General features: G+C 39.5%; 1 protein-coding gene across 1 annotated transcript; it reads right to left on the minus strand.

Annotated features, from left to right (window-relative positions):
- Nucleotides 1–53,869: 53,869 nt before the first annotated feature.
- Nucleotides 53,870–107,317, minus strand: Bach1 (BTB domain and CNC homolog 1). The gene is made up of 5 exons (XM_003467177.4): nt 107,214–107,317; nt 77,677–77,970; nt 73,058–74,398; nt 70,357–70,563; nt 53,870–57,506 (listed from the first exon to the last, which is right to left on the minus strand). Exons 2-5 carry the CDS (start codon nt 77,908–77,910, stop codon nt 57,066–57,068), a joined length of 2,223 nt encoding a protein of 740 aa, XP_003467225.1. The 5' UTR covers nt 77,911–77,970; nt 107,214–107,317; the 3' UTR covers nt 53,870–57,065.
- Nucleotides 107,318–144,179: the final 36,862 nt, after the last annotated feature.

The raw sequence follows: 144,179 nt of genomic DNA on the forward strand, positions 1-144,179 counted from the left end.
GTATAGTCTAGAGTTACAATCCATTAACCTATAAAAGCCTCCAGTTTATCCTTCTTTTTGGCTGAGTAGTACTCCATTATATAAAAAACACATCTTTTTATCCATTCCTTGGTTGATGGGCATTTGGGTTGTTTCCAAGATTTATATATTACAAATTGCACTGCTATAAACAGGAGTGCATGTATATTACTGCTGTATTATGATTTTAATTCTTCTAGGAAGATACCCTGAAGAGGAATAGCTTGATCAAATGGCACCTCTAATCCTAGCTTTTCAAGGAATTTCCACTCTGATTTCCACAGTAGTTGCACTAGTCTGCACTTCCACCAACAGTAGAGAAGGGTGCCTCTTTCCTCACAGCCCCTCAAGCATTTGTTACTGGTTGATTTCTTTATGACAGCTATTCTTTCTGGGGGGAGATGAAATCTCAGTGTTGCTTTAATTTGCATCTCTTGAATGACCAGTTATTTTGAACATTTTTCATGTATTTATTTACCATTTTTTGTTGTCGCTGTTTTGTTTTGGTTTTGTTTTGTTTTTGTTTGTTTTTTTGTGTTTTTTGTTTGTTTGTTTGTTTTGGTACCAGGGATCGAACTCACAACCTTGCACTTGCCAGGTAGGCACTTACGCCACTGAGCTAAACCCCCGGCACCATTTGTATTTCTTAATGTCAGAAGTGTGTATTTATCTCAGATGCCCATTTTTGGATTGGGTCTTTAAATTGGGGAAGGGGATCTGATGTTTTTCAATTCTTTATATGTTCTAGTTGTAAGTTCTTTGTCTGTGGGACAGCTGACTATAATTTTTTTCCACTTCATGGGTTGTCTTTTCACTCTGTTGGTGATTTCTTTTGTTGTGCAAAAGCTGTTTAATAAGGTAAGATCCCAGTTTTTGATCAAAGAAGATATCAGAAAATAGAAAAATATCCCTTGCTTTTAGGAAGAACCCACATAGTGAAAATAGCCATACTCCTGAAACTGTTACAAAGATTTAATGCAATCTCAATTGAAATACCATTAGCATATTTTACATTTCTAAAAATCATTTGGAGCCAGAAAAGACCCAGAATAGCAAAAGCAATTATGGGCAACAAAGGCAAGTCAGGGGGCATCATGATCACAGGCCTGAGATCAAACTGCAAAGCTACTATGATAAAGTCAACATAGTATTGGCAAAAAAAAAAAAAAAAAACCAGGCCTGGGGATCAGTGGAACAGGTTAGAAGATGCACATACAACCCCTACCACACTCAGCCATCTTGTCTTTCACAAAGGAGCCAAACATTCTCTGGAAGAAAGATAGTCTGTTTAATAAATAGTGCTGGAAAAACTGGTTTTCCACATGTCAAAGACTAAAACTAGACCCATGAACAAAACTCAGACTGCAAGGGAAGTCTTATAAAGAATTATTCATATTTTTTAACTAATATAACAAGTGGTCTTTGTTAGTAGGGTAAAATTATACACAGTGTGAAAATATAAAATACCTAGATATAAAGAAAGAGACAGGAAAAACAAATCATAAGCAATATTTGTCAAAACTCTAAGAAGCAGCAATATTTCTTTACATAAAAAAACCATTAAGATGCATATTGGCTAGTGAACATATTTGAAAGTCTGTCCAAGTAAGAACATGTTAAATTTTTTAAAAATATCCTTTTCTCCCAACAGAGAAAAACACCAAATGTTTTCCCAGTGCAGCAAAGAGTATTGTCTCTCAATTTGCAAGTATAAATGTTATCTTTAATATTTCCCTATTGCCATCTGGTTACCAGCATCAGCTCCCAGGCAAGGGACTAGAATAGAGTACTATTTGATACCAAATTCAGAGAGCTCAGGCAAACTGGGCTAGCTCGTAAAAGATGTAGAAAGAAGGAAACTAACTAGAAAATCAGGCAAAGGAGAAAGAAACAGTAGGATTAGAACTGGGATCACAAATCACAGCCAGAGAGAGTATGACTAAGAGTGTCACACACAACTCCAGTATCAAAGATCTAGGATCAATCAGGGAGGTATGGGGGGGGTGTTATGTGAGTGAGATGGGAGGGCAACAGAGCAGAGAATCCTGGGAGTTTCTACTGGCAGCTTCTGCTGTCTGTTCCCTAGGAATCTGCCCAAGATCAATGAGGAAGAGTGCGAACAGCATCTGGGGGAAGCAGTTTGCAGGAAGAAGGAGATGTCAACTCTCACCTTGGGAGGGGCCCAGCAGTGATCCCAAGTGAACGAGGCATCAAGAGATGAGGCAGGCAATCTGGCACCCGGAGAAGTGATCCCTGGGTATCCATAGCTTGCTAATATGAAGCAGCCAAAACTTATTTCCACATTTCTCATTTGGCAAATATAGTTCTATTGATATACTGTCCCTGTAGCATCTCTTTGTTCCAGAATGAGCTGGAAGGAGCCCAGGGACAACTGAGTACTTAGTGGAAACAGCTGGGATGGGGTTAAAGTAAAGCAAAGGCTGAAATTTGGGGGCCCTTTAGGATTTCATGCTAAAGACTTTAAAGGTAATGTTGAATTTTTATAGCTATGGGCATATGTTGATCCCACTATTGATATTTGCAAAAGTGTACAGGATTAAGTACTAAAAGTCTCTTCCCTTACCTTACCCTTTTAAAACCATTTATAACATCTATCAAGTTATATGTTCGCTTCGCCTTAAATTAATAACAATGGGCAATTTCATGTACACATATGGCAAATTCCAGCTTACACATGGATAGTATATTAAATATACATTTTAGGTACATTGAACTCAAAAGAACATATTACTTTAGAAATGAATGTAGGCATACAGTGGCCAGGCTTGATGACTATGATAGTAAACTTTCCATTGCTATAAGAAATTCTGCAGATAAGCAGCTTGTAAATGGGAAAGGCTTATTTTGGCTCACAAATCTATAGATTTCCATCCATTGTTGGTTGACCCCCATTGCTTTTGGACTTCTGATGGGACAGTATATCATGGTAGCTTTGTGTAGGAAAACCATTTGCTTAGTATCCAAGAAGACTGCTAAGCAGAAAAGGGAAGAAAAAGTCACATCCTGTATCTCCCCATTAATCTTCTTAAAAGTTCTGTCTCTTCCCAAATCATCAAGTTAGGGACCAAACTTCTAAGACATGGGCCACTGGGAGATATCCCAGGTCTCAACAGCAACCACAAATCTCTGATTACCTACTCCTTACTGGTCCAAATATTTACCATTTTAAGTTTTTAATGCCAGCTGTATATGTACCTTTTAGCCAAAGGTCAAGCATGAATGTACAGTTATTTCTATTACATTGTGGATTGAAGAATACTTTTATAAATTATCCAAGGATAATAAGCATCATTTGAGCTGCTTTTCATTTAAAGATGTAATCCAGTTTCTATGTAAGTTACTATTGCTTCAGAAAGTTTTGTGTTTGTTTTCGTTTTGCTTTACAGACTGCATGCATATGTCTGGTCTATCTCCTCCTTGCCTAAGTTCCATTTTTGGTGTGGCATTTAGAAGTCTTCAGGTAGCAAGGGACCTGACTCATTTCTATGTGGTAGATATATTGATCTAGGTCACTAAGTACACAACTGGATCAGGCAAGGCTTGATCAGAAACATAAGCACCGCCCTGACTCTCTCAGGCCTCTGCTCTGCTCTCCTCAGGTTCTCACTAGTGACTTCTCAAAAAGCACAGCTACTTCTCTCACGAGCACATCTGCAGACCTAAGAGTTTTATGTAATGCTTCCTCTCTCAGCAGATCCTATGAGAAGGGAAGAAAGCTTTTCTTTCTGACTAACCCTGGAAAATGTCTTTATAGCTTAAGGAATTTCAGTTTTTATTCCACAGCCAGGACTATGGGAAAAGAAGGTGAAATTGCCCACGTGACTTAATTGTGCAGAAGTGAGGCTCTTGTGCACAACTGTGCAGTCCACAACTGCAGACTTATTAGTCACATCTACTGTGATACAGTACAAAGCGTGAGTCTGTCTCCAAGCCTCCTGTGATGCAGTAGATGTGACTAACGGCAGCCCCAGGAGTTACTTGACACAGCAGCTCTACTTCTGTTGCTCGGCTTATGTCACTTGGCAAAATGTGTGTGATAAACAACTTACAAGGAGAAACGGTTTATTTTGGGTCACTGTCGCAGAGATGTCAGTCCATGGTCTCCTGGCCCTTTTGCCTTGAATCTATGGCAGGAGTATGGAGTGTATTGCAGCAGAGGCCAGAAAACAGAGAGGCACAACAGGGACGAGGTTCTGATACCCCTTCCAAGGATATGTCCCCACCAGCTAAGGCCAGCGCTGGAAACCTGCTACTGCCAAATGGCAAAAACACGGTGGGATCCTGTTTCCTATCACAGCCAATTTACTGTGAAGTGGAGAGCCCAGGTAATTACAGAAGATGAAGGAAGGTGTAATCAGAAAATAAGGGGAATGCTTTCATTTTTAGAAATTTATTGTACTAAACTACATGTTGCCCCTACCCTCTCTCAAAATGCTCACCCTTGCTTCAAACCCAATTATCCCATCATTCTTACCATTTTTTGAAGCAGTTTTGGAAGCCTCCTGTTGTGTCTTTAACTATGCATTATTATGGCTGCCTCAGTGTCCTGAATGTGTGCAGAATGTTTACTTTCCATGATCATTTTGACTTTGAAGAAATTCAGGGAGTTGCATAGAACAGAACCCAGGTGCAGTCAATAAAATGGATGAGCACAGACTAATGTTTTTATAAGCTGCCTTTCAGCTGGATGGCACTCAGCGGCAGCCATTACTATAACTTTTATTAAGCCATAAGACAATGGGAATCCTTAAGTTAAAAAACAGTATAATGGTGAAAGACGCATTGCTATAATCTCCCTCAAAGTATTCCCCCTCGCTCCAGACACATTTATCTGATAGTTCTTGGCACTTTCTGAAGCAGTTCTAAAAGTACCCTTTTGGGTATGATAAAAAATATATAGTGAATGCTGCTGCTGAGGGCCCTCCAAAGGAAAGGCAGACTCATAAAGACACTGCAGTGTGCCCCCTGGATCCAGCACCGTGTGACTTCTGGTTCTTCTCCAAAGTCCAAGTGACCACGAATACTAACCGTTTTGAAATGGTTCAAGATATAAAGGAAGCCACTACTGTGCAATTAAAGGCATAAAAAGGAGCCCTAGAACTTGGTCAGAAAGGAGCGAGGACAGAGTAAACATGGCTGAGGGAAGGGTGAGCGCTTTGAGGGGTGCAAATGGCAGCCCCAGGAGTTACTTGTTCAGGTTAATTTCACGGTAATGTGTCTTTTATTGTAAAGAACTTTTTATGAAAAAAATTTTAAATTCACTGTTTTCAGTCATACCTCAACTTTTTCCATCTCTATTCCTGTGTGTGTTCACATGTGCCCGTGTGTTCATGCACAGAAGCACACTTGGAATCAAACCCAGTATGCACTCACGCAGCGCACACTGTACCACTGGGCTCCTCCCCACCAGCCTTTCACTCTACTTTGATCACTTACTATAGACACAAAATTCTGATTCTCCTTTAGGTCACTGTTAAGGTTTTCAAAGCACTTCCCAGGTCAGACCTTGATCCACACACAGCAGGTCTGGAGGAACAGTTTGGTGGACATTATACCCTGTATGGAGACAAAAGGCAAACCAGGATGGGCCCCTCTCTCCCCGTACTGCAGTGGAAGCTTCCTACTTCCATACAAAGAGTGAAAAAGACATGATCAGGCTCTACACGGGATGCTGACGGCTGAGCAGCAGAAAGGCTAGAGGAAAGAGGAGTTCAGGCAGGAGAGGGAAAGCTCCCCAGTCACGGAGCAGCATGGTAACTTTCGGCCATGCATTTGGTGGTGTTTTCTTAAGGTGGCCGTGACAAATCACCACACTCTGGGTGAGCTGAACAGCAGGAGTTTGTTGTCTCACAGCTCCAGAGGCTGAAAGTCCACAGTCAAGGCCTCATAGCACTGATAGCTCAAGAGGAATGTGACAGAAAATCTGTTACTCAGATGTCCCCTAATAGCTGGTGATTCTCAGGCAATCTTCAGGGTTCTTTGCTTGTCTTCATTCAAGTTTTTACACATCAGTCTCCTTGTGCGTAAGTCTGTCTCCAAGCTTCCTTACTTATAAGGACCAGTCATGTTGGGTTAGGACCCACCTCCATGCACTCATTTTTATTTACTAATGACTTTACCACCAGACAATGACACATTTTCGCCTTTTAAGGATTGGAACTTCCATGTATAAACACAAAGGGGGATACAAGTCACCTCATAACAGACACAAAGTCCTTCGAGGTGTACTGGACATTAAAACAGCTCTGGCTGGGGGCTGGGGGTTTAGCTCAGCGGCATAAGCACCTGCCTTGCAAGCAGGCGGTCGTGAGTTCGATCCCCGGTACCGATAAAAATGAAAAAGACCAAAAAAAAAAAAAGAGAGAAAAACAGCTCTGGCTGTATATGGCTTTGAGCACTTAGCATGTGATTAGTCTGAGCCAGACACGATGGTTCATGCCTGTAATCTTAGTACTCAGGAGGCTGAAATATTGCAAGTTTGAGGCCAACCTGGCCTATCTGGACTACATAGTGAGACTCCATCTCAAAAAAATCAAAATGTAGTCACTCTGAATTGAGATGAATGTGAAATTCACACCAGATTTCAAAAAGTAAATAAAAGAATGTGCAATATCTCAACAATTTTATACACATTGCATGCTAAAAATACTTTGGGCATATTACTACTTATAATGTTCAGATTAGTTTCACCTTTTCCCTTTCAAATTTTATTTAATGTGATACCTAGATAATTTTAGATTTCACATGCAACTCAAATTTTGGCTCATTTTATATTTCTGTTGGGCAATCCTTCTCTAGAACAGAAATTACTATTTTCTTCACAACTGGTCACATAATGAAAAACTTTTCTGAACTTGTTCTCTGACAGTGATAACAGAAAAGTATTTAGTTTACTTAAAATACAGCATGAAAGAGGCTAGGGGTATAGTTCAGTGGTAGAGCACTTTGCCTAGGACAGGTGAGACTCTGAGTTTGATCCATGGTGAAAGAAAGAGAGAGAGGAAGAAGAGAGACAGGAAGAAGGAAGAGAAAGAGGAGGAGAAAGGAAGCAAGAATGAGGGAGGGAAGGAGAGAAAGAAGAATGGAAGGAAGCGGGAAGGCTGGTAGGCAAGGGAAAAAGAAAGAAGTAAGGTAGGAAAGCACAGAGAGAAACAAATGACGTAAAGTACATAGTAAATACCAAATTTCACACCTGCACAACCTGTTCTAAATACTAAACAAATTTTCCTCTTACCTAACTGGCAGATATATTTGATGGATGAAGATCCCACTTCATTTTTATTGCTAAGAACTCAATTTAGAATAGGCCACTCCGCTAAGAGTGGTTTCTGTCTAAGATCATCACATTTTCATTATCTCATCTGGGGAAAATGAGACTATGTATCAGGAGTGACTTTTATGAATAATTACATAACAACAGTGCTGGTCCTTAGTAAAGACAGTTTCTAAGTGAGATTTTGCATGCACTTCATGCAGATAAATAATGAGTTCCAGAGTGAAGCTGTATAAATGTGGACAGAGTTTGCTTTATAAAATCCACTGAATTATAAATTCTCTGACTTTGTTTGTAAAGGAATTCCAGTTTGCTCCCTTAATGAAGACATTAATTTACTGCTCAGTTTGAACTGACTGCTCATTTTCTACCTGCCCTGACCAAAGCTCTGACTCGCCAGCTCAGCCTGTGGTTATGGCGGTAGACAGTGGTGTGCTGCCATCTATAGCTGGAAAGCAAAACAGAGCATGCACAGCAATTCTAACAAAGCCACAAGGCTGAAAAGAATTGCAGTGCAAATAATCATCATCATAAGACTAGAAAAAATACATTTGCAGGTATGCAAAATAATCATCATCATAAGACTAGAAAAAATACATTTGCAGATATGCAACTACGACCCTTTACCTGGTATTAAAATCACTATAAGACATAAATTGATTTACAAGCAAAATAAAACCTAAATAAATCAAGCAATGTAGTGTCACAACCACAAAGCCTTAACCCAATTACTCTTGGGGAGGCAAAAGAATCTATAATATTGGTAATTCAGATTGTACAAGATGTACTGTAATTATTTTCCAAGGAAGTCTCTGCTTGTGTTTGCTCAGAAGTTATGTGAAGCTTTTGCTTTTGGGGTTTTGTTGTTGTTGTTTTCCGTTTTTTCCCTCTTCAGTCTTCCTGTGTATTCAAGGGATGCCACACCACCATCAGCGATATTCAACATTTGAAGACCTTGTGTCCCAAGCTTCCTTCTAGGTACCTAACACATAACACAACACCCCCATCTTGCTTATGTTCCAATGGAGCGACACACATAATACACAGATACGTTGTGTACTACTTAAGATAAAGAAGCCAATCCTGTCCTTTGCTGTAAGGTGAAAAGTATTGTAGAAAAGGAACAAAACTGGAATGTGAGGCTGGAGGCAGAATGCCATGACAGAGGAAGGACAAAGTCTTATGAGGGACAGCCGGGGAGCCTCTGAGATGCTAAGTGGCCAGATGGCATCCAGAAAGGAGGTTAAGAGGTATCTGTAAGGAGAGCACTTGGAAGACAGGGACCACTCAAGGTCCCCTGGAGTGATGCAACCTGGAAGGCTGAGAAAGAAGAGACCTGGGGGCGTGGGGCCCCCAAAGAGGTCCCCAAAGAATGAAGCCATAGAGACAGGGTGGGAGCCCATCACAGAAAGGCTTGGAGAGCTTTGTCAAAGGACCAGCTTTTAGCTGAGATAAATAAAATTTCTTGCTTTTAGATATCTGACAAATGTAGCCCTAAACTTTTCTCATTTCTTAAAAAAATTTTATAATTAAGTTTGATAGTTTGATTGCTGTGGTAGTGATATTGTTTCAAGATTCACCAATACTCATGAAGGTAAATTTTCATAAATAACTGTCCACCATCCATGGGCTCTTTTCAATATTTTTTATTCACAGAGAAGTTATAATATGCCTGGTCATAACCGTAGGAGTTTCACAGTATCTTACTTTTATATTTCACATTTATCATGAGCATTTTACGTTTTGTTGTATCTACCATGAACGTTTTATTAGCTGAATAAGACTCTTCAAGGGACAAATATGCCTTTTGAAGTGATTCAATGGATTAAGGAAAAACTTCATAAGAAGAGCAAAAAATAGTGTCAGGCACTAGATAAGACCTCAGTAAATCTTGATACTAAGTAGCGGCACACTGACTTGCCTTTTTCTGTTTCTAAAAGGTTATTCACAACTGTTTGCTTTAAAAAATAATGCTACGATGAAAATCTTGGTTGAAAAGTGAAATTCTGTGGTTACTCCTCAAGATGAATTCCTAGGAATACAATCACCAGGTCAAAGGTGAAGGTGATTTAAGTTGTTTTAAACAAAACAACAAAGTGCTTTTCTAAAGCATGTGTTATGGTTTGGCTATATATGACCCTGGAGAGTCTTCATGAGGTCAGAGGTGAGACTTGTGGAAGGCAATCAAATCATGGGGGCACTGTGCTCACCTGTGGGTTAAGCCCTGGGTAACTGTGGTGCGAAGAGGTGCAGTCTGTTCCCTGGAGGTGCAGCATGAAGGCTACATCTCCCTCCATGGCTGCTCTCTTCTCTCTGCTTCCTGCCTTTCACCCCATGAGCAGCTTTTCTCTGCCATGACAATTCTGCCTTGAAGCCCGCAGACCATGGACTGAAACCACGAGTCAAAAATAAACTTGTCCTTTAAATTGTGGGCATCAGATATTCTGTTCCCATGATAAGAAAGTGACAATGATAGCATGAAATACCATACTTGGTTTCCCTTCAGATCATGGAAATCTTTTTGCCTTTTGCCAAAGGAAATATAACTAATTTAAATATGTTCCTCCCAATGTGAAGATGTCAATTTCACTACCTCTCATTTTTCGTATTTTCTAATTTTAATTTTTTTACCTAGCACTTTTTACATTTCTAGTGAGATAATATTCATGTGTCACCTCAATAGTGTATGTGCCAGGGACAAAGAATTTTATATTTACAAACTCATTTGACACTTCCAATATCATGTAACTTAGGTACTAACTATCATTATTCCTACTATCCCATCTCAGGAGAGAGGAGGAAACTGAAATAGAGAAACATTCATTAGCCTTCCCTAAAACACACATGGAAGAAGAACAGGAGCATTTTCCACCCATGCATTCTGCCTCCAACATCTTCTAGTTTAGGCTTGCAGAGTACATCTGTTTTACCTTCCATTCTACTTGTCTCTGTCTGTTACTCTTGGGTCTTCTGTAGTTTGGTACCTTTCCTATTGCGCTTTGTCAACTGTTTTCACATAGTAAATACATTAGCTTTTTGTCTTATCTTCAGATGATATTTAAATCTCAATGGCAAATTGATGCTTGCTTTTACCCTTAACTGCCACCATACAAAGGACCCTTCCTGCCCCACCCATAAGGGAACAGTAAAAGAAGTGCCATGGCCCCAGGGGGCAAAAGTCAGTCCTCTTTCCTCTATGTCCTGGATGGAGCAGCAACTCATCCCTCTGGACAAGTCACTTTAGTTAAAAAGATACAGAATGAATAGACGCATTGGGGGACAGGATGCCAACTAGACTGATAAGTCCTAAGGGTATGTGAGGACCATGGGAGTGAGGAGAATGATTATATGGACCACCAGATCTAATAAGAGGAAACAGAATTGGTCTGAATGTTTACATTTCTCCAAATCCATATAATGCCATGCTAACTTCTTAAGATGGGACATGGGGGAGGATGACTATGGTAAGTAACTAGGTTACAAAGATGGAGTCCTCTTGGAGGAGACTAGTGCCTTTATAAAACAGCTCAACCTGGACATGATGGCACATTTCTAGCATGCCAGCACATTTAATGACCTAGTCACAGGAACATTACTCAGTCCTGAAACAAGGGATGTTTGTATATATCTTTTATTCTACATTATTATCTACTCAGAATATCCCTTACCATGTAGGAATATTTATTCTTTTACATAAAGTTGAGAACACCTTTTTTTTCATGTTCTCCAATTGCCTAGTTTGGATCCTCAACAAAAATGTCATATTAACTTTTTACCACATGTTAACAAACTACAGTTGTGTATACTTATTAGGCTCAAGGTGGTATTGTATCATTAATATAATATGCAATAATTAAATTAAACCAATTAATAGTGAAATGCTTTTCTGCCATAAAAAAGAATTATATCATTTGCAACCACAAAGATGGAGCTAGAAGTTATTATTTCAGTGAAATAAGCCAAAAGCAGCAACAAAAATAGTGACAGAAGATGCCATCTAGGAACCATGAAATAACTCTCACTAGACACTGATTCTATGGTGCATATCAGGAAGTATGAAGTCCAGTCACCAGCAGTTCAGTGTCTAGTGAGTGACATCTCATTGCCTGGTTGTTAGGTGGCATTTTCTGCCTGGACCTTCATCTGGTAGAAGAGGCAAGGCAGCTTTCTGAGGTCTATTTCTACACAATGGCATTGATTCCATTTGTGGGTTTCTGCCCTCATGCTATGCATTGGTCAGATTCTTACTGCTGGGATAAACTATCTGACACCCTCAATTCAAGGTAGAGGGGTTTGGGTTCATGTGTGTGTGTGTGTGTGTGTGTGTGTGTGTGTGTGTCTTTTTTGTCAGTCACACCATTTCAATCAATGATCAACTTGTTCTAAGACAAGAATGGCATGGTAGACAAGCAGAGCAGAGCAACGCTGTTCACATAGTGGCAGCTCAGAAGCAAAGCCCCGGGGAAGACTGCTTGTAAGAGATATGGCCTCCAATGGTAGGCCCCTCAGATGGTGTAGCACCTCCTAGCAGAGCATTTTGCTATGGATATCAGTGGGCTAATTCACTAATATAGAACACTTGTAACCCAGACACATCTCCAGGAGGTTTTAATTCAGTCAAATTGATGATGAAGCTTAACTGTCACATTTGAACTCTTTTCAACTTGACACCCAACCATGTCTCCTTAAACTATAACTTAATTTCCAAATACAGACAATAACAAGACATAATTCTTCCTAACATGATGTAACTATCCTGTGTACATATGAAATCACAGTAATCCTTTCCCTAAAGTCTCAGTGGTTGTAACATTGCTCATAAGTCCAAATCAAAGTCTCCGCTGAGCAAAGTTTTAGCTATGAACTCCTGTAAAATTAAAAATAAAAAAGTTAAAGGAGGTTCAGATGCCACCGAGCTGAGTCACAAAGGGCTGAGTGTCTAGCTCTGCACAGCAAACTCCACCTAGTCGTGCAATATTCCCACCTCACTCAGAAACTGGTAGGTTCCCACCCAGCAGGCCCAAACAGCCAGGGAGTGTCAGTAGGTCATTGTAGGTTTTGGTTGGGCCCTGCCTGCAACACAGAGTGGCAGGGGGACCTCCTGGGATGAGTGGCGTGAGCAGAAGACCTGCACAGTGAACTCCACCTAGATGTGCAACCTTGGCACCTCTCTAGAACCTATTATGGCTCCACCCAGCAACCGCAACCAGCTGGAGAGGTTTGGTGCAACATGTAGCAGGAGCTGAAGGCCTGCACAGCACAGTTCATCTGGCTGTTCAGCCTTGGAACACCACTCAGAACCTGGAAAAGTCCAGCCCAACAACCTCAAGCAACTGGAGAGCTTCACAGTGCCATGTGGGGTCCACCCGCATACTTCTCCCATTTGAGGAGCTTTTGAGTGCGAATAGGGACCTTATAAGGTCTGCCTAGTGACCCCAACTCAACTGGGGAAACTCCCTGCAGTATAGACAGACATCCTCAACCCAGGAAGCAACTGAAACCTTGGATTCAGCTTCCCCAGAGGAATATAGGAAAATGGCAAAATGAAAAAACAAAATGCAATCACAACCTCCAGCCCATCCCAACAAGCCTAGGAGACATGGACATAGAAAAAAGTATAAACCATACACCTGAAACTTCTGAAATGATAGCCACTAAAATAAAGAAAAAAGTCCATGAAGCTTTAAAGGAATTCAGATTAGAAATAATCTCACAGGTAACCTAGAAATGATAAACATAATAAAAGAAATGCTGAACATATCCAAAGAAGATATAGTTTTAAAAAATTGAGGAACACCACAAAAAGATGGAAACATTGAATGAACAATACAAGACAGAATGTATGAAATAGATTCAAAGAGATATCCAGGAAATCAAAAATTCCACTGAAAGTTGGCAAAACCACCTGAATGAATGTGAAGATAGACTTCTAGGCTTCAAAGACAAGATTACAGCTAGTGAACAAGAACAGAAAGATCTGAACAATAACAAGGAATCCGGAAATAGCAATTCAATAGCTGCAAGATGATGCAAAGAAAAACAAAAAGATGTGACAACACAAATTATATAAAAAGATTATTTACAGAAGTAATAGCCACAAACATTATAAACATGGGAAAGGAACTGACACAAAGATAAGTGAAACGTATCAAACTCCAATAGCCATAATCAAATAAATCTACACCCAGACATATAATAATCAGCATCCCAGAAATTCAATATAAGAACAGGATATTGAAAGCTGTAAGAAAAAAAAAAAGCAGATTATCCATAAAGAAAGCCCATCAGAATAACAGCAGACTTCTCCAAACAAACAATGAAGTCAAGAAGAGCACTGAGCAAAGTATTTCAAATCCTAAAAGAAAAAGACTTCCAACCCAGATTGATGTTCTCTGCAAAACTGTCCTTCAAAATTGATGGAGAAATAAGATACTTCTAAAACAAAGAACAGTTGAAGAACTTCATGACTACCAAACCAACTTTCAAATAATACTAAAAAATATTAGATAGACATTAAAATAATTAAGGCTTCAAGAACACCAATAGAAAAAAACACTAAGCAAGGCAAACAACTAAAAAGAAGGGTAGGATAAAGAAACAAGAACAGAAAGATAACATGACAAAAATAAGCCAAAATATATTAATTAGAATCACTAATGTAAATGGTCTCAATTAACCAATTAAAAGAAACAGGTTGGCAGAATGGATGAAGAAATAACATCCAACCATATGCTGTATATAAGAAACCTATCTAACCCAAAAGGAAACTCATAGAATGAAAGCCTAAGAATGTAAAACAATACTTCATGCAACAAGAAACTCAGAAAAAAGCAGGGATAGCTATTCTGTTTGCAGACAATGTGAAGTTCAACCAAGAATGATCAGAAGAGATAAAGAAGGTCACTACATACTAGCTAGGTAAAAACTTCAAGAACAAGAGATAAGAATCCTAAATATATATTATATATATATATATGCACCAAGTATGAGAGCACCAATATAGAAAACAAATATTTTTTTAATCATGCAAAGTTCTTTTTTTTACTTTATTTGTTAATATTAAGAAGAAGAAAAGGTAAAACAAATTTTCACAACAAAATAATAAAAGAGTAACAACTGTTAATAAATTACACATCATTATCTTTAGTCACTCAAGTACAAAATATGGGCATAAAAATTTCTTCAATCACTATTAGCACAACCTTTGCTATTCAGTGAACTAAGTGACACTAATGGTATAACTAACTTGCATTTTTTAGAAAACAAATATTAATAGAAATGAAAACTCAAATAAGCAATAACACAATTATAACAGGAGACCTTAACACACCATTGACCCAAAGAGACATATCAACTTGACAGAAAATCTGCAAATAAATAGCAGAACTGAATCAAACTTGTGAACAAATGGACTTAGTAGATGTGTACAGAGTTTTCCACCCAACATCAGAATATACATTCTTCTCAGCAGCGCATGAGATATTCTCTAAAATAGACCATATACTATCCCATAGAACATGCTTAAGTAAATGCAAAAGAATTAAAATTAACCCATGCATATTATCTGATCATAGTGCTATGAAAGTAGAAATTAATGACAAAAGAAATGGCAAAAACTCCATAAACATATGGAAATTAAATAATGCTCTCCTAAACAATCAATAGGTCACAGATGAAATTTAAAAATAAATTAAACAATATCTACAAGCAAATGAAAATACAAATACAACTTATCAGAACCTGTGGGATCCAATGAAAGCAAACCTCAGAGAGAAATATATTTCAGTGAATTCCCACATCAGGAAAACAGAACAAACACAAATAAACAACCTCATGTACACCTCAAGCACCTAGAAAAAGAAGAGCAAGTCAAACTCAAAGCTCAAAGAAGGGAGAAAATTATAAAGGCCAGAGCAGAAATCAATGCAATACAGACTTAAAAAAAACAATACAAAGAATTAACAAATCAAAGAATTGATTCTTTGAAAGAATAAATAAAATTGATAAGCCCTTAGCCAACCTTATTTTAAGAAGGAAAGACAAAATTCAAATTCATGCAATAAGGAATGAAAAGGGTGAAATCACTACAGACCCTGCGGAAATACAGAAGATCATCAATACCTATTTCAAAATTCTCTACTCTCATAGGCTTGATAACACAGAAGAAAAGGACAGATTCCTAAACACATAAGAGTTGCCAAAGCTAGATCAAGAAGATGTAAAACTGCTGAATAACCCAATTTTAATTAATGAAATTGAAAATGTAATTAGAACCTTACCAACAAAGAAAAGTCCAGGTCCTGGTGGATTCACTGCTGAATTCTACAACAAATTCAAGGAAGACTTAATTCCAACACTCTTCAAACTCTTCAATGAAATTGAAAAGGGAAGCAGTCTCCCCAACTCATTCCTTGAAGCAAGAGTTACCCTAAAACCAAAACCAGAGAAAGACTCACCAAAAAAAGAGAACTACAGACCAATCTCCCTAATGAACATTGATGCAAAAATCTTCAATAAAATATTGACAGACAAAATGCAGCAAGTCATCAAGATTATACCGCAGAGCCAATTGGTATTCATCCCAGGAATGCAGGAATGGTTCAACATATACAAATGAATAAATGCAATACATCACATCAATAAAGCCAAAGATAAGAATCATGGGATCATTTCAATAGATGCAGAAAAGCTTTTGATAAAGTCCAATACTTGTTCATGATAAGATCCCTACTGAAAATCAGAATAGATGGTCTTTACCTCAATCTAATAAAGTCATCTATGACAAACCAATATCCAGCATCATATTAAATAGTCAAAAACTGAAAGCTTTCACTCTAAAATCAGGAACAAGACAAGGATGTCCATTATCACCACTCCTATTCAATACAGTGCTGGAAACATTAGCCAGAGCAATTAGACAAGAGAGAAAAATAAAGAATAAGGATATGAAAGGAAGAAGTTAAATTATCATTTTATGCAGGTGACATGATATTCTACATAGAAGGTACATGATATTCTACCCCCCAAAACTCCATTGAAAGACTTCTAGATATAATAAGCAAATTCAGTAATGTAGCTGGATAAAAAGTCAGCACTCAAAAAATCAATAGCATTCCTGTGCATAAATAAAATAACTCACTGAGAGAGAAATAAAAAAAAAACCACACCATTCACAATAGCATCCTCAAAAATGAAATGCTTAGGAATCAATATATCAAAGGAAGTAAAAGATTTACTTAGTGAAAATTACAACACTTTGAAAAAAGAAATTGAAGAGGATCTCATAAAATGGAAAGACACTTCTTATTCAAGGATAGGCAGAACAAACATTGTGAAAATGGCCATTCTCCCAAAAGTGTTACACAGATCTAATGCAATTCCAATCAAAATACCATTTTTTTGTCTTTTTCCTTTTTATCGGTACCAGGGATCAAACTCACGACTGTGCTTGCAAGGCAGGTGCTTATGCCGCTGAGCTAAATCCCCAGCCCCTCAAAATACCATTAACATACCTTATAGATTAAGAGAAAACATTCGTAAAATTCATCAGGAATCAGAAGAGGCCTGGAATAGTAAAGGCAATTCTGGGCAACAAAGGCAAGGCAAGAGGCATCACAATACCTGGCTTGAAATTATACTATAAAGCTACTGTGATAAAATCAGCATGGTACTGGAGTAAAAACAGATCTGGAGATAGAATAGGTGAGAAGACATGACCACAACTACAAACACACTCAGCCACCTTATCTTTGACAAAGTGTCCAAACATGTTCACTGGAAGAAAGACAGCCTCTTTAATAAGTGGTGTTGGAAAAACTGAATTTTCATATGCTAAAAACTAAACCTAGACCCATGCCTATCACCATGTACTAAATTAAAGTCAAAATGGATCAAAGGTATAAATATTAAAATAGAAACTGTAAATCTGCTGAAAGACAATGTAGGTAGAAATCTTGAAGACACAGGGGTAGGCAGAGAATTCATGAATAAAAATCACAGGAAACATTTCCCAGAATCAACAACTGAGATTGTGTCTTATTAAAAAATTTTGCATGTCAAAAGAAATCTCCAACAGAGTGAAAAGAACCCATGCAGCGGAAAAAAAGTCAATTGTCCCTCAGACAAAGGACTTCTATGTAGAATATATAAAGAATTTTTTTAAAATATCAGACCCCCAAAATTCAAAAACCAAATCCAAAAATGGGAATTTGAGACAAATATACACTTCTCACATGAAATACAAATAGCAAATAAATACATGAAAAAATGTTCATCATCATTGGTCATTAGAGAAATGCAAATTAAAACAACACTGAGATTCCATCTCACTCTACAAAGAATGGCCAAGATCAAGAAAACCACCAACAACAAATGCTGGAGAGGCTGTGGAGTAAAGGAACTCTTGTGCACTGTTCATAGGAGTGTAGACTGGTGCAAGCACTGTGTAAATCAGTCTGGAGGTTCCTCAAAAAGCTGGGATTGGAAGTTTTATTTGAACCAGCTATTTCACTTCTGGACATATTCACAGAAGAAATGAAAACTGTGGGAAGCCGCCTATGAATGGCGCCCATTTCCTGCTTCCGGGTTCTTCCCGGCCTGAACAAGCCCGCCAAATTGTCATATCTGCCCAGTTACCCGTGACGCTAGCCTATCAGCTTGTTAGGCGCGCTTCTCTGTGATTGGATACTGCTTCCACTTATAAGAGATTGTTCCTGCCCCCAACGGGCGGAAGAGGAACCAACACTGAGGGTGGCGGACCTTGTCAGGTCCGGTTCGCTGTATGCAATAAAGTTTGAGAGCTGATCCTGCTCGAGTTTGGTCTCCTGTCTCCCGCGGCTCCGGTCATCTGGTGGCCCGTACGGGGAAGGTTCAGCGACGCGCGGGCGCAACTGCTGTCACCTGCGGTACGACGGAGAACCCGGCTCAATAACAACGGAAGGCCCCGAGCACCTCTTCTCTTCACCCTGATCAGCTACGTGAGATACAGCGGTTCCCGGGACAGGTGAGTACTGGATCGCCTGGGTTGGGTGGACGCACCTAACAGATTTTGAGCACCACACGGGTGGACGCCGGTCTTTTTTTTTTCTTCCCCTTGCATTTGTTTGGCTTTCACTTTGCCATTATGGGCAACGCTGCCCGCAAACCCCTCGCTGACTCCCTAAGAGTCCTGCTGTGGACCCGAGGCATCTACATAAACCGGGTCACCCTTTCGAGGTTTCTGGATAGTGTTAATGAGATTGCCCCCTGGTTTTGGCCCACAGGCTCTCTAACCCTCCCGTCATGGGAGAAGTTAGGAGGGGATCTTAGATGCGCCCGAGAAGAGGGACGCTTGGATCCCATGGTTTTACCCCTGTGGGAACTGATTAGGGCTTGTCTGACGGACAAACAAACCCCCGGGCTTTGCTCAGACCGACAGGCTCTTGACAAAGCTCGATCCGAGTGCTCGGAGGAGCCCGAAGTCACACCTGAGTTTGGGCCTCCAGAGAAACACAAGGGCTCCGATTCTGATTCGGATTCAGAGGGCTCAGAAGAGGAGGTCGTCTTTGCTAAGCATGACCCTCCTACACCGTTAAAAGAGGAACTTAGGGCTCGGGAAGATAAAAAGGGGAACCAAACACCACCCTGCCCGAGCTACTCCGCTTTGCGGGAGGAACTTAGGTCCTTCCGCTCCTTGGCAAGCTCGCGACCCATGGTCGCCCCCTTTAGGACGCCAGGCCCTACTGCACCGCCGTGGCCGGAAGAGGAGTTGCTCCCTGGGCTGCCACCTCCGCCCGTGGCCGCCGGAGGGCGCCCACAATCCATGGCACCGCCCTGGTTAGAGGGAGAGCTATTTCCTGGGTTACCTCCTGCGCCCCCTTCTGGGGGAGGAGGAGGACGTTCCTTCCACCAGAGGGTATGGTCGCGGCTTCCCTTTGAGTGTCCCGGTCTCCATGCATTCCCGGTACAAGTAGGAGGCAGGGGAGGAGGAGGATATTATGAGCCCTTAGAAATTAAACAACTTAAAGCTATCAAGGACGCAGTTTCAGCTTATGGGCCCAATGCACCATTTACCATGGCGCTTTTAGAGGCATTGGCTGGCCTGTATTTAACTCCGGGAGATTGGACCCAGCTGGCGCGTGCCTGCCTTTCCCCCGGACAGTATTTAGATTGGAAGTCTTGGAATGAGGAATTCTGCGTAGAGCAGGTGGCGGCTAACCGGGAACATGGCCAAAGAGATTGGAACAGAGACATGTTATTAGGGCGAGGAGCTTTCGAGGAAGATCAGACCCAGTACCCTCGCCAGGTTTATGAACAAATCAGTCGCTGTGGCCTTCAGGCCTGGAGACGGCTGGCTGGAAAGGGAGAGCATACGGGCCACCTCACAAAAATTTTACAACAGCAGGGGGAGCCCTTCTCCGATTTCGTGGCCCGCATGCTTGAGGCCGCTAACAGAATTTTTCCAGAGGCTGAGGCGGCTCACCCTCTCATAAAACAACTGATTTTCGAACAGTGCACTAAAGAGTGTCGTGATGTCCTAAGGTCCAACAAAAATAGGTCTTTAGAAGAGTGGACACGCCTGTGCCATGAACTGGGCGGCCCGGTAACTAATCACGGGCTCGTTGCCGCCATGGTCGCTGCCCTTCAAGGCGCTGCCAACGGAGGCAAGCCTCGGGTAGGGGGCAATAGAAATAAAAATAAAAACAACACTTCTTGCTTTGGCTGTGGCCAACCAGGACACATTAAGCGTAATTGCCCCAACAAACAGATCGGGCAGGGAGGAGCCCCTGGCCCTGGATTATGCCCAAGATGCCAAAAAGGTAATCATTCAGCAGCCGAGTGCCGATCGATATTCGATAAAGACGGCAATAGGCTTTCAGGACGTCCAGACAATCAGCCAAAAAATGGCCGACGGGGGCCCCTCCTGCAGGCAGGGCCCCCTCTGGCCCAAACCTTCCTTCAGTTCCAGCCCCAGCAACCACAAACACCCCAGGTCCCTTTCGGCGGGCAACCCCAGGCTCAGCAGGGCTGGACCTCAGTGCCACCTCCGACCTCCTATTAACACCCGAGATGGGAGTACAATTAGTTGAAACCTCCCTGCCAAATCCCCTTCCACCAGACACGGTCGGACTTCTATTGGGGAGGTCCTCGGTGGCACTCAGGGGCCTTACAATCATCCCAGGTGTAATTGACTCAGATTTCACTGGCACAATCAAAATTATGGTTCAAGCCCTACAAGGCACGATTATCATTAATAAAGGAGATAAAATAGCCCAGCTGTTGGTTCTACCAAGCCTTCATAAAAACTTCCCCGCGAGAAACCTGACCCGAGGTGCTCAGGGCTTCGGCTCTTCAGGGGATACCTTTGAAGGCTTACATTTGACGTTGCAAGAACGTCCTATGCTAACCATTGACATCAATGGCAGACCCATTAAAGGCTTGCTTGACACAGGAGCAGATCGCTCAATCATTTCACAAAAAGATTGGCCTAGCTCTTGGCCCACAGATGTGGCATCCCAGAGCCTACAGGGGCTTGGGTTTGTCCACGCCCCTAAGGTGAGTGCTTCGCTCCTGACATGGCGCGACAAGGAAGGTCATTCTGGTCACTTCCGTCCCTTCGTACTCCAGCTTCCCGTATCTCTATGGGGAAGAGATATTTTGACAGACATGGGCGTCACCTTAACTAACATCTACTCCCAAAAAGCTCACTCCATGTTGCTAAAACAAGGGTATATCCCTGGAAAGGGCCTAGGCGTTCACCTACAAGGCCGAACCTCGCCTATTCAAGGCAGCCCCAAACAAGACAAAAAAAGGACTGGGTTTTTCCTAGGGGTCACTGAAAGCCTTCTCACACCTGAACCCATAAAAATTACTTGGAAAACTGACACCCCTGTGTGGGTTCAACAGTGGCCCCTACCAAAGGAGAAGGCAGAAGCCGCTCTGGAGCTAATTCAGGACCAACTCCAGGCGGGACATATCAGACCATCAACCTCCCCCTGGAATACCCCTATTTTTGTCATTAAAAAGCGCTCGGGAAAATGGCGGCTCCTCCATGACCTGAGGGCAGTCAATGCTCAGATGCAACCCCTGGGTGCGGTTCAGAGAGGCATGCCTGCACTATCAGCGCTCCCACAAAATTGGCCGGTCTATGTCATCGATCTTAAAGATTGCTTTTTCTCCATCCCTCTTCACCCAGATGATTCACCTCGCTTCGCTTTTACCTTGCCCACTATCAATCAGGAAAAGCCAGACCTTAGATATGAGTGGATAATGTTACCCCAAGGGATGACCAACAGTCCCACTATGTGCCAATTGTTTGTCGACGCTGTCATAGAGCCCATAAGGCATAAATTCCCAAAAAATAGATGCCTCCATTATATGGACGACATCCTAATATCAGGAAAGGACCTCCCGAGCTTAGAGCAAATGCTTAGACAGCTGGTCTCTACTCTTAGAGCCGCTAATCTGCACATTGCCCCAGACAAGATCCAGCGGTCAGAGATAGCCCAATATTTAGGGACAAAAATTACTTCCTCTCAGGTATCACCATTAAAATTGGTTATCCGGCGTGATACGATCCTAAGTTTACATGACATGCAAAAATTAGTTGGGGATATCAATTGGATCAGGCCGTACTTGGCCTTACCTAACAGCAAATTAAAACCCCTGTTTGACTTACTTAAGGGAGACCCTGACTTAAATTCATCCCAAGAACTTACGCCGGAGGCAGAAGTGGCACTACAAGCAGTAGAGCGGGCCCTGACCACGGCCGCATTAAGGCGTATTAATCCAGAAAAGACCTTCGCCTTGTGCGTTCTCAAAACAGCTAGACAACCTATGGCTGTCATTTGGCAGCAAGGACCATTGCTTTGGGTCCACCCAAAAATGTCTCCTGCTAAGGCTATTGACCATTATCCAGACGCGGTCGCTTCCCTTTCTCTAGAGGGCATCTCACGCGCTATACAACATTTTGGGGTGCCTCCTTCCTCCCTACATGTGCCATACACAAGAGATCAAATTGAAACCTTAACAACATGCCTGGATTCCTGGGCGATCCTTCGGTGTACTTTCCAGGGAACCATAGATAATCAGTTCCCAAAAGACCCCCTGCTCCAGTTTGTCACCGTGCATCCTGTGATCTTTCCTAAGGTCACGTCCCCACACCCCATAGCTGGAGCTCCAATAATATTTACAGACGGCTCCAAGTCAGGCATAGGAGCGTATGTGGTTATGGATCAAGAGCCAAAAACTATCCAATTTACTCCAGACCAACCCCAGGTGGTCGAGCTCCAAATAATACAGGAGGTCTTACGTCGCTTTCCAGGCGATGTTAACCTCCTGTCGGACTCCAAGTATGTGGTAAATGCTCTCCAAGTTCTGGAGACGGCGGGTCCCATTAAACCCTCTTCAACGGTAGCCTCCATATTCCTAGGTATTCAACATCAGCTATGGAATAGAACCTCAAAAGTGTTCATCTCACATATCAGAGCCCATACTAATTTACCTGGGCCCTTGGTGGAGGGCAATGCCTTGGCAGACTCGGCCACGCGCCCGATATGGGTCTTCACCTTTCCCAACCCTCTGGAAGCAGCCCAAAAATTCCACTCTCAGTTCCATGTTAATGCCCGCACCCTCATGGCGCGCTTCAACATCACGAGAGCACAAGCACGAGAGATTGTACGGTATTGCCCAGCTTGTGTGATCTCTTCACCCCAACAATCTATTGGCATTAACCCAAGAGGACTTCGCCCAAATCATATTTGGCAAATGGATGTTACACACATCCCAGAATTCGGAAAACTTAAATATGTTCATGTTTCGGTAGATACCGCCTCCCAGGTTATGTTTGCCTCGGCAGAACCCGGAGAAAGGGCCACCCACGCTATTAATCATTGCCTGGCAGCCTGGGCTGCTTGGGGAAAGCCCAATATACTAAAAACAGACAATGGTCCTGCCTATACCAGCAAAATTTTTATGACATTTTGTCAACAAATGGAAGTCACTCTTAAACATGGCATTCCTTACAACCCCCAAGGACAAGGCATCATTGAGCGATCCCATCGGACACTCAAGGGTGTCTTACAAAAACAAAAGGAGGGAATAGGCCATGGCCTAACGCCCAAAGGAAGAATATCATTGGCACTCTTTACCATAAATTTTTTAAACCTTAATCACAATAATCATTCCCCTGCCATGGAGCACAATAACCCGTCCCCGGCCGACAAAGGGCTGGTGAGATGGAAAGATGTCCTTACAGGACAATGGATGGGCCCGGATCCAGTGATTAGCTGGACCCGAGGTGCGGTTTGTGTCTTCCCACAGGAACCAGGCTGCGAACCGCTGTGGGTCCCGGAAAGATTGACGCGAGCAGTAAACTCCCCACCAGTTCCTGATAAAGCACAGGAGGATAAGCCCGCGGACACAAGTCAACTCGACCCTTCTGGGACCGACGCTCAGCACCCGAGACCATCTACAAACTAAAATGTCTGGTTTGGAGCTTTTTCTATTCTGTGGGTTCCTATTAATCACCCCTGTTCGCATAAATTTGACCAACACTGTTAAAAATATGACAGCTTGGCTGCAAGACACCTACCTACCTAAGTTTCACAATTTGTCCCTCATAGTCGGTCAGGAACTTGACAATATGGACGGTATCCAACTAGGTCCAGTCAGGTTCGATTTATCAACTTTAGGCAGTGTTATAGCCAGTTTGTGGGAACGCGTCACCTCCTGGTTCTCCTGGCCCAACCTGACTACTTGGATCCTGATTGCCGTGGCATTCCTAGTGGGGCTTGTGGTTATTAAATGCTTGTTAGATCGCCTCATACAAACTCAGCAGCAGGCCGCCGCATATCTCCTTCACATTGCAGAACATCAGCTATAAGAGCTGAGTGGGCAAGCCAATGACGGGTAAGACGGGAAAAGCCCTCCCGGTCAACCTAAGACAGGCTCCACTCAGATATACATGGCCTATAAGGCCAGGGGTCCCTTCTGGAGTCAAATTACTGGCATTGAGATGCGAGACCAAGGGTACTGCAGTGCCATCCGCCCCAAAGGTTGGGGGGAAGACAGGAATGAATGTCTATATGCATCCAGGTTCGGTTCACAAAAGCCTGGCCCTGCGAAAAAATGAACCACTCACCTTGAGCATGGTCCTGGCGCAAGGATATGCACAAAACAGGGTGATGCACAGCAGGGTATAGACCTCTACATTCTCTCATGCCTCGGCCTACAAGGTAGGCCCACTCCTAGGTGTCTAACAGCAACAAGGTCATAGACACCTTGGAGGGACCCACAGACCATCCTATTTTAATAAATAAAAAAGGGGGAGATGTGGGAAGCCGCCTATGAATGGCGCCCATTTCCTGCTTCCGGGTTCTTCCCGGCCTGAACAAGCCCGCCAAATTGTCATATCTGCCCAGTTACCCGTGACGCTAGCCTATCAGCTTGTTAGGTGCGCTTCTCTGTGATTGGATACTGCTTCCCCTTATAAGAGGTTGTTCCTGCCCCCAACGGGCGGAAGAGGAACCAACACTGAGGGTGGCGGACCTTGTCAGGTCTGGTTCGCTGTACGCAATAAAGTTTGAGAGCTGATCCTGCTCGAGTTTGGTCTCCTGTCTCCCGCGGCTCCGGTCAGAAAACATCATTCCACAATGATATATGTGTACCACGTTTATAGCCGCGCAATTTGTAATAGCCAGTTCTTGGAAACAATCTAAATGCCCGTCAATGGAGGAATGGATAAAAAAGATGTGGTATTTTTATACAATTGAGTACTATTCAGCTATAAGAAGAATCACATTGAGGCTTGTATAGGTAAATGAATGCTTGAGACCATACTCTTAAGTGAAATAAATCAAACTCACATGAGTAAATATTAGCTTGTCTCCCTAGTGCAGAAGAGTAAATAAGATACAAAATCTTCAGTAAATATTGTGAAAGGATAAAAAACTGCTCAAGGGGGGAAAAGACTCAGGGAAAAGGAGAAAAGAAGAGAGAGAAAAGAAAAAAACATATAAATTTGTATATATATATATATATATATATATATATATATATACTTAAGATATCTAAGATGATTGTACCACTAATTCTATTAGTTCTTGGAACAAAACACTTAACATTCATAGGATTAGATCAATTTTGCATGTTTATATCTGGTAATCTGAGTAACTCTTTTGAGGATAACTATGCAAAATAACAGCCTTAGTTATGTTCCTACCACCTTGTTTTGAAAATCTACATTGTTATTGTTTTGGGCTCTTTGTCATTGTTATTTATTTTTCTCTTTTATTTTTGTTTTTCTTGTATTTTGCTTTGCTTTGTTTTGTTTTTCCCTCTAATACAGAAAGGATAGATGTACTCATATAGGCTTATCCATGGGTAGAACTTCTCCTAAAGAATTCACAAGAATTGTTTTTAGTATGTATGATGGCATAACAGCTACTTTAAAGAAAATGAGGCTTTATGGTAGCAATTACTGATTTTTTATCATCTTGTTTTGAAGTCAAATAATGCTTTTATTTGTTTTGGTTGGCTTTAGTCTGTTGTCTATTATTTGATTTCAATTTGTGTGAAGATATGCACAGCTATTTTGAAGAGAACAAGAGACAATATGGTAGCCACTGTTGATTTTCCTATTATCTGGTTTTGAAGGCCAGTAATGCTTTCATTCTTTTGTTTTGACTGGTTTTATAGTGTTCTGTTTTGTTTTGTTTTGTTTTGTATTTCTCAAATTCATTGTTTGTGAAGATATGGACAACTGTTTCGGGGAGAACAGGAGACATTGTGGTAGCCACTGTTGATTTCCTGTTGTCTTGTTTCCTATGTCACTTGTGTTGTTTTGTTCTGATCTACTTTGTTGTGCTTTGTTTTGTTTTGTTTCATTTCTCTTTAAAATAAAAAAACTGAGTTACATATTTCCAAGCTACAACAGCATGGAGCAAACAGTCTCATTCCAAAATGGAGAAACAGGAATAGAAAAGAATATAAATAAAACGGGATCAAAAACCTGACAGGACAAACGTTAAATACTGTAGCTTCATGTCTGGCATCCAGGGCACACAGTGGTGATTTACAAAGGACTTGGGAAACCCCACCCTATGACCTAGATGGCTGTAGTCAACATGGTCTCTCTCACTTTCTGTTTCTCTCTTTCTCTGTCTCTCTCACTCTTTCTCTGTACTTTTTTCTGCATCCTCAGCTGGTGGAAGAGACTCTAGGAAATCAAAGCTGCAAGGAATGTGTAATGTCCATTGTACTTCATTCCTACAATTTCATGCATTCCCTCTCAGAGAACCATTATCTAGTCTCCCAAGCCTTCCTTTGAAATGTAAGTGGAAATCTCTCTGACTCCACGACTCTTGTATTTTACATGCTGATAAAGCCAACATCATGTGGTTAGTTCCAAGTCTATTGTGTGCTCAAGCAGTATCTAGGCCCCCTTATACCATGACTGCGATGACCCCAATGTGACTGGATGTCTGAGAACAGTGAAATGGACCCGCGGGGATAAATTCTCCATGTCACCCTTCTTGAGCATGGAGCTGGTGACTCTCTTCTCATACAAAAGGTTCACACAGTTGCACCTTTGGACCTGAGATGGGTGAGGTCTTGCTGACTCTCAAGATCCTCTGAAGGGATCTTTCTCTTTGCCCCCAGATCAAAGTACTTGGTGCCTTTTTAACGACCTAGTCTATGGCAAACAAACTTCTTTTGCCTCCCCCAACACACACACACACACACACACACACACACACACACACACACTTTATATGTGGTACTTTTGAGGCTAGAACTTTTTTCAGGTAAGTTTTCCTTCCCAATTCTATTATACATCTGACTAAAAGCAGCCAGCAGTATACATGCAATAGCTGAATGTTGGGCTGCATTGAAATTTTATCCACCAGATCATTGAATCTACTGCCCTTAAACTCAGGCTCCTGCAAAGTCTGAGGGTATGAGTGACAGTGTAGAAATTCTTTCTGCCACAGTGTAACCTGTGGGGCCTATAGTCCACTTCCAAGTACAGTCCCTATTCCCATCTGAAACTTCCACTTCCTTGTCAACATTTTGGTCTTCTAAGCTCTGGCCAGAATCACCCACCAGGCTCTGCTTACAACATTCTCTAGCTTCTGTGGCCCATTATGCAAATACTCCAAATATCTCCTGCAAAATCAACATTAAAAAATCAATAGCTTTTCTATATATCACTAATTAACTATCTGAGACAGAAATTCAGGAAAACAATTCTATTCACAATAGCTTTTTTAAAAATACTGGAAATTGGCCTCCACATGGGATTTCCACCCTGGGTGGCTCGCGGAGTCTTGGTGCACGTGCTCGACTGAAGACCATGGGTGCTTCCAGGCACTCCCCTTTCCTTGGTGCCAGGCTGCTCTCTGCAGCCCATGAGCTGCCCTCTCAACTGCTTATCTCTTTTCCTGCAGATGCTTCCCTGCAAGGGATGAGAGCATTGTCTCCAGTAGGTATGGAGAGGGCCTTAGGCCAGTTGAGCCATGCTCTGCCCTTGGGGAAGTTAGGAAACACAAAAACCTTTGATGTTATTGTGCTGAGAGTTTTATTTGCAAGCCCATCATCTCTATCAGATTTATCTCTTTGTGATGTTTTAAAATCAAGGCATAACCTCCAATTACACGATTATACTTAAAACTTTCAAGAAATGTGGTTTTGAATAGCACTTCCCTCTTAAACTTCACCATGGGGTCATCCAGTGAGACAAATTTAAAATTCCATATTGGAGCCCTCTCGAGAAAAATAAAAGAGGAAGAGGAAGAAAAAGTGCAGATGGAGAGCTGAAGCCAGATGTACTCACTGAGCCCCATTCCATGCTGTACTAGGCGTGCCTGGAGGATTTAAGGTCATGTTGAGACCATGGCTGCCCATAATAGGAGTCTGTGAATCTTGCACCCTTAACGCGGCACACTGAGCAGTGGATCCAAGGGGAAAAGCTGTATTGGCTCTTGGTGACTGCTGGAAATTAAGAGCTGGGAACCCACAAAGCAGCCAAAGCCACCTGGCTGCGCCACAGGAGACTGTGAGAAGCTCCAGAGCTCCAAAGCAAGACACAGTGCAATTTTCTGACCGATCAGTGCTGTGCTGGGAAACCAATGAAGACAAGCGGCGCAGTGTGCAGTAGACCCAAGAGGAAGATCTGCATTGAGTCCTGGTGAGTACTAGGGCCTAGGTCCCGTGGCTGCTGTCACTGGCTGGAGGACATCTTGGAATTGGGCAGAGCCCAGCACCATGGTGGCATCAGTGACACAGAGAGGACTGGTGGAGAATATCTTGGAGTTGGGCAGAACCCAGGCTGTGATGACATCAGATAGTTCCTCTGGTGCAGAGAGGTCTGATAGAGGACATCTTGAAATTGGGCAGAGCCCAGCGCCATGACAGTGTCAGTGACATAGAGAGGACTGGTGGTGGACATCTTGGAATTGGGCAGACCCAGTGCCACGGTGACGTCAGATAGTCGCCCCTGGTGCAGAGAGGTCTGATAAAGGACAGCTGGGATTTGGGCAGAGCCCTGAGCCACAGTGACATCAGTCAGTCACTTCTGGTACAGAGAGAACTGGCAGGGTCTGCTGGGGCTGAACCACGCCTCTGGTTGGGACCCAATAAACAGATACAAAATAGTTGCGACTCTGTGACATCCACAAGGTACAGCCTAACTTGTGGATTGACTGGCACGGAGGCTGGAGGCTAGCCTGCACTGTCCCTGCATCCCTGCCTCCCTCAGATAACAGCAAATTGGGGCAGGGGGGAGGCAAGCAAAAACTCAAGTCAGCATGCTTCAGAAAGGCCCTAAGCAATATGGAGAGGGCCAGAGACCCCCAGGACACACAAGTCTGAAAGAAACCAGAAACATGACAAGAGATAGAAATAAAAAAATCTCCAGCTGCCGAACGTGAGAAAATAAGCCCAGGAGAAGTAAACACAGAAGAGAACCGGCACAGCAACCATCCAATACTAGACACCGCATCAGCCAAAATAAAGAAATATCTTCATGACCTCATAGACGAATTTAAAACTGTACTTCTGATCCAAGTGAGGCAAGATATAAAGAGATTAATTAAAGAAATGATAAGCCCCGCCCAAGAGAACACAAATGGAAGAACTGAGGAAATCAGAAAAGAAAGAGAAACCTCTGAAGAAGAATTTAAACATAACCTAGAACACATGAAACAGATCCAAAGAGATTACCAGGAAACTAAAAACTCCATTGAACACTGGCAAAACACCTTGACAGAAACTAAAGTTAGCCTTTTGAAACTTGAAGAGAGATTTATGATATATGATTGCAAAAGAAAAGACCTCTTAAAAATAACAAGGAACCAGAAAGAAACAATTCAAAGGCTAGAAGATGACAAAAGGATACATAACTTAAGAATAAAGCATGTGAGCGAGGAAGCAGGAGCAACCAAAAATGAAATACAAAGAATATTCACAGATATATTAAAGGAAAACTTCCGAAGCATAGGAAAAAGAAATGATATCCAGCTAAATGAGGCTTACAGAACTCCAGCGACCTACAGATCTACACCCAGACAAATAATAAAGATTCCAGAAATCCACCAAAAGAACAGAATACTAAAAGCATGCAGGGAAAAGAAGCAGATAATCTACAATGGGAAAATTATCAAAATAACAACAGACTTATCAACACAAACACTCAAATCGAGAAGGGCCTGGTGGGGGGAGGGATTCCAAGCCCTGAAAGAAAATAATTTGCAACCAAGACTCATACCCAGAGAAACTCCCTCTCAAAATTAATGGAGAAATAAGGTGCTTCCAAGACAAGGAGGAACTGTGGGAGTTCATGGCCACCAACCCAACCCTACAGAGAGTGCTGAAGGACATTCCAGAGAGAGAAAGAGGAAGGGATACCAGGATTCCAGCAACAGTGGCAGAGAGGCCTCAATGAATGGGGCAGACAGTGGAATGATGGAATAAGGTGGGCAAATTATAGCAGTAAAGTGGAGTAGCAGGCATGAGGCAGAGACGGTAAGCTATAATCTTTAGTATAGATAGCTTTGATACACTATAAAAAAGGCAGAGGTCATTGTTAATAGTGTATCAGGATTTAAAAGTCACATTATCGCTCTGTTTAGTTTGAATTTATTTTGTTCAGGTCTGTCCACTCATATCAGATTTGAGGGCACAGACATCTGACCCAAAAATAGCAGGTTATACCAGGTAACTATCCTTAATTTCCTACTAACTTAAACTGAAACCCTGTATTACTTACATTGTCTTACTATGACTGATCTTATTTGAATCTGGTTTGTTAGACTGCGGTTTTGCCTTTACTGATTTTATTTGAATCTGGTATGCTTGATAGTATAACCCTAAAAGTAGAGGCAACTACTCTGAAGATGACAAGATGTAAAAGATAAACATACTGGTTTTGATTAACAGCTCTCAAGTCCTACAATGTTTTCAAAGTTGTGTTTTTATAAAAATAGGTATGTAATGCTATTCTTAACTATATTAAGCCTGATGATGTGGACAAATCTATTGAAAATAACAAGAGAAAGCATAGTAACTATGGTAGATCACCTAATAATGTGGTCTTATGTGTCTTTTTTCATTGCATTTTTTCTAGGAATTTGTTTTGCTGTCTTGTTATGATTTGTTTTTCCCTATAATACAGAGAAGATAGATATACATGTAGAAATTCACACATGGGAAGATTTTTTTAAACTATTTATGGGAACAGATTATATAATGCAAGATGTAATGAACAGATACTCTGAAGAAGAAGAGACACTAAGAAATCCAATGCTAATTGTGTAGCATTATGTTATAAAATCTAGCAATACTATTATTTACTGTTCAGAGTGATATTAATCTAGTCTCTTAAGTTCAATTTCAGCATATGTAAAGATAAGGACAGCTACTATGGAGAGAATGAGAAACACTATGGTAGTTATTATTGTCTTTCCCAATGTCAGGTCTTGAGGACCTAAAAAGCCTTCATCATCCTGTAATGATTTGATGAGTTCTATAATATGAAGTATGTATTTAATGTGTGTGAAGATGGGGACAACTATTTGGAAGAAACTAGAGACAATTAGATAAACAGTGAAGATCTCCAGTGGATTTGTTTTGAAGTCTATATTTCTTTAAATTATTTCTTTTTGAACTGTTTTGTTCTGTTTTGATATGTTTAATCTTACCCTCTTTAAGATAAAAAACAAGTGTGTAGGACTGATAACCGTATTACTGTTTGTTAGATCATTGAGCAGAACTGTTGGCAACGCTACCATTTGAATGTGACTTTACATATTTTAATTTTGTAACCTGAACAACTATTTCTAAAATGACAATATGTAACTTATCAACTGGTGATTTCTTACCGTTTATTTTTCTGTAATTCTGTATTATTTCTACCCTTTTTTTCTCCATGTATTTTTTTTTTGTTTCTTTCTCTTTAAATAAAAAAATTTTAAAAAATACTGGAAATCAACCTAACATAAGCAAGAAAGTGAAAGGCCTCTCCAGTGAGAACCACACATCACTAAAGAAAAAAGAAAGAAAGAAAGACAGAAAGAGAGAGAGAGAGAGAGAGAGAGAGAAGGAAAGAAAGAAAGAAAGAAAGAAAGAAAGAAAGAAAGAAAGAAAGAAAGAAAGAAAGAAAGAAAGAAAGAAAGAAAAAGAAAGAAGGAAAGAAAAGAATAGACACTAGAATACTGGTCTTCAAATTTTGGAACCAGATGCCAGTTTCATGGAAGACAATTATTTTTAGGGACATTTTGGGGAGAGGGATGGTTACAGGATGATTCAAATATATTGTGTTTATTACACACTTCATTCCTATTATTATTACATAGTAATAGATAATGAAATAATTATATAATTCATCATAATGCAGAATCAGTGAGAGCCCTGACTTTGTTTTCTGCAACTGGATGGCCCCACCTGGGGGTGACGGGAAACAGTGATATTCCAAGCATTGTGTCTGTTGTCAGTTTTCTGTGACAATCTCTCAGGCCATTCCACCTTGACATCCAGAATTATGGATGTTTGAATTTGCCACAACCATACTTTTGAAATCACCATGATTTGCAGTCTCCAGCAGTTGATTTGCAGTTTCTGATGTGAAAAAAGTCAGCCCATATGGCTTATTCACTGGTTCATTGGTCCATTTCTTCCTGATTGGGAGGTAATGTCCAAACTTTTTGCAACCTAGGTAAGTGATCAAACACCAGACCCTAGGGAGAAAAAGTCTCTGGTTCAGCCTCTCTCAAAATCTCTGTTAACATTTGAAACATGTCAAAAATCCCTAAATTCACTCATTACCAGCATAACTACAGTTTGGATTTGAATGCAGCTATTCTATCTGCCACTTTAAACACAGTTGTCATTCTCACTTGTAGTAACAGATTGAGTTTGTTAAGCAGGTCAAATATGTCACATAAGAAAGCAAGTTTTATAACACCTTCTGTTATAAATATATTACTAGTGGTGATGTTTTTATTTTTAAAAAAGTCCTCTCTAGTGGCACTCATACTCAAAAACTCTGGCCACTAATTAGACTTTAGAAAGCTCTCTAACTCCTAAGAAAAGTGTGTGTGCTCTGTGCCTATCTCCTCACATAACTTCACAAATGGATGTGAATTAAGGGTATACAGTTTAAAGTGGTTGATAATTTTAATCAAGTCCTGAAAAACATTGCTAAGTTCAGCTAACATTTTTCAGCCACCCAGCATTTCTGTATGCATGACACAGTGTGCAGACTCATTCAGAAGTGACCTCTTTGACTCACATGGTTCTACTATTCACGAAATGACTGGTTCAGTTTTCCCCATATAGAATCATTTGAACACCTGAATAGTTCTGCAGCTGTGGTGCTACTGTGGCAACAGACGTCCATGTAATGTTGCCTCCTGTACATTCTCTTGAAAATATGCATCACTTAAAAACCAGTATTGTTGCCTTGTCAACCTGAATTGTGTACCGTGATAACTCTTAACAAGTGTGGCTAGATATCTTCTGCTGTCTCATCAATTCATATAGTGACAGTGCGATTCAAAAGAGGAACATAGGTCACCTATTGAGCTATAGCCTCTCCTAAAAGTTCATGACTAATATCTTTAGCAGCAGATAGAATAAACTCTTCAGCAAAACAAAGTGCTTTAACAATGTGGTTAGCAATTCAAAAGGTTGCTGTCAGTACCAACATATTTGATGAAGAAGTGGTCTTCAATAATTGTTCCTTTTATTCATGTTCACATTTTTTTCTTTCAAATACTTTCAAAGTCTTATTTTGCATTATACAGTACATGGTCGTCATATGAAAAAGCACTTCTGAAGGTTTCATGGCTTCAGTGGATAATGAGTAGCCACATAGTATACAAACCAGGCTTGAAGAATGTGAGTTACCTATTGTAATGAACCCATGACTTAAGTAGCACTGATGATATTTTCTTCTAAATTCAACTTTCTTTTTTGGGGGAGGCAATCTGAGTCTTTCACTGTGTCATCATTGGGTTTTTCAAAGAACTCTGAGTGATGTTTGGATCAGGGTTACTTAGGGCTTGTCAAAACTGTGCCTGAGACAAGTGTGTACACTGTGGGAAAGAGGTACATAAAATGAGTGGCCATGTACTGACTATAAAATAAGTGTCAGCTTTGCCTTCAAGCCTGCCACCAGATGCAGTATACTTGCAACACATACTTGAAACTGTATACTTGAAGCACATCAACTCACTTGACACTATCAAACCTGCCACCAGATGTAGTTTGTCACTTGCCACTTACTGAGAGGGTTTTGATGAGAGTCTGCTGCACCCCAGCCCTAAAACTACAACATCAGCTCCACCTCAGATCATCAGGCATCGGATTCTCAAAAAGAATACACAACTACAGTAGTAGGTTTCTCTATTCTAGCAGAATCTGTAACCACTGCTGATCTAAAAGGGGGGCGGTGCTCGAGCCATGATGTGGGTGATGGGGAGCAGCTGGCAATTCCGATGAGTTTTGCTCAACTTGCCTGCCACTCACCTCCTGCTCTGGAAGATGGAAAGATCCCCACATTAATCAGCAAAATTAACATTGTTAAAATGCCATATCACCACAAGTGATCTACAGATTCAATGGTGACTTCTGGGGCTCAGGGGAGGAATAACTAGGGAGTTGTTAAGTGGACACGGTTATTGTTAAGGGTCAGTTTGGGTGATGAAAAAGTTCTAGAAATGGGTAATGGAGGTGGTTCTAAAACACTGTAATGTACTTAATGCCACCAAATTTTAGTACCATAAAAAGCACATCAGTTAAAATATCTCAATGTAATATATATATGTATGTATATATACATATATATATATATATATATATATATATATATCCTTTTCCTTCTACCATACTACCACTACTATCAAATACAGTATCCATAGTCCTGTTACTGGCCATGAGACTTCATTCATATGTGAATAAAAACCCTTAAATGTTAGCAAACCACCACTAGTAAGTCTGTGACGATTTACTACTCAGCAGCATTTGTTTCTTCAAAAGCTTGTCAACATTCCCTTTGGACAACCTTGTAGATCTTTGCATGTGAAACTTGTTTTATTTCACTTTCATTCACTAGAAGTTGACTTTGAAGGCTTTTTCACATATTGACTGCACGTGTGTTCTCTCCACATCGCTTCTCAATTTTCCACCTCTCACCAACTCTTCACCACAAACACAAGTTCACCACATCCACTGCATTGCTACAGGAGAAACTTAGTCCTCACTTTACGGGTCTCTTTCCTTCTAATTCTTCCCGATCATCCCATCCCTGTTACTCCTCTCTCCTCATTTTCCATCTCCTTCTTGTCTGTCTTCTGAATTCTTTTTTCTTCATCATGTTATGCTTTTGGAGTCTGCACTGGGCTTTCTTTGCTCACTCTTTTCTTGGACGAACTCTTCTACTCACATAGTTTCAAATGTTAGCCATATGTTAATGACATTATCTGAACATTTTGGCTCAGATTTTCTCAGGATCATAAGTTTGGTGTAGAAGTGATCAAATAGACTTCTGCACGTAGATTCTACACCTCATACTGCAAATGATTATTGCTGAACTCAGCAGTTGGTTCCCGTAAACCCGCTTCAACCTTATGGATCAACACCTCACTCATCAGCTGCATGCTCCACTCTGTTGATAATCGTCCATGATTATTCTATTTTACAAGCTCTTCTCCTACCTCACATGAGTCACTTTTGTAACTACATGTTTCATGAATCCTGCCACTTAACTTTGTATTTGACTATAGCAATTGCCTCTTACTGGCTTTCTCAATCCTATTCTTTCATCACTTCATAGAATACCCTCCTCCCTGCAACCAAAGCAAAGTCCCTCAAACACATGGCTGGTCATATCAACCTTCCAAATCTTTACCACAGTCTTCTTGGTACTTGCGGTTCAGGCAAAGCTTAAGATTTTGTCTGTGTTTTTGATACAACTAACTTCATTTTCAGGTATTCAAAAATCACAGAACAGAATCTGTTTAAAACATACACTAATTTTGCAAAATAGATCATTTCATACGAAAATTCACCATTCTGGCTGTTTTGAAAACCTGACTCTGAGTCTGGTGACTCTGGACTTTCACTGCAACAAGCTGCCAGGCCAATCAGCACCTGTCCTTTCAACAAGAAGCACACTCTCTGGCCCGCGGTCTGTTTGTTCTGTTTTGCAAACAGGACTGACTTCACCTGTTTGATCTCATGACTCTGCAACAAGCTCCAGGGAATGAGCACATGGTCACTTGGTCACAGGATCTGTCCATGCGTCCCTCTTTCACATGAACCCTTTACTTATAATTTACTTTTTCTGGTGAACCTGTTTGTCAAGGCAAACAATCCAATGTTGGTTTTTCCTCAGGAGACATGCCTGTGGACCCCTAGGGTCTCTCTGCAGGAACACGAATGTGAGATATCTTCCAAGTGACATCTGACAACCTCTGTTCCATCCTGACTCTTGTCATTTGCTGTGTAAACATAGACTTTTTGCCTTGTGATGAAGACAAGGCACATATGGCTTTAGCCTGCCTCTCCCCTGTGGTACCTACTTGGCACCAGTGTGGCCACAAGTGAAAGGTCAGGCACGTTCCCCTGCCACTCTCTCTCCTCAGGCTGTTCACACAGGCAGCTCTGCCAGCCTCCTCACCATTAGATTTCTCCACAAAGCAGCAGGAGTTTGGGCTTTGAAGCAATCTTTTCCCAAATTCATAGAAACAAACATCAGTTTCCCACAGAGAGCCTGTCCTGCTCATCTCTAAGAGCAACAGAAAGGAGCACGCAAGTTTCTGCAGCTGGATGCATCTAGCTGAGAGGGTGATATTGGTCAGCCTGCCTGGAGACAGACAACCTTGTCTCCATGAGGGCTTCTCCTGGAGGCTTCTTCGCTTGATCTGTAAGAACACTTCCCCTCCATGGTGCTCTTTACCTCTATCAATTCACCGTAGAATCTGTCCTCTTAATAAATCGTGTGTTTTCTCTTACATAGTTTCAGGACTAGAGAAAATATGGCCTCAAAATTCATCTCGCTGTTTTCAGTTCTGCGTGTGTCTTTGCTGACATCTGTCTTTAATATGTGCAAAAACTTGTCTCCCACCATCATAAGCTTTAAGGCTTGAGCCTCATCTTGTAAAAAGTCCCATTACATTCCTATTGTAGGTCCAATAATATTTCTTTGATTTATCAGTGGTAAGCATTCTATTCAGCTCCATTAGATAGAACTTTCTACAAAAATGGAAGTGTTTTTGTCTGTGCTATAGAAAATATATCCACCAATCACACATCAATCACTAGAGGACATTTAAAATGTTCTTGGTGACATTAAGAAACAATTTTTATATTATTTACTTTATTTATATAAATTAAAGTAACCATCTGGTGTTCATTGGTAGTATAAATGAATGGCACCATTCCACATAATAAGAATAAAACTTAATGCTTCTTCATTTATATTCACTTATTCCCACTTTGGTTTTGTGCCCATACCACGCTGTTTATTACTGTGGCTTTAATATAATATGAGATCCAGGATTGTGATATCTTCTGCTTTGCTCTTGTTGCTCAGGATTGCCTTGGCCATTCTGGATATTTTCTGGTTCCATGCAAATTTTAGGATCTTTTTTTCTAGTTCTGTGAAGAATGCTATCAGTATTTTTATTTACATTAACTTAAATCAATGTATCATTTTTGATACAGTGACATTTGACTCAAAAACACCCCAAGGCACAATGAGTCATCTGACCTTTGACACAAAGATCATACATTGGAGAAAACGTTAGTCTCCTTAACAAATAGTCTGGGAAAACTGCTCAGGCACACATAAAAGAATGAATCTAGAGTCTATCTCTCATCCTGTACTAACATTAAGTCAAAATGGATCAAAGGCCTAGAAAATAAAAAAAGAAACATTAAATCTTTTGGAAGATAAAATAAGTCAAACTTTTGAAGACATTAGGCGTAGCCAAAGACTTTCAGCATAGTACCCCAATTGCACAAGAAATGCCACCAACAATCAACAAATGGGACTATTCAAATTAAAAAGCTCTGCACAGCAACAGAAGCAAATAAAAGAATGAAGAGACAATCAACAGAAAGGGGAAAAATTTTTACCAGCTACTTGTCAGATAGAGAACTACAAAGATCATACAATGGAGAAAACGTTAGTCTCCTTAACAAATAGTCTGGGAAAACTGCTCAGTCACACATAGAAGAATGAATCTAGAGCCATATCTCTCATCCTGTACTTTATATACCTAGGGTATACAAAAAACGCTAAAAAAATCGAAAGACTCAATCATAAAATGGCCCATTGAAATGAATAATCACATCCCCAAGGAAAACCTGCAAATAGCTGATCAGTACATGAAAAAAAAATTTCTGCATCTTTGGTACTAGAGAATGCAAATCAAGGCAACACTGAAATTTCATCTCATTTCATATTCTTTATATGACTATCACTGAGAATTTTAAAAACAGTAAGTGTTGGCAAGGTTACAGGGTAAAAGGGATACTTACATGTTGTTAGTGGAAATGTAAAATAGTCAACCACTATGGAAATCAGTATAGACAGCCCTCAAGAGTTAAAAGCAGAAATTCTATTTGACTCAGCTATAACCTCTTCTGGGTATCTTGCCAAAAGAATGAAAGATGTCATATTGCAATGATATGTGCATACCCGTGTTTATAGCAGCACAACTCTCTGGCTAACTCTCAGAAGTGACCTCTAGGTCCATAAACAGATGAATTCACGAAGAAAGTATGATGTATAAACACCATCAAGTATTACTCAGTATTTAAAAGAAGTTGGTTTGAGCCCCTTTGTAGGAAAATGGATGTACCTTGAGACCATAATGCTAAGTGAAATAAACCAGAGCAAGAAGGTTAAATAACCCATAATTTAGTCATGGATCAAAACTTATAAGGCTTTTTGTTCTTCCAATTTAAAGATTCATTTTGGAAACTACATTTTAAACTTTGGAATCAAAGTGTTCCTTCTTTGGGAGGATAATGTTTGTGTGTGTGTGTGTGTGTGTTGTAATCATGTTAAATAATAAAATTGTTCTAATTTGGTGACAAAAAGTCACATGGTTTGTCTTATATGAGAACCTAAAAAAATAATTTAATGAGAAAAATAAAAAGAAGATGGTAGGAGACATAGAGGTTAACTTTGTAGAGATGGAAAGGAAATCAGAGGATGGTGGAGACATGAAGACTGGGAGGAGAAAGATTTATTGTTTTTATAATCAAGATTCTGTGTGTATGTGTACCAATTCTCCAAGATCCTTGCAATTATTATGTATCAAAAATATATACTAATAAGAGAAACTAAAAATTAATTTGCAATGAATAATAAACTGAAACTCGTATCACCTCCCCCAAGTCTTCCTTCAAATGTCGGCTTCTCAGTAAGACCTTCTTTTGCGACCTCTTTGCATCTCCCACCACTGTCCTCTCCCTGTGCCTGTTTTTAGTAGGTCTGGTTTCACCACCTATTATATCATGTGTTTAACATTAACAGCCCACTTATTCCAATGAAAACATAAACTCTCTGAAGGCAGAAATGTTTACAGCTCTTTTTCTGTAAGGTATTCTTGGAATCCAGCGTGTGTGGCTCCTTTCAGCTGCAGCAAGACTGTTTATTTGGCTGTTTTTGTTGTGTTTTGAATCACTGAGCGATGTGCCTTCTGATGTGATGGATGGCCGCTTCCCGGATTGCTTTTCTGCTCTGCTGAGCCCTGGTGTGAGATTTATGAGTGAGAACAGCCAAATGCCAAACTCAGAAGCTGAGAGCAGGGAGAGCTGAACTGCTCTTTGTAGTCCAGAAGAAGAATGGTGGTCCCAGTGGGCAATCAAAGAGCAGGAGAAAGGAGAGTGGAATGCGACAGAATAAGGCAGAGACACATCAAGAGACTGGGCAGTCTGTGAAGATTTCCTAGTGTGAGCGGAAGATCTTAAGATCGATCTAATTGCATTCAGTTTTTAAACTATACTGCATTGTTGCAATACAAATATATTTTTACCCACATTTTTTATAAAGTTCATTCTACTCAAAACTCCAGCAAATGGGCATATGAATTATTTATTTACTTAATTTGGTGGAACTAAAAGAAGTGGTTAACTTGAAGGCCTCCATCAACAAGGTTTTAACACAGAGAAAAATAACTGATAAGCTGAAGGAATTGACGCAAGCAGGTATCTGAGACAAGGTAACCATGAGAGTAAAACACTGTGCGATAAACACCCACAGTTATGCTTTAGAAATATCCCTTTCGCTGGCACCACCACAAATAAAAAACAATGTTCAATAAATACGTGCGGCATGGACTTGAATTTTCAGAGTGGAAATGGAAGTTTGAGTCAGTCTTCCATCTCATGGGCCAGAAGAAATAATACAGAAAAGACACACAGAACAAAATGATGTCTGAGAGAAACAAAGCAGTTTTTCTTTAGCTGTGCAGTCATTAAGTGAGAACTTAATCCCAGTTCCATGCACATTGATTTAATTCCTCCCACAGTCCCCTGACAGAAGGTTTTGTGCCTGAGTCATTTCCTAAATTTGTGCAATTCCTTTAGTCGTGAAGTGCATACTTTGCATTTATTCTATGTTAAGTATGCTGGAAGTTGTCTACTCTCCCAGGCTGGTGAGCACAAGACTAGTGCATCACATGCTTGGACTGGCCAACTTCTCCCACCTTATCTTAGCAGCTATGTACTCCACTCCTCATTGCTGTCAGTGTCCAGCTGAATCCCTGATTCCACAGGAGCTCCCCTCTCACGTGCTAGTGATCCGTTCAGCTGAGACAGAGAAGAATCTACTACTCAGTGCTCTAGAAATGCTGTGAAAGGCTTCTCTACATATTAGATTCTTCTCAGATCTCCAAAACAGATCTCTCTAAATGTTGATGTAAAACAAAACAAAATAAGGCAAAACAAAAACATAAAAATCCCAAGCAAGGCTAACATGGTAATCACAGGAATTCTTTCTTGGGAAAAAATGATTATAAAATCACTATTAATAGCCCTAAGCCTAGCATTTAATGCTAGCATTTAAATCAAAGTAGGCAAAACAGAAGCATGCTTGTTTTACAAGTAAACATTCTTTGCTACTAAATCAGTCCAAAGCAAAAGTTCTGTAACTTTCTTGGGTGGACCAAAGAGATATTTTTTTAGAAAGATTAAACTGTAGTGCATGTTTTAATATTAGTGTTCTGAGTATGATTAACATCCCTTCACATGAAATGAACAGCACATCAGAAACCTGCATATCAAAATGGCATTTGGAAAATTATTTATATGCTAAGGAAGAAGCTGACATTTTGGAGATCAATTAAATGTCGACTAAGAGTTGAGAAGGGAAATAGTATGCCTTAGTCACTTTCCTCTCTGCTTGGACAAATACCTAGTAGTACTTGCAGGTCACTAGCGGGGCACAGTTTTTAGAGGTTTCAGTCTAAAGTTGCTGATTCCAGGCAGAAGTGCAAAGGGGTCTGGTGGAGGAAAGTTGCTTAGATTATGGCAGTCAGGATGCAGAGAGAGAAGCAAGGAGGCTGAGCAGGAAACAAAGCTTTCTAGGTCATGTCCCCACCGGCCCACCTCTTCCAATCAGAACCCACCTACTAATAACAAGTCAATTATATTGGCCCATGATTCAGTTATCTTCACAAAGCCCTCTTATGAGCATATATGGCCTTTGGGGGATTCCCTGTGTTCAAACCATAACATTTTCCTCATGTTTCTAGAAAGATTCACGTGTGCATCTCTTTATACAAAATGTACTCAGTTCATCTCTGACAGTAGCCAAAATTTTAACAATTTCAGTGTTACTCAAAGGTCCAAATCCAAAATTTTCCCCCTAAAACTCAATGTGAACTCTTCATCATCATCCCCTGTAAAAGTAATTCCCCTTTGAAAAGGGAGAGATAGCAACATAGAAAGGAATTGGACCAAAGCAAAACGGAAGTCCAGCAAAATAAACACTAAATCCTGGAGCTCGATGCCTAGATCTGGGAAAGCTGTGCTGAGATGTGATCTCCAAACAGCTTTGGTGATCCGTGACTCCTACGGCACTGTCGCTCTCATGGCCACTCTATTGGGCTGGTTCTGCTGTTTTCCTCAGATAGTCTGTGTTCCTGGCTTCTTCAGCTTCTTGGGGTCTCATGGCCCTTGTTGCTTCACTTTCACAGCTCCATGCTCCATCCTTTGGGGGCACACTGCCTGGTCTCCTGGGCATTCTTCTGAAATCTGGAGGAAGCCTCTATGAACCTGTCACTCTCGCGTTCTGCATGCCTAAAATCATCGTCATGTGTCTGCTCCTTGGATTATAGGTATGGAGGCCTCTGGGTACTTGAATTGCTGAGCATTCTTAAGGAAATCTCAATGAATCAATTCACAAGCAAAGTACCCTAGGTCTCTCTTCTCAAAGCAAAGTCTTTCACTTTTGATCCCTTGAACTGTGAAGGATGGGGTCTTGATGATTCCCAGGATTCACTCAAAGCATCTTTCCTATTTTCTGATGAAAAGTGTTTGTTTCATTTTTAATGAGAATTTTTTCAGCAACCAACCTGTCCTGGAGCAAAATTTTATAGACTGTAAAGCACACTTTATAGGTGCATCCTTTCTGATGAAACTTTAAAATCACTCAGCTATGGCATTTGCTCTTGATTCTTAACATAGATCTGGTTTAAAGTGTTGGAGACCACTACGAAGCAGCCTGAGCAGGATTTAAATTTTACTAATTGGCTTTCTATGTTTATCTGTGAGTCTGCTCTAGGCCTAGGCCCCTTGCCCGGTGACCTCTATGAATCACTGGTCCTGGATGAGGCCTATAGTGCCCTGTGAGGCCAGAGATACCTCAAAGGGCAAGATAAGGTCATAGCTGCGGACACTCTGGCTCCAAACCCAATTAATAAGGTAGAGACTGCAGCTGCAAAGATTACTCCTACAGTCTCACTTCTACCATGTCATCATGATAAGACACTGCTAATGAATTAACTGATTCATGACTTGGAGATGTCCTTGAAGTGACTCCCAAGGTCCTGCTCATTGCCTGCACTTTCCTCAGTTTCTCCACTCTTTGCCCTTGGTCCTAATACAAGTGGGCTGATCCAGAGAATCCTTTGTCTTTACCCTCGAAGCCTTGAGCTTAATTAAAGGGTTTTGACCCTCCTGGAGCCCTAAAAATCATGTAATTTGTCTCTTTTTATTTAACCTCCACTGTACACTCATTTGGGAGATCAGGGATCCAGGACAGAACCCTATATTAAAGCTCTCAGCAGCATCAATAGCACAGTCTGAATGTTGGGCTGCCTTGAAGTTTCTTCTGTCAGATTCATTAGTCTGCTGCCCTTAATCTCAGCCTCTCACAGAGTTCTAGAATATGAGAAAAATGTATACAAATTTTCTGCCAAAGCATAACAACTGTCAGTGGAATCCTTATTCTCAGCTGAAACTATGTTAGCCTGGCCTTTACTGTCTACACTTCTATTGGCATTCTGGACTTCAGAGCTCTGAAAACTCCCATCAAAGTTAGCTTAAAGCATTCTCTAGCTAGCATCTCCAAACTAGAATTTGGAATCAAGTTCCCCACATAAGCCAGTTTCAAAGGCTTCTGAATCACATGGTGGGCTAGATGTAGCAACAATCCCACTTCCTTGACACCAAAATATACCTTAGTTACCTGCTTCATTTTGGGGAGAAATACATAACACCCATCACTTACAGGAGAAAAGGTTTATTTGAGAACACATATTTTAGAAGTGGTCAGTTTATGGTTGTCTGATTCCAAGGTAGAAACAACATGACATGCATTTTTTTGCCATTTGTATTTTATCATCTGAGACCTGTGTATTCAACTCAGATGCCTGTTTCTGGATTGAGATTGAATTTTGGGGGTCTGATTTTCTTTTACTTCTAAAGAATTTAAAAAACTTTTTAATTTAAATTTTAAAAATTAAATTTTTTTTAATTCTAAATTTTAATTCTAAAAAACTAAAAATATCAGACCCCTGTAATTGAAAGACCCAATCCAAAAATGGGCATTTGAGATGGATAGACACTTCTGAAATGAAGAAATACAAGTGGCAAATAAATACATGAAAAGATGTTCAGCATCATTAGTCATTAGAGAAATGCAAATTAAAACCATATTGAGATTCCATCTCACTCTACAAAGAATGGCCAGACTCAAGAAAACTACCAATAACAAATGCTAGAGAGGCTGTGGGGAAAAAGGAACTCTTCTGTATTGCTGGTAGGAGTGTAGACTGTGCAACCTGTGGAGCTCGGTCTGGTGATTCCTCAAAAAGCTGGGGTTGGTAGTTCCATTTGACCACTGCTGGGTGTATTCCCAAAATAACTGAAAACATCATATCACAGGGATTTATGTGCACCCATGTTTATATTAGCACAATTTGTAATAGCCAGATCTTGGAAACAACCTAAGTGTCAATCAACTGAGGAATGGATAAAAAAAGCTGTAGTATTTTTATACAATGCAGTACTACTCAGCTATAAAGAATGATCACATTGAGATATTTATAAATAAATGGATACAACTTGAGACCATACTCATAAGTGAAATAAATCAACTCATATGTATAAATACCATATAGCTTCCTTAGTGTAAGAAATGGTAAGAGTACATAAGATTTTATGGTAATCATGATTTCCCATCATATTGCTTTGAAGGCTTATAATGTTTTCATTCATTGGTTGGAATGGTTTTATTCTGTTTCATTTGATTTTATTATGTATGATGGTATGAACAGCTACTTTGAAGAAAACAAGACATTATGGAAGCCATTACTGATTTAATATCATCTTGCTTTGAAGTCCTACCATGCTTTTGTTCTTCTGCTTCCATTGGTTCTATCATGTTGTGTCTTATTAGATTTTAATATGTGTGATAGGATAAACAAATTTTCCTGGAAAATGAGATATAGCAGCCACTGTTCCTTTTCTGTTATTTGGTTGTGAAGTTCTGTAATACTGTCATTCCCTTGAATGGTTTTATACTATTTTGTTATGTTTGATATTATTGTGTGTGAAGGTACGTCTAACTATTTCAAAAAGAGATGTTGGTCCGGGGATTTAGCTCAGCGGCACCTGCCTTGCAAGCGCGCAGTCATGATTTGATCCCCAGTACCAATAAAAAAAGAGAGATGTTATGGTAGCTACTGTTGGTATCTGGTTGTCTTGTTGTGAAGTGATGTGTTGCTTGCGTTGTTCTGTTCTGATTTGCTTTGTTCTGCTCTTGTTTTATTCTCTTTAAAAAAAAAAAGAAACAGCATGGCAGAGACTGGCAGAAGAAAGTTGCAACTAGGAAACGAAAAGTGAAGGGGGACTTAAAGGAGACTTAGAGGAGACTTTCAGGTCATTTTCCCAGTGACCTGCCCCACCTACCTTCTAAGCAGACTCCACTTCCTAGCAGCAAGTCCTCTGTATCAGCCCCAGAATTCAGTCACCTTCCAGAGCTCCACCTATGAGCACATGAAGCCTTTGGGGGCATTATTAATCCAAACCATATCACAGTATATGCAGAAAAGCTGTCCATGTATAAATGTATAAATGAAAAAAGGAATATACTACACTCAATTTTTAAAACCCTGTCAATAATCATCTCATTTATAGTTGAAGAACAATGCAGATAATAGAGATGAGGGGGAGTGAAAAAAGTGTTTGCACGATGTAAGACTTTGTTTTTAAACCCGAATCTATGTTTCCATCAGTAGAGGGTGCAGATGTCCCTGAAGATTCCTGCACATCACTGGACTTGCTCCTCTACGGGAATATCCTGCTCTTTCCCTTCTTTTAAGCTTCTCAAAGCCTCCACACTTACTGCCTTCACATAATTCCACTTCACATTTTCCCTTATGCTTTGCAGAAGATTTCCCCTTAAACTTTTTGCTTGGTCCATCTTTTGAGAATTAGTTCCCTGTCTAGAATTAGTTCCCTGTCTGATTGATAAATCTGGGGAGACAAACTGATATTTTTCCACCCACCATAGTCATTCTGTGTGTCAGTGTATTCCTGTAACAAGTTTGTCTCTGTTCCTTTACACTCCTACACTCCTGCACTACCAAGAATTGAGGCTGTATAAGCAATGCTGCCCTACTTAGAAAAACAGCTCTTCATAAAAACTAGAGGTGAAGAAACCAGAGGGCAGGGCATGGTGGTACACACCTGTAATCTCAGATTTGGGACACTGAGGCAGGAGGATTGTTATGAGTTCGAGCCTGGACTACCAAGTGAGCTCAAGGCAGCTAGAATTGCATAGTGAGACCCTGTCTCAGAAAAGACAAAGAAAAAAAAAACAGAGGTGAGAAAAGTTACTTGCCTCTAGCAATGAGAAATAAATTGATGGAATAAATTTAAGTTTGGAATTTGCTAAGCTCTCACTGTAAACTGTAAGCTCATCCACAATAAAACATTTATTTTGGCTTGGATCACTGTTTTATTTTTCTAGTTGTCTATAACTGAAAAAGGAATACAAATGGCTCCTTTGGAAACCCAAAAAGCGTCCATGTTTTAGAGTCATTGAAAAAAGAATAGAACTTGGGAAGTAATAACTATAGAATCTTGGAATCATGTGAGCCACTATGTACCATGGAAGCTTGTAGTAGGCCTGGTGGTTGTAAGTTAGTTTTTGATAAAATGTTTTAGGCCAGCCTGTGAACATTTTTAATCTGGAGAGTCACTGTGGCATATGATGCTTTATGCTCAGTGTGACTTTCTGTGGAGTTACTACTCAACCCATAGCAGCCAGGAGACAGAGACAGGAGGGAGGACACAGAGACAGGACTCATTTCCAGGTCAAATCCTAGTGACCTACCTCTTCCAACGAGGCCCTGCTTTTTAGTAGCACCTGTAGTTATTAACAAATCAATGAATTAATTCACTGATGAGTATTCTGACTCCAAGATCCAATAACTGTCCAAAAGCCTCACTTCTAAACACGAGACTTTTGAGGGACATTTAAATCTAAACCTTAACAGCATCTAAGCAAAAAACACAAGGATCTTTCCAGAGGTGTGGACTGGCTCACTGGAATGTGTGATTCTTTAAGGAACTCCATTACTAGGTGGATGCCAATCGAGTGACTCAGAGTTACTGATGAGACACATGCAAAATTACCACAGTGTATGTGCCACTTAGTTTGAAAGCAAGCTACTCCTCAGCTATTAAAGCAGTTAGCCCAGGAAAGCTGTTTCCAGAATGCAGCACCTGGTATGCCTAAAAATCACAGTGCCTGCTAATCTTTGCCTTTTTTCTGGCATCTACAATACATGCTCTCTAAGCCCAGGTATCAGACATTCCCACCTCTTCCCTACCCTCGTGGACTGCCAGAGGTATGAATGGAGTGGGTGTAAGGTGGCTTGGATTAATCTGTGGGAAGCAGGCTGTGAGTGGGCTCTCCAGTACCAGCAACTCACCAGCCTCAAGGAACAGCGAGCCATGAGGCAGTTGGCACCCTCAGTAGTGACAACATGAGACGTTCTTCTGCAGTTTCCACAAAAAAAGGGGGACTAATGGGACAATTAAGTGCAACTGGGAAGAAGAATATGTGCTCTGTCAGATGTTTTCAATGTGCCTAGGTTTCAGAGTGCTTGTAAGAGTCTAGTTTTTCGTGAGTGGTAAAGATCAGTGAGTACACTACACTCCCTTCTGTACTCAGAAGGGAAGGAGCAGAGGAAACGCCAGGCTTGGATCCATGTGGCTCATCTCTAGTTGACTTTGATTGCTTAGATCCACATGGAGGAGAAACCATACCAAAAGGCCAACATCCTTAAGCGCACACATCCACTGTGCCATAGGCCTGATAATGTCTGCTGGGAATATTGGCCTCGGCTACGAAGAAGTGTGAAGAGATACATTACTGGAAGGAGAAATCCAAATGATGGCATCAAGCAACAGTGGTTATCTTAACCACTTCCCTATTCCTGAAACCTACATTTTAGAACTTTATTTGGACTCGTGGTTTACACGTTTCAGTCCTTGCATGTTCAGCCAGCATGGCAGAAGGTTCTGGTGGAGGAAAACTGCTCCCATCATGGCATCCAGAAAGTAAAGAGAAAATCGAGGGAGACAGAAACTCCCAAAGCACAACTCCAGTGACCTGCTTTTTCCAACCTCCTCACAGTAAGTCAGCTGTGATGCTCCCCAGTTCAGTCACCTTCCAAGTCACCGGGGGATCATACAGATGATAAAGCATAACAACGGTCTTTCCCCCAGAAAGGGGCAATGCATAAAGCCAAAATTAAACCCTGAGTCATCCAAATACAGATTAAGGTCACAGGTTGTGACCTATAGAACAGCAGCATCTCTCAAAAGATGACGCTAAAATTTTCTACGTTTCTTTTTTTGTGATGTCATGAAGTCTGTCCTTTGGTCTTGGAAAGCACTCAGTACTTCATTCATGAAATAGTTGTCTGAGATAGCTGATCTAATGCCTAAAGATTGGCTTATTTTGAAACAAGTGTGGCCATGGGGCCGAAGTGTGACAATTCTTCATACTCTGAAAGATGAACGGACCAGAGTTGGCCTTGAACTTAGCTTTTTATGAAATCCTGCAGATCTACTCCCGTAAAGACAACCATACTTGTAACTTCTCAAAGTTCAACTCCAACAAGAATTCCTCTGGCTAAGGCTGACTGAATGATGCAACAGGCAGTAGAATTTTTAGATACCTTTTTTTTCTTGAAGTTTTTCAACTTAAAACTCCTGAGACAAGAGAATTTGGAGTTGCCTCCTTCAGTGTCTTTGGATGTGAGCTCCCAAAGCGATTTAACCTTTGAACAGTTTTTTCCCCCTAAAAATTGAAGGGTACTTCTCTTCAAACCTGGGATGCCATTATTATTGGACAAATTTTCATGCACTGTCTTAGGGGCATCTTCCTGTGCTGGGATTTAATCTCATTGTAGAACCTGTGAACGTGCTTTAATGGCAGGAGGGACTTGGAGGAATGGGAAATATAATCTCTACTTTTTGAAACAGAGTAGGCTCTGCATTTTCTCAATAGTTGATTGTTGGACTCACTTCAGAGCCTTCTGGGAGTCCGATTAACCACCTTCCACTGGTACTTCCAAGGCTGATACTGGGGAGCAGCCTCACAAAAGTGGCGACAGGTCTGTCTCCTGAAATGTGGCTCTCCTCTAGTAGGTGAATCACCAGCAGCCCTGGGTGGGCAAAGGGCAATGGTCAAGGTTAATGCTTCAAGAAAACCTAACACTGCAAGAGGCAAGAGGAACATATCTTTCTAGTTCAGATCTTCAGGATCCCGCCTGCCCTCCGTATCACGAGTAAGCCCAAATGGTCCTATCCGCCCTACTGTTGGATTTACCCTCCTATAAAAAGCACAGTTGTCCTGCTCCTCCCCAGCCTTCCCCTCTTGGGCTGGGAGTAGCTAGGCAGACTGACCGGAGCCGCGGGAGACAGGAGACCAAACTCGAGCAGGATCAGCTCTCAAACTTTATTACGTACAGCGAACCGGACCTGACAAGGTCCCCCACCCTCGGTGTTGATTCCTCTTCCGCCGTTGGAGGCAGGAACAACCTCTTATAAGGGGAAGCAGTATCCAATCACAGAGAAGCGCGCCTAACAAGCTGATAGGCTAGCGTCACGGGTAACTGGGCAGATATGACAATTTGGCGGGCTTGTTCAGGCCGGGAAGAACCCAGAAGCAGGAAATGGGCGCCATTCATAGGCGGCTTCCCACATCTCCCCCTTTTTTATTTATTAAAATAGGATGGTCTGTGGGTCCCTCCAAGGTGTCTATGACCTTGTTGCTGTTAGACACCTAGGAGTGGGCCTACCTTGTAGGCCGAGGCATGAGAGAATGTAGAGATCTATACCCTGCTGTGCATCACCCTGTTTTGTGCATATCCTTGCGCCAGGACCATGCTCAAGGTGAGTGGTTCATTTTTTCGCAGGGCCAGGCTTTTGTGAACCGAACCTGGATGCATATAGACATTCATTCCTGTCTTCCCCCCAACCTTTGGGGTGGATGGCACTGCAGTACCCTTGGTCTCGCATCTCAATGCCAATAATTTGACTCTGGGAGGGACCCCTGGCCTTATAGGCCATGTATATCTGAGTGGAGCCTGTCTTAGGTTGACCGGGAGGGCTTTTCCCGTCTTACCCGTCATTGGCTTGCCCACTCAGCTCTTATAGCTGATGTTCTGCAATGTGAAGGAGATATGCGGTGGCCTGCTGGCCTGATGGGCCACCTGCTGCCATTTGCATGGCTGCCATAGCTGTGATCTTAACCTGCTGCTGAGTTTGTATGAGGCGATCTAACAAGCATTTAATAACCACAAGCCCTACTAGGATAGCCATGGCAATTAGGATCCAAAAAGAGGTAATCGTGGGACAGAAGGAAGAGAAATGGAGGGTCGACTGGAGTTAAGCGGGTGGGTCATAATCAAGGACTGTTTGATTGATGGTGTAAACCCTGGGTGAGGCGGGCGAGGCCACCGAAAAAGGTGCCAATGTAGGCGGGTGGTGCCAAGGACCCCAAAGATATTGTGGTGGTTCTGTGGAATCTGAGCATATCACAGGGGTGATTAATAGGAACCCACAGAATAGAAAAAACTCCAAACCAGACATTTTAGTTTGTAGATGGTCTCGGGCGCTGAGCGTCGGTCCCAGAAGGGTCGAGTTGACTTGTGTCCACGGGCTTATCCTCCTGTGCTTTATCAGGAACTGGTGGGGAGTTTCCTGCTCGCGTCAATCTTTCCGGGACCCACAGCGGTTCGCAGCCTGGTTCCTGTGGGAAAACACAAACCGCACCTCGGGTCCAGCTAACCACTGGATCCGGGCCCATCCATTGTCCTGTAAGGACATCTTTCCATCTCACCAGCCCTTTGTCGGCCGGGGACGGGTTATTGTGCTCCATGGCAGGGGAATGATTATGGTAAAGAGTGCCAATGATATTCTTCCTTTGGGCATTAGGCCATGGCCTATCCCCTCTTTTTGCTTTTGTAAGACACCCTTGAGTGTCCGATGTACCCGTTCAATGATGCCTTGTCCTTGAGGGTTATATGGAATGCCATGTTTAAGAGTGACCTCCATTTGTTGACAAAATGTCATAAAAATTTTGCTGGTATAGGCAGGACCATTGTCTGTTTTTAGTATATTGGGCTTTCCCCAAGCAGCCCAGGCTGCCAGGCAATGATTAATAGAGTGGGTGGCCCTTTCTCCGGGTTCTGCCGAGGCAAACATAACCTGAGAAGCGGTGTCAACCGAAACATGTACATATTTTTCCGAATTCTGGGATGTGTGTTTGCCAAATATGATTGGGGCACAGTCCTCTCGGGTTAACACCAATAGATTGTTGAGGTGAAGAGATCACACAGGCCTGCCAATGCCTCTAAAAGCGCCATGGTAAATGGCGCATTGGGCCCATAAGCTGAAACTGCGTCCTTGATAGCTTTAAGTTGTTTAATTTCTAAGGGCTCATAATATCCTCCTCCTCCCCTGCCTCCTACTTGTACCGGGAATGCATGGAGACCGGAACACTCAAAGGGAAGCCGCGACCATACCCTCTGGTGGAAGGACCGTGAACTTGCCAAAGGGCGGAAGGGCTTAAGCTCCTCCCGTAAGGCGGAGTAGCTCGAGCAGGGTGGTGTTTGGTTCCCCTTTTTATCTTCCGGAGCCCTGAATTCCTCTTTAAGCTGTGCAGGAGGGTCCTGTTTAGCGAAGACAACCTCCTCTTCTGAACCTTCCGAATCAGAATCAGAATTAGAGCCCTGAGGGTCCTCCGGAGACCCACAATCGGCAGTGGCTCCGGGCTCCTCTGAGCATTCCGATCGAGCTCTATCAAAAGCCTGTCGGGCTGTATTAGCGAAGCGAAAGCAAAACAGAGGCAAAGGGAAAAAGAAAAAAAAAAACCGGCGTCCACTCGTGTGGCGCTCAAAATCTGTTAGGTGCGTCCACCCAACCCAGGTGACCCAGTACTCACCTGTCCCGGGAACCGCTGTATCTCACGTAGCTGATCAGGGTGAAGAGAAGAGGCGCTCGAGGCCTTCCGTTGTTATTGGGCCAGGTCCTCCGTCGTACCGCAGGCGACAGCAATCGCACCTCCCGGCCGAAGAGGCACGTCGCTGAGTCTTTTATTCCCCGTACGGGGGCCACCAGATGACCGGAGCCGCGGGAGACAGGAGACCAAACTCAAGCAGGATCAGCTCTCAAACTTTATTACGTACAGCGAACCGGACCTGACAAGGTCCGCCACCCTCGGTGTTGATTCCTCTTCCGCCATTGGGGGCAGGAACAACCTCTTATAAGGGGAAGCAGTATCCAATCACAGAGAAGCGCGCCTAACAAGCTGATAGGCTAGCGTCACGGGTAACTGGGCAGATATGACAATTTGGCGGGCTTGTTCAGGCCGGGAAGAACCCGGAAGCAGGAAATGGGCGCCATTCATAGGCGGCTTCCCACAGCAGACAAGTAAATCTAATTCCACAATTCGCTCCCAGCAAATCCACTAGGGTAAACAGGTAGAAATCTGTAAATTCCAACCTGCTCTCCATTAGCAATGTGGATGGACCACTGTTTTCTAGAAAGGCTGAAAATCATGCACAGAGAGGGAACTATTTATTAGCCACCCTCAACCGAAGTCTGCTAGGGTTGCTCAGGTAGAATTTCAAGTTTGAGTTGGGCTGGGAAAACGTTTGGTGACTGAACAAGGCTCTCAAAATTTAAAATTTTTAAAAGGGTTGGGGATGAAGCTGAGTGGGAAGCTTGGTGGGGAGCCTCTGGATTCATCCCAGCATTGCAAAATAAATACATACATAAATAAATAAAAATCCCTCAACACAGAGCGCTTAACACTTCTTTAAAGAGCAGACAGTCAGACCTTCACTCAGACCTTCACCAAGTTGGCGGTTCAGGGCAAATATGCACGTTGCTGGGCCACACTGGTAAAGGACAAACAGACCCCTGCCCTCCAAGGGCCTCCGAGGCCGGGCTCCTCCTCCCTCCCTGGGACATGACCCAATGTCTGCACTGGGGTTGGGGGTTTAGCTCAGCGGCACAAGCGCCTGCCTTGCAAGCAGGCAGTCGTGAGTTCGATCCCTGGTACCAGTAAAAACAAAAAAAGACCAAAAAAAAAAAACCCAGTGTCTGCACTGAGGTCTCCTCCCCCTGGAGTCATCCTTCTCTACCTGGACGGAAGTCTTATTGAAACTCTGTATTTCATATTGCTTCTCCCTTAAGCTCTTGCAGCAACCACAGCACCTCACCCAGCTCAACACTTACATGTCATCCTGACTCCACACCTAGGCCAGTCTGAGTTCAACATCAGTGAGGCTCATCTCGAGTGATGACTGGTATGAATGCTGCCTGTGTTACAGGATGGACAACATCCCTGGTTTCTGTTCATGTCCTCGTTTTGCAAAATCTCCCCAACTGGGAATCTCCATTAGCAGGCCAGAAGGCCACGCTTGCAGGCTTAGTAACAGGAGCAGCTGCTCAAAGCTTGGTTACATGGGCCGTATTAGAAACTGAATATAATGTAACAGCTAAGCAGGTAAGGCTTTAACACTCAATGACTTCTGGGCATGGTGATGCACTCCTATAATCCCAGCACTCAGGAGGCTGAGGCAGGAGCAGTGTCACAAGTTTGAGGCCAGCCTGGGCTATATATATATAGTGAGCATAAGGCCAGCCTGAACTACATAGGAAGAACCTGTCTCCAAACAAAACCAAAAAGCCAATGACTGACAGAGATACCTTTGAAGGCTCCTAAACCACATAGCAAAATAAACTACATTAGCCAGATTAAAAACCTGCACTTCTTACAACACCTGAGTACCAACCTTATTTTTCTTCAGGCATATATTTTCTAATCAAGTATTTTCTTCTGTCATGATTTCTGATGAAAATACCAACATTAACAAATTCATTTGAGGTGAGTAAATGGAAATGGGATGCACAACTCTATGCAGTTAGAAACAATTTTAGAGAATTTTATTAATTTATCGACACCTAGTATTTGTATTTTGCTACATTTAGATAAGCACACTAAGAACATGTAAATTAAATACCAGAAAAGTATACTTTTAATGAAACGGTTTTAATAAGACATGGATATACAAGTTTAGTGGTTTTATTGTATTGTTAGAAAATTATATTATGAAAGATACAAAAAAAATCAATAATGCTATTATTTATTTTTACAATCAGTATGCCATCTTTTACCATTATGGCTTTAAATTTTCATTCTACCCAACAGGTCTCAAAGAATAGTTTATTACATGCCTTAATAAAACATTTAAAATATTTACAAATTCAAAATAGATGTTTTATAACTGAAAAAAGTTCACCTGAGAATTCATGGTAACATTTGCCTTGTCTTTATTTTCCAAGTTGTGAATGTGGCTGAGTGTCCACAAGTAATCTGTATCACCTACTGTATCAACTACATTTAATTACTCATTTAAATCAGGTTAAGCATTGAGCTATAGTAAATCAAAAACTTACAGATGGAGAACCAATATTATATTCACATTTGTTTTAAATAGAACAATTTAACAAATTACTATCACTGTAGGAGTCAAATAAGGAGCAAATTTTATGGTAATGTTATTTTACGTAACACCTTTTTAAAAATCTTGATCAAGCACTTAGAAGGCCAGTTCATAAACAGGAACAATAATCATGTCCATATGCAACACAAACTGAAAACAATTCCAAATTCTGCATGAAGGAAAAGGCATACACTGTATATACATAATCCTATTATTTGTTTTCAGCAGTCTCAAAAAAAATATTGCCTTGAAACAAACTGTCTTAGAAAAAACTTCTTTAGAAGTTAATGTTAAAATAGGCATAAATGTGTAATGCTATGCAATATATAGAAAACTTCCCCACCTTATGGCCAAAAGACAAAGATAAAATCTTTTTTGTCTATCTATATTACAACTTGAAAATCATGTAGGTATGAGGTAGTGTAGTTATACTTATATTACATGCTGGCTATTAAAAGTAATGCTAAAATTTAAGAAATATTACATGTGGCCAATTATCACATACCACTAAAATAACCCTTAATGCTAAACTGTTTATACGTAGAGGGAAATATAAAATAGGTGCTTTAAAAATCATATTTGAACTGTGGAAACAACTAGGTTTTAGCATAAAATAATAAATTTTAAAAGCAAATATTTACAGTTTCAATTAAAGCACAGACAATTACTTGACATTTGCACATACACACACTGATGCCTGACAGCTGAGTGTACACTGAGGTAGGAAATCAAGGATTTCATTGGCTTGAATAAGATTTTACACTTTGTAAACCAGAAGTCTTTATATTATTTTATATTGTGAAGCAGAAATTTAAAATGACAAGTATCAAGGAAACAGCTACATGGGGAGATATACAGGTACACATAATTATTTTGTAGTATGGGATGCATTCTCACAAAATGATCATTCTCCCTGACAAATCAAAAGTATTTATGGAAGCCTCTAGAAAATAATACCGATTCTCTCTCCTGATTAAGTCAATAACAGAAATAACATATAAACACTGAAAATGTATTAGCAATATCCACTCCCACCCTAATGTCTGATGAATCACTCTGGAACATTGAAACTGGTCCCCACGTACTCTCAAGGCAGAAGTCTATTTGCTTTCGGACTCATTTGTACACACTGGGCGGGTCTTTCCCCCCTTCAGTCACTCAGCTTTTTTTTTGGTACCGGGACCAAACTCAAGACCTTGCGCTTGCCAGGCAGCCACCTTTGCCGCTGAGCTAAACCCCCGGCAGTTACTCAGCAGCACTCTAGAGGAGGACCTCTCCAGGTGTCTGACTTAATGAAACTAAGTACTTTCCATTCTCAATACTATAAACTACCCCTCTGTCCCCTCAAAAACTGGGTTCTACTTGTTTCTACAAATGCAGGTTAAGTGTCCTTTATCTGAAAGGCTTGAGACCAGATTTCAGATTTTTCAGATTTGAATATTTTCTATACGTATAATGAGATATCATGACGACTGATCCCAAACTTAAACATGAAATTCATCTAGGTTTCTATGTACCTTACACACACAGCCTAAAGTAATTTTAAAGAACAGTTTGTGTTTTAACTTGTCACCTGAGGTCAGGTGTGGAATTTTCTACTTGGAACATCACGTCAGAGTCCAAAAGTTTCAGATTTTGAAGAATTTCAGACTTCCTGATTAGGGATGCTGAACCTGTATGTAATTTCTGTTTTGTTTAACTGCGTAAGTCTAAAGCTTTTATCTTAATCTCAGGTCTATAATTCCAAATTGGCTAAGAATCGTTATGAAATATTGGGGCAGGTCTTTAAACTACACATTTTATAACAGGATCAAATAAATACAAAGAATGATTTTTAAATGCCCACGTTAAAATGACTTTTGTGCCTTTATACCACACTAAATATGTAAAAGAAAGGATTAAAATCTGGTTCCCAAATGGCACAAAATCAAGTTTCACCTTTTCTTACAAACCTACAGTTTTAGTAGACATTTTTTCTGTAATAATGGTATTCACAAGTATACCATACGGCTTTAAAGACAGGACAAAAAATGAACAGTGCTCCTGGAAATGCGGGCAATTGTCTGTGCCATTAATGTCTGCTTTTCTGGCTCTGGGGACGCAACGGTGCCAAAGTGAAGAGCCCTGTATGCTGACCACGAAAGACAACGCTGCCCGCTCACTGACTCAGCACTGCATCCGAGTCCTGTGACTTCTTCCAAGAATGCAAGCAAACAGAAAGATCATGCTGGGCCCAAAATGACAGAGACTGACGGGGGTGGGAGGTAAGGGATGGGTGGTGGTGCGTTACTGACATTTATGTGCTGTCTGTGCAGCCAGAAACCTAGTCAATACTGAGGACAAAAGCCCCCACCTTAGGCAGCCACCTGCCTGTTGAGCACAGCTGAGGAACCACAGTGAAGCCCAACCCACATCTGCCAGGGTTCCGGTAAGATGGTTTCTTTTCATGCTGCAGCTCTCCCCGCCACTGCAGACTCCCTATTTCTGAATAGACCAGGTCTCTATTAGCACTGCTTTTTAATCCAGTACACCTCAAAAGGTCAACCCAGGAGCAAATCATTTGTGTCTTTTGTGGATATCGGGGACTGACTTGGGCGAGATGCCCTGAATGGAAAGCTATGAAGGAGAACAAGCTGTTAGAGCAGAGATGACTGTACTGGGTTTCAAGACAATGCCAGGACTTCAGTAGGAAACCCAAGGGGCTGAAGGAGGGGAGGGCAGCTTCATTCATCAGTAGTACATTTATCAGTCATCTGCTGACAGAAATCGGTGATCCCTCCACCCTGGCGACCCTGCTCCGCGGGTCCCGTGGCCTCCAAGACCGTGGAAGCCGAGGCCGTGGAAGCCTCGGACCCCACAGCGCAGCCGGGCGCTCCGCCGCCTCCTCTCCCGCCTGGGGGCTGCGCAGCCGGGGGCCAATCAGATAAACTGAAGATGGACTGCAACAGGAGCTCGCCGTCAGAAGCGCCTTTGCCTTTTTCAGAGATTAGAAAGGAAAGTGGGCAGTCGGCGGCTGAGTACTTGGCCAGGATCTGTATTTGCTCCTGACTCAGGGCTGCCTCTTCGCAGACCTGCTGGCACAGGCCAGTCAGGTTCTGCTTTGTCTCCCCCAGTGTGGACAGAATGTGGTCTCTTTCCTTCAGCAAGTTCTCCTTTTCATTTTGCTGCCAAGGGGAGAGAGACAAGAATTTGTTATTAGCTTGATCAGCATTCTTAACAGGATTGAAGAGTATCTTCTCACTAAATAACATGCAGGAATTCTTCGTTCAAATACATGTTAAATAACAAAGATCCAGAACCTGTCCAAAACTCTTAAGAGTCAGACAGATGTTACAATTCAGAATTTTCAGATTTTAGAAATGTAATATGAATCACTTAGAATTCCTCCAGCAGATACCGAGCCGCACCAAATATTACTCATCTTTACGTTGAAACACCCAGATACCAAGTAACACACAGAGGAGGAAAAAACGATGTAATCTCATCAATTGGCTTTTCTGGATAAGAGGTTGTACCAAACTTGCAGTTTCCAGAGCTTTTTGGATTTGCAGACTGAAGATAAACGAGTATGAACTTGAGGTTTTAAGCGCACTGCAAGGAAACAGGCTTAACTACAGTGCTCATGCTAATGACTGCTTTCCAGTGCCTGATACTCTGCTGAATGTTTTCAAATACGAAGCCTCAGCTGTCTAATCCACAGAGTGACTGCTGATGTACGTAGCACTGAGCCCTCCATACCGCTAGGGTGAAGAGTCCCGAGACAGATGGCCAATGGTGAGCTACTTAAGCGTGAGTTCTTCCCTGTACAAGACATCTACCATTGGACTTGTTTCAAAAACTCTTCTGGTTCCTGTGTTTCTTACCACTTATCACTGCTGACTATGTGAGTTTTTTACCCTCATCCTTCCTATCCCACCTTTTTATTGCTTCACATGTATTATGAGCTAGGAAAATTAATAAAAAAGCTATTTATAAGGTAAGAGTCTTGTTCTGGTATCTGTAAAACTTTTGTTTCAAAAGAGAAATGCGTATGAGTCAATAATAAGAGAAAGAGAAAAACCAAGATCAATGTTCATCTAGTATATTTGTTCTTATGAAGTTTGTTACAGTTCTCAGACAAAACAAATCTCAGGTGCATAGAGCACGCCAGCATACCCACTGCAGCCCATCCTGAGAAGGAACACGTTTAACGTAACCTGTACCCTTCCTTTTTATGGTCTCCTAGAAGCTAATCCAAATAAAGATGGCAAGAAACAAAACCCCCAGAAGAAAGTGAAAGATGTATTTCTTCAGAAACAGCATTATATAATCATGGATTCAACTATCAAAGTTGGGATGAATTTATTCTAAATATGCAAGGGAAAATTTCCACTGTTAGGTTGTCTTAAATTAAATATGGCTGAATAAAACAATGAATATTTAAGTTTTTTCTCACACACCAGAACTACTACTTAACCTAAAGATGCTATGATGATAACAAATAGTGTTTTATGACTTCTGCATTTTTGTGTAAATATCTATACAATCGTTAAATACTCCCACACCTCCTATTCCACCAATCATTCATTAGTGTACCTTACAAGATGGTTTGCTGCTTCACAATTACAGTGAGTATAACCCTGAAATTCTACCATGATTATTTCTGTAAGTTAACGGCTACCCTCTACTCCTCTGTACTTCACACTGACTCCTATACAGCTATTTTCACTCTAATTTTAAAACACAAATTTACTATGATAGTTGTCAGATTAATCACTGATAGTTACATGGAAAAAGTAACCCAAATTAGTATCTCATGACATCATCACCAATGTTACTTCCCAAATACACCACCAGTGTCCTGCTTTCTCTTTCTCTTTCTACAATGCACTGTATTTCACTATTCTAATTAAAGTAACAGTTTAACTTTTAGGTTTGAAGTACTATACCTTTAGTGGTAGATTTTTAAAAAATGAATAAAATTTATCTAACAATAAAACTGGCACCATTTTGCTCTTTATACCAACAAAGCAACCTTAAATCCCTATTTTGAACATCTAGGGTACAATATTCAAATGTAAGTACGTAAACACAGTTAGGAAAATAGCTTGCCCAGCTAAGAAAAGGACCATAAGGACTTGGCACCACAAGAACCAGGTACAGTGACTATTTTAGGGTAGAAAAAACTGACTGCTAATGATTTCTTGTGACACAAAACCTCCAAACAGTTCAGAAAAATCTATAAATAGCCCTTGAAAACATCAACAAAACTATTCAATTTTATTCATAAAAGAAAAAATAAAAGCTGGTAGGAGATCCCAATTCTGTCAAACTGGGAAAAAAAAAAAAAAAAAAAGGAACAAAAACTGACAAGCAACTCTTGTTGAGGAGACCAACCTGCACTGCTAGAGGGCAGGTGAAGTGCTGCCTGTGCTAAACAGAGGAATCTGCCTGCTGCTAACAGTGGTACCATCTATCTGTTCTCCATCCAACTGTCTCACTTCTAGGAATCTGCTCTAGGTACCTCCCTAAAGGTGAAGAAGGAATACAAAGTAATTCACCACAGCATCCCAGAGGTCCACCAACAGGAGACTGCTTTATGCCAGCTGCAAGTGGGCTCCAAGTTGCACAAGGAGCCACTGTCTCTCCAACTACAAAAAAGTTCTCTAGAGATCACTTCTTAGGTGAGAAGCATAAAACAGTGTACATAAAATGTGGCAGAAAGGGTAGTAAAAACACACTTACACGTACGGTATGGCTTGTTTCTAGAAAAGACCAAATGGATGAAACTTTTCACTAATAAATAAATACATATCTTTGGAAAAAGCAAGTAGTGAATATACTAATACAATGAAAGTCAAGTCCCTATAAATTACGAGATAAAATATAAATATCTAGTTTTGAAAAGCAGACAAAAACTCTATACCTGGAAATACCTCTATGAACACGAGTCTCAAGGTATTTTTTACTTTCATTGACTAATGCTATACATTGTGTGCATATATATATATATATATATATATATATATATACACATATACTCAAAAACACTCATATGGGTGCATGCATTTCCTATGTCTGTCAACCACCAGGGCCCATAAGGTGCAACACTATACATTCAAAAATCGAGCTTGAGCCAAACATACAGAAAATTAGAGCATTTTGGAGACACAAGAGATTCCTAATATAGGGCTAAGAGAGGTAAAGAGGATCCATGAGAGGTGACAAGTGCCACAGAACATTAACAGGGTCATGTTGGAAGGATAGGTAATGGCTTATGGGCCTTCCCTCAGCTAAACTTGGAAAGAAAAATCATCGCCATCAGAAAGGCTAATCATTACCATTAATTTTCACAAAATGAATTAGAAAAAAGCCTTTGAGCCCACAGTGATACTACAGGTAGCAGGAGAAAGGGAAAAAGACAAGGGAAAGGTCTATTTAAAGAATGCCAGTTAATAAATATAAATGAAGGAATTAGAAAAATCACCACTTCATAAGCTCCACGGTAAAGGCCATCAGCATACACTAAAAACCAAAGGATGAGCGTACTGGGAATTCAAAGTGCCTACAAAACACTTTTTGCTCTTGTTTTCTTTCCTAGGTCATGAGTGATTTCAAGGACACAAAGATGTAACCTTGAAGCTGAGGAAATCTGGCAGTTCCCACCTAGCTGACACTGTGTGACTCCTCAGATGATGCAGTGCAAAGGATAGAACACCAGTGAATGTTACTCTCCATCTGTCAATGTAAACATTTGGAGTTTGTATGAAATAAAAGGATGAAGGAATAAATTAAAGCCATGGGAAACTAACCAGGTGAGCATTAATAGTGATAGTCTATGAAAAATAATCAGATCGAGGCTCTGAAAAACACCATTTTTTTTAAATGGAAAGATTTGTCAGGCTTGAAGCATTATTTTAACAGATCTCATTTTTAAAAAGTGACTATATAAAAGCTATCTTGGGTAAAATCTGGGTACTTTGAGGAAGTACTAAGTAAATGTTGAGAACTAGAGTTTCTCAAAACAGATAGCAGGCTTAGGTGAGAATGTCTCTTAGAAGATACACTGTAAGCATTTAGGAATGAGGTGTCATAATATGATATTTCCATTAACTTAAAATACTGCTAATATTTTAAGTTTATATTTTAATACTGCTATATTTTTGAGCCTTGAACACGTGCTCCCAAAAGCTTTCCAAAATTATCTCATTTGATCCTTGCATCAACCTTGGGACAGACACGATTCTCATCCCATATTTCTGCTGACGGAACATGGATACTGGAGGCTGAACAATTTCCCAGGCCAGCCTGGCTTTTCAACCGTCTGACTCCAAAGCCTCTGTCTGGCTTCCACACTTGAGTGCAAAGGTTAACATAGTTAACCTTTACCTGGGAAACTGCTAAAAAGGAAGGTCCCCAGATCCTCCTCCTGTCTGGGAAGGGACTAAGGAAGACACCTCTTTCAGGGGCACCAGAAGTCAGTGGTGCACAGATCATATTTCAAATGGTGTCACTGCTCAGGGACAGCCCAGAATGACAAAGGGCAGGTTTTCAGAGAGCCCACTGGGGATGGTTTAGGTAGAACAGCCAGTACAATGTGACTGGTATGGAGAGGCTAGTTTATTTTTAATTAAAATGTAATTCCCACCACAAACTCTAAAACATTAAAAACAGATGAAGCTGTTTTATGCCTGTCCCATCAAAATGGAAAAAGTCAGAAAAACAAAATGGTACCTGAACACCTCAATCCTGAGCTCAGGTGCTTGTGAATATTCTGATTTCCAATCACTTATGACATTGTTGTCAATCAACAATAGCTGGCACTAAGAGAAATATGTTTTGGTAATTAAATAAAATTCTCTTTATCTCAGGGTTATCTTTGCTTGAGGCAAACATGGTTATTAGAAATACGTATTATGTTCTAACATCTGGTCTCCCAGAAAAGAATAAATTTATACTTTGGAAAGAATCCTATATAGGCAAGTGCTTTATAAGACAAACACACTATTAGCAGTTCAGTGATTCAACTTTGTTTGAAGACTTTCTAAATATTAGGTTTAAAAAGTGATGCTATTTTATATATTACAAATATTCAATCTTTATAGTAAAATGATGCTAAATGAATGCTCAAATCCTAACATATTAAATTCAAAATAAATGTTCAAGTCAGTATCAATACACCCATCTTTCTTCAAACCTTACACAAACTGAAAAAAATTTTAGAAACATAACTTTTTCACTAATACAAACTAATATCTCCCTTCGACTTTCTTATTACACTAAGAATATGAAAATGTCCTTTACAGCTGACATTACTGACTCACCTGGCAAACACTGTGGAATGATTAATTTGTAGTACTGAAAATAAACATTTCATGTGTTAATCTGTCCATACTTTTATATGTTATTTTTCTCAGGACCAAATGTAAAAAGTTGTAAGATTTCTTTCTAGGAAAAGAACCAATAGCCAAAGACCATACTAGGCTCTCTGTTTAAGTATTATCAGACCAAGGTAATATAGTAAATTTACTGTATTTATATGCTAAAGTTTAATTATGATGTACTTTCCTTTAAATCAGTGCGTTAAAACCCTACCTAGATATAAAAACTGGCAACACCGCAACAGTGTCATTACTTCCAAAGTAGAGCTTCCTAGTATGGCTACAGGCCTACTTCCAAAAGTAGTATTTCCATATTTTTTAAAAAGAACATCCATTCACACTCTTCTGTATTCTCAACATTCTATGCTATCATGTAAGGACAAAACTGTGGTTTTATTTCCTCTTGGTTCTTCTCTCTTAATAAAAGCCAAGATCCAAAATATAACTCAATACTCAACAGCCAAAGCAGACTTCCCATAAGTACAGTCTTGAGTTGTTTAATGATGGTTGTTTTCCTACCTCAATATAGGAAAAGTACAGTAAAAATATAATATATAAGACACATCCTCTACAGAGCTGAGAGGACATAATGTTTCTCTAGGTCAGTGAGTGGAAAATATGAACCCCTGGGGCATTAGTGTATACCACTATAAACGTAGCAGCACACTTAAGAGTACACTAAACATAAAAAGTATTTTTCTTCTTCAAAAATAAAGCCTAGGGATTTAGCTCAGTGGCATATGTGCCTGTCTGGCAAGCAATCGGTCGTGAGTTTGATCCCTAGTACAAAAAAAAAAAAAAATATCTTGGCTTATTGTAACTTTTTACTTTATAAATTTTATTTTTTTTACTTTTTGCCTCTTGTAATAACTTACTGTGCAATCACCCAAGAGTACTTTGAGGGGGGGGGGGAGCACGGTCCTGGGGATTAAACTCAGGGCTTCAGGGCCACTACAGTACATTCCCAACTCTTTCATTTTTTGTTTTGGGACAGGATCTCACTAAGCTGCCACAACACCTGGGCTGGGTTAGACCTTGTAAGCGTCTTGCTCAGCCTCCCAGAGTGTTGGTATTAGAGGTATGTGCTACCATCATACCTGGCCCTTTACATTCTTATTTTCCAAGTATTCTCTATTAATTGTTTTTTTTACTTCTTAAACTTCTTTGTTAAAAAACTAATACACCATTATGTAAGCCTACCCAGGGTCAGGATCACCAATAGCATGTCTTCCATCTCTGTATCATGCGTCACCAGAAGGTCTCAGGGCAAACAACACCCACGGTGCCTCCTACAACAGCAGTGCCTCTCCTGATCTCTCCCTCAGGGACTGCTCACGGCTTGGCTTGTATTACAGTACTGCCTGAGACCAAAATGGGTCTGCAGTGGTTTACTTTGCTTGTGACTTTTCTTTTGTCCTGGATTTGCCTGTAAACAGATAATGTATTATGGGCATCGCTCTCTATTAATGCGAAACTTTCCAGGCAGGGAAAAGCACTCACTGAGGTTTGAGGAGTTTCTGCCATACCCTTCACCGTAGTTTTAATGGACTCTTTCTATGTGTCTCTCTTTTTCTTGCTATCTTTTTGGCTATGCACTCAATAGGCATCAGGAATTTTTCAGCTCCCTTCTCTCAAGGGCCACTGCCAGATATGTGGCCTGTCACTGACAAGAAATGTTATTATGCAGCAGGCCACTGTATTTTAAGCACCAAATTATCTTACTCCTGGCTCTTCTGGCTAGTGGCACACTCTGCTCTTGTTCTGTCTGAGAAAGACATCTGTGGCAGGACAGAAATCTGTAGTTTGCTCTTTGCACTCTGCAGTTGAGTTTGCCTGTGTAAATGACTAGAACTGAGAGCTATATGAGGACACAGGAGTCTGAGGAAGCCAAAAGAGGAAAAAGTCACTGTGACACACAAACTACAAGGTAACCTCCCAGAGCTGCTGCAGAGGCCAAGACCCCTCTGAGCCCAGGGAAGGATCCTGACTCTCTGGCTCTTCCGCCTGTCTCTTCAGGCAGAGAAGTGGACACCTGAGCCTAATTATGCCAATTAGTTGCTCTCCTCCTTGGGAATTCAGAGGTGACTCTAGTGGAATCTGTGTGCGCACTGGTCCCTGGAGGCAAGTGAAACCATCCAGGAGCTGTGCGGTCATCGTCCACTCCCCAGAGGGAGAGGGGCTCGAGTTCCCTGAGGGCTCCTCCGGCTCCTCCATGCCATTACGAGGCCTGGCTCCAACCCCAGCTTCTGAGAGACAGGTACCTCCCTAGGACAGAGCTTTCATTCATCTGTAGACAGCTGCTGTTTCTTAAAGCCAGAGTCCAAATGAATACAACAGCTGAATAGGGTATTGGCCACTCTTTTTGTAGTTCATGAAAACTGCTGAAAAACCTATTACCCTGTGCTGTAAAGTAAGCAACACTCTACTGACCACAGAAAGGGGCCCCAAGTAGGATGAGACGGGGATAGTATACAAGTGAGTTCCATAGCAAACTAGGAAGGAAGCGACCTCAGAAAAATCTGGACACTGGTAAACAGCAATGTGGCCATAAGACGAAATACGTAGTATTCCTGAGTACTTGCCATGAGCCAGACACTGGTACAAGTTACTTAGAAATACTGACTCATTCATTCTTCATTAATGAGCACCTTCTCTGGAAACCAGGAAGTAACATTATCTCATTGACAGATGGGAAATGTAAGGCACACAGAAATCAAACAGCTTACTCAGAGGCACTAAATATCTGTGACAGCATTCCGTACTTTTAACCACTGTATCTGTGCCTCTCTGCTGAAGCAAACACAAAGCCCAAACAAAACAGCAAGGCCCCTTCCATCCTGCAAAGCTGAAACTATCAGTTATTCAGCAACTAATATCAAAATAAAGATGAGACCTTTGAGCCAGGAAATAGAATATCCAATGGGTAAGTTCCCTGCAAAAACATCTGCTTAGTAAAAATGTATCAAATAAAGTTGTGAAAAGCAACTCTTGATTGGTTTTGTCTTTCTTTTTATTTAAAGGGCAGTTTAGTTTAAAGATTTAAAGAAAAACATTAATTCTACTGACAACAATAAATTACAACTAGTTGAGGGAAAAGACAGAGAACTATAAGAAACAAAACTAAAAACTGTAGTAGCACAATTTTATGCCAACTTCAAGTAGCTCCACATAACCCGAGTAGAAAAGTATCTCTGTGTAGAACACAACTAAGATTCTATCATTTGTGTTTAAAATGCTATATCCCGACTGGCTTCCGGGAGAACATGGCGGACAGATAGCAGCAGCTTCGGAGGCTCTCTGAGAAACCGCACTTAAAATCCAGGAATGGTGCCGGGCAAGAAATGCTAAGCAAGGGGAGATATACTTTGCCGACCCAAGAATGAACTCAACTTAAGAGAAACCAACTGGAAACGCAATCCCGGTGATACAACAGGAACAGATAAGGTCTCAGTGTGGAAGCTGGACCTCGCGCCACTGGAAGCTGCGATTTGAATTTCCTGCAGCCGCTGCTGCATCCCAATCAGCGCGGCAAGGAGAGAGGTGCTAAAGCTCTGAGAGTGGGAAGCAGTGAATGGAGTTGAGAGCAGGACTGGCCGGGAGCCCTGCATCAACCTGCGGTGAGTGAGTGGATCGGGGACCCTCCCATAGAGTAGGAGGCTTCAGCAATGACATACTGGGACTGGGCAGACTACCTAACAGGTTGTTGCAGTGACTTCAGTCACATATTCCCCTCTCAAGCAGGATTGGTGGGGAGTGCCTGGCCTGCGTGACGCTGCTAAGACCCAGCAGGCTATCCCAACCCAGGTCCCAGTGCCTGGAGGTGCACCCTAGCAGTGAAGCCTTCGGTAGGTTGACAGGAGGGGTAGGCCCAGCATAGGCTGCCCAGGTCTGTGTCTCCCTAGTACACTGCAGAAGACGGGAACACCTAGCCAGCACAATTCAAACAAACTGTAACCGACAAAGAAAGAAACTGGGCCTCCAATATACGCTTGTATATAAGGAACAAAAAATATGGGAAGAGGGAGCAACAAGAAAGGGTCCTCAGCCCCCAGTCCTAAGAAACATGCAATATCAGACACGGCACCAATAGACATAAAGCGCTATCTCCAGAGCCTCATAGACAAGTTCAGGAATGAAGTTATTAACGAACTGAAGCAAGATAGAAGTAGAATAGTTAGAGAAATGCTAAGCACCGCCCAAGAAAAAACAGATGGTGGAATAGAAGAACAGAAAAAAAGGGGAGAATTGTTTGATGGAGAAAACAGAGAAAACATAGAATATGTGAAGCAGGTTCAAAGAGATTACCAGGAAACTAAAAACTCTATTGAAAACTGGCATAACAGCTTGAAAGAAACTAAGGATAGATTATCTGAACTGGAGGGCAGACTTGTAATATGGGAGCATGAAATGAAAAACTTCTTAAAAATAACAAGAAAACAAACAGCAACAATACAAAGGCTAGAAGATGATAAGAGGATCTATAACTTAACAATTAAGAACATAAAAGAAGAAGTAGGGACACAAACAAATGGACTACAAAAGGTATTCACAGAAATAATCCAAGAGAATTTCCCTAATTTAGCAAATGGTAAAGATACTCAGATGTACGAGGCATACAGGACCCCAGCCACTTACAACCCAAACAGAGCTACACCCAGGCATATAGTAATCAAAATTCCAGAAATCCACTATAAGAACAGAATATTAAAAGCCGTCAGAGACAAGAAAATCACTTACAAGGGAATACCCGTCAGAATTACAGCAGACTTCTCGGCACAAACCATCAAATCATGAAGAGCACGGGGGGAAATAATTCAAGCTTTGAAAGATAATAACCTCCAGGCAAAATTGATACATCCTGCACAACTGTCCCTAGAAATTGATGGAAAAACAAGATGCTTCCAGGATAAAGAGGAACTAGGGGAATTTGCAACCACCAATTCAACTCTACAGAGAATACAGTAGGATATTTTTTAAAAAGGAAAATACCAAGATCCCAGAAACAGTGGCAAAGAGGCCACAGTGAATGGAGCAGAAAGCGAAAAGAAGAAGACAAACTGACAACTAATGACAGAGCTGAACAGAAATGAGGCACAGAAGATCGGATGGTAGGAACAGCTATTTTGGAGAAAACAAGACATCATAATAGCTAGTGCTGATCTAGTATCATCTTGTTTTGAAGTCCCATCAAACTTGTATTCTTCTGTCTCCATCGGTTTTAAAAGGTTGTATCTTATTGGATTTTATGATATATGATAATATAAGTAAAAACTTTTATAGACAAGGAGATTATACAGAAACCATTGTTCATTTTCTGTTAATTGTAATAATGTCATTCTCTTGAATGGTTTTATAGTGTCTTGATGTGTTTGGTGCTACAGTATATGAAGTTATACTCAAAAGATTTCAAGGAAAGAGACACTATGGTAACTATTTTTATGTCAGGAAATCTTGTGGTGAAACACTATTGTGCTTAAATGGTTATGTTTTGACCTGCACTGTTCTGTTGTTATGCCCTCTTTTATCTCAATTCCCCCCACCCTTTTTTTATTTACTTTTTTCTTTTTAATTAAGGGAAAAATAAATAAAAATAGCAGGATACATTATAGTATATAACCTACTTTGATTTCCTATTAACTTGATTTGAAATCCTGTATTGCCCTCACCATCTTGTTTTGACTGATTGACTTGATAGTACCAAGTTCTAAAGTACAGGCAAAACTGTGAAGACAATAAGATTCATTATGATGCCCATTCTGGTTGACTATTATCTTCTTTTAAAGTCCTGTAATGTCTCCAATGCTTTGGTTTTATTCTTTACTGTTTTGTTCAATTTTATTATAACTGGCAATTCTTCTTAAAATAGCAAGAGGCAGTATGGTAACCATCGTTGATCACCTTGTATTTTGTTTTTACATTATTATGCCTATCCTTTTGATTTGACTCTGTTCTGATATGTCACATTTGGTTTTATTCTCTTCAAAAAAAGTAGTAAGAACTGTGGGAGTAATAAAACCCAAAATGTGTAATTATCATTGTACAAAAGAAAAGAAAGTGCTCTAAAGTTTATAACTGCATATATGTTTAAGTGTATAAGATAGATAACCATATCACTGAGTTTTTTTGGATCACTGAACAGAACTGTTTGCACTCTGTTTGAAAATCCACTTTATATGCTTCAATTTTGTAACTTGAACAACTATTTCTAAGATAGAATATGTAATATATTAACTAGTGATTTCTTACTATTTATTTTTTAAATTTTGTATTACTTGTACCCTTTTTCTGTTTTTTTTCCTTTTTCTCCTTAAATAAAAAAAAAAGTGAAAAAAAATAAAATAAAATGCTATATCCCATCTGCAGGCAGGTGCTTAATTCCAAGTTAGGTAAGAAGAAAAAATACTAATGGTTAAAGGCAGAGCTAATAAACACAGTACAAAAACACTAAGTATTGCTGAACATGTAACATTTCCCCTTTGCTTGGAGTAACTTTAATTATTCAAAAGACTCATAATTGAGTGAGGTATGGTGGTGCGTGCCTATAATCACAGCACCCTGGGAGACTGAAGCAAGAGGACAGTAAGTTTGAGCCCAGGCTGGGCAACCTACTGACTCTGTTTCAAATCCTAAAACATAAAAGAGAGGTGCAGCATGGGATGTAGTTTAGTGTGAAGGGCCTGAGTTCCATCCCTAGTACTAGAGAAAAAATACAGTTTTCCTTTTTTAGATATTACTCACGTCTACATCTGTAAAACATCTTTCTTCATCTTTTTACATAGTTACATTTCCTATACTTCATCTTTTTGTCTGAAGTACATGTAAACTGAAAGATTTTATTTTTAATTTTTCTTGAAGGCATATATTAAAGCACAACTGTACTGTTTAATGTCATTCGCTGTTCATGCTTCACACCTTTAAATTTCAGTGATAATTAACAAGATAATTCACAAAACTGAATAGTCAAAGAACGTTTTTGCTATTTTTATGCTTGACACATATTTTTTGCCCTTAGCTAAGCTGTACCATCACACCTTTCATACGATGTTTCCTTCCACCAATCACAAAGGGAAAAGAAAAGTGGAAGCAAATTTAACAGTTTTTCAGAACCAAGCACTATTGTCCCCAGGATCTCATTTGATCTTGAAATGTTCTATTCAGATTTCTATATCCTATCAGAATTTTTCCCCTTCAATGAAAGACATAGGTTGGTCTGTTTCTGATGTCATCCAAACAGGTAATCCAGAATCATTTCATTTAGCCTACCCAAAGAGAACGTTGTGTAGACACCAGACTTATCACAAAGAAATTAAAATGTCTTCTAATTTCTTTAATTTTTACTCAAACCCCATAATTCTTAACTTAAAAATCATTTCTAAGACATTTAGCCAGAGTCAAAAGAATCATGATGTGTTATGTTCGTGTAACAACTCACTACAATGACTATAATCATTATATATTGCGAACATGTACTAATAAAAATTTTAAAATATAGCTTAAGTAAAAAGTCAAAAACTGCCACTATTTTTCCCACTTGTTCTGAAAATGCATTATAGTCTCTCTTAAAACAGTAACTGTTACATTTTTAAATCCTAGGTAACTGAGCACTGACTCACACCTAGGAACTGACACAGCAATGAGACACTTGTGTACTTACCAGCTTCTCAATTTCTGATTCGAGATTCTGTATGCAGTCAAGTTTTCTCTTTCGGCACCGCTGTGCAGCAATTCTGTTTTTATTTCTTCTGCGAATATCATGGATACAATCCAGTTGTTCAGGGGTCAGTTTGTGCATTTTTACCAAGGATTGAAAATCGTTTCGAGACAGTGAAATTATATATTGTGCATTAAAGGGCAGTTTCACCTAGAAGGTGAAATAAACATGAATAATTGCTATTTTATAATTATATTTCAACCTGGAAAGATAAAGAAATATATCTCATTTTTATCATAGAGCACAGATTTTTAAATGGTCCCTATCCTTAGTTTTTATACAATCCTTTTTAAAAAACTAACAGTAAATAGTAAACGTTTAGCCTGAGAGGATTCAGAAGATAAACTAAGAAGTTAGTGTCTTTCACCAAGTCAGACATAATAACAAAACAGAATGATAGAATCTAAAATATTTTACTATGCATGTTAACACCCTACAGAGTTCTTTCTTTCTCAAGTATTTTAATTATTTTTCTCAGTCAAAATGAAATACATTTTATTCTTTAAATACTACTATGTAGCACTGATTTAATGTTGGTATAATTATATTAGCAATTTCTAAACCACTTTGGAAAATGTATTTTTTTGTCAAAATGATAGCTTCATATATATCTCATTTTAACACATTATACTTGCCAATGTAGAAAAAAATCTTTTTAAATCTTATTAATATTTTAGAGTCATTTTCAACCTACTTAATTTTTAAAAAAGGAAAAATTGACTTTTTTAAATAAGAAAATTATGGGAGTTTAATTAACAACACAAAAGAAATATTGGTCAGTTAGTCTGGCAACCTAATCAGCTTCCCTTTCAAGCCTACACAAATTACTCATAGAAAACCTCTTAGTGATGTTATTTTTAACATTTTTTCACAGTATAATTTTAAATGATTAATTTATAATGTCACATAAATACATAGATGTAACCCATATCTACCTATTATTTTTAAATTAAATCACCAATCCACTTCAAGAGAAAAAAGAAAAGGCCACTTTCAAACTTACATCATCTAAATGCTAACTACAAAACAAAAGAAAATGCTAAAGGGTGAGATGTGGAAAAACTACAATTCTTTGTACATTGGTAGTGTAAAAACAGTGCAAGTGCTAAAGAAAACAGTCTGAAGGTTTCTCAAAAACTGAAAAATAAAACTAACATACGATCTAGCGTCCACTACCCGGCTTGGGTTGGCAGACGTGTCTCAGAGGGACAGCTGTGCTTCCACATCCACTACAGCCCAGTTCATAGCAGCTGAGATACAGAAACAAACCAAGTATCCAGGCACAAACAGAGAAGATACCGTGTCTAACCCAACAGAGTCTACCTCAGTCTTATCAGAAGAAAGAAGTCTTGCATTTTACTACAGCATAGGTGAACCTGGAATACATCACGCTAACTGAAATACACAAAAAAACCCCCTGTGATCTCAAGAATGAGGCCCACAAACAGGAGTTACTAAAAATAGCCAAATTCCTAGAAACAGAGAGGAATGGTGGTACATGGAACTGGAAGGGGGAGAATAACGAGTTACTTTTCAATGAATAAAGTTTCACTTGTTTAAGTTCTAGCCACCTGCCTACACTTAATGTTCTTTTTTACACTTAAAATTTTGTTACAAGGGTAGCTGCCACCTTATCACCATAAAAAAATTAAGTGCAAAGAAAAAAAAATGTTTTTTAAAAATTGTAAAAAGTACAAGTTCCAACTATAAAGAGAAAATTTAACTTCAGAAAACTAAACCAAAATCTAATTTTTAAGCACTCACCATGTTCACAACAGGGCAGTTAACTCACAAATCTCTCTGCCAGGAAGCCTAAGCCACAAGACTGTCCATTGAGTGGCTTATTAATTTATTAGTAAAAAGCCTGATAAGAGTGAATAGATCCATTTGTACCATCAGTGCTGCCCGAAGAGATGGTCATGCACATACCACCAGTGGTTCAAGCTGGTTGGAACAGGTTAAAAGGAGAACAGGCTCTTATATGGGATTATTTTAATATTTTATAAAAAGCAGCTACTAAACACAAACATCTATATACAGAGTATACAGATCAAGTTTGGTATAATTAATAACATACTAGCTACATGGAACTCTTTAAGGTATTAAGATTCGTTAAACTGAAAGTTACGATGGCTAAAAGAAAAAGAGGGCGGGGTTAAAGCAGAAAAAGGAAAAAGCAAAGGCCATAAAGAAACAGGTCCAAGAAAACTGTGTTACAAACCACATTCCTACAATTAGTCACTGCCAAACAACTGCTCAGTGACTAATCCCAGGTCCAGAGGTCCTTGTGGCAATGAGTAACGCTGAATATATCATACATTTTATCAGGAGATGTCAAGTAATGATGGAGCAATCATTACTGTTTCCTCTTGGGACATGACATTTGACTTAAACAGTTATACAGCCAGTGTGAATCTATTCATGGTTGATAGAAACAAACTACTTGAAATATATGAACTGCAAAGTCTTTCAAACTTCATCTCATTCTTCTGGTATTTGTCACATGGTCCTGTAATTAACAGTGTCTGAGCTCCTTCTCCCTGCCTGAGCCTGCTCAGATCCCTAGTGGTGCCCTGGGAGCTGAGTCAGTAAACCCTGATTAACGGTTGCTAAGACAATGAATTAAGAATATACCCCTGCTCACCTCGCATTCCTGTTCTCTGGCTGAGCAGGATTCACTGTCGCCTTCTGTGTCTGTCTCAGAGTCATCGCCCAAGCTAATCACACAGGCATACGGACAAGGTTCCTGCTGTTCTGAAACGTAACTGTCGTTTCCAATTTCCAAATTGCTTGAACACCCTTCTGTACTCAGAGTACTCATAAAAGGACAGTTGACAGAACTCAGTGTTGTAAAAGTCCTCTGCCCTGGTTCTGGGCTCTCGCTGATTCTGATACCTAACCAGGGACACTCAGACCGTTTCTGAGAGTAGTTCTGTTGTGAGCCGTCTTTGGCCACAGCAGGTGACAACTTCATTTGGCAAGGAGCGTCCGTGCTGCACACGTCACTCCAGAAGCCTTTGGCTAGGTGCTCCGCTACTTCTCGCTCCACGCTGCTCCGACCGCTGGATGCCAGGCTGCTGTCTTCCTTGGGGCCTGAAGCATCTTTCAAGTGTAAATTTTGACTTTCACTAAACGTTTTCTCTTCTGGAGCACCTGTACCTGACAAAGGCTTTTCTGCTTTCACTGCTGTGCCTTGCGTAGCAGCAAAATTCAAGTCACTGTATTGGTCATACATGTGTAAAAGAGATAGAGAGTAGAGCCCATGAGGGTCTGTAGAGCCATGAGGGAAAGGAGTCACTTCTGCTCTCTCTGTTAGGACCTGAGAAGCAGGCTCTTTCTTCTTGGCTGCCTCATGTTCCACTGCTAACTTGCTTTCTTCACATTTTAAAATCACCTGTAAATCTGCACAATCCTGGACTCCCGTTAGACAATCGTTTTCAGATGTCTCATTTGGCGGGGCAGGAGCAGCTTGAACGTCTTTGACGCTGGATTCCACTGTGCGGACTCGGTCAGTTCCAAATGCCTTCTGGAATTTTCTGTATTTGGGGCATAAAGACGGCAAAGCCAGAGTAGCGTTTTTTTCCATGCACATGGATTCGTATGTTTGGCTGGCACTGTCTTGTAGGGGAGGTGGTGTTTTTACATTTTCTTGATCCCTTTGGAGTTTACAGTGAGAAGTCTGAACATTTCTATCCTCCAGAAATTCCTCTACTTCATCGATTTCTAGATCCTTCTGGTCTGAAAGTGAAATTTTAAGGTCTGTTTTCTGACAATGTGATGGAAAGCACTTTTTTCTTGGGCATTCTTGCTGGTTTACAGTGGAGTCTAAAAATTTGTATTTGAGAAACTGAAAGCAGGATTCCTCAATATTGTGTACATTTAAAAATTCCACACATTTGCACACTTCATCCACATTGTCTTTACTTAAAATTAGTTTAGCAGTATAGGCAAACTGAATTAAAGGTTCAAATCCTTTAACTGTCACCTGTTAACACACAAAATAAAAATAACATCACTTGAAAGCTCTCTAGTAGATGAAAACAAGAGAAGCAGAAAGGGGATAGAGAAATGTATAATGCCTCTGTAACAATTATAAAATAGATATTGTAATTTGATATGAAAAATATTTTTCTAGGAAATGTAAAATTAAGAGAGGTTAGACACACAAACTTACCACACCCTATGCACTGGAAATAGGCCCTCCACTTTATAGAATCCACTCTTAATCACACATCAGTTATGGCTTACTCATATAATCTAGACAATCTTCCCATGACAGAGCCAACAAACCATGGATGAAATTAAGTGCGATCGACTCCACACATAGCCCATGTTGTACAGGAAGTGCCGGGCATCTTACGCTACACCACCTCCACACAGCCAAGCAACATAACTGCTACAACTACAACAGCAGAATTTTTAAAGGTAAAAACAATTGGGCCGGGGATGTAGCTCAGTGGCATAAGCGCCTGCCTGACTAGCACAGGCCAAAAAAAAAAGATAAAAATAATTAAGTAAAACACCTGCAAAGAACTCTTGCTTCATGCACAATAAGGTAACTACAGCATCTCATGCCAAAAATTTCTAGTAATAAAATTTTAAAAGACTGAGATTTTAAAAGTAATTTGGTGAAGCTCTGAAAACCACATCTCAATAATGTTTCTACCTGGGGGCAGGGAAACAGCTCAGTGGCACAAGTGCCTGTCTGGCAAGCATGAGGTCCTGAGTTCAATTTCTAATTCAAGAAAGAAAGAAAGAAAGAAAGAAAGACAGACAGACAGACAGACAGACAGAAAGAAAGAAAGACAGAAAGACAGACAGAAAGACAGAAAGACAGAAAGAAAGACAGAAAGAAAGACAGAAAGAAAGACAGAAAGACAGACAGAAAGACAGAAAGAAAGACAGAAAGACAGAAAGAAAGAAAGAAAGAAAGAAAGAAAAAAAGAAAGAAAGAAAGAAAAAAACCACCTAGATCCTTCCTGGATTGCACCTGACAAAACCTCAGGCAAAAACCTGTAAACGGAACATCCTCTGTGAGGGGAGGGGCAAATGGAACCTGCTCCAATGTAGAGAAAGCTTCCTTCTGAGTTACTAGACAAAATTGATTTCAAAATACTGAGTTCCTACAGGAGAGACCAAAATATTTTTAAATTATTTTGTGATTTTTTAAAACTCAAGCTAAGCTTTGGATATTTAACTAACTGTTAAATGATTAAAATGAAAAACAGTCATACCAACAAATGCTACAGAGAAACTGTATCTCTTGCATTAGTGTCACGGGAACGTGAAATGGCACAGGCACTTTGCATAACAGTTTGTTGCGTTCATATAAAACTGAAATTCAGCTACCATATGACCAGCGATAGCAGTCTTCACCCTCCTTAAGAAGTGAAAACTTATGTTCACACAGAAAGCTGTACCCAAAGGTTCACAGCAACTTTATCTGGTACAGTCAAAAACTAGAATTAGTTTCATCTACTTAAATATATGAAATGCTAACCAAAAAAATTGATTTATTAATATCACCGACTACTACTCAGCAATAAAAAGGAACAAACTATTGATAAACAACTCATAAATCTCAAGGCAATTATGCTAGGTGGAAAAAAGTCAACTCTAAAGGTACATACTGTGTACATTCATTTACATAACATTTCTGAAATGAGAAAACTCTAGATTAGTGGTCGCTGACAATTAGGGGTAGACAAAGGGGATAAGGGAGTAAGGGACAAAGGCAGGAAGGTCTTTGGGCACTGCAACTGTTCAGTACTTTAACTGTGGTAGACACCAAAACCTCCAGAGAAGAAAACTGTAAAAACTTAATGCATACACACAGGAATCAGTGCAAATAAAATGGCAGCAATCTGAACACCAGCACTGAGCTGTATTAACATCCATATCCAGCTATAACATTATACAGTTTTGTTTTGTTTTGCTTTTCAAACTGTTACTACTGGGGGATATTGGTCAAATTGTGAACTCTGCATTATTTTTTATAGCTGTGTAAGTATTTATACCTATCTTACCAAGATTTCAATTTCAATTTTCTGAAGTTAGTTAAAATAACCAAAAAAGAATGTTAAGCCAGTAGGTTATACTACAGTGTTCACAAGCTGTCACTATAAGACTTCAAATATTTGAAAACTTAAGATCTATACTTGAAATCAGAATGAATACATTACATGCATGCATACATGTATCTCTTCTCACAAATGCATTTGTTCTAGTCAGAAAGTCTCATTCAGTATTTCAAAAACATGAACAATAATACTGAGTACGTCACCATTATGATTTGTGTTCCTTTGCAAAATCAATGGCTAGTCTACAACTGACCTTTTTATTGTCATTTCTTGCTATTCTTTCTTTCATTTTGATCTCTGCCACAAAAGTGATAATCTATTCACTCTCAGAACACAGCCAAAATTTCATGTTTAAATATGTACAGTTAACAACAAGCTATACCGTAATTTAGTTTACAGTTTATCTAACAGTATCTAACAGGGAACACCTTACACAGGTCACACACAAGAAGTCCCACACACTCTCCACATTCCCCTTAACCACTTCTGGGTCCCAAATGTCTAGCAGCACTTAGCAACTAAATAAAGCAACCTGTTTGAGTAACAGTCAATGTAATCAGCACTCCTCTGCCCAAGAGAGAGATCTCTTGGAGCCAAGACATTAACAAAGCTGTAAATATTTATGATCTTCAGCTCCACAACAACCTACAGAAAAGATGTATGTACAGCCTAGGCTCCATAAATAAGACATAATTTATTTCTTCTACCAAGACATATAGACATTCTCAAGTAATGAGAAAAGAAGACACTTATTATGGGGCACCTATTTTCATGTGAGAATATTTTGGGAAATGATTTATAGAACCCTAAACCCAGACACAGCAACCCATCAGAGGACAAGGTCCAGAGGGAGAGAAAGTCACACAGCACCATCTCTCAACCATGACCTTTCCAAGTGTTTAATACACTGGGTGTGCACCAACTTAAGTCATTTTATTAAAAATAACCCAACAGTGGGACAAGTTATTCCACTGCTCAATAAATGTCAACATCCAAATCTAATGATTTTACATGTAAATATAACCACTGCTATGAAAAAAGACAAACAAATGGATTGTTGTTAAGAAACTAAGACATGTTACCCAGTCTCCTGTCTGGGGGAACTGCTTTACTTTCAACTTTATAAGCCAAAAAAAGTTTGAATAAAACTAAATCACAGTCACAGGAAACATGGACCGCTCACCTCTTCTGGCAGAGTAATGCTAAGCTCCGAGTCAGACTGGCCTATGATTCTGGAGTGGAAGTAACTGCTGCACGCAGCCAGCACCGAGCGGTGGGCCCGGAAGCGCTGGCCCTCCACCAAGACGGTGACGTCGCACAGCACATCCTTCTTCCGCTGCTCATTGAGGCTGAGCAAGATGTTGGTGCTGTGCACTGAAGATTCATAGGCAAACACTGCGCTCTCACTCAGAGACATCCTGCACGGGAAGTGGCGTCGGGAAGTGCAGTGGAAAGCATGCTTCTAGTCCTCAGCAACCTGCAAAAACACAAGATTCCACGTAAATAGAATCTTCTCTCAGAATGTGTGTGTGTTAACTTGTCTGTTTATTACTTTTTTGGTAAGAATTTGTTTAGGTTTATGTCTTGTGCTCTGAGTAACTACACTGAAGTTAACAGTATACAGTGTATTTTTTACCTTATTTTGTTAAGAGATTTTAACTTTTCATAAAATAAGGTAGACAAGTGTCAAGATACAAAATTAGAACACAAAAATCAGCAGCATTCCTACATACCAATGAACCCAGAGAGAGAGAAATCAGGAAAATAATTCCATTCATAATAACCTCAAAAAAATAAAGTACCTAGGACTCGGCTAGCCATGGAGATAAAAAGACTTCTACAGTGAAAATCACAGACAGCTGAAGAATCAAACAAAATGAAAATACCTCATGTATCCATGGGTTGGGAAAACTATTATTTTGAAAATGACCATATTACCAAAAATGTTCCTCATTGAACTAGAAAAAATAATCCTAAAACTCATATGGAGTCAGAAAATGCTCAGAATAGCCCTGAGCACATCTGCGCAGAAGTGGGAGGCTAGAAGCCTCACAAAGCGGGATCCAGCATTATACTACAAAATTACAGTAGCAAAAACCACATGGTGCTGACACAAAAACAACAGACTGATGGCATAGAGCAGAAAAAACAAACCCGTGCATCTACATCCATCTCATTTTTAACACGTAGGCCAAAACATATACTGGAAAAAACAGACTCTTTTTCAAAAACAGTACTGGGAAAATTGGATATCCACTTGCAAAAGATTGAAACTAGATCCCTATTTCTCACCCTGTACCAAAATCAAATTAAAACAGATAAAAGAAACTTTTAAATTGCTGGAAGATAACATAAGGGAAACACTTGAAGCTAGGCAGACTTCCTGAACAGGATTCTAATAGCAAAGGAGATAATGTCAAGAATCAACAAATTAAAAGGCTCTGCACAGCAAGGCAAACAACAGAGCAAAGAGGCAATCTACACAGTGAAAGAAAATCTCTGCTAGTTACTCTCCTGTTAAGAGGATTAACCTCTACAATAAGAATTGAAAACAATCCAATGAAAAATGAGCAAATAAAATGAATAGTACTTCTCAAAAAAGGCACAAACAGCCAAGGTACGTGAAACAAATTCTCAACATCTTGAGCCATTACAGAAAAGTAAATTAAAACTACTCTTGCGATTTCACCACAGTCAGAATAGCTGTCATCAAGAACACAAAAAACAAGGAACTCGGGCATGGATGAGGGAAGAAAACAAGCCCTCCTACATTGCTGGTGGGCATATAAACTAGCCGTGTAGTGACTACAGAAACTGGTCTGGAGATTTCTCAAAAAACTGAAACTAGAAATACTATTTGATCTAGCTATACTATTGCCCAAATTAAAGACAGCATAGTATAGTGATACTATATATCCCTGCCTATAGTAGCACCAATCACAACAGCTAAGCGCACGAACGGATTTCTTAAAATGTGGGATATACAAAATGGAAATAATTATTCATCTGCAGAGAAGAATGCAACTTTGTCATCTGTAGGAAAGTGAATGGAACTAGCATGGACTAGCATGTCATGCAAAATATGCCAGATTCACCTAAATAAATAAATTCAACAGATGACGGGAAATTAGAAGATACACTTGTATAAAGAAAGGGTCAAGGGAGGGGAGAGGGGACAAAAAAAAAAGGGAGGGTAGGTAATGGAACTGAAAATGAGCAAGATAAATTCACTACATGTATCAATTTCCCAAAACTTCATTAGATATTACTAACATGTTTTAATAAACAAATTTTTAAAGGCCAAGTGTCAAAATAAACTACAATATATACTCATCACTGAAACAAAATGGAAACAAAAACCTCCAGAAGAACCACCTGGCTTTATTCAATATATCTCAATTAAACTTGATTCTAGGTAGCAGTCTTCTTAAGTTTACAGAGGTTTTTAGGGAGAGGAAGAACTTTCTGAACCAAGGATTCCTTGGCTCTCTACAAATGAAAACACTGAGAGTCAATAGATGGGGCCAGGAAATTTTGGGGTGGCATCCCAACCTGTTAATTTAAGATACTTAGTAAGTAGGAAAGGAAGACTGAACTTTGGGATAAACTAACGTGCATATGATGTCACACCTCTTCCATGCCCTATTTTGCAGTAACTGACAGATCACACAAGGTTCAGTGCTTAAATCAGGAGACACTATTCTATACAAGGTTAAACTCTTCCAGCACTGGAAGAAAATAACTCACATTTGTCACACCACATCTTAGTATTCAGTCATTTTACATACAAGTCTTACTTTTACTACAACAGGTAGGTGATACTACTTTATCATTAACAATACTGATTTATCAAAAGTAGAAAACTCTTGGTTTTCTCAAAATGTTAAAATATGAGATGGTTATTAAAAATATAATTGTATATTTATTAAAAATGTATACTAACGTGTATTAGCCTCCAAACATTTTCAAATTTCATGTATAGTACTGGCAGAAAATGGTACCTCCCAACACGTGTATGGTTATCTACGTACTTTTTTTTTTTTTTTTGGTCTTTTTCGTCTTTTTTGTCTTTTTTGTCTTTATCGGTACCAGGGATCGAACTCACGACTGCCTGCTTGCAAGGCAGGCACTTATGCTGCTGAGCTAAATCCCCAGCCCCGGTTATCTACATACTTTAAAGATGTATGACAACTAATGAAGTATATGCTATAGAACACACAAAAATTGAAAAACATCCAAAGAAAAGATCTGTATTTTCTCCTGGTACCCCATGGCTTGTGGCACACAGCCCTGAGTGTGTGCCCCCCACTTGGGACAATCACAGAGGGAAGTTCCTCTCCTATACACTCCTCACTACAGCAGGTCTGCATCACCCACTTCTGAAACAGAGGAGCCTTCAACTGGTCAGCTGAATAAAAAGTCACTCTTTTCAGATTTTCTATACTCCAGACAAAAATGAGAGGAGAAAAATGAATTACTAAAGTTCACAAAGACCAGCCTCAGATCTTGGGTGGATTCCACATCACAAACATGTTGCAAACACATGTGATGCATCTATAAATTATCTTGTACTTGTGCTTATTTTTAAAGTCCTCAATATAGTTAAAATGTTAAGCTCCTCAAAAGTAGTCAATGAAAATAAAATACCTCATTATGTGGTTAAACTTTCCGTAGGTGAAGGATCACAGTCTGTCATTTACTGACTCAGCGTACCACATAAAATCACTGGTAACTTCAAAATCAAATATAAGAACAAACTTAACTTTTGAGTTATGTCGTTCCAGAACAGTAAGTTCCTATTAGCAATCACTCTGTGTACTTCAGTTATTAACGCAAGGAATTAGTGTTAGGAATAAAAGGGAGGAGATATCATTCAAAGACATCATGTTACCTTTTGTGGGGGCCACTGCAAGGACCACTGCCCTCTTCTTTCTCCAAAGCAACACACACCACCCAGAGCATACTGGTCTCATCAGCCAAGACAGACTCAGAGTGAGCCCACCTGCCCTCCTGTGTCCCTGCACCCAAGTCCCCAGGTCTCCTTTTCTTTCATCTGACTTATAGACCTCTGAAAATACAATGCTTACAAGCCCTTACTCTGCTGAACATAGTATAGCCTAGAGACAGAGAAGGGCAATTCATATTAAGCATTTTTAACTGTTCCATTATTGTACTTCCAGTTATTATCTGCTAAATGCACAATACAGAGGTCCTCCAGGAGTGTGGACAGCAGATATTATTAAAGACATATGTTTGAGAATAAGGAAATCAGCCTCATAGAAAGTCAAAACAAAATGAACTAGAGCTGAGCTGCAGAAAGAGGATTCTGTGCCCTGAACACCTAAAGCCTATTTGGATTTCATTAGCCTCCAGCAAAAACTGGCTCCCGTACCATCACTCTAGAGCTGCGGGTGGTTCACCACCATGCACCTGTGGCCTTGTGCTTTTCATCCTGCTACCAGCTACTGACGATGATAATGATGATGATGAAGATGCTGATGACCCTGGACCAACACGGATACCACACTTGCTGTTTTACGAATGACTTGGAATTTTTAGTACAGATCCAAAAACCCAAGTCACCGACAGCCCCTTCCAAACACAGTCCAGTGAGCTATCACTGTATAAATGGAAATGCCACTGAGCCAAAATACAGAGTTCTTAGATGACTTTTCCAGAGAACTGAAGGACACACAGGAGCCTGGCTCACCCCTGTGGGAACTACAAACATACCTGCAAGACAGCTGCCCCAAAAAGAGTGAGGCAACTATAAACACAGCAAGCACAAATCACTTGGACGAATGCGGACTGCTCTCCCCTGGCTTCCATTAGCATTGGGCATTACAGAAATGCGCTCTGAAAATGAATTCTCCTAATTTTGAAAACTAAGTGGTCAGTAGTCCATCTTACCCAATAACTTAGCTATGTAATGACCATAATAGTAAAGAATAACAGAATTCTTTCCAACATCCACCCAGTACTTTCCAGTATTTTCTCAGATTTAAAAAGTAAAACACAAACACTCCAGTCTTCCACATCTAAAATTCTACTGATTCATTACTACCAAATTTAGAATCCTAATGTCACATATGAATTTTTCTTACACTCTTGGAAATATTTACTATTGTAATTCAAAAATAAAGAGTGCTAATCCTAGCAAAATGCTGATTCATTCATTAATGTTACAAGAATGAACAGACATTTTAAAGCTTCTTGTACCTCAATTAGGTACAAGCTCTCTATTCCTTACTCAGAAGTTTTAATATAGTAGCCACTTGGATTTGCTTTTAAAATATTACAGATGATAAAAGAAAATAGGGTGGCTTTCTCATAACATAGTAAGTTTACAGATACTATACTTAAGAAAAAAAACTTAAATGTTAAACATCTGACCTTGGAACCAAGTCTACAATATTTTATATACTCGTAACTCAAAAGGTAACTCTGAAGATAAAGTTCCAGGTATACAAAAGAAGTCAAATTTTATTGCCCTCAAGGCTCAAAGGACTGTGTTGTACTGTACTCTAATCCTCAGTGTAGAGAGTAAGCTATCTAACACTAAGAACTCATTTAAAAGAAAAAGGCTACCAGCCAAGCTTTCTTATCTCCACTGAACAATGACAGATGTTCTTTCCACTAAACTCCAACTGCCTTGAAAACACAAATAAAAGTCACTGTTAGTTCAAGAACATAATCTAGATATGTTCAAAATGTGAAGATGCCTCAGGGTAAAAGACTAACAATGATCACTCCAAATAATTTTCATAGAAACGAGAACCTTCCGAAAGGTATGCTTACTTATTTAGTTGTCTTTCACCAAAAACTATTTTCTGGTTGATTTCCATTAATCCTAATACGCAGTCAGAAAATTATTTCCAAAACACTTCCTGTTAGTCAAGGATTTAGGTGCAATGTATGTGCTGTTGGCTGCAAGTGGTATCTGGTGAACCTCAGAAATGGCATGCACGGGCATTTGTCATGGGCTTCACATAAAGCAGTGCCTGGGATCCACAGGCTGGTAGATTCTTTGGAACCCGCCAATTCCTCCTTTCTACTGAATGTGAAATTTACACCTTTTCTTCTTCACTCTTTTTGCCTAGTAGCACCTTTGGCACCCTTTCAATTACTTTTGCCTCACTCTAAATTTTAGACCAAGGTCTTGACAGCTCAGAAAACAAATTCCTTTTACCTGGATTCTTTCTTATTTCTAGTCTAAGCTTTCAAATTCCCTATGCCAGTTCCTGTTACATATACCCAATATATCTAGAATTTGAGTGTTCTGAAATGAGGTGAACTTTATTTTTATTTTTTGAGACAAGGTTTCGTTATGCAGTTCGGTTGGCCTTAAACTCACTTTGTAGCCTAGGCCGGCCATGAACTTGCAGGGCTCCTCCTGCCTCAACCTCCTGAGTATACCACACCTCATACCAGGCTCAGTTAGGTGAGCCTTATCTTCATTTTTTCAACTGGATGACAAAGACCCACCATTATCATGTGTATACATTTTGTCTTTTGACTTTAAGGACTTTTAGTTTTATATATATATATGTAATTGATTTCAAGCTGGAGATAACCATTTAGCAAACAATTTTTTCAAAGCAACCTTTCCTTTTTATCAGACTCAACTTTGAAAAAAGAAAGGAACACCTTAACATTAAACTTGAGGAATTTAAACCAATACAGTACAGTAAGTCAAGACAGTATTCTTTCCAAAGTCCTAAAACTTGGCTTGCTTACTAGGAAAAAAATCAGAAAGAAAACTCAGGGGCTAAGATGTGTTATTTTCTTGTGATTTCTTCCTGGATTAAATGCACAACTCTTTAACATCTACATCTGATCATCTCATTTTGCAAAGTTATTTCCTCAGCCCTAAGAAAAACATTAAGTATATGACTCGATAAGATACCTTGATAAATTTATTCTTAAAAGACTGAATGAAAACAGAAAACAAAAAAAAAAATGTTGGCTGAGACACATGGGAGAAGCGCTTATGACACTACCAAAATTGATGACATTGTTTTTAAAAGACTTTTATAACATTAGGTAGAAAAGTGATTTGGAGATTCAGTTTAAGACAAGAAATAACTATGCCATAACTTTTTAAAGTAGGAAAAAAAATCACCACTAACTTTCACAACTCATGACTATTATAGCACTGCATGATTGTGGGCTTTTTTTCCATTTACTTTTCCTAATAATAAAAAGTACATAGTGAAATTATAATCAGTTGTTACATTTACTGGCTCTAATTCCATATTTGAAATTTTGAAACTAAGGTTAAAGTTAGAGGGGTCTGAATTGTTTAAAAAAAAAAGTTTCAGTTGTTTATAGACTCACCTTCTTAGACATTAGAAACAAAAAGTTTTTTATTTTTCCCTAAATCACCAAACCCAACTTTGATAATTTGGTCATCAGTTCCAAAAAACTAAGAAGAGAATTCAGGAACAAAGAACAGAAAAATCATAGGAAATCCAAACTCTAGAATCAAAACAACCCTGATGGATTACACCTCTTACTACAAAGACTTTTGAGAAATAATGAAGTCTTTTATTTGCTTAATACATTTGGCAACTACTTATCTAAAAAGGATTGTTACACTTCCATGCTATGAAAATATGAACCTGGAAAACACCACAATGCTTATTTATACTAAATACTTACTTTCTATCAACCATTTTTCTGTCTCTATTTTTATCTATTTTGAGGTATAATTTATATGGAACGAACTGTATTTAGATGTACAATTCAATAGACTTTGACAACTGTATGTACATTTGAAAACTCATCATCACAATCAAGGTACACAAATATCCATCACGCCTTAAAATTCCACACCTTCTGACATGGTTTCTCCTTCCTACGGTGCCTGGCTGCCAGTAACCAATGATTTGTTCTATGGTATGAGTAGTTACATTTCCTTTTATTTTTATACAGGTGGAATCACAATAGATTCTCATTTGGGGTTCATGGCATTCAGCTGAATGATTTCAATATTCATTTACATTGTGTACAACTGATGTCTTTATTGGTGAATAATATTTCATTATACAGATATGATACAGTTAATTTATCCTTTTAACTACTGATTAACCTCTGTAATAAAGACAGACTACTGTACTGCTGCTCTCAGTCTGTGGTTATGATGATAAAGTGAACATCCGCATGGACATACTTCATTTTTCTTGAATAATAAATATAAGGTATTGAGTCATGGTTATATTTAACATTTCAGAAACTGCTAAGTAGTTTTTCAAAGCAATTACCCCACTGTACATTATCTACCAGCACTGCATGACAATTCCATTGTTCTACTTCTCATTCACCCTTAGCATTGCTATCTTTCTGAACCTAGACACCTTAAGATACAATGGTGTTCCACTGTGATTTTAATTTACACTTCCTGATGGCTGGAGATATTGGACATCTTTCTAAGTACTAACTGGTCATCATTTTTATGACCTTCTTTGAGGGGATATCTACTTGAATCTTCTGAATTTTGTTACCTTATTGAGTTAGAAGAGTTAGTAGAATTCTGATGGTGGCAATCAAACTACATGTCAATCCAGGGAGAACCACCAACCATACTGAGTCCTGCAATACATGACCATGGCATTTCTCTCCACTGATTTAATCTTTAATTTCTCAAAGCCAGCATTATACAGATTTTTCAAAATAGATTTACCCGTATTTTGCTAAATTTATTCCCAAGTATTTTAGGCTTTTTGTTGTTCCACAGACTTGGGGGTTTTAAACTTAATTTTCCAGTTTTGTGCTATCACATAAATAAAAAAAAATTTAAATATATTACAAATTTAAAATATATTTAAAAATATATTTTGTCACTAGTATAATAAACAATACAACTCAGAACTAACATTTACTTCGAATTCCTTAGGATTTTCTTTTTTTTTAATTGGTCCCAGGGATCAAACTCATGACTGCGTGCTTGCAAGGGAGATGCTTATGCCGCTGGGCTAAATCCCCAGCCCTCCTAAGGGTTTTCTATAATCACAATAATGCCACCTGGACACTGAGTTTTACAGCTTTCCCATCTTTCTGTGTCACTTCTTTCCTCCCTTTCTGCAATGACTGCAGTGACAGTGACTGCAGTGGGGATCTCCCTGTCTTATCCTTCATGAGTCTTCAGTGTTTCATCATCAATGTGATGTAACTATAGGTTTTCTAATGAACTAACTGGCAGGTGGGCGGGGCTCAGCAATTACCATCCAGTTAACATAAACCTCCCAAAAGAAACTGAGGGGGCGGGCAAACTCAACTGGCTTCCTCCAGGACATGACTACACCACTAAGCACTGACACCTCACAAGTCCCTAAGATCCCACAATCAGGGACTAAAAATGAAAAGGCCAGAGAGGAGCACAGGTGATGACTGAAAGATTCTATCAGAGCCTCACAAATCCTACAGCTAGCTGTTCTCTTTACAGCTGAGAGTGGACAGCACCAGAGAGCACGTGAGCACTTGGTGACAACAGCACCTCAACTCTTGGCAAACTAGGACCAAGAGTAGTAATCTTTTGTAAGAGAAGCAAATGAAATATATACAGTGCTCTTTGGACAGCATCTGGCATATAATGAATATCAATAATCAGTAGCCATTATGTGAATTTGATGCAAGAAACCTTTTCTGAGTGGCAAAGGGAAACACTGAAAGACAAACACAGTTGATTGGTTTCCACAGAAAAATAATGGCAGGCTAATAGTTCTAAAACATAATGTAATAGTGTTGTACCCCAAAAAGGCCCCGAGATGAAAAATGGGGCAAGACAATGTCTTTTGTAAAAAGGAAGTGCTTTTATTTTAGCTGGCATCAGCGACACAGTGCAAATGGAATTTGCAAAGCTGTGCAACTGAGTCAGAATTTTGACAGATTTTTATAACACGTTAACCGAGTGACGTGACAGAGCAGGAATTAGGAAGGCCTTTGTTTCCCTTTGCTTGAGGTCAGAGACCTTTTGCAGTTAGTGGTTAGCCCTTTTTTCCTTAAATTACAGCCCTTAGTCTGCTAATTCCAGGAACATTTGTTTCTCATAAAGTGAACAAAAGATGACACAGCATCATTTGTTTCTCACAAAGGGAACAATGGTTGACACAGCAAACAGTTTACTAAGGTAATGACACATATAGAACAGTATGGCGAAGCCTTAGTTAATCTATAACAAATTTATAACAATGTGGTCGGTGCTCCAGTTACATGGTTACTAGGGCAATAAGCATAGAGCATAACATTCCCCCCACTGATTTTTGGCAGTGAACCAAATCATTGGCTCATGGAGTTTTCAAGCAGAGGTATCTGTTCATAAACTTGTGTCCTTAAAATCATGAGTTTTATAGTTTGAATCTGATCTTTGACATAATTTACCAATTTGTTTATAATGCAAGGTCCAATTGTTAAACAAGTAAGAAAGAATAACAGGTCTGGAGGCTGCTGTGATTAACGTTGTCAACCAGGGAGAGAGAAAACCATCATTCAAACTAATTCTGTTCAGGTTGTCTGGCTTGTTCTCATTCCTGTATCTGCTTTTTAGAGCCAGTCATACTTTAGTGGATAACCCCAGAATAATTGGCATACAAGCAACAATTTTCTCCTAATGCCAGACAGAGGCCTCCTTCCTTTAGGAAAAGGAGATCTAGACCCCACCAGTTTTGTAAAACTATCTCAGCCAGTGAACTTTAATATGGAGACAGAGTCACTAAGGGCTGCTAGATCTTGGTCAATCAGTACACTTAAGTGTCTATAATTTTGGTCTCTAACTATTAGGCTGGACACTCCTAATCCCTGCCATCCCAATCCCCAGTAATACAGGTAAGAGTACAGGATTTCTCTTCGCTTGGACTGGACTCTTTAAAGCTGGGGGAACAAGTGACTCCTACCATTATCTCCAGAGTACCAATATACTTGGGGAAAGATATGGACTAATATGCAAAGCTCAGGGTGCTGGGTGAACAGGTGATGCATGGAACCAGGAGTTATACCAGAAGTACAGGCAAACCAGGCTCCATTTGGAGCAACAAGGTATTGATTAGCAGGATAAGAAAAATTATGAATCAAAACTGAAGAGGTACAATTATAGAGTGCAGCATAAGGGGAAGTGCACAAAGAGTAGGAGGCAGAGTAAACACAAGTTCCTGGAGTACCCTGTATATTGTCCAGTGTGAGCAGGGACCTAGCATCCCACCAACAAGTGGTGTCGTCTGTACAGGAATTTAAAAGTTTACTTGCCATAAGCAATGTCCAGAGGCAAGAAGGGGTCTAGAGATGGAGCAGAAATGGCAGAGGGCAAAAAGGTCTCAGGAGCAGGAAGTCTAGTGGAGGAGAACAGAAGGAATGTTTTAATGACAGGAAGAGACTGAGGTGTCTGGGGAACCTAAGGGCCTATGGGCCTGATGGGGGCTGTCTGAAAAGGCCCAGAAACAAACTGAATGGTAAAGGCCCTTCCTGTGGGTCATATCTAGAGACCCATAACCCAATACCATAATGTAATCCTGCTTTCCAAACAGGATAAGTTGGGATTTGGGGTCTGAAAGTCATTAAGATTACATTGGTTGAGGGTGGAGGAAGATGGGGTCTCCTGTGTAAGGAAAAGGTAACAATCCCCTTTCCCTGCCAAGGAGATACAGATTTACAACCCCAATGTCTACAGAAATATTTTGTCTCTATGGACTGTGAACACCTACCAGTGTAATCAGTGTGATCACAAGCTGGCTGTTGGCTTTTGGGGGCAAGATTTCAGCCAGTGGACTGTAATTCCTTTTGACTACATAGGTCTCTGCAAGGCTACATTAGCAACCAATCAGGCAGCATGGCATGCAGACCCAACAACATTTTCTTCATTTTATGTCTTTTTACCACATTAAAATGTTACACTTTAAAAACTGTAACTTTTTAAACTGGCTCAATAATAGTATGACCAGGTTTCACTTGGTAAAATTAGTATGATTTTAAAATCCATACATTATATATGAGTAAATATATATATGTGTAAATAAATATATGTATGTAAATATATATATATATATATATATATATATATATATATTTACATTTTAACGAGAAAGAAACATACTTTTTAGAGGCATGCTGAGGTTGGACTAAAACATTAAACAAGATGCCACAAAAGACAAGACCAACATTAAAGACACAATCAAAGGTTTTTCTGTCTGTGGTTCAGCAACCCAAAGGGAAATAAATTTTCATTATGACCCTTAAATCCAGTAACATTCCTTCTGTTCTCCTCCACTAGACTCCACAGTTTGAAAAGTTATAGTTTTTAAAGTGTAACATTTTAATGTGGTAAAAAGACAATATGTAATCTGACAAAATTATAGACACTTAAGGAACCTGCAACAGTAGTTGAAGAGAAATAAAAGAAATCTGAATGTTAGTACTGAGGTAATAGATTCAAGCAAGCAAATGACTCCACAGAAAAAATTTACCAAGCACAAAACCAAATGGAGCTGGCCAGGCTTCTCTGCAACTTCAAAGGTGCACACTCAAATTACAAAGAACAAAAGATCCAAATACTTACACATGGTTCAAGGCAATCAATTGGTGAAAAATAATGTGGGGAGGGGTCCCTGAGTAATCCCAGAGAGCCCCCAAATGTTGTAACCCTCCAAAAAACAAGCTCCATGATGCTGTCTGTTGTCAAGAAGCGGGGGGGGGGGGGGGGGGGGGGTGTGTGCAAGACGTCTGTAAAAGAGCACTTTATTTAAGCTGGTACCCAGCAGCACAGAGTAGATGGGAGTTTGCATCTGCTCAGTTGCTGTGCAACTGAGTCAGAATTTTGACAGATTTTTATAGCACATTACCCGAGTGACGTGACAGAGCAGGAATTAGGAAGGTGTTTGTTTCCCTTTGTTTGAGGTCAGAAACGTTTCGCAGTTGGTGATTAGCCCCTTTTTTTTTTTTTTTTCCTTAAGTTACAGCCTTTGGTCTGCTAATTCCAGGAACATTTGTTTCTCATAAAGTGAACAAAAGATTACACAGCATCATTTGTTTCTCACAAAGGGAACAATGGTTGATACAGCAAACAGTTTACTAAGGTAATAACGCATACAGAACAGTATGGCAACACCTCAGTTAATTTATAACTAATTTATAACAATGTGGTCAGTGCTCCGGGTACATGGTTACTAGGGCGATAAGCATAGAGCATAACAAATAGTACTGACCTTGACAAAATAAAGGTAACTTTTACAAAGTCTACAGTAAAAAGTCATGGTCTTAAGAAAATCCCTCTAGAAAAAATAAATCAAAAATAGCAGGATATATTATAGTAGGGTTACTACTTTGATTTCCTATTAACTTGATTTGAAACTCTGTATTAGTCACACCATCTTGTTTTGACTGATTTTACTCTATTCTGTTTTGCTTGATAGTATCAAGTTTGAGAGTATAGGCAACAACTGTGAACACAATAAGATTCACTATGATGCCCATTCTGGTTTGACTATTACCTTCTTTTGAAGTCCTGTAATGTCTCCAATGCTTTAGTTTTATTGGTTTTGGTCTTTACTGTTTTGTTCAGTTTTATTATAACTGATGATATAGGCAATTCTTTTTAAGATAGCAAGAGGCATTATGGTAACCACTGTTGATCACCTTGTATTCTGTTTTTACATTATGTAATATGTTCATCCTTTTGATTTGATTGACTCTGTTTTGTTAAGTCACATTTGGTTTTATTCTCTCCAAAAAAAAAGTAGTAAGAAATGTAGGAGTAATAAAACCCAAAATGTGTAACTGTCATTGTAAAAGAGAGGAAAAGAAAGTGCTCTAAAGAATATAACTGCATGTATATTTAAGCGTGTAAAACAGATAATCATATTACTGAGTTTTTGCTGGATCACTGAATAGAGCTGTTTGCAGTCTTACTGTTTGAATGTCTACTTTATCTGCTTTAATTTTGTAACTTGAACGACTATTTCTAAGATGACAATATGTAATCTATTAACTAGTGATTTCCTATTGTTTATTTTTTTTGAATTTCTGTATAACTTATACCCTTTTTCTGTTTTTCTTTTTCTCCTTAAATAAAATTTTTTAAAAATTTTTTTAAAAACCCCTCTATTACAAGCAACAGTGAAATTCAACACAACATTATTAAGCATCCATACTTCATCTTCCTTAAAAATACATTTAGATAATATGGGGGGGGGAGAATAAATCAAAGAAGCTACATATGGGCAAGGATGACTGCTACTCCTACTAGGAAGGAAGCTGAAGCAGGAGGTTACAAGTTTGCTGCCAGCTGGGGCAGCTGTAGAAGTAATAGTTGATACATTGTGTCAACTTGAAAAGGGACTCAGCAGGGAGCAACAATCCTCACTTCCTCAATATCCTCAACCTGTGCAAGGAGAGAGCATGGAGATAATGTGGGTGCTACACCTGTCCCAGGGGAGGGTAGCCTGCTTACAATATAAGGGGGAAAAAGCAGCTTGCTGCCCCTTCCCCTTTTGTTCTTGTTGCTTTTTGCTATCTTCTACTGCCTTAAACTGTTGCCCTGTACCATGCCAGGGCAATGTAGCCAGCTGATTATGGTCTGAAACCTCCACAGTGAGCTAAATAAACTTTTTCTTCCTTCATTTTGAGAGTCAAGTATTTTGAGAAAAAAATAATCAATACACTATCTCAAAAGAACAAAATAAAAAGTGCTCGGGATTTAGCTCAGTGGGCGAGCATTCCTGGGTTCACGCCCAAGAAAGCACAAGCAAAGAAAAAACATTATAACTGACAGGCTGGGAGATGGAATCAGAGAAACTGAAAAGAAAAAGTATTTTTAGATGACTTATGTACAAAGTCAAAAGATACTGCCTTATACCGATACCACTAGATGCACACGTGTGCACTGCACACACACACACAGTTACTCAGAGTTGGAGAAGAGATCAAGAGCAGAAATAAAATATTATGATTATATATAAAAATCAAGACCATACTACTTACTATTTTGACTAAAAACACAAAAAGTATTTACATAAGCAAAAGTAGTAAAATCTAATTAGTTAAATTGTTAATGTGGTTGCACTACTTTTCAAATTTTTTCAAAAAGGAAAGGTATTTGAAAGAAAAAAATCAAACTAAAATCAAATTTTGACAAAACTAGGAAATGGGAAACATAAAATATACAGTAAGACTTCTTGTATGAGAATAATACACTAATATTTAATATTGCCTAATATTTAATATTGACAAAGACACCAATTCAAATAGATCCTTTAAAACTTTAAGAGCATCTTACAATATATAAGCACTAAATCTTGGAAGTAATACATATGTGTCCACCAACAGATGAATGAACAAAGAAAAGGTAGTATTTCTGGGGATTAGTTCAGTGGCATAAGTACTTGCTTGACAAGCACACAATCATGTTTAATCCCTGGTACAAAATAAATATATATATATATACATACATATATATATATATATATATATATATATAGAGAGAGAGAGAGAGAGAGAGAGAGAGAGAGAGCGAGCGAGCGCTGGGCATGGTGGCACATGCCTGTAATCCCTGTACTGGGAAGGCTGAGTCAAGAGGATCCTTGTAAGTTCAAAACCAGCCTGGACTACCAAGTGAGCTCAAGCCCAGCCTGAACTGCATAGTAAGACCTTGTCTCAAAAATAAAAAAAAATTTTAAAAAAAGGTCGTATTTAGAAACAGTGGCGTACTACTCTGACACAAAGGATAAACTTGAGTCATCTGTAGAGAAATGGGTGCAATTGAGACCCTAACGCTAAATGTAATAAATCAGACAAAAAAGCCTTAAGTATCACATGGTTTCTCCTACATGAGACAACCAAAGTATAAATGAAGAACAAACAAAAGATAGAGGACAGTAATAGAGAGATATTTTGCAAAAGGGAAGGGGACCAAGAGATGTGGGAGGAGAGAAACAATATGAAAAAAAGAATTAAGATACATTATGCACATATACCAACTTCCCATGAGGAATACGATCATTGGAACTGCAAACATGAGCTAATAAAAACTAAATGTTTAAAAAAACAACACTCACAGGAGCCCTTTATATAAAAATGTGCTGCTGAATTACCAAACCACTAGAACCTAGGTCTTTACCTTACAGAATCTGACGAAATCTATTAAACTTCCACCAAGGAAACCACTCACACAATAGAATTTTTGAGGCAAATAGTATAAAGACTTAATTCTTTTTTTTTAAACACAAAAAGCTAACAAAATTAACAAAATTCTGCAGAGTCCCAGCAATGAGAAAGAATATGAGTATGTCATATTCCCATCATCAAACAAAACATACCGTAACAGCTCATCTCTTAAAATGTCTTGACCCACTACGATAGTCTGCTTCTCTTTACAGAATTCCCAAGAATCATCGCTATTTGCACTGACTCCCATTCCTCTTCCCAATTTCATCTGTGTTCATTAAAATTAGTTCATTCCCCTTCCATTCCAGGGAAACCAATTCACACAACTCAATGGTCTCCCCATCACCTACTGGCAAACCTCCAGTCTTCCTCTGTAGCACCTTTGCAACATCCAACAGTGTGATCATTTTTCTCCGCTTGGCTTCCAAAACATCCCAAATCACTGATTTCCCATCTGTCCTGCTGGCAACCACCTGTCAATCTTTAGTGGAGTTTCTTTTCCTCAAAACCTCTGAATGCTGGAGAGCCCAGGGCTTCCTTCTCTGCTTGTACTGCACACACTCCCTAGCTAGACCTCTTCAGGACCTTTGGTTGTGGCGGACACTAACATATGTTTACGTAGTCTAATCTTAATTTCTCGTAAATCCCACGCCCACATAACCAAATGTATGTTCAAATTATTACATATATCCAATAGGCATCTTCAACTTACCATGTCCAGAAATACTGGTTGCCATCTCAAACCGTCCATAATATTGTGGACGTTTTATCACAATATCACAATATTACATACTAACATATCAGTAATTTCCTTTATAAGTTTTTAAATTTCTGCATTCAAATTCAACTATAAACACGTATTACTTTGTAAATGATAAAAAAGTAATTATAAACTCCCAAAATGTGCTTTGGTTAGAAACACAATTGACATTTATATCAACTGTCTTAAAGCCTACCAAAAAACACTTACTTTTTCCTTTATTTCCTCCCAATAATGGTTTGACCCTAATAGAAAACTGGTGGAAAATCCTTAACTGCAGTGGCTGATATCTTCACAACAGTTACCAAAGAATACATTTCCTAAGAACCTGAAGTAAGGACAGTCAATATGGAAAAACATCTTGCTGCTGGAAAATTAGAGAACAGGACTCAGAAGTCAGACGGAGCCACGCGCATTTGCACACCTGTGAAAGGAGAAGGCAGCTGAGGAAGGCAGTTCTGCCCCTTCATCTCAACAAAACCTTTAAAGTATGAAGCACTAAGCAAACTACAGGATTTGAAAGATAAATGAAAATCAAATTTTAGGTTATTTTAGCACCATCAGAGGAACTAGAATAAAGTGAAGACTCTCCTGTCATCACCACTGCCTGTCTGCGAGGTCCCTGTCTAACAGCCTAGGTTCTTCATCAGGAAAATGCCACCAACAATTTAATAAAGCACTGACCGGTTTAGGGGATTCCATACTAGAGTGCTTGCCACAAGATCACTAGTACTTTATCACTACTATTGCCATTAGTATGCACATGACTGCAAGAAAACTGTGTATTTTAGAAGGTTCTACAAATGGAAGAAAAGGAATTACAAAATGCAGACTTTCCTGAATTTTTAACAATAAAATTCAAACGGCCTAATAAACTCAGCCAGGTAAAAAGAAAACACTAAAATTGCACAGATCTGCCTATGACAACTGCTAATTTCTACAGAGTTAAAGAATTTCTAATCAAAAGAGCACCTTCAGCATCATGACTTGTTTCTATTACAGGGAAGGAGAGTGAGAGGGTTGGTAAATCAAAGGTTGGGAGTATCCAAAATACTGTATTTCAGTATTTGGAAGGAGCAGGGAAAATGAGAAGAGAAGAAAAAGGAATATAAGGACATGCGTTGGGTTGGCATTTAGGAAACAGCAGGTCTTCCCTTACTGTTCGGCATCTGGTGAACTCACTTCTAGTTAACATTCGTTGCATTACACCTTCGATTTTATGTATCATCGAAGGGAATATGACACGAAAGTATGCCGAACTAAAGTCTGTAGCTATACCCATTACAAGTGGAAAATTGCAGGACAAGCATGTGGCCCTGGATGGCTAGCAAGGAGGCCCACAGTCATAAACCTTAGTTTTTATTCTGTGATCTTTTAGTGATACTTTTTGGGACTAAAAATTGACCCTAGGGCCTCCTGCATACTAGGCACGCACACTGCCTTGAGCTCCATGCTCATCTTTGAGATACTTTCCACAACTCCACTGTGCAGCCAGTGGTGCAGTGTGAACCATGTTGCTAACAGTGGAACCTGGTGTGAGTTGGGGCCCAGTGCAGTGCTGACTCCACCTCCTGAGCCAGCCACACACAGTGGCCCAACGGAAATGTGAGTCCATTAGATGTCACATGTGCTTGTGTGCCCTGGCAAGTGAAATGTGGCAGCTCCATGCACTAAACTAAAATTGAAAAGGATCAAAGATCTAAATACTAAAAACAGAAACACTAAATCCCTGTAAGGGAGAAGAGGTAGAACTCTTGAAGACATAAGTATAGGCAAAGATTTCACAAACAAAACCCCAGACTCACAGGAACTAATACAAAGAATCAACAACTGGGATCTCAAACTTTTCATAGCACAAGAAATCATCAACAGAGTGAAAAGACAACCCACAGAATGGGAAAAAAATTTAGCCAGTGTTCCCCAGACAAAGGACTAATATTTAGAACATATAAAGAATGAAAAAAAACCAGACCCCCCCAATTAAAAAACCCAATCCAAAAACAGGCATCTGAGATGAATATACACTTTTCAGAAGAAGAAAAAAAAATGGTAAACAAATATGTGAAAAAACGTCCAACATCACTGGTCATTGGAGAGGCAGAAATTGAAACAATGCTGAGATTCCACCTCACCCCAGGAAAAAAATGGCAATTATCAAGAAATCAACCAATAACAAATGCTGGAGGGGCTGTGGGGGAAAAGGAACCCTTCTCCACTACTGGGGGGAGTGTAGCCTCGTTAAAACACTGTGCACATCAGTGTGGAGATTTCTCAGCAAACTAGCATTAGAGATCCATTTGACTCAGCTATTCACCTTCGTCTTCCCAGAACAAACATCACACCACAGCAATAGCTGCATATTCATGTTTACACCAGCACAGTTTGTAACAGCTAAATCTTGGAAACAACTCAAATGCCAATCGACTGAGGGATGAATTAAAAGATGTGGCTTTTAATACAAGGAAGTAATACAAGTAGTAACTCAGGTATAAGGAAGGATAAACTTGATTACTAGGTAAATGAATGCACCCTGAGACCATTAAGTGAAATAAATCAGACAAATGTAAATATCACACTGTTTCTTGGGTGTGAGAAAGCAAAAGCGTGAGGACCAAAGTGTGTAAAACGTATTGTGAAATAGCAAAAAAATTGTTCAAAAAAAAAAGAGGAAATACAGAGGGTGCAGGGGGAAAGGAAAAGAAAAAAATAATAAAAAGAAGGGTAAAATGGAAACAAAGCTTTCTAAATAAGAAAGGGGAAAGGGGTTGAAAGGAGGACCCAGGATTAGGGACATTAAAAAAAAGAGGAATCAGACTATATGGTGTATACAAATGCATGATAAATGCAATCATTATGCATATATAAATGCGCCAATAAACTCAGTAAAAGTTTTAAAAATGCAATGACCAAGGATAGTAATATCTCAGCTGTCTATAACTGTGTATGCCTATGAAGCCCAACATCTGTTATTAAGTAGATAGGAAAGTTATTTAATTATTAAATTTGGGCCTGTGTTACTCCGTAAAATAATTTAGTAAGTTAAAATTTAAAAAAAGTTTTGTTACTTATATACATTAATTGAACAATATACTTTATATACAGCCCAAGACAATGCCTTTCTACTCAAAGTGGACCAGGTCAGCCAAAATACTGGACTGTAATGCTCCAGAAGAAAACCATGGTAACAGAACCTTCATCAAAGGTACGTTCAACACAGACCACAAAAGCCCTTGCCTTACACTCAAAGGTAAAGACCCGTCATACGCCGTTTTATCTCTAAACTGAAAAAGAAAAAATACTATGAACCAAAATATGTATTTTCAACTGCCCAAAAGAAGTGAAAGCTCTGAAAATAGCTCAAGGTCAGAATGATCCTCTGCAGGTCTAAAAGGTGGCACACACAGTATGCAAAGTAAATGAGAACGCACGCTTGGACTTCCCAATCATTCCAACTCACAAGAAACTCAAGCCAGAAAGGGGGAGGGTTAATCACAAAAAGAATTTTAAGTAGTAATTTTAATTAAAGAAAGCAGCAGTTATGGCAAAATAATCAGGACATCACATGAGTTACAGATTTGAAATTCTTTAACTTAACAAGTAGGAAATTCAAATGCTTTATTTAAAATAAACTAATCCAGCCAGCTGAGTAAAGATTGAAAACTTCCACAAACTGTGAGCTACATAAACTTTTCCTCCTTTAAAAAAAATAATAACCTGATCCAAAAGCCCCTCAAGGTCACTGTAGTGCTACAATGTTTCACTATACATATTTAACATTAAAAACTGTATGTCTATTTTTATTATTTAATCTGGAAGGCAAAAATAACCATCTCTACAATGGACATTTCCAATCTGCAGACTTTCCACTGAAGCTCTCACCAACTACTTTTCACTATAAAGCTGTATTTCACTGTAAATAAAGCTGGATAGAACTCAGTTCAAAGGATGTGTGACCAGCAACTGGGTGGGTAAACAGTTACTGCTGCATGTTACCTGGGAGAAAAAGTTGGTAGGATCAGTCCTTCTAAATTCTACCCCCTCTAAAGACATCTGAAAAATTCAGGATTCCTACCAGAACACTACACAAATTTAAGGTGGCATTTTCTTGAAATCTAAAACTAATGGCCAAATAGCTAACCAGAGTACAATTTTTCCTTCTAGGAGAGGAAGTGTTTAGCAAAGAAAAGATAAATTCGTTTGTATCTCTGATTCAAGAAATTGGGTCCTCGCCAGGCATGGTGGCAAACCATTTGTAATCCCAACACTTGGGAGGCTGAAACAGGAGGACTGCGGTTGAGTTGAGCCCAGCCTGGGCTATACAATGAGTTCAAAGCCAGCCTGAACTACATGGCAAAACTCTGTCTCAAAAACAAAACAAGAATAAGAATTTGTTCTCTAAAGCAAGTTAGGTACTGTGGCTAAACTCAGCACTCTGGAAGGCTGCAGCAGGAGGATCTCAAGTACAAGTCCCAAATTAAGCCTAAACTACACACACACACACACACACACACACACACACACACACATATGCACGCACATAAAAAGAAACAAACTAGGTTTTACAGACTGTTGCCTGTCCAGAAAATGAATGGAACACACTTTGGCTGAGCCAGACTAATTCAGTGAGAGCCACAGATACCACAGGTCAGTAAACCCTTCTGTTGCACCCCAAAATCAAGGCCCCAAGATGTTATTTTAAAAAAACAGGGCAAGACATCTTTTCTAAAAAGAAAAAATGTGCTTTTATTTAAGCCTGCACCAGCGACAGTGCAGATAGAGTTTGCAAAGCTGTGTAACTGGGCTAGAATTTTCACAGATTTTTATAGCATATTAATCCACAAAGTGAAGAGTGACAGAGAAGGAATGAGGAGGGCCTTTGTTCCCCCTTGCTTGGGGTCAGGGACATTTCACATTTGGTGGTTAGCCCTTTCTTTCCTTAATTCACAGCCCTTGGTCTGCGAATTCCAGGAACATTTGTCTCTCACAAAGGGAACAAAGGTTGACACAGCAAACAGGTTACTAGGGTGAGGACGCATACAGAACAGTATGAGGATGCTTCAGTTAATTTATGACTGTGGTCAGTGCTCCAGTTACATGGTTACTAGGGTGATAAGCATAGCACAGAATGACTAAGTTCTTTTTGCTAATAACAATCTTTTTAACTTTGCAATTTAGTTTTTTAGCATTTTAGTACAACACCTTCAGACTGAGAAAGAGCTGTCCTCTCCTTACAGACCTAATGAGAAGCTGAAAGATTGAATTACAAATTCTCTTTTCCCTGACAGTATCCAGAGAATAATAAAGAACTTCAGAACTGTTCAGAATACTGAAAGAAATATACAACATTCTTTCTACATGTAATTCTTAATGGCAGGATGAGTGTTTTCAATTTTTAAATGATCTATTTGATCTGATGATTATAAAAGTACTAGTTGATCACAGAAGGAAGTATTTCAGGGGAAGCAGACCCTCACCCATCTCGAGAAGAATCATAACCCATTTAACCCACTCAGAGAAGTCTTATTTCCTTTCATACCGACCAACTGACAGCATGGGCTTGTGTGAAAGTGGACCCACTGAGATGAGACACGGTAGCACTTACCAGGCTTTTGGAAAAGTTTTTCTCACTGAGAAAGAGACGTATTAGGAAAAACAACAAGTGTCTCTCTCCTTCCAGGAAATCCAGTCATAGTTACTGAAACATACACACTTGTGGCAGCCAGGTCATTGCCCACAATTACAGCTTTCCACTGACCAGATTTTTAATACACATACATTCTTCCCTGTCCCAACCTCTCTGTACCAAAGTGGCTTTCTACTTTTCATGGCTACCCTTCTCAAAAGAGTTGTCAATACAAGCTGTTTTCTCCACCAAATTATACAACCATCTGAATATGCCCAAGCCTTTTCTGGTTTCCAGAACTTAGGATTCTCGTAGTCTATGGTGCCATGGCACACTGCACACGTTCCTCTTAATAGTTAACTCATGCTGCCACAATGGGTTGCTCATCTTTAGACTGCCCTTCCCAAGTGTTCTGTACTGCCAGTATCTAGAAAAGTACCTAGAGGGTAAAAGTGTAAGTTTTTGTCTCATTTTTAAATGTAAACCCAAATACCTCACAAAACAGAAACACCATTAATGTTGAAATGAATGTAACAACCCACCCTACTATCTACATACACCAAAAGCTGAGTGAAGGTGTGTTTGTGTGTAAGTCTGGAGAGAAAAGCAGCATGAGCAGGAAAATAAAAGAACAAAGTGCTACAAAACTTAAAAACACAATTATCTTCTACTCTTCAGCTGTCAGAGAGCTGTCCCAACTTGACTCAACCAAAGAGGGCAGGACGACAGCAGGGTGCCATGCTAGTACCTGCGCTCCTCTACCACTAACGACCACTGCTGCCAACTGGTCCAGAGAGGAGACGGCCCCAGCCACGCTAGGTACTGGAACAGACAATGCAGGTCAGTACAGTGACAACAGGCATGCCCTGAGAGGCAAAACGCATTTTGTAAAAATCCAAAGAACTGTACCTACAGCTCGATGGGTACCTGGTGACAGTCCTTTACTACATAAAAAATGGGTAAGCAGAAAAAACTGACAGTTGGGGCTGGGGATTTAGCTCAGCGGCATAAGTCCTTCCTTGCAAGTGTGCAGTCATGAGTTTGATCCCTGGTACCGATAAAAACGAAAAAGACAAAAAAAAAAATAATAAATTAAAAAAAAACTGACAGCTGCAGGCTCAACCTCACATGGCATTTCCTTTGATTTTTCTGGATGAGAGCTGGCGCTGGGTATAAGCAAAGAACACTTCTACTCAGCTTTTCTACTCTGTCTATTGATAATGTGAAAACAATTATTGAAAGAACCAGTAGTTTTTTTTCTTATTTCTTCTAAAGAGTTACTTCTTTGATCTAGGAGAACCTTGAGCCTTGCTGAGAACACTCTTCAGAAAAATTGAGTAGACACCAGATACTTCTGACTGCAGAGGCCTTAAATACAAAATATACAGTAATAAAATGATTTATCTAACCCAAAACCACTTACTCGAAAATTACAACCTGATAAATTTATTAAAATGTTAATAAATCTTTCACAGATTTACATTTTAGAACCAACTCTCTATATGATTTAGTTGACTTCCAAAAGATGCTGGTGCACTTTAGCAGAGTAACAGGGCACTAATTACAAGACGCCAGTAAGCAGGGATGGGGGGATCCTCCCTGCTGCAATGCAACCCTGAACACATCACTTCCTTAGGCCAAAAGCACCTCCCCAGGGTGTTCTTGAGGTTAACAAGTTAACAAAAAGAAATTAATGGAAAGGGGAGATGAAATAGTTCCCCTACTCTATTATTTAACCCAGGGCTCAAAAGATGGGCAGGCCACTGCTAAAGTCTAAGCTATCAGCGAATTGAAAATAAGGCTCTCTTTGGGAAGTACTTCTCAAGGAAATCCCAGTTTAATGAAGAAACGAGAAAGTGGAATGCAACTGCCCACTGACTCTGATCCAATCTAAAAAAGAACCCAAAAAAGTGAAACTAACCTTACCAAACTGAAACTGAAAATACTGTATCCCAAGATACTCTTTTGAACAATGAGTGTCCTAAGGAATTAAGAAAAGAAGGTTTAAATGTATTTTTAAGTAAACAGAGTTTGCACACAGCTTCGGCTTCACCAACACTGAAAGGGACCCTACAGCCAGCCAACTTCACTGCATGCCCACTGTGCTCCTAAGGCACTCATTACCAACAAAGTCCCTGGCAAGCACGCTTTCTTTGTTCCTTGTGCTTGCCTTGGGGCAACTTTTATTATCCTATTAATATTTTCTAAATTATGATCCTAAATAAAACAAAGGATCTGTTGTGTAAAAATAATGACATTAAAAGTATTAGATATATGTGATGGTTAACACTAAACAATCCAAATTGTATTTGCTAATTCATTCCCAATTACAGTTGAAGTCATAAGTTTTCTTCTATCTCAGAAGATGAAGTAGAACAACGATGTAAATCCAGCTGCTGCTTCAGTAATCACACAAACGATGAAAACAGAAAGCAGTAATCTGAATGACTGAAGGAGTTTCAACTCAGTATATACTTAACAAAACGTAAGAACAATGTGAAAATCTCCTTTAAAAAAATTTATAGTTTCAAAATTCATAGGACCAGAATTAACCTGAATACCTTGGGTTCCAACCAACAGATTACTTAGTAAATAAACAGTCAAAGCACATTTAGTGCACCACAGAAGGAAAACAGAAAGGCAAAACCTTCACCAGGAGAAAACTCACAATCTGGTGAAAGGGTGGTCAAAATGTTTGATATGACCTTTTTTAAGTATTAACAGGTACAGTAAACTCAATGACAAATCATATCCACTGTATTCATAGCCATACCATGGATAATTTCTCTCCATCAGCCTGGACAGACCATCTAAAGAAAATACAGTCCTTCGAAGCACCTGGCAGGTAAATGAACACTGCAAATGTCCTGAATAAACTGGATGGAGTCTAGGTACAAGAATCACGAAACAAATTCTGTCCTGGTGTTGTAAACCCCCCCCCCAAAAAAACAAAGCCCCATGAGATGAAAAATGGGGCAAGACGACATCTTTTTTAAAGAAGCGCTTTTATTTTAGCTGGGCCAGCGACACAGTGCAGATGGAATTTGCAAAGCTGTGCAACTGAGTTAGAATTTTTATAGTTCATTTATGATTAGCTCATTGATCATAAAGAACATAGTGATGAGAAACAGAAACAAGGTGGGCCTTTGTTCCCCTTTGCTTGAGGTCAGAGGCATTTCACAGTGGGTCAGTGGGTGGTTAGCCAATTCACAGCCCTTGGTCTGCCAATTCCAGGAACATTTGTCTCTCATAAAGGGAACAATGGCTGGCACAGCATCATTTGTCTCTTACAAGGGAAACAAAAGTTGACACAGCAAACAGGTTACTGGGGTGGGGGAGGAATGACGCAACAAAACAGCATGACAACGTGTTCAGTTAATCTATAACTGTGTGGTTGGTGCTTGGTTACTACGGCGATAAGCATAGAGCATGACGCTAGTAGTAATAAGAAGGGAAGGAGTAAACAGATCACTAAACCTGAGGAGACACAAAGCCTTCAACTATAACACAGAGAGGCAACTAGACAGAAAATGCCAAGCATTTTTATTTCTTCAAAAGCAAAAAGCCATCTTCAGTTCAAGGTAGTGACAGAGCAATCTGCTGCAGAGTACTCCACTGGGACTGCTTGGTTTCTTTAAATTAAAAGCTATGCCTCCGGCACCCTGCCCTCAGAAGGTGGGTGTGTGTTTGAGATGGTGCTAACCTATTGGACTGTTCACTTGAGTTGTTCCACCACTAGCAGAGACCTGCTGAATCCCTCGGTCTTAATTCTTGGTCAACAGCTACAATTCAGCTTTCTGTGGCTATTTGCTGAGCACTTTCCTGATTCTAGACGACAGAAAATAACACCTAACATGCATTAATGCTTAATACAGACCCAGTGGTTCTGATCTAACCACTTAACCTATATTAATGCATTTAATCCTCCAGACAATCTGTGACATATAAGGTTTGTTACCCCCATTCCCAGTTTATCGAGAAGGTGGAGCACTGGTTAGCAAATGGAATGGCTTGCCTCAGGCTTCAAAGGGGCGATACAGGCGGAAATTGACCTTATGCAAACTGGCTACACATCTACTTTTAACCACTTTGCTTAATGCTTCATCTGTACAATGACCAGACCACAAACGGTGTGTCCTGCCAATGCTATGCACCAAAGAAGCCAGGAGCCCAGGCTTCATGGAGATATAAATCAGTATTTTATCTGCCGCCCTGAAATGTTTACTCTCTCCAAGGGGCCTGGACTCTGGCAAACAGCACTCGGCTTACCACACCTTGGACTCTGTAGATTACCTTATTCGGCATATTTTTAAAATAAAAATAATCTCATAAATCAACTGTTCCACCACATAAATTCTCTATTTCATAGAACCCTAAGGAAATGTACATTCTAGGGTTTAAACAATTATGTCATTAAAAGAACACCAAAAAACTGAAGAGATGATTCCTAAAATGTAAGTCCAGATCAGCACTGAAATAAGAATCTGACAAGAAATTTTAAAAGGTTTTTCCAGTGTTCTTCTGAGTAGCACCTCTTATAACAAAGGGTGTAAAAGGCACACAACATGAGATTTAACTGAATGGTAAATACCAGCCAAAGCTCAACGCCACCACCCAGGAAGGGATTTGCAGAATGCTATTCCCATTAATTCTCACTAATAGGGTATAAGCTTAGCAAAAAGAGAGAAAGAGAGAGAAAAAGAGACAAAGGGAAAACAGACTTCCAGTGAGAAACAGATCAATTTGTAAAGGCATCTGCTATACTGTACACCTTACATTACATTCCAGTGTGTAAATTATCTTTACATATCTCCACTGCACCTTCTAGAGTATCACTATAATTCAGATGACACACATTAAACAAATGAACTGTTCGGCTTCCCACCAAATTCAAAACAGGTGGTATCAAGTGTAAATGTATTTTGTCTATTTCTACTGTTATTTCAACAATGCGTTAAGAAATTTACATTCAAAGTTCTACACTGTAAGTGATGTACAATGTGAAATGGGAAGAACTACACAGGAAATAAAAACTATTAAGAGTATTTTGAAATAACCATAGCTTTTAAGGAGAAATCAGAAGCATTAAAAAAAGGGAAAAAAAATTCCGGAAAGCTATTGCTTAACAAACTATTTCACAACAGAAAAAAAAAGGTGAGAATGAAGGACAAATACCCACACTATAAAATATGCATGTGCTGTTAATCTGAATCTTTAAACTTCATGTCTTATTTTACATAAAAGCAAAGTTTCAAAATGCAAAGTTGTAACATTTTTTGTTCCCCAGGCGAATCATCTTGTATCACATTTTAGGAAGTCTTTATGCCTAAAGATGTCATGATTGCTAATCTCAGGTCTGAAACATAAAACAAAGTAATCATCATTCCTATTACAAATTCTTTTAAATTAATTACCTTCAATAAAAGCTAATCATTCTTTTGCCCCAAGAGCCAGCTTTGTACCGCCATATTTCCCATTCCTAAACTTTGTGAGCACTGAGGACTACACTGCATGTGCCACAATGCTCATTTTTTTTCCAACAAGAAGCAATGACACAGGACGTAAGGACACCATCTCCGTATACATAGTGTGCCTTTGAACACACGGTTCTTTCCAGACTTGACTCAATTAATTCCACACACCTGTACTTTTCTTACTTCCCTCCTGACCCCAGAAACTACCGGTGCACGCATGGAAACCCACAAGCCAATAGAAACAAGAGGCGGTCCCCTTCTGCGTCCTCACATTATAAAGAACAAATTCACTTTAAGAAATGTATCCACCACTCTGCACAAAAAAGAAGAAATACACCGAGTTCACTAGTGTTCACCGGCTGATTCCTAGCAGCCAAAGTCTCTCCCTAGCCAAGCTTGTTCCAGGCCCGCCAATGTGCTCTCCAGCAATAGGTCACGAGGCTGCCCTGTTGTTTAAACACCAGCTCCCTGCTGCTTGGCCGCTTCCTAAGAGTGCTTCTGCATGCACTTCACCCACTGATTACCTGTATCAAAACAGAGGGCTGTGGCGGGGTTCTCTACAGCCTCCCAGTACAAGCCCCCTCCCTAGCCTTTTATAGTGGAGGCACGTGATGAACGTGTCTGCACAGCTGTTCTTCATTACCTCTAGAGCTGGGGCGCATGACTCAGCAACCCAACTTTCACGAGTCATCCTACCTTGTTATCCAACCAAAATACTGAACAATGGTCAGTCACTTGACAGAAATGCAAGTTGAACAACCAGGGCCACGCTACGCCCGGGCCAGGGCGACTCATCGGGAGCCTCCGCCCCCACCCCCAGGCTCAAGATGTCCAGAGGCAGAAGTGGCAAGTGCTTTCAAGCCCAGCCCACAGGGCCCAACCCTTGCACCACTACCTCAGGACCAGGAAGGAGCCGGCTGACACCTCTTCCCATTTCTCTGCTCCACCGAGTGAAGCTCTCAAGCACTGTGCCACCAACACGCTTGGGCTTTCCACCCTTCACCTTCACGAGTTGCCTTAAAATGCAAACCTTCTGGGGTATTTAGAACGTGCAACATACAAACAAAGACCCAGCCGTGGCATCTGACGTGGGTACAGTCCCGGCTCTGATACGGAGCTGAGAAAAGATCAGCATCCTACAAAACTGTCTTTGTTCTTCCAAGCATGACGTCGCAGCCTGTTTTTCCCACACACGTTCTTTCACAATTACTACTCCACTCTGCCTCAGATCAGCCCCGGTGCAGTGCCAGGAGGGCTCGTAGCCTAGGAGCAATCCAAATGCGCGATGCCACTCAATGACAGGAAACTGCCGGGTGCGAAGAAAAAAAGGCCACGGGAGCTCGCGCGAGTCCCCACAAACACGCACCGCCGTCCCCGCGGCCCGCGCCCTCCCGCAGCTGCTCGGCGAACACGCGTGGGCGCGGGTCCCACAAAGCAGCCCTCGAGGGCCGGGAAGCGGCCCCCCACGCCCGCCCGCGCTCCAGGAGGTTGCGCGAGCTGGGGCTTCCGCTTCGGCCACCACGCGAGGCCTCGCGCCCGGGCCGCGCTCCGCCGCCGGCCGCGCTGAGGGACGCGGCGTAAACAAGGCGCGGGCCGCGGGGTCCGCACTCGGGCGCCCCCTCCGGCGGGCGCGCCGCCCCGACCCCGAGCCGGAGCCCGCAGTCGACTCCACCGTCCCCGGTCCTGCCCGCCGCTCCTCACGCCTGTCCACTCACCAGAGCCCCGGCGCGGTGGCGCGGCCCGACTGACGGCGGCGGCTGGAAGAGAGCGAGCGGGAGGGCGGGCGGGAGGGCGGCGGTCAGGTGACTCACTCCCTCCGCGCGGCCGGCGCCGCCCCTTCCCCGCGAGGCGACACGCCCACCCCGTGACCACGCCCCCCCTGTGTCACGCCCCCTTGGCGCCGGCCCCGCCCCGCGCTCTGCAAGGTCCTGGCCTCTGCAGTCCTCTTCCCCAGCCAGACTCGGGGCGACTGAGTAGGCTCACAGCCCTAGGGCCACCTTCTTTGTCTCTGCTGAGAGCAAAAAGGAAAGGCTGACGGTCTCCTTCTTCCAGGTGCTCCCAGGACATTGGAAGGGGCCTGCACTGAGTCCCTGCAGACAACTGGAGGGAAAAGAGGCACCTGTCCCTTCCCCCCACCTCAGAGTCCCCAGGAGGATCCGTTTCTGGAAGAACCCGGGGCGCAGTCCTGGGCTGCTTTACATGGGGTGGCTGGGGCCCCAAGTTCGGAAGGCATTTAGCTTGCTGAGGGACTTGTCAGGTGCATCCGTTGAGAGCTTGGAGGGTGAGGGAGACATTTTCCTTTCCCTTCCCTAACTGCTAAGCTTCCTTCGAGTTGGTGTTGTTTCAGATAAGGTTTTCCAGAGAAATCCGAAAGGTGCCTGACCTAGAGTGAACCTTTCTCCTTATCATCTCATTAATATGCAAACCCGTCTCCAACAAAAACCTCTTGCTTTCTTGTTTGGAAGACACTGCGGAGGGAATTATCCCTAGTTTGCTTTCTACTTACAGAAGTAATCTTTTTCTGTCTTTTATCTCTTGGTTGTGCTCCTTGGCTCTGAACTTACCTCTGTGTTGGGTTACACATGGAGGATTTTGTAGAAAGCATCTGGCAGCCCTACTTTTGTCTGACAAGCAAAAACAAGGGCATCTGCTAACAGGTGTTCCCTTCATGCTGTGACTGCCAGGAAACTTGGAACCAGGTTCAGCACCAGGCAGTGTCAGCTGGCTCATCTCAAACCCGGCTTATGCTTTCATCCCCTAGTGCTTATTCTAGTATTTATCTGATTGTCAGTTTTTAAATTATGTTACTGAGCCATTTAACACCTCTGGAGTTCAAAGCACTGTCTTTCTGTGCACGGGGGCAAAGCTTAGACGTCTAGAGAAAAAACTGACTATGCTCCAGCCAACCTGATGAGCTTTCTGGGGAAGGTGGCCTGCCTCTGAGGTCTGTGGCAAAGGAAACATTTGTGTGAAGGCATCTTTTGGTGGCTTGTGAGGTCAAGGGAGAGACAGATGGAGAAAATGCGTTTACTCCTTGAACACAGGAAGACCCAGTCTTGGAGCTCCCACATAAAAAGGCTACTAAGATAATTAATTCAGATACTATGGCTTATGTGACTACATTTTTGTAATGCATAAATTGTGAGACTTGGGGAAATTTGAATTACATCCAGAATACATGAGATGATGTATGTGAAGCAGGATTCAAGTGAAAAGAACAAGTGATAAAATCACATGGAGTCAAGGAAGCCTTCTTGTTAAGCTCCATGCTTATCGCCCTAGTAACCATGTACCTGGAGCACTGACCACATTGTTACAAATTTGTTATAAATTAACTGAGGTGTCCCCATACTGTTCTGTATGCGTCATTACCTTAGTAAACTGTTTGCTGTGTCAACCATTGTTCCCTTTGTGAGAGACAAATGATGCTGTGTCAACTTTTGTTCGCTTCGTGAGAAACAAATGTTCCTGGAATTAGACTAAGGGCTGTAACTTAAGAAAAGCAAATATAAGGGCTAACCACCAACTGCGAAAGGTTCCTGACCTCATGTAAAGGGAAACAAAGGCCTTCCTAATTCCTGCTCTGTCACGTCACTCGGTTAACGTGTTATAAAAATCTGTCAAAATTCTGACTCAGTTGCACAGCTTTGCAAATTCCATCTGCACTATTTCACTGGTGCCAGCTAAAATAAAAGTGCTTCCTTTTTTTTAAAGAAAAAACATCGTCTTGCCCCATTTTTCATCTCGGGGGGCTTTTCGGGTACAACACTTCCTAGACAAAGTAATATTTGTGCCTTCATTATGAAGAGTGGAGCCCAGCAGTCCAAGGAAGATCCAGAGTAGAAGGTAAATGACGTTTGAAGCTGCCTGAGTTCATGGTGCAAGTGCAGATATTTGTTGAGAAGTGAAGAAAGGACACTTGGGAATAGATTGTGAAAGGATCAGTGTTCTGACAGACACCTCAGAGTTTTTAAAACTGACCTCTCCTATCCTGAGCCACTGGAACAATATCCTTCCTTCTTCCTGCAGTTATGGAAGTTTTTCCTAAGGAAAGAACTGATCATCACTTTGGGAGGGACTCATCTTTCCTAGAGATATTTTCTAGCCAGAAACTGATGACATGCACTTTGATATGGTAAATTACTTGAAAAGTTCCTACAAAGGTCTACAAAGGGTTGAGACCCTCAAAGAAAGCATAGAGGGGTGACTCTCAAACTTCAGTGATATGGGGGAGCCTCATTAAAATGTTCATACCTTCTAATTTCCCTAAGAGTCTAATTTAATAGTTCAAGTGAAACCCAAGGAACTTACTTTTAAGTTCTGGTGCAAAGGATCTTCAGATAACCCATAAGAAGCACTGAGTTAAAATTTGTGACATATGAAACACAGAGAATGAAAACTGATTTGAAAATGAAATAAAACCAAGCCGATGAGAAAGATATCGTGATCATACCTAAAATTTGAACATTATCTTTTGGGCTGGGAGACTAAGTAGAAATCTCTCAGTTATGTGATTGTTTTTAAATACTAATTCTAATGTGAAGAAATGGGAGGAAAAGATTGCAGGTTGGATGAAGAAATGAATGATGACACAGTAAATTATGTGGCATGACTTGTTTGCAGTATCCCTTGCTCTGAAGAAAAAACACTTAAGGTGTCATTCTTTGAAAGCACAGATGTCAGTGGACACAGTTCATGAGCAATCCCTGTGTTGTGAGCTCTGGTTTGGTACTTCCCAAGTTAGCATAACATTGTCTGGCCATGGAAGTCTTCAGTAGTCCTATGTACTCAGAATCAGAAAGAGGACTTACTTAATTGGTCAGCTTTTAAGAATACAATATAAATATACAGTATTTTTTACATTAACTCCTAATTTATTAAAATACTTTACCAAAACAGATTTTTAAAAATTATCTTTGGTTATAATAAGAAATATTTCTATTTTTAAAAAAACTTTCACATTCTGGGATAAATGTATGATCTTTTTATTGGTATTGGTACTAATTTGCTATTTGATAAATAAAAGGTTCCATGCTGCTGTTTCACAGTGATTTGCAATTAGTGCTTCTTTGTCACTTAGTTTTATTTTTAGTGCATTTTTCTTTAGGATGAGTGCTGTGGTCGATTCATTGTGCCAACTGGAGAAGTTTAGGAGCTTAACTAAGTAGCTAAGCAGTTCTACATCCTAGGGTGCAGAGGACATGCCCTGGGATGACTATTTACGCTCTAGGCAATGGCTGACTCCTTGCATCAACCTGAGTGTAGAAGTTTAATTAGTGACTCAGCACGGGCCAGTGTTCTTTGTAAACATCCTGACCCTGTGTAAGAGGAGGACAAGGAGATGCTGCGAGCGCTACACCCATCCTAGGGAGGATAACCTTCTTACAACATACAGGAGGAAAAGAAGGTTGCTCTCCCTTCTCTGCTCTTGTTGCTTTTGCTGTCTTCTGAAACCTTAAACTGTTACCCCCTCGCCATGCCACCCTGCCTTGGACCCAGCTTATATGGACTGAAACCTCCACAAACTATGAGCTAAGTAAACCTTTCCTTCCTTAACTTTGAGTATTGGGTATTTTGTCCCAGCAATGAGAGAAAATTAAGACAAAAAATTATTCATTATGCTTTTCATTGACTATGAACACGGATGAAATTTTTAACAATACTTGCCAGCGTACTAACTATAGTGGTCTCAACGTTATTTATGTTCATTGTCACATTTCTTTCAGAAATGTTACTTTCTTTTCAAAATTTTTCAGTCATACACATTCTTTTCCAGGCCATAATACAGATCTTATTAGCAAAATAAAATCTTATCATTAAATTAATTCTGAAAACAATTAAATAACTCCAAACCACAAGTAAGGAAAGATTTTCAATAAAAGCTAGAAATCTCCATCATTTTCTTCTCCAATGACAACCAGATTGCTTTGCCTAGCTCTCAGAAATGAGAGAGCCAAAGCAAATAGATGAGTGACATGAATGGACATAAGGAACAATGTGGCATAATATTTGGACAGTGAGACATAACACATATCCTGGAAAAATCCTTCAGGTGAAATCACTCTATCACTTCACTCTGCCCACCTCCCCTTCCTAACCTCAGGAAAAATATAAGTATCCACATTATTCCCTACCACCCTTAGAGTTGTACTTTGCTCTCTGCAGATGCAACATATTATCTCTAGCCAGCCCCTGGGCATTATACCCTTAGTTACTTTCTGCATCACTGAAACGTAATACCCAACACTCACAGCTGTAAGGACGAGAGGTTTATTTTGGCTCACATTTCATAGAGGTTTCCGTCCATAGTTGACTGGTTCCAAGGCAGAGAAGCATACCAGAAATTATATGGACTTATTCTGATATTTTAGGCTCTTTTTGTATCATGCAATAACTAATAAAAATTTTCATCTAATAGGTATAACATGAATTGAAAAAGATAGCTCTGCTTTAAGTGAATAAAATAAAGAAACAATATATGTTAAACACATATCTAGGAAATGACTCTATTTGGAAGGATGAGATGTTTAACCCCATTTAGTTAAAACAAATCTTTTTAATTTATAACTTGAAAGTTTTACCTAAGTAAAAGGAGATTGGGAAATTAATATTAAACTTGAATTCCAAAGGCATCAATTTAATTGATTAGAACACTAGAAAATGGCCCATTGGCTAAATAAGAATAAATACTGTTGGAAATGTTTTTATATCCCTCAGGATAAACAAGAAAAGGAAAGAAGGGGCAAATCTCCAATTAACTACATGTGCCCCTTGAGTTTCCAAAAACAAACTCTAATATAATTTGATTCTTTATGTTTAGTAGTAAGAAGTCAAGCATAAATCCATTTGCAAGCGCCACATGATGTGTCATAGGAAAGAAAATATTAATCATAGATATTTCTGTCTTTTTTTAAGAGACAAAAAAACCCGTGTTTCTATCAGCAGATACAAACAGATCAAGCCTTGCATTTATTACTTCTTTACTTGGTACCTGAAATCCCTTGAAGATTATTAGGTGTGAAAATTTTGCATATTTGTAAACCCTCTATTAAAACACAATTTAGCAAGACCCTGTCTCAAAAATAAAAAATTAATACCAAAGCTGGAGATGTAGCTCAGTGTGAAGGCCACGTGCTCAGTCCACAGTACTGGGGGAAAAAAGAGCTCAGCTTCGTCTTGTCATTGTGCTCACCTGATGCCTTCCACCATATTGTGACACAGTAAGAAGGCTCTCACTATACATGGTCCCTTGAGCGTGGCCCTCACAGCCTCCACAAGTGAACGTCTGTTCTACTCAGCCCGTTTTAGTACCTAGAAACTCCTGCTGTTTATAAACCTCCTAATTTATGGCAGTTCTTACAGCAGCCTGAACAGACTAAGATATTTACCTACGGCAGAAGTGAGGACACCCTTTGTCTTATTCATAATAAATGGTTGGTAATATTTTTTATTTTAGAGAGATTAAGATAAAAGAGGACATAACAAAGCAGATCAGAACAGAACAATTTAAGCAACACAGTATTTCACCACAAGACAAACCCATATAACAGTAGCTACCACAATGTCTCTTTCCTTGAAATAGTTGAGTATACCTTCATACATAATAGTATCAAGCATAACAAAATAGTATATAAAGCCATTAAAGAGAATGAAAGTATTACAGGTCATTCAGAACCAAGTAACAAAAACCAACAATGTTACTATATTATTTCATTGTTCATAAAAAATTTGTTTATACTACCACACATAATAAAATCCAATAAAGTACAACATGATTCAACCAATGGAAACAGAAGAACAAAAGTATGGTAGGACTTCAAAACAAGATGATATTAAATCAGCACTGGCTATTATAATGTCTTATTTTCTTCAAAATAGCTGTTCATACCATCACAGATAATAAAATAGAATAACCCAGGATAAAACCATTCCAACTAATGAATGGAAACATTATAAGGCTTCAAAGCAATGTAATGGGGAATCATGATTACTATTAACTTTTATGTACTCTTACCATTTCTTACACTAGGGAGACTATACGGTATTTATACATGTGAGTTTGATTTATTTTGCTTATGAGTATGGTCTCAAGTTGCATCCATTTATTTATAAATATTTCATTGTGATCATTCTTTATAGCTGAGTAGTACTCCATTGTGTAAAAGTACCACAACTTTTTTATCCATTCCTCATTTGTTGGACACTTAGGTTGTTTCCAATATCTGGCTATTATAAATTCTGCTACTATAAACATGGGTGCACATATATCACTGGGGCATGAATTTTTCAGTTCTTCTGGGAAAATGCCTAGAAGCAGAATAGTTGGCTCAAATGGAACTTCCAATCTCAGTAAAAGGTTGGAAATTAAGGAAGACATAGGAACCAGAAAGTCTGAGTTTGTATCTTTTTTTACCCACTTATGCAAACTTCTGTTAGCCAGTTTCCTATCTGTGACTAAGCTTTTAAAACTTAAATTATTTAAACTTTAAGTATAGTCTCATTTCTTCATAACATGACCAAGAACTGTTACAGATTTTAGGGTGCCTGCACAGAGAAACAAACTAAAATTTGCTGAACACTGAATACAGGCTAAGTTATATCAGTTTTATTTTATCTAACCTTCACCACAGCCAGAAAATGCAAGAACATCCATTCCTGTTTCATGATGAAGAACTCAAAGATCAGAGAAATTAAACAACTCATTCAGCATTACACTGAATAAGTATTCACATGCAGGGAAGCTTATAGAGCATATAAAATCATAAGCAAGAATCACAAAATGCAAAAATTCCATTCTATATAATTTAATTGCATTAGTAATATCTACATGAAAATTGCAAAGTATAATACTATCACAAATTTAAAAAGTACAGAGATATACGAAGAGTCCACTGACCAACTTGCCTGAAAAGATGAGGAGAATAAAAATGGAAATTAAATGAAACCAAAGGAACTTTTAGAAGCATGAAGAAGAGACCTCTAGGAAGAAAAGAGGTGACCATTCTGTTTCTGAGATTAGAACCAGTTCAAACCTGCTACCTGGTGTGATTAGCATTCCTGCCAAGTAAACTGAACAAGGACTCTGGGATATAATTTATGCTGACCAAATCATAGACACCAAGATGGGTCAAATGCACAAGGCTGTGATCTGAAGGAAATAGATACAGAGCTAGAAAGTGTTAGCAGAGCCATGAGACTCCAACCTCAAGCAGATTTGAGAGGAAAAGAGTTTGCAGGAAAGCATGTCAACAAGGCAATGCAACCTAATGAGGGTCAGCAAAACCATCAGAAAGTTCTCTAGCCTGTTCAGCACCGAAAGGACTCCCATGCACCATGAATGGGTCTGCCTTAGTGTCGCCATGGTGCTCACCCCTGACAGGGAGCATGGGACTGTGACCTCAACAAAGGCCCTTGTGCACTTCCAATATTAGCAGCCAGTTCCTCCAAACAATTATGGCCATGCCATGCACTGTAATTTCTGGGAGTGGGTACATTCTCATGGCTCTTGTATCAAGTTCCCAAAAAGCATTTGTTGGAAAATGACAAGCTAACATCTCTTTGATTCTCATCGTTTCACATGTGTGTGTGTGCACATGTGCGTGAAATGCACATGTGCACACACACACATAATGCAACTATACCTTGTATCTCACTCTCATGTGCACTGGTCACCATGCTCAGCACTTTATATATTTTTTCCTCTTATAGTCCTCACAGCTTATGGAGGAAATATTATTATTCCCCCTTTACAGACAAAGGATCCAACGTTTAAAGAGGTTGAAGAACTTCACCCATAATACAAAGTAAAGAAGAGACAGAAAGTCAGGATTCAACTTGATGCCTGATGTAGAGTCCATACTGTAACCTAGCATGACACCAATTCTGGTGCCAAGTCAGGTTGTTGTGAGAATTCAGTAGAATGGCATACATAAAAGCCCACAGTCCATTGCCCAGCCAGGTAGTAAAAAGCTCACGGAATGTTATTCATTAGTTGAGCCAAGACTGAGATACAGTTCTGACAGATGGCAGCACCTGTGTTCTCGGGGACTGATGCTAAACAGCTCTCAGTGTAGATTTATTATTTCAGCCAGATAGTATCAGGAGTAGGTTTTTGTTTTTTAAAGAAAGCTGGAACCAAGCCTTCTTTCAAGAAATAACAGCAGTCATGCAGCTTGAATTGTATGACAGGAGACACTAGAACATCAGATAGGCTTTCTTTGGATCTTGAGGGGAGAAAGTCAGCCATGTGGTCTGCTTCCTGCTTATTCATAAATAGAAATATGTAAGATTCCTGTGACTAACAGCCAGTGAGAGAAGGATGAAATGTTACCATACACAAGCGTAAAAGAAAGCAGAAAAAAAAATAGCGATGTCTGCAAAAGATGGCACTCAGATTTCTACTTATGACCATCTTGGGATAATAGGGATAAGATTTACCCTCCTCAGCACTCAGAAGGCTGAGACAGGAGGACCACTGTGAGTCGGAGGACATCCTGAGCTAAATAGTGAGTCCAAGGCCAGCCTGGACTGCGTAGTGAGACTCTGTCTCAAAAAGACAAAAATAAAATAAAATAGTTTTGCACTCCCGCCAGAAAAATTTAAAAGCCCTGGAAACAAGGGGAAACAATGATTTTTAGATGTGCAATTCTGGTGATACAGGGTTATCCCTGCTTGGGAGAAGGGAAACAGACATGGTGGGTCCTGTAAGTGCTGCGACACTGCTGTCTGAAGAGAGAAACCCAGGTGAAGTTTGGTGGTTGAGTGGAGAAGATGGAGCTTAAAGTAGGTAACCAAGGCAAGTAGGGTTCACATAGCAGAATGATGGAGAGAGGAAGGGGACAAGGAAAGACAGAGTGACAGGTAGAGACAGAGAGACGGAGGGAGAGAGAGACAGAGAAGGGAAAAGCGAGAGAGACACAGAGATAGAGAGACGTAAATTAGAGACAGAGAGTTCAGTAATCTGCAGAGCCCTCTCAGGCCCTCAGCTTTGCAAAGGTCAGCGCGTGCCTGTGAGAATAATGATGGCCAATGTGGAGACAGAGCCACCTAAAACAGTGCAGAGGGAGCAGAGTAGAAAACCCCTTTCACGAAGCACTGGGTGGAGTGTTCAGAGGATTTTGCTTTCATAGCAGGGTAAAATTAGCCCCAAAATAAAAGCTGCTCTGATATCATCTAACAAAATTTGGACATTCAAAAGGAATTGTTTTCATGATAGCATCCTAATAAACTCAAAAATATTTTTGGGAATTTGAAACTAATCAAAATCTCCACAAAGACAAAATTCACAATGAATTGCATCGCCGAATATCATCCACCTCCCTGCCCCCCCACCAAAAACCCTGCAAGAATAGATGGCTAACCACAATGAAAAGAAAATCAGGCCATCCTAAATGGATCCAGAAATGATGGGTTGGTCTGCAATTGATACGGTTAATAGACAAGGATATTAACATGTCATTAGAACTATATTGTTTGTCCAAGAAGGTAGAGAAAAGGTAAGCACTTTAAATAGAGATGTGAAATTCATTAAAATGACTCCCCAAAGTGAAGTATCACAGCACACACTAGTAGTCCAAATTACACAAAAGGCTACATCAGGGGTTTGTTTGGGCCTAGGACTTGAAAGCTAGGCTGACTTTGTTACAAACAAAACAGTCACTTGCATGGTGAAAGGACCAAAATCCAACTTCTTCTTTCTGGATAACACCTTTTTACCAGTGAAATTCCTCTATTTTTCCCCCCTGTAGGTCTAGCTCTTCTAATTAAATTAGGCAGTGTATACAAAGGTCTTAATACAATAACTACCCCTAGAAATTTCACAAAATAACAGCCATTATCTTATATAAATAATACCTAGCAACTAGGGCTTTTGGTAAAATGCTCACGTGTGATAAAGGATTTACTTAATGAAGAAAAGAAAAATTGGGAAAACTTAAAAGTGTTCAAGAAATATAAACTTAAAAATTTATTTAGTCATTTTAAAAGCATATTTTTGCTTGTTTTTACTTTTCAATATCCCCAATGAAAGGCTATTTTATTACACATGAGCTCTTCAATGTGAACTACTTCAATTCCTTTATCTGGTATATCAGAACTGCAAAACTCATTGTTGTGTTAAGATGTATTAACCAACATTTTTAGAATACAAACAAGGAAATGATAAGGGAAAAAGTTATTTAGAAATAATTTCTTATTTGTGTGTTAAATACCAACATCCTTGGCATGAAAAAATATTCACTGGGAGTGTGGTTATAAAAGAATGGCAACTAGCTAATGTAGTAATGTCTTGCTGTACAACAAACTATAAAACATCACAACCCTGAAAAACAGCAATAGACATGTATTTATCTCACACTTTCCATAGGTCAAGATGGTGGGAGCACTTGGCAGAGGTCCAGAATCAGAAGCCGTCATGAGATTGTGGTCAGGATGCTCTCCGGGACCACAACCTTTCCCAGAGGATGATTTGTCTATTTGTCTTTGTTGAGAGAAGGCTTCTGATCCTCCTTTTCTGGGTTTCTCTGTGGGCTTCTTGAATCTCCTTGTGGCTGGGTGGCTTCCAGCTAGCGGTGAGAAGTCCTTGTGTCTACAGCAAGGCAAAAGCTACATTGCTTTTATAATTTAGCCTTACAAACCATACATGGTAACTTCTACAATGTCCTATGGGGGATACACTCCATTCAAATTAAGGTGGAAAAGGATTGCAATAGGACACAGACATGAAGATTTGAGGGGCGTTAGGGAACAACTTAAGAGACTGGTTACTATAAACCTTAACTGAAACATAAAGCTTAAAATGTATGACATTTGGAAATTACCAGTTTAAACATTATATTAAATTCATTTCAATATGGATGTTTTGCTTGTAGATTTTTTTGTATCTGTATTTTTGAAACTTAGCAATGGGAGGTGATTTTACCATTAAGAGAACATAATAGAAATGTACCTCCACAAATCTAGATCGGTTAGGGCAATCACTCAATATAGTTATTTGATTTATCAATAGATGCAGTAAGCGCAATGAGTCTCTTGCCAATATTTAGCAATAATCTTTCTTTTTTACTAAATAGAAGTATACTTTAAAGAAATGATTTAAAACCATAATAAGTAAACATAAAAACCAATAACGTACCCATTTAGTGTCATTGTCAAGTATGTTCTCTACATAGTTGGGCATGCTAAGTATTTATCAAGCGGTAGCACAGGTAAGATTGTGTATACCAGCATTGTCACAGGTACATGTGGAATGTGTTGAGTTACATCACTGGCAACAACACAAGGTGATAATTTCAGCTCAACCATTATGTATTTGACCATTAAGTGTAATTGATCAAAATATTGTGGTACATGGCTATCCTTCTATTTTCACTTAAATAAAAGTAGCATTCTATATTCTCTTGGCTCTTAGACTTTTTTCCACCCAATATTTGTAAGATTTTTTTCTAATTGTAGTTATTATTTGTACTTAAAATGATGACTAATATTCCATTGTTTGAATACTGAACTGTCCTTCAATCTCTCTCCTGCTGGATGTTTCAGGCTTTGCTATCAATGAATAATGATACTTTAGAAATTCTTAGAGATGTGCATATATGTTTCTCTTAGGTATATTCCTAAGAGTAGAAATGCTAGTCACCTGCTGTATGAATATTCAGCATTAGGAGATAATATCAATCTTTTTTCCGTAGCTATTACATATATTTACATTCCCACGAGTACACATAAAACGTTCAAGAGTTTCAAGACTTTTTCCTTCCTTTAATTAAAAATTATTCTAACCTTAGTATCATCCTAAAAAAGTAAGTATAACACTTTCCCAGTCAACATAGTCTATGTTAAAAGAAAAATCATAACTACAACAAATAGGTAGAAATTCTCAGATATTGTAGAAATAGTATGTTAGGCCCTTATAGGGTGCTAATAAATCCTAACCTTTCCTGTGAAAAGTTTAAGTTTTAGTTTTCAGTGTTTAAACAGGGAAAGTCCTAGGCAAACAGGGACCAGCTGATCATTTTGTCTCACATTGTTCAACTAGCTGTCAAAAGATATAAGGACCAATTTGTTAGTCGTCAATCTAACAAACATCTGAAAAAGTACACTACTAGGAAAAAATATTTATTTTTCCCCTCACAACTTTGGTGGGTTTTGTCCATGATCAGTTGATGCTTTGGTTGTGTAACGAGGAAGCACATCATGATAGAGCACGTGACAGAGTAAAAGAGCTCATCTGATTGCCGGGAAGAAATACAGAGAAAGACCGGGGCTCACAACCCACTTCGAGTGTCCCCAATGACGCAAGGACCTCCCACAGGCCCCACCTCCTGGAAGTTCAAAGTATTACCACTCTATGTACCAAGCTTTCAGCACATGGACCTTTGGGAGTTATTTCAGAGCCACACTATAGTAGCACATTGGTACTTCGGTCTCTCTCTTTTTGGGGGCAGGGGGTGTTTCATTTGATGGTTTTTATTTTGTTTGAACCTCATGCGTGCTAGATAAGCACTATAGCACTACTCTACTGCTATATCTTTAGCCCTTTCTAGTTTATAATTTGAAACAAAGTCTTGCTAAGTTTCTCACATGGCTTGCATTTTCAATTTCTGCCTCCACCTCTGAAGTAGCAATGATTGCATGCGTGCGGCACCAGGCTCAGCTGCTCCGTGGCTTGCTTGGCTTTTCTGCTTTGAGGAGACGAGGAAGCTGAGCAGTGCAAAGCAGAGGAATGTTGGGATAGTTTCTCATTTTCTGAATGTTTTCAGTAAGAAAAATGCTACAAACCTTTACTGAAATGTAAAGGTTATATGCTTTTATATATAGTCGCATATTTTTTTAAAGAAGTGTGGAGAATTACAAATCTGCTCTTCAAAATGCAAACACTAATTTAGTTAACTATTTATATAATGCTTATCACTGAGAAAATTTATATCAGAGTCATTTTCATGCACCAGGTCTCTTATGGAAAGTTGAAATTCCTTGTGTACTTACTTTACAGTATATTTTTATTGACTTTATTGGAGTCAAAGTATTAAATTTCACACCTTAAAATGATACGTAGAAATTTTACTTACAACTTTTGTCTTTTTTTGTTTAAGAGAAAAAAGACACAGAAAAGAAAAATGAAAAGCACTAGGGACAAACAGCAACGAACTCAAAACAATAACAATATAGGCTTTCAAAACAAGATGATAGAAATTTAACAATGGTTGTTACATTGCATAGTTATCATCAGACGTGTTGCTTAGAGTACGAGATGTAGACATGCAAATTGAACCAATCATGTGAGTATTAACTGTTCCTTTCCATGAACTAATAGGATTAGTACTATTCTATTAAATTTGTGTCTTTTTCCTTTTCCCTTCCTTCTTTCCTCCTTTCCCCTCTCCCAGTTACTTTTCCCCTTTGAGCAATTTCTTACCCTTACACAATATTTATTGCTGATTTGGGATCTTATTTGTTCTTTCAATGTTTTATACTAGGGAGACAATACAGTCCTCACGTGAGTTTGATTTATTTCACTTATGAGTATGATCTCAAGTCTCATCCATTTACCTATAAAAGTCTCAGTGCAATCTTTATAGCTAAATGATACTCCGTACAGCTTCTCTTTTACAACAGTCTCAGACACAGTTATGAATCATTTCATGTTGAACCAGCAATATAGTCCACAATTATATTATTATCTCCATGACAAATATTGTCTTTAACCACTTACCAGTCCAATTATTTAAATATAGAATAATCAAATTTGTGTATTTTTCTTTAATTTTTATAAAATAATGGGAAATATAAAAATGACAATTTTATCAAATTTACTCAATACAAGCATCGACTGGTTGAAATGACACCTGCCCAAGTGATGCTTGGGGTAATCAGTACATAAACAAAGGTGCTGCCCAAGTGACACTTGGGGTAATGTATTAAGTGGTTAAGTGATGAAGTAGCTTAGAATATACAATGTCTTAATCCATTTTTTAGTGCTAACTTTGTTCATTCAATAGCAAAAGACCACAAACCAGTTCAGTTAAAAAGAAAAAGGTTTATTCTGGCTCAGGAGTCTGGTTCAAGGGTTCGGGACCACACTTGATGCTGGCCTTCTTGCTGGCAGAACGTGGGGGTATAATATGGTAGCAAATGGCAAGAGAAGGAGAGAGACAGAGATGGAGACAGAGACAGAAGCATCTAGCTAAATCGGTTGATTTGCAGCAGGCTGTTATGGTTTAGAGCTCAAATATCCCCTAGAAGTCACTCAGAGGTGGGCCTGCTCAGACGTATTTCTTTTGTCTTGGAGCCAGTTGTCCATCAGCTAAACCCACTGAAACTACAAATCAAAACAAATGTCTCCTTCTTTAAGTCGTGGGTATCCAGTATTATATAACTGATGTGCAGACCCACTTTTGAGGTAACCCATTAACCCACTAATTATATGAATGATCAATCCATTCATGAAAGTAGATCCCTAATCACCTCCTAAATATCTCACCTAGTCCTACGTTTTAGCATCTCATGATGGGCGTTAAATTTCAGTGAGTTTCAGAGAGGACAAACTATCTTCAAACCATAGCACGCTGAAAACAAAAGGACAGCTTTATATTTCCAAATATGAAGCCTATAATTTCTATTTAAGTACATATATTCGGGGGGGAGAGAGAGAGAGAGAGAAGCTTCTTGTCTGTTCTGTGACTCTCATATTTAAATGTGCACATTAGTCTCTTGGGAATTTTTTGTTAAATGCAGAGTCTGATTATAGAGTAGATCTCAGGTAGTTGCTAAGATTCTGTTTCTAACACTCAAGCAACATTAATGTTCCTAGGTTCCTTCCTACCCTTTGAACTTGGAGAATTTAGTAAGCCTGCTTGAAGTATACGTTCCTCTATAGACTCTTCAGGCTTTATGCTGTTGTCTGTTCCTCATTGCATCCTTTCCTATTTGAATCATTTTATTTCCTTTTTTAAAGACGGTTGTATTCAAACTGCACCCTGCTACATCTGCGAGAACAAGAAATTTTTCTGTCTTATTCTAAGTTATAGCTCCAGTTTCTGCAACATGACAAGTCATTTCTAGTAAAGATCTATCAGCTAAAAAAATCTACATGCACAAAGACACAGTATATATACGGTGTAAAGTACCAGAAAGTATGTATGATTTGGGGAACTGGAGACTAACAGCTTGGACTCATAAGTGTACTCATCGCTGTGTGACCCAGCCAAGTGACATTCTTCTGTCTTCATTTATAGCGTGAGAGTAATGATAACCTCACTTGTTGTGAGGACTAAGTTTATACATGTTATGGAAAAAGACTACATCTAAAGGTCATAATAAATAAAACTGTAAGCACAAAAGTTATGATATTGTTTTAACACTGATGGTTATTTTTATTTATAAAACCTAGAGGCTTCTTAAAGTAGAAGACATATCCTGTGCTCTGTCTAGAAGGGACCAAGACCACAGACAGCTGGGTAGTTTCCAAATCGTGCTTCTCAGAGAGGCAGAGGTTCTATCTACATTTCTAAGGGTTCTTTGTGGAGAAGGTGGACAGAACCTGGAAATCTGGACCAGCACCAGCAGGCAAAACACCTCTATTCTTTCTTTGTTACATACTGACATTTCAAATAAGCTTCTTTCGATAAGCTTCCTACACATAGCCCACAGCAGCATGCATACATTATTCACATATCTGTATATTAACAAATTACTGCCTGAGTCTTAGATTAGGTTTTGAAGGATGGAAATGATGACCACTGATTTCAGAAATATTAAGAAGAGGACACAGAAATATTGAACAACCTTTAATCTTTGGAGACAAATAACTCAAAAGGTGAAGACAGTATTCTGAGGAAGGTTAACATCAAAGGAAGATTTCTTAATGCATACAGGACAAACAGAGGAACTGATTTTTTTTGAAGAGTTGTATACTTAACTCATTTACTGTCAAATATTTACTGTCCCATCCCATTAAGAGGTCTGCTCTCCCACTGTTTAGAGCAACAATTCCCAGTCCTAACTTCCCATTAGAATAACCTGGGGAGCTTACACAAACCCAACCAGTTAAAATACAGTCATATAAACTAGATGCTGGGCATATAGTAAAGATCTTAAAGCTCATGTTATGGTATAGATCTAGGATGTTCCTCAAAGCTGTCATGAGTTCAGAACCTGGTCTTTTGGAAAGTGATTGGGTCATGGGGACATTATTCACATCAGTGAATTAACCCATGGAACAGTTCAGAGCTGACTGTGCTGTTCAGAGGTGGGCAAGTTGGAAGAGGGGTTCACGGAGGGCAGGACCAGCAAAGGTGGAGCTCCCTCTTCAGCTCCTTCTTCACTCTCTACTGCCTGGCCGCCATGACGTGAACAGTGATGTGATTCATCCCGCCGTCTCCCATTTCTGTTTTGGAGCTGGGTGACCTTGGGCTAAGACTGTGAGCCAAAATAAACCTCTCTTCCTTTAAGTTGTGGATGGTGGGTATTTTATCCAGTGACAGGAAAGTGACTAAGACAGCCCAGCTCCAACACAATCAATTTTGAAACTTGTTTAGCATTTTCAAGGTCTGTTTCAAATCAAAATGTCTAAGACTTACATGTGTTATAGTCTGTCTGGATGATCTTGCCCCTCCAAAGCATCATGGAGTTTTTTTTGTTTTTTGGGAATTGGATCATAGAGGCATGACATTTTTTAGTGGACTAGTCCTCTGGTGAGTTTATAGCTAAAGATGATTTGGGAGGTGAAGTCTAATAAAAAGAGGCAGCTACTGGTGGCTTGAAAAGGTCTGTCTCCCTCCCATTCCCTTGCTCTCCCTCTCTCTGCTTTCAGCTGCCATCTGATGAGCAAGCCTCCTTTGCCATGCCCACCCAACCATGACATCCGCCTTGAAGCCAGCAGACTGTGGACTGAAACCTCTACAAACTGTGAGCCAGAATAAAGCCTTTCATCCTTTAAGATGAAGGTTTTGGTGGGATACAGGACTAGCAGCAGCATGCAAGGCCAGGTCCCCAAAACCCACTCCTTCCATGCCCCCGCCATCTCACTGTCTGCCGTGAGACACAGGACCTCTAATAGTGCACGAGGCTGGGACCCCTAAGACTGCCCCTCTGCACCCCCACCATACCACCCTCCACTGAGGGACACAGGACTTCCAGCAACATGCAAGGCTGGGACCCCCCAAGCCTGCCCCTCCCGCACTCCCACCATACTGCCATCCACTGTATGACACAGGACCTCTAGTGGCACACAGGACCAAGCCCAGCTGGCTTCATCTGTGTCCTTGCCATCCCATTGCTGCCCTCTGGGACCCTCCCACCTCCTGGACCTTGTATTGCTGTTGATCTTCGGTTCCACTCTTCCCCAGAACCTCAGACTGCAGTGGATTAATCATGTCAATGATAGACTCAGTGACCCCTCATCCAAACAGAAGACCTCATCAGGCTTCCATCAGTGTCTTAATTTTCCCCTAAAATAGGAATAGAGTTTGCCACCTTCAGTGGGTAAAAACAGAGCAATAGCCAAGCCCCCTCCAGAAGTAGAACCTTGGCAAGCTTGACAAGAGTGTGGTTGAGTCCTTCCTCCACACAGAGAACATCACATAGGTTGAGGAGTGTACCAATAAGGCCTCCCTCGACATGGAGAAAATTAAAAGGGTTATGAGACACCCAGAGACACAGTAGGGCCCTAGCTGAGACAAACACTATAGGCAGGGAGATCTGGTGACCTGGAACAACCTGAAGATATAGTAACAGCAGGAACTAAGTGTTGATTTATATCAATACTCCTAAGTTTGTCAGCCTAGGAAGAATTTAAGACTCACCCAACAGGAGGCCCTACAGGAGGAATTCAGGTGACTGGCCCACCTCTTCATTATGGCACCCAGAAGTTGGACAAACATCAATTACACAGTAGTGTCCTAAGATACACACTACCAACAGGTGAGACTAGTTGGACTGAAAGATCAAATATATTAGCCTGAAAAGTGAAAGTAACAAAACAAAAAAGCAAAATCCAATCTCAAGCATCTAGTCCATCAGGAGCAAGCAAAGGAGACACTGAAATAGAGGTCTTTAAATGTTACACACTGGAAATCTCTGAAAAGATAAGATGTGAAGTAAAAAGACAAATATATGAGGCTATAGAGGAAATCAAATTAAAAGTAATCTCCCATGTGAAGACAGAAATAACAACCTTAGTAAAGGAATTGCTAAGTGCAACCAGAGACGAAATAGATAAACAAAACTGATTGAAACCTTGAGTGAACAATACAGAAAACAAGCAAACTCAAAGAGATAGCCAAGAAATGCTATTGAAAGCTGACAAAACTGTTTAAATGAAGCTGAGGATAGAATTTTGGACCTTGAGGACAGGATCACATTTAGCAATCATGAAAGACTAAAACTTTAAAAAATAACAATGCAGCATGAAATGGCAATCCAGCAGCTTCAAGATGTGGCCAAGAGAAGTAATATAACACCAATAAGCATCAATAAAGATGCAGGAATCAACACAAATGACATAGGTAAACTATTCACAAAAGTAATAGCAGAAAATTTCCCAAACATGGAAAAAAATATGATATGCAGATCAGTGAGATATTGAACACCAAACAGTCACAAAGAACATAAATCTCTACCCAGACATATAATAATTAAGATCACAGACATACAACATAAAAACAGAATACTGAAAGCTGTTAGTGAAAAGACACAACTCACCTATCAAGAAAAACCTATTAGAATCATGGCAGACTCTTCAGCACAAACCCTCAAGTCAAGACAAACTTGGAGTGAGGTGTTTAAAGCCCTAAAACAAAATAAATTTCAACCCAGATTAATGTACCCAGAAAAACTTTCTTTCAAATATAATGGATAAACAAGATATGTCCACAACAAGGCACAATTGAAGAAATTTATGTCCACCAAACCAATCCTAGAAAGAGTATTGAAAGGCATACTAGAAGATAAAAATGACCACAATCTCCAGAACAACAACAGAAAGAAACCATAAGGGAAGACAAGCAATTAAACAAGGGAGAAAAGAAAACAAACAACTGGAACATAAATGGCAAAGTTGAGCCAGTACATATCAGTTATATCCATAAAAGTAAATGGTCTCAATTCACCTATCAAAAGAAATAGGTTGACAGAATGGATCAAGAGACAGGATCACACAATATACTGTATACAAGAAACACATCTGACCCAAGAGGAAACTCATAGATTAAAAGTAAAGCAATGGAAAACTGTATTCCATGTAATAGAAACCCAGAAAAAAGCAAGGGTAACTATTCTGTTTGAAGACAATGTGAACTTCAAACATAAAATTATTAAAAGAGATAAAGAAGGCCACTACTTGTTAGTAGAAAAATTCAAGAGGAAGGACTACCAATTATAAATATATATATGCACCAAATACAGGAGTACTCATCTAAATAAGACAAATACTAATGGATATGAAAAACCAAATACACAAGAACACAATTATAACAGGGAACCTTAATACCCCATTGCCACAGATAGGTCAACTAGACAAAAAGTCAACAAAGAAATAACAGAACTGAATCACACCTGTGAGCAAAGGACTTAGTAGATGTTTACAGAGTATTCCACCCAACCACATCAAAATATACATTCTTCTCAGCTGTGCAGGGAACTTTCTCTAAAATAGACCAGAGAATAACTCCTAAAACATTTTTAAGTAAACTCAAAGGGATTTAAATTATCTCATCCATGTTATCTAGTGTATTGAAAGTGGAAATTAATGGTGTATTGAAATTGGAAATTAATGCAAAAGAAATTGCAAAATCTGCATAAATACATGGAAATTAAATAACAACCTTCTGAATAATCAATGGATTACATGTGAAATTAAAGAAGAAATAAAACAATACTTAAAACTCAATGAAAATATGGGAACAACATACTGTAATCTGTGGGATGCAATGAAAGCTTTTTTATGAAAGCAGTTTTAAGAGGGAAATATATACCAATAAATTGTGATATCAAGAAAACAGAATGAGCACAAATAAACAAACTAATGCTACATCTCAAGCTTCTAAAAAAAGAAGAGCAAGTTAAACTCAAAGCTCACAGAAGACAAGAAATTGTAAAGATCAGAGCAGAAATTAATGCAATTGAAACTAAAAAAAAATACAAAGAATTAATGAATCAAAAAGCTGTTTTTTTTGAGAGAATAAACAAAATTGATAATACTCTGGCTAACCTTGTTCAGAAAAAGAAAAAAAATCACAAATTCATGCAATAAGGACTGAAAAGAAGAAAATTACCACAGATCCCATGGAAATTCAAAAGATCATGAATGCCTACTTTGAAAACCTCTACTCACATAGGATGGAAAACACAGAGGAAATGAACAGATTTCTAGAAACATATGAGCTATTAAAACTCAATCAAGAAGCTATAGCAATTTTGAACAACCCAATATCTGCTACAGAAATTGAAAATGTGATCAAAAACTTACCAACAAAGAAAAGCTCAAAGTTCTGATGGATTTACAGGTGAATTCTACAAAAAAAATGTAGAGAAGATTTGACACAAATACTCCTTAAACTCTTCAATTAAATTGAAAGGGAAGCAATCCTCCCTAAATCATTCCTGGAGAAAAGTATTTCTCTGATACCAAAATGAGAGAAAGACCCACCCAAAAAGGAGAACTATAGGCCAACCTCACTAATGAACATTGATGCAAAGATTCTCAATAAATACTAGTAAATAGAATGCAACAAATCATCAAGATTATACATCATGACCAAGTAGGATTCATTCAGGAATGCAGGGATGGTTTAACATATGCAACTCAATAAATGTAATACACCACATCAACAGAGCCAAAAAACAAAAACCACATGGTCATCTCAATAGACACAGAAAAAGTTTTTGATAAAGTCCAACACCTTTTCATGATAAAAACTCTTCAGAAACTCGGAATACCTGGTATCTACCTCAATCTGATAAAGTCCATCTATGACAAACCAACAGCCAACATTATACTAAATGGACAAAAACTGAAAATTTCACTCTAAAATTAGGAACAAGACAAGGATGTCCTCTATCACCACTCCTATTCAATGTAATTCTGGAAATATTAGCCAGAACAATCAGACAAGAGAGAGAAATAAAAAGGAATAAAGATAGGAAAGGAAGAAGTTAAATTATCACTATTTGCAGATCACATAATACTCTATAGAAGACCCAAAAATCTCCATTAAAAGACTACTGGAGGTAATAAACAAATTCAGCAGTATAGCTGGATACAAAGTCAATGCTCGAATATCAATAGCATTCCTGTACACAAACAAAAAAGTCATTGAGGGAGAAATTACGGAAATATCACCTTTCACAATAGCATCTAAAAAAATGAGATACTTAGGAATCAACCTAAATAAGAATGTAAAAGACCTATTATAGTACCCCAAAAAGGCCCCCAAAATGAAAAATGGGGCAAGATGACAAGAAGTGCTTTTATTTTAGCTGGCCCAGCGATACAGTGCAGATGAAATTTGCAAAGCTGTGCAACTGAGTTAGAATTTTGACTGATTTTTATAGTTCATTTATGATTAGTCATTGGTCATTAAGTACATAGCAAGGAGAAACAGAAACAAGGTAGGCCTTTGCTTGAGGTCAGAGGCATTTCACAGTGGGTGGGTACCCAATTCATAGTCCTTGGTCTGCCAATTCCAGGAACATTTGTCCCTCATAAAGGAAACAATGGTTGACACAGCATCATTTGTCTCTTACAAAGGGAACAAAGGTTGACACAGCAAACAGGTTACTCAGGGGACAACATGTGGTCAGTTAATCTAAACTATGTGGTTGGTGCATGGTTACTAGGGTAACAGGCTCAGCAAAGAATGACAAAATTGCTAATAACTATCCTTTTAACTAACTACTTTTGCTAATAACTATCTTTTAGTTAATTATTTTAATTTTTCAGCATTCTAGTACAACATCTATATGCTGAAAATTATCCTATGCTAAAAAAGGAGATTGAAGAGGATATTAGAAAATGGAAAGATATTCCTTGCTCTTAGCTAGAAAGAACCAACACTGTGAAAATGGCCATACTCCTAAAACTGTTTTACAGATTTAATGCAATCCTAATCAAAATACCATTAATGCACCTTACAGATGTAGAGAAAATCTCCTAAAATTCATTCAGAAACAGAAGAAACCTAGAATAGCAAAGGTGATTCTGGGCAACAAAGCAAGGCAGGAGGCATCTCAAATCCTGACTTGAAACTATACTATAAAGCTACTGTGATAAAATCAGCAATGGCATTGGCAAAGAAACAGACCTAAGGGTCAATGGAACAGATTAGAAGATGCAAACTACAAAGACATTCAGCCACCTGATATTTGACAAAGGGCTAAATGTATTCACTGGAAGAAGGATAAATGGTGTTGGAAAAACTGGCTCCCCACATGCTGAAGACTGAAACTAGACACATGCCCATCACCATGCACTAAACTAAAATCAAAATGGATCAAAGATCTAAATATTAAAACAGAAACACTAAATCTACTGGAAGGCAAGATATGTAGAAGTCTTGGAGACATAGGGGTAGACAGAGAATTCATCAACAAAATGCAAACTGCACAGGAAACACTTCAAAGAATCAATAACTGGGACCTCATATTATTAAAATGTTTTGCACTTCAAAAGAAATGACCAACAGAGTAAAAAGAAAACCTACAGAATGAGAAAGAATTTTAGCCAGCAACCCCTCAGACAAAGGACTTATATCCAAAACATATAAAGAATTAAAAAACATCAGGCCCCCAAAATTCAACAACTCTTTCAAAAAATGGGCATCTGGAATAAAGACACATTTCTTAGATAAAGACATAGAAATGACCAATAAATGCATGAAGAAATATTCACCATCACTGGTCATGCAAAGGTCGAGAAATGCAAATTGAAATAACATTGAGATTTCATCTCCAGTGAGAATGGCTGCCATCAAGAAATCAACTGATAACAAATATTGCTGAGGCTGTGGGGGAACAGTTCTCCACTGTTAGTGGGAGTGTAGACTGGTGTAGCCACTATGGAAATCAATATGGACATTCTTCAGAAGATTAGGATTGGAAATTCCATTCAATCCAGCTATGCTCCTCCTCAGTATTTTCCCAGAAAAACTGAAAAGATCATGTCACAGTGATATATCTGCACCCATGTTTATAGAAGCACAATTTGTAATAGCTAAATTTTGGAAACAACCAAAATGCCCATCAACCACAGATGAAAAGGATGTGGTATTTTTATACAATGGAATATTACTCAGCTATATAAAGGATGATCTTGAGGCCTTTGTAGGTAAATGGAGGCAATTGGAAACTATTCTCATAAGTAAAATAAATAAGAATCATATTTATAAATATTACATTGTCTCTCTGGTGTAAAAAGTAACAAAAACTGTAGGAGTAATAAGATCTGAAATGTTAAACAGTTATTGTAAAAAAGAAACGGAAGGGCTGGGGACTTAGCTTAGCAGTGTAAGTGCCTGCCTGGCAGGTGCAAGGTCATGAGTCCAAACTCTGGTACCAAAAAAAGAGAGGGGAGGAAAGTGCTCTAATGGATATAACTGCATGCATGTTTAAGTATGTAAGACAGATAACTCTATTACTAAGTCTTTGTTGGAACATTAAACAGAATGGTTTGTACTCTCATTGTTTGATTGTCTGTCCATTTTCTATGCTTTAATTTTGTGACTTGAAAAACTATTTCTAAGATGACAATATGTAATCTATCAACTAGTGATTTCTTTGCATTAAGTTCTGGAAATTCCACATTATTTCTACCCTTTTCTCTGTTATGCTTTTTTTTTCTTTAAATAAAGAAAATATGAGCATTTCAAGTACTGTGCCTTAGCAATAGGGAAAGGAACTAAGACAGCATGTTAATAAAATTATTAACTTTGTTTCCTAATAGTTGTTTATGCTTTGGTTGCTATTCACATGTGATGTGTTAAATCTCATGACCAAAGAATATTTAATAAGCACATTTCTAATTTTATAATGAAATGAGATAATATGATTTGTTAAATGAAAGATTGGCTTATTAAGATGTATGTTGGTCTATAGTTAGAAAAAATATACATATAAGATATATATGAGACACTTCTGGGAGAACATGGTGGATAGATAGCAGCAGCTTCGGAGGCTCTCTGAGAAACCACACTTAAAATCCAGGAATGGTGCTGGGCAAGAAATCCTAAGAAAGGGGAGATATACTTTGCCAACCCAGGAATGAACTAAACTAAGAGAAACCAACTGGAAATGCAATCCCGGTGATACAACAGGAACAGATAAGGTCTCAGTGCGGAAGCTGGACCTCGCGCCACTAGAAGCTGTGATTTGAATTTCCTGCAGCCACTGCTGCGTCCCAATCAGCGCGGCAAGGAGAGAGGTGCTAAAGCTCTGAGAGTGGGAAGCAGTGAATGGAGTTGAGAGCAGGACTGGTCAGGAACCCTGCATCAACCTGCAGTGAGTGAGTGGATCGGGAACCCTTCCATAGTGTAGGAGGCTTCAGCAAAGGACATATTGGGACTGGGCAGACTACCCGGAACGGGATGCTGCAGTGACTTCAGTCACATATTTCCCTCTCAAGTGGGATTGGTGGGGAGTGCCTGGCCTGCGTGACGCTGCTGACTAAGACCCAGCAGGCTATCCCAACCCAGGTCCCAGTGCCTGGAGGTGCACCCTAGCAGTGAAGCCTTCGGTAGGTTGTTGCCCAGGTCTGTGTCTCCCTGGTACACTGCAGTGGGTGGGAACACCTAGCCGGCGCAATTCAAACAAACTGTAACCAACAAAGAGAGAAACTGGGCCTCTTATATACGTTTGTATAGGAACAAAAAATATGGGAAGAGGGAGCAACAAGAAAGGGTCCTCAGCCCCCAATCCTGAAAAACATGCAATATCAGACACGGCACCAATAGACATAAAGCGCTATCACCAGAGCCTCATAGATGAGTTCAGGAATGAAGTTATTAACATCCTGAAGTAAGATATAAGTAGAATATTCGAGAAATGCTAAGCACCACCCAAGAAAAAACAGATGGTGGAATGGAAGAACAGAAAAAAAATGGGAGAATTGTTTGATGGAGAAAATAGAGAAAACATAGAATACGTGAAACAGGTTCAAAGAGATTACCAGGAAACTAAAAAATCTATCGAAAACTGGCATAACAGCTTGAAAGAACTAAGGATAGATTATCTGAACTGGTGGGCAGATTTGTAATATGGGAGCATGAAATGAAAAACTTCTTAAAAATAACAAACAAACAAACAGCAACAACACAAAGGCTAGAAGATGATAAGAGGATCTATAACTTAATAATTAAGAACATAAAGTAGAGACACATACAAATGGACTACAAAAGCTATTCACAGAAATAATCCAAGAGAATTTCCTTAATTTAGCAAATGGTAAAGATACTCAGAAGTATGAGGCATACAGGACCCCAGCCACCTACAACCCAAACAGAGCTACACCCAGGCATATAATAATCAAAATTCCAGAAATCCAATATAAGAACAGAATATTAAAAGCCATCAGAGACAAGAAACATCACTTACAAGGGAACACCCATCAGAATTACAGCAGACTTCTCAGTACAAACCATCAAATCACGAAGAGCACGGGGGGAAATAATTCAAGCTTTGAAAGATAATAACCTCCAGCCAAGATTGATACATCCTGCACAACTGTCCCTAGAAATTGATGGAAAAACAAGGTGATTCCAGAATAAAGAGGAACTAGGGGAATTTGCAACCACCAATTCAACTCTACAGAGAATACTGCAGGATATTCTAAAAAAAAGGAAAATACCAAGATTTCAGAAATAGTGGCAGAGAGGCCACAATGAATGGAGCAGAAAGCGAAATGAAGAAGACAAACTGACAACTAATGACAGAAAAAGAGTTGAACAGAAATGAGGCAGAGAAGATCGGATGGTAGGAACAGCTATTTTGGAGAAAACAAGACATCATAATAGCTAGTGCTGATTTAGTATCATCTTATTTTGAAGTCCCATCAAACTTGTATTCTTCTGTCTCCATAGGTCTTAAAAGATTGTATCTTATTGGATTTTATTATATATGATAATATAAGTAAAAACTTTTATAGATAAGATTATACAAAAACCATGGTTCATTTTCTGTTAATTGGTTCTAAATACCCTGTAATAATGTCATTCTCTTAAATGGTTTTATAGTGTCTTGATATGTTTGGTGCTGCAGTATACGAAGTTATACTCAAATATTTCAAGGAAAGAGACACTATGGTAACTATTTTTATGTCAGGATATCTTGTGGTGAAACACTATTGTGCTTAAATGGTTATGTTTTGACCTGCGCTGTTCTGTTGTTATGCCCTCTTTTATCTCAATTCCCCCCACCCTTTTTTTTAATTATTTACTTTTTTCTTTTTAATTAAGGGAAAAATAAATAAAAATAGCAGGATACATTATAGTAACCTACTTTGATTTCCTATTAACTTGATTTGAAATCCTGTATTGCCCTCACCATCTTGTTTTGACTGATTGACTTGATGGTACCAAGTTCTAAAGTATAGGCAAAACTGTGAAGACAATAAGATTCATTATGATGCCCATTCTGGTTGACTATTACCTTCTTTTAAAGTCCTGTAATGTCTCCAATGCTTTGGTTTTATTCTTTACTGTTTTGTTCAATTTTATTATAACTGGCAATTCTTCTTAAAATAGCAAGAAGCAGTATGGTAACCATTGTTGATCACCTTGTATTTTGTTTTCACATTATCTATTATGTCTATCCTTTTGATTTGACTGACTCTGTTCTGATATGTCACATTTGGTTTTACTCTCTTCAAAAAAAGTAATAAGAACTGTAGGAGTAATAAAACCCAAAATGTGTAATTGTCATCATACAAAAGAAAAGAAAAGAAAGTGCTCTAAAGGCTATAATTGCATATATGTTTAAGTGTATAAGATAGATAACCATATTACTGAGTTTTTTGTGGATCATTGAACCAAACTGTTTGCACTCTCACTGTTTGAAAGTCCACTTTATATGCTTCAATTTTGTAACTTGAACAACTATTTCTAAGATGAGAATATGTAATCTATTAACTAGTGATTTCTTACTGTTTATTTTTTAAATTTTGTATTACTTGTACCCTTTTTATGTTTTTTTCTTTTTCTCCTTAAATAAAAAAAGATATACACGAGATATAAATATGTATATAATAATATATGACACAGCAATCAAAATTAAGAAAATCACAAGAGAGATTTTCCAAAAAAAATTGGTGTTTATTCAGAACAGTGTAATGGGAATACACATTGCATAGAAAGAAGTTGAGGCAAGGGAAGTTTTTAAAAGAAGCCCAGGAATATTATATCAGATATTTTGAAACAATATTCTTTGATCACAATGGCTAACAACAAGAGTGATCTCCATCCAAGGTTGACCAGACAGTAGTCACACAGATATGCTTAAAGAAGTACTTTCTGAGTAAGGTTGTGGTGTCCTCTGTAGACACTGATGGTTTTAGCAGTTATAATAGTTACTCTCAGGCAATCACAAGTGAAAACTCATCTTTCATAGCCTCCTGACTTTACTTACCTTTTTCTTTTTTATTCTGATAATTTTCACACATGCATTATATGTGTAAATGCATACAATGTGGAGTCCAGCATATTCATTAAGTTATTCACATCATCTGGAGGATGAACAGATGACTAATTTTTGATGCACCCCTGCTGCAGTACTAAACTCTGGCCTGCTTTGGGAGCACAAAAGTCAGCAATGAGGTATGGAGGGAAAGACTTCACATTAGACCAAGTTAGTTTAAATACTGAGTCTGCTCCTGTCACCAAAACAGAACAAATGAAACTCAAGCACAAATTATAGAACCTCAGCTTTTTCATCTAGAAATGGGGATGATTTACAGGGCCATGGCCAAGATCCCCAACTGCCAGTATGAGGGGTACAGTGAAGGATAAAATAAGAAATGGAGACAAATTTAGTAATGCACGATGGGAGGTTAGGAGGTCAATGGCCCAGGATAGGCAAAGACCTGGATACTCCAAATCAGCTACTGTTTATTGGGTGTGTACAACGCAAAAGCTGTATACAGTAAGAGGAGGGGTCTGCAGAAGATTCAGAAGTCAATGACACTGCAGGCAACGAACAATCCTAGGATGACTCAAGAGGGTGGAGATGATCTTATGCTAAGGAGGACCTTGCTCTGGAGTGTTCTTTTTCATTTTAGTAGGTTTAGTTTAGTCTCAGTGTGGAGAGAGGATGGCCCATCTGCAGAGCTAATGGAAATCTCAAAGGGATGGTATCATAACCCCAAACCTCCATTTATCCCTTAGGGAAGTATGCAAAATTAGCCATTATGAATTTGTGGTCCCCAGTAAATGTTATCTCTTTCTCATGGCCTTGAGAAGCAAATGGAATAATTACTAAAAGGAAACCACACAAAGCATTCAGAACATTGCAAAAAGGCCTGTGTCACTGACAACAGAGTGAGACCAGATGGTGCCCACTGACCATTTGCTCTCTTTTTTCCTTCCTTCCCTTTTTCTTTTTCTTTCTTTTTCTTTCTCTCCTTCCTCTTTTTCTTTCCTTCTCTCTCATTCTTTTCTTTCTCTTTCTTCATTTCTTTCCTTTCCTTTGTCTTTCTTGTTTCTTTCTTTCTTCTCCCTTCCCTTCCCTTCCCTTCCCTTCCCTTCTCTTTCCTTTCCTTCTTTCCTTTCCTTTCCTTTCTCTCTCCTTCCCTTCCCTTTTTTTCCTTTTCTCTTCTCCTTATGCTGGGATCAAACCCGGGGTTTTGATGTGCTAGACAAGTAAATGTTGAACCAATGAACCACATCTGCAGCCCTCCAGTGATCAGCAATGATCTACGTTCTATGTTTATGACAATTAATTTTGTTATATTACAACATAGCTGCTCTTGCAGAGCAGCTGGTAGGAGATGGAAAGACTAGAATCATAAAAGGAGAACAATATCCTTTATTTTAGACTCCTTGATGAAACAAGGTTAGGGGTCCACCTTACTGCCTAGAGGAAACTGCAAGACATAACATCACAATTTTAAAACAAGTTCCGTATCTAAATAGCCATGTCTTTGTAAATTCCAACTAAATATACAGATGTCTGCCACAAATTGTAACAGATGAGATTTTTTTTCTTGCTAGACTTGGTTTTATAAATATAGTGTTGGAAATACTAGAAGACTCTTTTAGGCTATTGACATGTAGTAGGACCCAGACCCAGGATGTCTGATTCAAGTTGCAACAGGTGACCAAAAGGTACAGTAAATATTTAAATGAAAAGTAATAAAGAAAAAACTTCTCTCAGTGAAAAATAACACACACATTACCAAGAATAATTGGATAAGTGTGTTTAAAATGGGGAGAGTACTTTGAGTGTTTTGAAAGGGATTAACGGCAATGTATCTTTTACTATAATAAAATTTTAAAATTTAAATATTTACCATTATTTTTATCACTCTTCATTGATGAAATATTTATTGCAATTTCTGTCAAATAAAAACACCATACTGTGCCCTTATTCACCAGATTTAGCACTTTGTAATTTGTGACTCTTTTCCAAAGTCAAATGACCACAAAGTTAAGTATTTTGGCCAGGGTAGTGGCACATGCACTTAGAAGGCTGAGGAAGGAGGATCCCTGTGAGTTCAAGGTCAGTCTGAACTACATATTGAGGCCTTTTTTCAACAGAGAGACAGAGAGAGAGACAGAGAGAGAGAGAGAAAGAGAGAGAGAGAGCATGGAGGGGAGGAGGAGGGGAGGGGGGAGGGGAGAGGAGAGGAGGGGAGGAAAGGGAAAAGGAGGAGAGGGGAGAGGAGGGGAGGGGAGGGGAACAAGGGAGGGGGAGGGGAGGAGAGGGGAGTGTACAAAACATTCTGAACCAAGGACAAGGCAGCCAGTTCAGTACAATTAAAGATATTCATGAAAGAGGATTTACAGAACTGATTCAGAACATGCCAAGAATGGTGGGATAAGTGTGTTCAAAATAAGGAGGAATATTTTGAAGGAAATTAATGACAATGTGTATTTTATTCTAATACATCTTTAAAATTTTAAACATTAACTGTATTTCTCTATCATACATTATACACTCCCTCAGAGCAAGAGGAGAAGCTGTACTTGTTCATTCTTGTAACTAGTGTTCCACTGAACTCAGCTTCCTGATCCAAAAAGCTGTTTCCTATAGATAAAGGAAACCAAGTCCAAGAAAACATAACAATATGATTTTCATTTAATGTTATTTCCAAAATAACAAAAATACTAATTTTAAAGATTAGACTCCAAATATTCAATAAAGTGAAGCTATCCAAGTTATTAACCTCTAACATTTCTGAATCACTGATTTATCCAATCTTGCTTTTTATTCTGGTTTAAGTTAACTTGTTCATGCCAATTTTCTGAATTTGGAGATTGAGCTTCCCAGATCTTATCTAGTTTCTCAGAATATTTGTCCTCAAAGGTCCTGTGGGTACTTTCATACAACCTCTGATGATTACCTTTAAAAATGTGATTTATAGATACTCCATACAATTTATGATGGAAAGTATTTCTCTTCTCTCTCACCCCCCTCCATCTCTCTCTCTCTCTCTCTCTCTCTCTCTCTTCCTCTATCTCCCTCTCTGGACACAGTAAAGCAAGAAATTATTATCGGGGCTGGGGAATTTAGCTCAGCAGCATAAGCGCCTGCCTTGCAAGCAGGCAGTCGTGGGTTCGATCCCTGGTACCGATAAAAAGGAAAAAGACAAAAAAAAAGTAAAAAAGAAATTATTATCACACACATAGCTGTTTTAAGGTGAATACCTTACAATACATTCTAATACTTAACTAGCACTCATTAAGCTGAATACAAGGCACCATCTCCATAAATGTAATAATAAATTACAATATAGTATACTTTTATATTTTAGAGTTTAAAATCTTTGACTACAGCATTTTTAAAACCAATTCTTATGAATTCTCCTACAGAATTAAAAGTAAACTATAGACCATGCAGATACTATGCTTTCTACTTTAGTCACTAAGTTGTCAATAAATATTTAGTCAGTAATTATAATAAATAACTGATGGTATAAATACATTATGTGTGAGTGCTATTCTGTTTAAAATACATAATCCCTAAATCATCTAATGAGATATTTGCTATTATCTTCTCATTTGATGAACTAAGAAGCTGAGGTGAAGTAACTTGCTCCAAGTCACATGGCGAGGACACATAATTCACAGGATTCTTTTATAATAGTCACCCAAAAGAATCAAGTACAAAAAAGAGCAGGAAGTCTGTCCAGACACTAAAAACCCAGAGAATCCAGTTGAGGGCCTAAACCCCAGGGCAATGTCCTGCATGAGTCCAGCTGAAGACCTAGAGCCTTTGACAATGGCCCCCATGAATCCAACTGGAGGCCCAGAGCCCACAACAATGATTCATGCAAGTCTGTATCAAAGATCTGCACTAGGAAGGACCAAAGGTCAGCAGTGGAAGCTAGAAAATCTGTGCCAATAAGGGGAGCGATCTTCAATGGAGCAAAGAAGCAATGCCCAAGTAAAGAGCAGTGCTTCCCCCGAAAAGTACCACAGCCATCAAAGTGAAAATGAGGTCCAAAGCTCCTCCGATGATGGCAACAGCTGAGTTCATCTAAGGAAAGCCAACATGACAAGTTTCTCCAGGAGGCTGAACAGCGCACCATCTTCCCACTCAGAACCAAAAGCAAAGCTCAAAGGAAGGAAGGACCAGAGCTCTCCTAAAGTGAATAAGCCATTTTCAGTGACAATAAAGTCCTGAGGTCGTCTGATGAGAGCAACCAGATTCACACGCGGAAAGAAGCTTGACAAGCTCCTCCAGAAGAACCAACAGTAACAGGAGAACCAACAAACACAACTTTTTACCCTCCAGCTCTCATTACTATGTTGTTGAAAACAATTCTCAGTTGGGCCATCCACATCCAGCACCATGCTGATGCACTTCAGCTGGGTGTTACAAGTTGACCCCCCAGTTGTCAGTGCATCACAGGAGGACACCCAGGATCCAGACCAAGGCCATCTCCTACTTCTTTAATCAGTGGGCCATCCCACCACAGGAAGCATCTTCTTCATTCACTTACTCACTTAACAAATATTTATTGAATACTTATCTTATCAGATAAGGTCCTTGCCCTAAAAAGAGTAATCAAATAATTTGAAAACAATATGGTATGATGATAGGCAAAGCAAACAGAGGTGATAACAAAGGATGAAATTCCACCTAGGTGACATCAATGAAGGCTCCCACCAAAATCTCATGCTTAAGCTGGGCCCCACGACTGTGTGAACATTTGTATACTCTAAAACTCATGCCGAAATTCAATTTCCATTTTGACGGTCTCAAAGGTGGGACCATTACAGTGTGATGAATCAATTACATTACATGGTGCAAATGGGTTCATGATAAAGTGATAAGCCAGGCCTCTTTCTCTCTCTCTCTCACTGTCATGGTTTATGTCTGTGTCTCCAGGCCTCATGAGTTTTCATTGTGCATTTGTGATTGATTCATTGTCTAGTGCTTGGATTGATGGTGTCAGTGCTCCACCCACACAGAGGTGGAGCCAGGATGTGATGTAATGGCAGGAAGAAGGTGTGTCTTGCTCTTTGCTGGTTCCAGCTTGATGTTTGCAGCCACCATGAACTGTGGCCCAGCCATGCCTGCCTGTCTTGGAGTGTGGACTAAAACCTCCAAAAACTGTAAGAAATAAACCTTTCCTTTCCCAACTTTGGGCTTCAGATATTTTGTCTCAGCGACGAGTAAAAAGTAACTAAGACACTCACTGTTTGTCTCTCCTTTCACCTTCTGTTATGTGAGGATGCAGTAAGGAAACCCTCACTAGATGCTAGGCCCTTGATCTTGCACTACCCACCCTCCACACATTGAAGAATTGAGTCTCTGTTCTTTATCAGTTACTCAGTCAGCATTATTCTGACCAAGATAACCAAAGAGATAAAAATAAACTGTGGGGCAAGGCTGAACTCAGCAAGTCAGAAAGAATGACAAGTGACGAGAGTGGGAGAGGAGAAGGAGAGCAGAGTTCTTCAGGTAACTCCTCAGGCAGAAGTGCGACCAGGACACGGGGTAGGGAAGCACAGCCTGGGAATGGAGCCAGCTGGACAGGTAGGGACCAGGCCATGCTGCTTAGCATCTGGTGATGCCCTTTAAAGAAAGCTGCGTGGCAGATGTGATCAAACTTCCTCTCTAGAATAAGATTCCTCTGGCTTCAGTGTTTCAGAAGACTGGAAAATGTGGAAGTCTGAGGTCAGAAAGACTACTTGGAAGGGCACTGATATGGTAAGTGAAGGAAGAGGTTAAATGGCCTGAATTAAACCAACTATCCCCAGAGTACTGGGAAGAGCGTGAAAGGATAGAATATTGTTTTATGATAACAAATTATGGTGCACAAAATTTAGAATGTGCAAGTAATATGCATATATATGGTAAAATATATAGGTACTCTGTGTGCACACTATATCTTCTTAAAGTGTTTTAGAGAAGCTTTAGAAAGGAGACACAGAAACTCAAAATTTCTTAAAAATTACTTAAAACTCCCAAGAGAAAACAGCCACCAAGGGAACTGTACTGAAGAATGAAAAGAAATTAAAGGTTAAATCACAAAGAAACTCTCAAAAGTTCATTAAACTGTAGTGGCTGTAAATAAACATGTCCTGGAGGAAATCTCAAGGGGTAGATTTTTCCTGCCAGAAATAAAGAGAAGGAAATCCTAACAAAAGCAGAGAAGAAAGGATTGCACAATTTGCTATAATTTAAAAAAGAGAAGTGATGGGTACACAGCAAGCAGCATCACATAGGCACGGCCTCCAGGAACTGGATGCACAGGGTAAACATGTGCCAGGACATGTACCCAAAGTCCATCTCCTCCTGTGATATGAATTTGACTCACCTTCCCAGGGCCCACTCCAACAGAAACCTGAACTCTCATCCCATCCTTCATCATCTTTTCTTTCACCCTCTCTTCTTCCCTTCTAGACTTTTGAAATGTATTTTAAATGCTCACTAGATCATACTGATTTAGAGTGTTCCACATTTGTGAGCACTGTGGCGTCATGTTATGTATAAATTCTAGAATTATCCCCATAAAAGACTGGCTTTCTACATGTGTCCTGTGTGGTCCATATTCAGCCTCGTACCTACATACACAAGATTTATACATGAGGCATATGCACATACCTACATACATAAGATTAATTTTCATCTTCTCTAAGTATTTATAATGTGAATAAAAACATAAATAAAATAAAGGTTACTTGAATACAAGCAATGTGACACAATAGAAGTTGATTTGGTAACCTCAACAGTGACCACAGGAGCTAAGAGACAAATGAGTGAGTACACAGCATGTGCACACGCTGGACACATGGAGAATTCATGTTCCGGGCAGTATAGAGCAGGATCATGTGAGATTTGATACTGCCACTTGGACTAGTGTGCAATTTAAAACTGATGTCCTTTTTATTTCTGGAATGTTCCATTTAACAGTTTCAGACCTTGGGTGAGTTCAGGTAATTGAAATCATTAAAGGTAAACCTGTGGATTGAAAAGAGCTATTGCCATTGGTCTTGAGTGCAGCCGACGTGCTGAGAATCTGTAAATCTCTCCCCATCCCAAGTGATTCTAATATATTCGAAGTTGACAGTCTCTAGGTTTGAACACCAGCTCAGGATTCCAATAACGAATATCCAACTGGTGTTTTATGACCTCATTTTAGAACTCATCTAGCCCTAGTTCTGTGGTCCTCTGGTATAATGGGGGATGGTGTCAACAAGACGTGAAGGTTCTGCCCAACCTTTCTACCGTATCCTGGAGAAAGCAGCGTGTAGATGGAGGTACTGCTGATCCGTCAGTGTTGGCCAAAGAAGCTGTGATGGTCAATCAAGCAGCTCAGCAGCTTGCCCCATCTCCAGCATGGAGGCCAGCCTCCACTCCCTCCACTCTCCTTGCTGGTAACACCAGAGGGAAATGCAGGATGGGAAGAAATATGTGAAGAGAAGAACACATTCCATTTCTCTGGGTCATAGAGAAAGATACCAGTTCTGCCAGAGTCAGGGAGAAGAGATAAGCTGTGTATCAAATTTTTTTTTTTTTGTCTTTTTCGTTTTTATCGGTACCAGGGTTCGAACTCACAACTGCCTGCTTGCAAGGCAGGTGCTTATGTCACTGAGCTAAATCCCTAGCCCCTCAAATTTCAAATTTTAAAATGAACACAACTGAGTCCTATCCACTATTTTAGTTATGCCCACCAAAATAGTAGTATTCTATTATGTTCTTTGCTGTGGGTCAAGAATTCAGGCAATCATATCAGGAATGATAATATTTATCCCATAATGCCTGGGGTCTCCACTGAAAAGAGTAGAAACATAAAGAATTATTGGTGGAATTATCTGGAGACATTTATTTCACTAATATATCTGCTACTTCTATTGATATGATTCAATGGCTCAGCTTTTGACCAGAGTGCTTACACTTGGCCTATCTATGTTACTCGAGCTTCCTCACAGCCTGGCACCCTCCAGCTTGTTTGATTCATTCATTACACAGCTCAGGATTCCAAGAACAAATATCCACCAGTGTTTGATGACCTCATTTTGGAACTCACATAGCACTAGTTCTGTGGTTCTCTGGATCCAATTGGTTCCCAGTTCACCCAGATCAAGGGCAGGAAACAAATTATATCTCTCAAAGATAAGAGAGTCTCAGAGGACTCATAGATACTTACAAAAGACTGAGCTAATGTCCACGATAATAAGAAGTTGCAAAATCTGGCCAAGTTGTTGGTAAGATACAAAATACTCAGCAGGAAAAGTTGGAGAAAAAAAAGTTCTTGAAATGAATTTTATATTCATACTAAACCCTACTGAAATCTTCAGTAAAGCATTTATAAAAATGTGCTATGTACAAGAATAAACCAGAATCTATACCCTTATGTGAATGCCAGAACTGAAAAATCTATAATTCAAAGATGATCTCTTGTCACATTTTTGTCTCTTTGCTTAAGATTGCAGTTTCGTTTGAAATGCAATGAGTAAGAATATTTTGAATTTGGTATTTTCAAAGTTCATCAAGAAGGAATATATTTCTAGTGGTGATTATCTAAGTCTTATTAAGTATGTAATCCTGTCAAACATACCATTATGAGAAACATACTATCCTTACTCATATGTGCAAGCTGCTGTGTTGCATGGTTGTGCTGCATGGTGATTTCTGGAGACGGAAGAGAAAGGAGGGCCAGAGCAAGTTGGAAAATAGGCATCAAAGCTAGACTAGAGAAAAGGAATAAGTTCTAGACTTCCCTACTATAGTTGGGTAATTATTTCAAAATAGACTGCTTTATATTTTAAGAAGATTTAGAAAAGTGAAGCTCAAAGACTCCAAACAAAATGATAAAAGAGAAATGCTAATTACTCTGATTTGATAGTGCACATTTGAACACATGTTTAGAAATACCACACTAAATATGTACTATTAACAAAGCTAATTTACTTCAACCTTTACTTTTTTAATTCCATAAATTTTGAAAAATGATTCAGGAAATATGTATCTCATTCATAGTTACAGAGTGAACTTATGCTAGTCTCATATTTACATAAGGCTCAAGA

The sequence above is a fragment of the Cavia porcellus genome, unplaced genomic scaffold (genome assembly GCF_034190915.1).
Source record: "Cavia porcellus strain 051 isolate PalLab524CR breed Dunkin Hartley unplaced genomic scaffold, mCavPor4.1 scaffold_7, whole genome shotgun sequence".
Lineage (NCBI taxonomy): Eukaryota > Metazoa > Chordata > Mammalia > Rodentia > Caviidae > Cavia > Cavia porcellus.

Bases quoted from the DNA above. Each gene is read 5' to 3' on its own strand.
- Bach1 (XM_003467177.4), bottom strand. From the start codon at position 77,910: ATGTCTCTGAGTGAGAGCGCAGTGTTTGCCTATGAATCTTCAGTGCAC. The intron at 74,399-77,676 runs GTGAGCGGTCCA...GTGTGTTAACAG, and splicing joins GCATTACTCTGCCAGAAGAG to GTGACAGTTAAAGGATTTGA. The intron at 57,507-70,356 runs GTAAGTACACAA...TCCCCTTGGCAG, and splicing joins AATCAGAAATTGAGAAGCTG to CAAAATGAAAAGGAGAACTT.